The sequence below is a fragment of the Siphateles boraxobius genome, unplaced genomic scaffold, assembly GCF_051911475.1.
Source record: "Siphateles boraxobius isolate OS27281-9 unplaced genomic scaffold, OSU_SipBor_1 55, whole genome shotgun sequence".
Classification (NCBI taxonomy): domain Eukaryota; kingdom Metazoa; phylum Chordata; class Actinopteri; order Cypriniformes; family Leuciscidae; genus Siphateles; species Siphateles boraxobius.
Genome location: NW_027509181.1, coordinates 12,017,209 through 12,127,432, shown reverse-complemented (window position 1 = coordinate 12,127,432; position 110,224 = coordinate 12,017,209). Strand labels below are relative to the sequence as shown.

At 41.0% G+C, this 110,224-nt stretch overlaps 2 protein-coding genes and 1 long non-coding RNA gene across 3 annotated transcripts; all 3 read left to right on the top strand.

Annotated features, from left to right (window-relative positions):
• Positions 1-3,164: 3,164 nt before the first annotated feature.
• Positions 3,165-32,561, top strand: LOC143714536 (integrin alpha-X-like; the record flags this gene model as incomplete). Its single annotated transcript, XM_077205768.1, has 22 exons — positions 3,165-3,315; positions 3,570-3,643; positions 3,920-4,028; positions 4,150-4,286; positions 8,151-8,297; positions 8,419-8,619; positions 15,161-15,294; positions 15,384-15,529; positions 15,650-15,813; positions 16,346-16,477; positions 16,573-16,646; positions 16,764-16,905; positions 21,313-21,411; positions 22,324-22,403; positions 22,516-22,602; positions 22,706-22,784; positions 22,942-23,037; positions 23,302-23,388; positions 23,639-23,749; positions 23,848-23,961; positions 32,034-32,144; positions 32,264-32,561. Coding segments are annotated over 22 exons (2,559 nt in total), but the record flags the coding sequence as incomplete, so codon positions are not given.
• Positions 32,562-43,543: 10,982 nt separating this feature from the next.
• On the top strand, positions 43,544-76,483 carry LOC143714794 (integrin alpha-X-like). The gene is made up of 30 exons (XM_077206232.1): positions 43,544-43,635; positions 44,900-45,023; positions 63,437-63,540; positions 63,630-63,700; positions 63,973-64,090; positions 64,212-64,342; positions 64,470-64,615; positions 65,064-65,214; positions 65,303-65,453; positions 65,605-65,678; positions 65,897-66,014; positions 66,106-66,239; positions 66,349-66,495; positions 66,624-66,824; positions 66,995-67,128; positions 67,214-67,359; positions 67,488-67,636; positions 68,126-68,257; positions 68,337-68,410; positions 68,528-68,669; positions 70,932-71,030; positions 71,942-72,021; positions 72,134-72,220; positions 72,324-72,402; positions 72,567-72,662; positions 72,927-73,013; positions 73,400-73,510; positions 73,609-73,722; positions 75,446-75,556; positions 75,676-76,483. The coding sequence occupies exons 1-30, from the start codon at positions 43,596-43,598 to the stop codon at positions 75,757-75,759; spliced, it is 3,435 nt and encodes a 1,144-aa protein (XP_077062347.1). The 5' UTR covers positions 43,544-43,595; the 3' UTR covers positions 75,760-76,483.
• Positions 76,484-99,061: 22,578 nt separating this feature from the next.
• LOC143714590 (uncharacterized) lies at positions 99,062-100,010 on the top strand. Its single transcript, XR_013195555.1, has 3 exons — positions 99,062-99,170; positions 99,581-99,688; positions 99,982-100,010. It is a non-coding gene; the product is annotated as an uncharacterized LOC143714590 (long non-coding RNA).
• The last annotated feature ends 10,214 nt before the right edge of the window (positions 100,011-110,224 follow it).

Here is a 110,224-nt window from a genome sequence, read left to right as displayed (position 1 = left end):
ATTATCAATGTAAATCTGTGGGGAAAAATTGAACTATCAACACGCTCTAATAGAGAGCCATTGGGAAATCTGACCGCTTATTTTCATGTTACCTTACGTAAACCTTGCTTCAGAACAATACGATATCAATTTGCTTCAGCTATGTGCATATTACAATTCATCAAGTCAGTTACATATCTGTTCTTCCTGTATGAAGTACCCTAGCGTTTCAGATTAACGAAAGTAAATCCTTTAGTTTAAACGTGAATAACTATCTGAATTACCTTTTTAGTTCTGTTGTGTGTTTTTTATGTTGGAGAATAGACATGGCTTTCTTTTCCTCTCTGGAATTCCTCCACAACTTGTAATATTTTAAATTTATTTTTACATTATAACTTGTAATATTTTAATTTCTTTTTTACATTAAAAAATTCGATTCCGATTATTCCTCTCGCAAAGCAGCGTGCAGCTCTTCATTAAGATCTCATGACTGACTGTGATTGTATAGGCGATCGCCTCGTTCAGATAATGTTGCACAATTAAAATGAAAAATGACACGCATAGTGTCATTTAAGTCTAAATAAACTGTTTTAAAGATTAATGTTTATTGTAAGGTTCAAATAAGTTTAATTTCTTGTCTAAACTGCGTCTGGCCATTATTTTCGGGATTTAGATTACGTCCACCTGTGAATGCAGACAGGATGGCTGGATTGCGTTTACATTACACTGAGATCCGATTACAATGCGTCCTCGACTACCTCCGAATCTGGACACGCTGATCGGATAATATAATGATCAGAAATGCGTTTAGATTTGTCTTTTCAATGTGTATGTGGACAACATCTGAATACAGGTCGCATGTTAAGCCCAATTTATGCTTCTGCGTCGAACTCACGCCGTAGCTACGTCGTAGGCTGTGTGTAGCACGCGTACCCTTCGCCGTACCCTGATGTGCACCTCTCCAAAAATGTAACAGCGCGTCAATTCTACGCGGACGCAAGCGCTGTGATTGGTCTGCTCAAACCGCTCCCTCGGGTTTCACATGCTCCCTCTGCGTGCGTCAACGCGGACAACGACGCAGAAGTATAAATTAAAACCAATGCGTAGTCTACGGCGTAGAGGCTCCGGCGTAGGTCCGACGCAGAAGTATAAATCAGCCTTTAATGCCAAGTGTAAACGCAGCCTGTGATGCTGTCGAATCAAAACAACGTGGGACTACAGTGATTGGATGTCTTGCAGGCAGCGCGCGTGCTCTCTGCATGCATACAGGTGGTGCACATTTTTTTTTTTTCACAGATGCAGATAACCTGAGAGAGGCGCGGCCGTGTGAACATTTTTTTCCCCAGTTTTTATGAGAAGTAGCAAGTCTTCTCGAGTCAAAAGGCACAAGTCCAAGTGAAGGCACAAGTCCAAGTGAAGTCACGAGTCATTAATGTAAGTCCAAGTCGAGTTGCAAGTCTTTGTACATTTTGTCGAGTCGAGTCTGAAGTCATCAAATTCATGACTCGAGTCTGACTCGAGTCCAAGTCACATGACTCGAGTCCACACCTCTGACTATTTGCATGCGTTTTCTTCAGTTGCAGCACGTTGAACTCTCTCGGACACTGTAATTTCCACTATAATCAAAAATTATATAAGAAACATGACAAATGTTTGCATCTAAAAGAAAAAAGAAACACCGTTATATCTTTCGCGGCAGGGACGCCGCCATTGTGCGGTATTATAACCGGTGACGTCATGGGGTTGGTTGGCTTTAAAGGCTCTAGGCTGAGTTCAGTAAAACACAGTGAAATATGCATGTAAGCTGGTCGAAATTAGCGGAAAACTAACGTTAGGTACAGTCATTGTTAGCTAACAGCTGTAAGCATGAACTAGCTAATGCTAACTTAGTGTTTAGCTAGTGAAGTGTATTAGTACCTGACAAAAAGACTACATCTAACGTTATACGTTAACAAACTGCACATGGAAACATTGTACGTGATGTCTGCCATCATATTTCTGTCTCTTGTCAACACCATGGTTGCAATACATGGTCAAGATCAGCCCCTTGACAGCAGATGGACTCTGACACGGTGGGCATCGCAGTACAACACCCACACTGACACCAGGTAGCGTTGCCAACCCGCTCTTCACCCTAAACCACCACAGGCTGTTCGACATAGCGACGTACCACTGCTCGGTAGTCCCGAAATTTTAAGCTTTGTCAGGACTTGGCACCTGCACAGAGTGCCATAAGCTACCAGTACCTGGTTTAAGGACCATGGTATCCCTGTTCTTAATTGGCCAGCACACTCACCTGACCTTAACCCTATAGAAAATCTATGGGGTATTGTAAAGAGGAAGATGCGATACGCCAGACCCAACAATGCAGAAGAGCTGAAGGCCACTATCAGAGCAACCTGGGCTCTCATAACGCCTGAGCAGTGCCACAGACTGATCGACTCCATGCCACGCCACATTGCTGCAGTAATTCAGGCAAAAGGAGCCCCAAAGTATTGTACATGCTCATACTTTTCATGTTCATACTTTTCAGTTGGCCAACATTTCTAAAAATCTTTTTTTTTGTATTGGTCTTAAGTAATATTCTAATTTTCTGAAATACTGAATTTGGGATTTTCATTAGTTGTCAGTTATAATCATCAAAATTAAAGGGAATGAACATTTGAAATATATCAGTCTGTGTGTAATGAATTAATATAATATCCAAATTTCACTTTTTGAATAGAATATCATCAAAAAGTTGATTTATTTCAGTAATTCCAATTATATGACCTGCACCTGTGTGTGTGTATATATATATATATATATATATATATATATATATATATATATATATATGAGGGCACTTGTTACATTCAGTTTTTTTCATCTTGAAATAAATATTTCTGTGTTCTGTATCACTCTGTGTTGTATATGTTTCCTTTTCCTGTTTCGAAGATAACTGAGCCTTTAAATCTCCTTTGTTAAAACTTTGAGGCATAAATAGTCCTCACTTTAGATGAGCTCACAAAAATAGTTGGCTGACAACTAAATGTTTTATAACTACATGAATTACAGTAGGAAATAGGAATACATGTTAATAAAGCACAAATGCATAAATTCTTATGTTAATATACATAAATGCATTTACCTTTCAAAGCTTTTCAACAATTTCTTAAGAAAACTAAACAAATTTTTGTCCCCAGGTCGGCAGCGCTTTTAATAGTTTTAGTGCAAAAAAGGAGTTAAATGAAATTGCTTCTGATCCATACATTGATCATGTGTTCGAAGTGACAGACTTTAATGCACTAAATAATATTCTTCAAAAGCTGGAAGAAAACATTATTTCCATTGAAGGTATGTTGGGAACTCAGAAGACAATAGTAGTTTAAAAGAGAAAAAAATCACACTTTACACATACATACACTATATATATATATATATATATATATATATATATATATATATATATATATATATATATATATAATATTTTTTTTTTTTTTTTTTTTTTTTTTTTAGTAAGAACCAGAAAAGAATAGATGTCCATTACATTCACCCAGTTATTTCATTTAAGTTTTTCTTTCATAACTTCTCTTGATTTGTTGCAGGAACCCAGACTTCAGGTGATTCCTCCAGAATGGAGTTTGCACAGGATGGATTCAGTGCAGCTTTCACACCATATGTAAATAAATATACACATATACATTCATAAAAGGTTGAAACTATATATACTGTATAATTAGGAATAAACCGTCAATTATAAATAACTCTATAGATAACAGTTTGACCTTTAATAATTCAGTGCATATTAATTATTTGTATAGTTAACAGTTTGACCTTTAATAATTCAGTGCATATTAATTATTTGTATAGTTATTATATGACAAAAAAAATACATGATTTGGGGTATCTTGATGTTCTTTATGTATCCAAATCGGTACAGTTTTGCTTTGTTTAGGGAAGCGTGTTATTGAGTGCTGTGGGAGCTTTCCAGTGGAAAGGTGGATATCAGGAATATTTGCCAGAGGACTCCTTTCAAACAGGCAGTGAGCATGACAGCTATCTAGGTGAGGCTTTTTTTTTTTTTCAAACAACTCTACACACGTTGTCTATGTTTAGTATTTTCTTCTATTCCGCAAATATAACTCAGAATATACATACAATTGAATTACTGCATTTTGTCTTAAGGTTATTCGATGGCTATTGCAACAACGTCAAGCACCTTTTTTGCTATTCAAGGAGCTCCGAGATACAAGCATAAAGGACAAGTCTTTGTATCACAACTCAGAACCAATCAAGATAAACTGCTGCTGGACTCTCCCAAGGTTGTTCATTTACATTTTTTGGGTGTCAAAACCATAAATAAAGCCAGTATCATTAGATGTTTCCATCGAAAGTTGCAAATTTAACTTGTGTGCAAAAATGGAATGTTGCATAAAACATTTGCGAATAAAGTAGTGTTTCCGTCCCATGTGTTCAAGAGAAAAAATTGTCACTTCCTGGTAAATTGGCACAAAATATGTCATAAAAATGGAAGTTGCTGCTATCGGGGAAGCCACTGTGGTTCTTTTTTCATACATCATAATGATTTGCGTCTCAGTGCGCACAGACAACATACGCCAATAAACGCTGTCATGGTGCTGGTGTTTGGGAAGGCAATCATGTGCTTCTGGGAGGTCATTATACCAAATCATTCTGATGCAGTAGCGGCTCCTGACTATAAATTTAGGTAGGGCAGATTCTGGGACTTAGATTCTAGTTTATGATAAACATTTTGTAAGCTTTAAATTGTAATCGCTGAACACACGAAGAAAACCTATGGCAGACGTTGCGTTATACAGCCTGAGGGTGGCGCTCCAATGTTGCACAAGACACACGCATAAAATGCTATCTTAGAATTGCCTTTATGTAGTATTTATTGCCTCCGAATATTGTTTTAAAATATTACAAGTTGTGGAGGAATTCCAGTGAGGAAAAGAAAGCCATGTCTATTCTCCAACATAAAACACACAACAGAACACAAAAGGTAATTCAGATAGTTATTCACGTTTAAACTAAAGGATTTACTTTCGTTAATTTGATACGCTAGGCTACTTCATATAGGAAGAACAGATATGTAACTGACTTGATGAATTGTAATATGCACATAGCTGAAGCAAATTGATATCGTATTGTTCTGAAGCAAGGTTTACGTAAGGTAACATGAAAATAAGCTGGTCAGATTTCCCAATGGCTCTCTATTAGAGCGTGCTGATAGTTCAATTTTTCCCCACAGATTTACATTGATAAATTGTGGGGCGCTGTAGAGCTGGGGAGGGTTCAGGCATCTTCTGACCCGCTTAGTATCATAATACACGCCCGACGTAGCCACACATTACATTTTAAATATATCCTGCTCACTTTCCGACTTAAAATCCGAAAAATATTTGTTGCAGAATGCTGAACACATTTACAATTTATTATTGATTCAGTTTATATAGAGGTCTATGTTTTTGATGAATATTTTGGATATACATGTACAGACGAGCCACAGCTGTTCTGATGACAGACTTTGGCTCATTTTAGAATGACCAAACCAACATTTGAGATGCTGTAACAGATGTAAACACAAATTAGAGGGATATATGTACTCAAATGCAGAAGTTTTATTCAACACAAACTAATACAGGTAAGTATTCAGGTGCATCATCATCAGATATCAGAAACAGGGGAAGCTCACAAAGAGCGTGAAAACCCAGCAAAAAAGAGTCCAAGAACTAGCGTTCTGTTTCATTCCTACTGACCAACAGAGGCAGTGCAAACACTATTGGATGACATAGTCATGAGGAATGCCACCCACCTTATGAAAATTAAGGCTGCTTTTAAAGAACCGGAGAACTAACGGCATGATGAGCAGCAACGTTGACCTTATTAAACCGAGCAAACATGCATACAGGAGCCCAGTTAGCAGCAGTGCGATGGCAAGTTAGTCCCCAGAGCTATGGTCTCCCCGCTGCCTTTATAAGTCACTGTAATGGTCTCCACTGTCCAGCTCAACAACCTCTGTTTTGACACAGGAGCTCCTTTCTTTACACCACCATAGTAGACAAATAACTGGTCTGACGTTCTAAATTTAGCAGTAGAGTTTACATAACACTTCAAGGCACGGACAGGACACAAAAGTTGGGCACTTGAGTCAGACCCCGAAGAAGTCTGAAAAGAGGCTAGTTTAATGCGCTGTTGTATAAACTGAGGAAGAAGGACTTTCTGAAGAAAAGAAGGATTGGGTCTTTGGACCACCCCTGAGTCATCCGGCAACCAACTCAAGAACAATTCGCTAACAGACAGTGCTTGCAACTCACTGACTCGTTTTGTGGAAGTAATAGCCAACAAAAAAGCAGTCTTCAAGGACATATATTTAATGTCAATGCTTTGCAAGGGCTCAAACTGGGGTGAGCAAAGGAATGCAAGCATGAGTGGCAAACACCAAACAGGAAAGTGAGGATTCCGAGCAGGGTTCAGAAGGCGTACACCCTTCAGAAAACTGCAGACAAGACTGTAAGATCCAAGAGAAGATCCATCAAAGGGAAAATGATATGCAGAGGTCGCAGCGACGTACACTTTCAAGTTGGAAGCTGCCTTGCCTTCCTTCAGTAAACACTGAAGAAAGCTTAAGATGATCGGAATGTCACATGTTGCAGGATCAAGCCCACTCTCCTCACACCCTGCAGAAAAAGCTTTCAACGGGAAGCATAAGTCTGTCGTGTGCAAGAAGTCCTAGCATTAGTGATGGTGTGAGTAACAGCCGGGTCACAATGCTCCAGAGAAAGATTTAACCCAATGGCCAGACCCAAACCTCCGGGTGCCAGACACTGGCCTCTAGCTGGGAGAGGCCGTCCCTCCTGGGAGGAACTCTGTGGAGCTGGCCACTCAATGTTGAGGCGAGCGACACACTGGGTCATGGCAACTTTCAGGTGGCATCACAGGAGTTTTTTCGGCAGCATCAGGCAATGACTGCAGTTCTCCGGGTTCTCCAAAGGCTCTTCTGCATGCTTGAGGCCCAAGTAGACCACGCAGAACGGGTGAAGGTCCTTCGCGGCAATCAGCGCACCACACGCGGCCGGGCAGGCCATTGATAAGCTATTCCCGTAAGAAGTGGCAGGCTTAGAGAGCGACATACCGGCGAAAAACTCAGAATAAATCCGTGGTGGGCAGCTATGGAAAGGGAAACAAGTGAGAAGATGCGAGAGCGAAGGTGGCTCAGAAAGCAAACACAGCTAAACTTGCAGCTAAACAACTGTCACACCTGTCTGAGGCTGATCTGGCAATTTGTCTCCCTGCAGACACGTAAGGTGAACAGCGTAAATCCAACCGAACTGTGTAAATGCAGAGATCGCGAGAAGCGAATGTCAACTGGAGAACAGCAGGGCATGTAGGCTTCTTATGCCCGCAGGTAAGGTTTGGGGCCTTACCAGGCATTGGCTGCATGTTTCTGTCTGTCTTGCCAGACTTGGTGCAATTGGATGCTTCTGCAGAGGTCAGGAACGGATGCCCTTCTCATAGGTGGATCTCGAACATGAGATGATGAAAGGAAACAATACTCAATACTCTTAATACAGACTGTTCATTTGGGTCTGAAGTGTTTAATGTTAAGGATTTAGAAAATATCCGTCGCCATTTCCGAAACCTTTTTTTTATACATATAATGTGAAAGCTGTGTTCCTGCAGCAAAATAAATGCTATCTTAATGGTAAAAATATGAAACAGCAGATCCAGTACATTTACTGGAAAATGCAATTTACAATAAAAGCGATATTAACAAAATTTTAGCTGGAGGACAAGTAGTCCTACACCAACCAGTTCACTGGTAGGGCAAAAGCAAACTCATCAATTGAAAACTGACTTGCATTACTTAACAAGACTTTTGTAGTAACCTTTTTAGAAAAGAGAAACGAAGCTGATATTTAATATGCAAATATTCTGCCACAACTTCCAGGATCTTTAGGGATGGTGCATTTGGTAGTGAAATCAGTGAGAGTTGTAGCCTGGTGTCTCAGCATTACATATACATATACAGTACATTACATATAAAAACAATTGTTGATGTAATGAAGTTACAACAAGAAGGTTTAAAACATAAATGTACAGTAGCATGGTACAATCAGCAGGGAGTACAGATCCTTTTAATGTTCAAACTTCTCTTTTCTCAGCCTCAGATTGGCTCATATTTTGGAGCTGAGGTGTGTGTGGTGGATCTGAACCGTGACTCCAATACAGACCTACTTTTGGTATCGGCACCAACGTACATAGAGTCTGATCGGGAGGGCTTAGTGTTTGTTTACATCTTCACAAGTCGGGTCAGTGTTTTTTTTGGAGATTCAATAAAAAAAAAAAAAGAGTTCATCACATAAGAATGAATAAATGTACCTTTTGTGTCTGTTTAACCCGGTTTCTCCTCTCTCTGTTATTTCTCCATAGGCAAACTTGGAGGCAAAATATACACTGGTGGGCATGGCAGGTCAGAGGGGTCGGTTTGGCTCTTCTCTGGCCAGTCCAGCAGATCTGAATGGTGATGGTTTCATGGATGTGCTGGTTGGAGCTCCTTTAGAGGAGGATGGACAGGGCAGCATCTACATCTTCAATGGGATAGATGGAGGGATCATTTCCAAATACTCACAGGTGAAAAAGACGTGGGTTGGTGGCAGTTTAAAGAGATGGTTCACATAAAACGTCTCGGTTACGTATGTAACCTTAGTTCCCTGATAGGGAACGAGACGCTGTGGGAACGCCCCTGCGTTGTGCGTCATGAAGCACGTATGGAATCAGTCCAATGGAGAGACAGAACGTCATAGGCGGGTGACGTCATCGACCAGGAAACTATAAAGCACCCCCAGAACACAAGCGCGACAGCTTCTGATAGGCCCGAAGGAAGCGCTAACGGGCATGCTGGGAGTATGGCAGAACCACGCAGCGTCTCGTTCCCTATCAGGGAACTAAGGTTACATACGTAACCGAGACGTTCCCTTTCAAGGGAACTCGAGCTGCGTCAAGCTGTGGGAACGCTAATACCCACGTCGCCATAAGAGCAAATGACCATCATCTGAGAACTAGCGCACAGAGGACGAGAGCACCTGCGCCCCAGGAGTGGAACTTAAGTCCAATTCATAGAACTTAACAAATGTATGTGGTGAGGACCACCCAGCCGCATCACAAACATCACTTAGCGATACTCCTGACAACAAAGCTTTAGTAGCAGCCATACTCCTAGTAGAGTGGGCTCGTACAGCCAAAGGTGAAAGCTGACCAGCCGACTCATAAGCAAGTGCTCAACCACCCACGTGCTCATTTTCTGTTTAGACACGGGACACCCTTTCCTGGGTGGCCCAAAGCACACAAATAACTGTTCTGATTTCCTCCACAGGGCAGCTCTGTGGACATAAGCGTGTAACGCCCTAACCGGGCAGAGACGGTTAAGTTTCTCCTGATCGGACCACACAAATGGAGGAGGGCAGAAAGCCTGCAGCACTGTAGGTCTAACAATATTAGTAGGGACCTAAGTGACATAACCTGGTCTAGGGTAAAGAAAAGCCTTGACCATGCCAGGCGAAAACTCCAGGCACGAGGGTGCAACCGACGGAGCCTGCAAATCTCCGATTCTCTTAAGTGAGGAGATTGCAAGAAGAAAAAGAGATTTAAAAGTGAGACATTTCTCAGAAACTTCCTCAATGGGTTCAAAGGGGGCCAAAGAAAGGCCCTCTAGCACAATGGCCAAATCCCAAGTCGACACCCTCGTACGAACTGCAGGCCTCAGCCTCAAAGTGCCACGAAGGAAGCGAGTTATAAATGGGTGTCTCCCAAGAGAAACTCCACTGAAAGGGACATGGTAAGCAGCTAGTGCCGCCACATACATCTTTAGTGTGGAGGGGGATAAAGCTGCAGAGAAACGCTCCTGCAGAAACTCCAGCACTGCACCCACTGGGCAGTTAACTGGGTCATGCCGGTGTTCTGCACACCAAGAAGTGAAAAGTTTCCACTTCAGAGCATATAACTTCCTAGTGGACGGAGCTCTGGAGTGAAGGATGGTCTCAACAACCTCAATTATGAGACCAGATTCTATGAGCAGGGCCCCCTCAGAGGCCAAGCCCACAGTTTCCACAACTCTGGGCGGGGGTGAAATATCGTACCGCCCTCCTGAGAGAGTAGATCCCTCCTGATCGGAATCTCCAAGGGAGAGCCGTCCAGAAGAGATATTAGGTCCGCAAACCATACTCGGGCCGGCCAGAACGGGGCTACTAGAAGTAGGCTGACCCCGTCCCGGCGAACCCTCTCCAGAACTCCTGGTAGCAGAGCAATCGGGGGGAAAAGAATCCCTTGGTCCAGAGCCACCACTGTAGTGGTCTCATGGACAACAGGCCGCAAGGTATAACGTTGGACGCTGCTGCCATCACACCCAACAGTCTCTGAAACTGTTTTACAGTGAGTAGCTGGCCTAGCTTTACTTGTTTCTTAGCTGAGAGAGTAGAAGCGATGCGGGTCGGAGAAAGTCACGCCAGCATCGAGACCGAATCCCAAGCGACGCCCAGAAAAGTGGTCTTCTGAGAAGGAGATAATACACTTTTCTTTGCGTTCAGCCTCAACCCAAACTTTCTGATATGAGCAAGAACGACATCTCGATGCCGAACCACCATCTGCTCTGTCTGAGCTAAAATCAACCAATCGTCGATGTAATTGAGGATATGAATGCCCTGAAGCCTCAGGGGCACTAAAGCTGCATCCATGCATTTCGTGAATGTGAGGGGAGATAAAGCTAGGCCAAATGGAAGAACCTTGTACTGGTACGCCTCGCCCCCGAAGGCGAACCTCAGGAACTTCCTGTGTTGTGGAAGGATGGAAATGCGGAAGTACGCGTCCTCTTAGATCTATCGTGACAAACCAGTCCTCGGATCTGATTTGTGACACGATCTGCTTGATAGTGAGCATCTTGAATTTTAACTTCCCTACCAAGCGATTCAACAGGCGTAGATCTAAAATTGGACGCAACCCCCCATCCTTCTTTGGAACGATGAAATATCGGCTGTAAAAACCTGACTCCAGACTGGGAGGAGGAACCCGTTCTATAGCATCCTTTTGAAGGAGCGCTTTCACCTCTTGTTCCATTACCAGAGCCTGTTCGGGGCCCACCACTGTGGGCAGAACCCCTCTGAATTTTGGTGGACGACACCTGAATTGGATAGCATAACCCTTTTTTACTCTGTGCAGAACCCACTGAGATATTTTTGGAAGGCTTTTCCACCTTGCCAGAAATACTACTAAGGGTACCAGTCTCTCGAGACTGGCCTCTGGTTTAACTTGAGCAGCAAACACGGCGCCCTGTAATGGCGCACCGGCAGGGAACAACTGGCTTAACTGCTCTGAGACCCCCCTCATAGGGAGCAAGCGTACCTCGGGAAAGCGCTCGCTGGAACCGTCTGCGCCCCGGCATGAATTATTACCCAGATACAATAGTGCTATTTTCTGATTGGCTATTGTGTAGCTCGACAAACAACACCAGAGGAGACGCGCTTGATTCCTGCTGGTTCCACAGTGAGAGCGGCGCGGCCAGAGTTTTGGCATATTAAATATATTACAAATAGTTTTTCAGCGTGAGAAATACAATGTGTGGTGGGAGAGCGTAACAGAAGACCGAAATGAGTGACTGTCACGCTCAATGACACTTGAGAGCCCTGATTTCGTAACAATGTCAGTTATGATGTTGTTAGACATGATTATTGCAATTTATCATAATAGTTTGCAAATTGCGCTCATTTACACTATTTACAACATGTAGGCTTATTTATGTCCTGATAATTATGTGAGATATTGACAACTGTTCTCATGATAATCGCAGGAATCAACTTTAACAGTGAAAGCCTGAGCGAGTGGGACTCTTTTCCAGTTCCTCGCGCTGTCAGATTCTCGTTACCTTTTTCTAGATTCTTCCGACCGCGCTTTCTTCGTTTTTTTTCCGCCATTTCGCCAAACGCAGGTCCGATGTTTACTCGTGTCTGACTCCTCGCTCGGTCAGTCTGCCATTTCCTCTTTCTCTGTTCCTCCGACAATGCTTTTCTAGCTTTCTGCTTCTTATATGCCAGCTTTGCCATGGGACGATAGTTGTTCTTATAGCTAGCCGTATCCTGGATGGGGGCGTGTACGCGTGCAGTGCCGTAAAGCAATTCGTTACCTCGAGAGACCTGATATCACACGATACTTCCTAACACTGAGGCCGGCGGCCCGCCGGTCGCAAGGGTGGTTTTGTGGCTCACAGGCACAAGGGGGGTGTGAGACGACCACCATTCAACACAAAATCAGTAATATAAACATTACAATGACTCCAAAGCTGTTCTGTTAAGGTAAAAAAGTTACTTAGTTCTGTTTTAAAAGTGGATGCAGCCTCGGCAGAAAGATGACTAGCAAGCGCCTCTTCTGCTTTGGGCATCGCCCCATAACCATGAGATTTAGCCCCCACAATATTTGAGTAAGTGGAAGTTTGAGGGCTAAAAATACGATAGGACACTGGCTTCTTCCACTATCTCGAAACCTCTGTGTGGAGATCAGGGAAGAAGGCCAAGCACCGGCGTGGAGGTTGAGAACGGGAAGGCAAAAATCTTTCATCTAATTTAGATTTTTCTCTAGACTCCTGCCTAACAGCTGGCCACTCAATGCTTAATTTAGAAACAGCACAAGTGAGCACCTCCATAAGCTCCTCACTTTCGGGAGAACGAGATGGCGAATCGTCGATATCTCCCGCATCAATTCTAACAACATCCAGCTCCTCGGAACTGGATAGTTGCAGTACTGGGGCCTCAGTTCGGGCGGAAGAAACCGCAGAGCGTGCTTCCGAACCCGAGACTGAGGCACTGGATCTAACAGGTAAGGGCTGAGATAGGGCAAAGCCCGTCTCAAGCCCCGCTGTTAGATCCATCTATGATCCCCACGTATGACGTCGCCGCTCAGCCTCGGCAGAAGCGGGACCCGATCCGCGGGGATCGCGAACCGAACCACTCTCCTCAAAGAGTGATCGGCGGGAGCGGAGCGTTCTAAGAGGCAAACGCTCACAATGCTCACAATCAGCCCCCTCGAGAGCTGACTGGGAATGCTGCACTCCCAAACAAACAACACATAGGTTGTGTGTATCCCCGCCCGTTAAATAGCGCGAGCAGGGAGGAACACACTTCCAAAATGTTGTTCGGTCGTCATTGTCTCTCAATATAATATATATATATATATATAGTTTTTTGAAATAGTGAAACCCCTGCTTAGTGTCAGACAAAAACACTTGAGACAGATCCACATATAGCGCTTACTGAAGGCATAGAAGCTGTCGCGCTTGTGTTCTGGGGGTGCTTTATAGTTTCCTGGTCGATGACGTCACTCGCCTATGACGTTCCGTCTCTCCATTGGACTGATTCCATACGTGTTTCATGACGCACAACGCAGGGGCGTTCCCACAGCTTGACGCAGCTCGAGGGAAATTAATTTATTCACCCTGGTTTATTCAGGCCTGATAGCGCTCCGGCGCCACGCCGGATTTCCGGCGTACAGACGTGTCTGCGCAAAAAAAATAAAAAAAGAAAGAAAAAAAAGCGGAGTTCGACCAATCATAGCGCTGGGTTCATTCCCCAAATAGCAAGCGGGTATGATTGACAGATGCGTAAGGCCTATCATTAAAAAGAGACTGAAAATCCACAGCAATAAAGAATCCCGCTCGATCCCGCTTCCACTCCCGCGGCCGCCTCTGACTGAGTTCATAAGCGAGGACAGTAGTAGTCACGGTACTTCTGACTCCCTTAAGGTAAACAGGCTGGGGTGGATGTGGAAAGTTGAAGTATTGTATTGAGTTAACTTAATCTGGTTTCTATTATCACACGGAGTGATCGCAATCGCATGGGTTATCTTAAAATACTCCGTCATTCATGTCACTCAGATAAGATGAAGACATCATACAGCCATGCAAATTATAAAATGTTTAAGTAGTGATGAACAATAAATCTAAATAAAATTAAAATCGCTATGGCTTACTGATTATGAAAGCGCTGTGATTTGTGGATTAATTTACTGATAACAGTCTGCAAACAGGCGTTTATTTATTCATTCTCAGTGTTGAGAAACGTAGCCTGCATGTGTTACATTATTGTGTTATAATAACTAAAGTACCTAATTATGTTACATAATAATTTTGTATGAAAACTAGCGCGTTACTTATGGATAAGAAACCGTTGTATCAGTGCTGCGCGAGCTCTCTCTCTCACAAACACAGACCGCGCGCAGAGAGAGATAATTGTAAAATGAATATTTACGAACTGTTTTGTTCTTGGTTGTTGTTTTTTTTCTGTCAAAATGCCAGAAAGCATTTTTTATTATCCATCCCGTGTTTTTAAAATTCGTTAAATGACGGACGTTTTACTATTAACACAGCCCTATGTCAGATTCTTCTAACATATATTTGACATTCTTTTTAGAATAAGTGATTCGTTTTACTATTATTGTTCCTGTGACAGGACTCCTGTCTATTCATTGTAAACTATTTTCTATAAGTATGTTTGTATTGGATAACGTTTATTCAGCTAATGCGTGTCCTGTTTAAAATGTGCAATGTTCAAATGCAAAGACAGCACGGCTCAAATAAAAGCACTTTTTTCTTTTCTTTTTATCAAGTAGGCTATCATATTTGGATATTGGAATAACAAATTAAGTAGAACTATATTAAATGTACAAATGTTTTGTTCTACTGTTTTCTAGGGGTTTCTTAATTTTAGACTAGTTGACCAGCACACATTATTTTGCAATGCAATATTAATCATGAAAAAAATACATTGCAGTGCAGTGCAAGTGAACTTTAGGATTTGGGTCGAATTCAAAAAACTAAAAAGAGTTATGAAGATAGGCATGTGTTTGTGTGTGTCTTGCATTCTCAAAAAATAATAACAAAAATATATGACAACAATATAAGAAGACTAGAAGTGTCAGAGAACACTTTGTGTCAGAAATTAGCGGAGGATAAACTCGCCCTTACGCATCTGTCCCAGGGAAAAAAGTTCAGGCTCAGGATTTTATTCTAGTATCACCCCTGTTTATTGCATTACTTTACTCATGACTATGTCATAGATACTTTACCACGAGACACTTGATAGACTCATTCTAATATTTTTGTTATCGGTTTATTCCCTCTTGAATGAAACAGAGGATTGCTGGATCATCTGTGCAACCAGGTTTGCGGTTCTTTGGGATTTCATTGAGTCAGTCGTCTCTAGACCAGACTCAAGACAGCCTCCCTGACATTGCTGTTGGGTCCAAGGGAGCAGTTCTGCTTCTCAGGTCTGTTTTCTTTTATAAAGAACTAAAATATATACAAATACAGTGTTTCAGCCATAATCATTCATATGTGTTATATGTGCCTCGTTCAGGTCCAGACCCATCATGCTCTTGGAAACCAAAGTAACTTACAACCCAACCAAAATTCAAACCGTTGACCAAACAGACTGCACTAGTCCTCTGAAAAACGACTTGACTGTGTGCTTCCACATGAGAGGATACAAACAGAGCATAAAAGGTATATTCATAATATAATTACATAGTTTTTGTGTTCTTAGATCACATATGGTGCTCTAGAAATCCCAGATTGTTGCATTGCTAATATTTTTGGGCTTTTATGTTCAAACATGTTTTCTAGGGTTGGCTGCAAATATTAATTATACCATAATTCTGGATGCCAAGCGACAAAAATATCGTGCATACTTCTCACTCAAAAACCTCTCACTCAAAAACCGGCTCCTCAGTGATGGGATGAACATTGAGTTGCAGGAAGTATGCAAAAGTCATGCTTTTTTTATAGAGGTAAGCATCAAATGTCATTTTTGTTTTGCATTTATGAGTAGATTTTCAGTGAATCTGATGAATCTAGGCTAAAATTTGGCCCTAAAAGGGTAATTCCTGTTTCTTATACTTATACCTCAGGAATTCAAACTTCATTAATTATCTTTGTTTCATGCATTTTTGTCATAACTTAACTTTAATAGTGTTTGCATTAAAAAAACTGTAGATACAAATGATCTTCTGCTTAAATTCTAAATAAAAACATTTAAACAAAACAAACTATTAATTATAACTTGATTATGTACACAGTGGCGAGATAATTAGCAGGATGTCAAACAGTATGTAATCTGATCGGATGGAAATAAAGAGCCATTGATCTATATGTTGTCTACTTCACTGATAAAACTGCAAATGTTGAGTTTAATATTATATTCAACATTTTAAGAAATATGATGGGGACATTGCAAGAATCAAGTGCATAACAAGAGTGACCCAAGTATAATCGTAGAGTTTTTTGTTATTAAAATCTCTTATTGTTTCTCGTTTCCATAAGGCGTGTTCAGAAGATGCTCTGAATCCGTTGTCTAATCAGATAACATTCACATTTGAGGGTCTTCCATCAGGAAGTATGGGAAATTTGAGACCAGTACTGATGCCAGAGATAAAGACCACCACAGACCACAATGTAAGAGTTCATCTGTGTTAAGAGCAGAAATTAGCTTAACTTCATCACAAATTAATAATTAATGAATTTTTCTGTTCCTTCACTTTATTTTACAGCTGGATTTTGAGATAAACTGTGGAACTGATAATGTGTGTGTTGACAACCTTCGAATGGATTTCAATTTCTCTGGGTGAGCAAACCATTTGCTCTGTTACTGAACTGAAGTATTGCAAGAAATTAATAAATCCGAACCATCTTGATGCTTATGAAAGTATTTATATATCTCTCTTTGGTTTCTGTGATCCAGATCTACAAATATAGAGGTTGGAATAATGCAGGAGCTCAATGTGACAGTGTTTGTAGAGAACAGAGGAGAAAACTCATACAACACTCTTTTTACCCTCAAATACCCCTTTGGACTTTCCTATAGGAGATTCACATCTAAACAGGTAAACATAGTTTACAGGTAAACATTAGTTAATAATGATAACAATTAGTTCCTAAAGCAAAATAGCTATAAAACACTGAAGATGCAATACATTTTTAAATAAAACTTAAAATAACAGAGCCACATTAAAAATATGGAGTGTTAGTTGAATATTTTTAAACCATGTACCAAATGGAATGTTAGTTAAATATGAAGGTAAAAGTGTAGCAAAACTCGAGAGGACGTAGATGTGAATTTGAGAACTTGTACAATAAATATTCGTACTTGTACAATAAAATGTGCACTCACAGCTCCATTGTGAAAACCTGTAAAATAAAAATCTGAAGTTGAATGTTCAAATTTGCACTCGCAGACAATAGTCACAAACCTGTATTCTGAATTTGAAGCTGAAGACAAGCCCTCACAAATGTGTAAAATGCCATTCACAAAAATACAATGACAGACACAAACTTGTAACACATATTTGCACTTATTCTTACTTTCACACTCGCAGTACAACCTCAGGTGGGCACTTGCAACTTCTCAAATCTGTCACTGCAATTTCAAATTTCGCGCCTTGACTTTTGCTACTCTGTTCGCAATATATAAGATGCAAAACTAACTTGTGCACTTGCAACTCTGTGGCGGCGAGAGAGGAAGGGGGGCGGGAGCGGGGGTGTTCAAAGGAGACGTTTTATTGTTGGCGCCTAGCAAATGAAATGAGACTTCTGTTATACGTGATGAGGTCACGAAACCCGCGTCCTTGGGAACGATCTGAAACTATAGGTGTGTTCGACATCGGCTGCGGCTGGATGTAACTGATCGGCGAGAGTAGCCGCGTGCAGGCGGGGAGGAGCTGCAAACGGAGACGTGAAGTCGGACACTTTCTGGTTCCTGTAGTGACCGCTCACGTGGTGTTTGTATACTTTAGCACAGCTGAAGTGAAATAAATGCAATATTTGCCAAATACACAGATGTTTCAGAGACATTTTCATTCAATACTTTATGTACTGCTTCATACAGCGTTTGTTTGAACAAGAATAAAGTTCAACATAAGCCTACAGCTACTATCAATGAAGTGGAATCAACGTTTTTTAATCAGTTTTATTTTGATAAACATAACACAATACATCGCGACTACATGAAAAGAGTGTTTACTGTTATAAAAAAAACTGATTTGTGAGCTTTAGTGGAACTAAAGGTGTGAGAATAAACCGAATAAACACGAAACGCACGTGATCGTTGTCATGCGGTGAATCCGGCCAATCGTGGAACAGCTGTGTCGTCATCAGAGCTCGTGCAGCCCAGAGCAGCCGCTCTTCAGAAGCTGCGCTGGCTGAGTTCTCCGGCTACTCTCGAATCGCTCTCGCGGTACTTTGATGGCATACGTCACAGTCACGTGGCGTCGGCGCTGTATCAAGTCGGACAAAATTTCTAACCGGCATGCACTGCGTCAAGTCTGCCGCCGATCGGTCTGCGCAGAGCTGCATGAAGTCGAACAAGCCTAATATGTTACTTGCGTAACCCCGGTTCTCTTATAGCATTAAGTGAGGTGTCTCACTATGGGATACGCCCCTTCCGCGTATTCCTCAGAAGCCCTATTACATTACGCCAGCCCCAATTGGCTGGCAGACCTGACGTAGTGTCTGGGAGTGGCTACTCCCATTCATTAGTGAATGATAAGCATGTCCTGGTAGGAATGCATGTATCTTCACAGAAACTTATATATGATGTTACAGTATCTGTGAGCTCATCCAGATCGTTGGTAGCAGCTTCAAAAACAGTCCAATCAGTGCACTCAAAGCAGGCCTGTAGATCCTGCTCTGCTTCATTAGTCCATCTTTTAACAGTCCTTATCACAGGTTTAGCTGATTTCAGTTTCTGCCTGTAGGTCGGTATGAGATGAACCAAACAGTGATCAGAGAGCCCTAAAGCTGCTCGTGAGACGGAATGATACGCATTCCTTATTGTGGTGTAACAGTGGTCCAGTATATTACTGTCTCTTGTGGGACATGTAATGTGCTGTCTGTATTTTGGTAGTTCACAGGAAAGATTTGCTTTGTTAAAATCCCCAAGAATTATTAGAAAAGAGTCTGGGTGCCTTTGTTCCGTTTCAGCTATTTGTTCAGCCAGCTGTTGTAGCGCCGCGCTCACGCACGGGTCTGGAGGGATCTAAATATTCACAAGAATGAAAGAGGAAAACTCCCGTTGTGAGTAGAAAGGTTTGCAATTAATGAAATGGGTCTCTAAGTTAGGAGAGCATATCTTGCATATCTTATATCTGAACACCAATTTTCGTTAATGTAGAAACACAATCCACCACCTCTCGTTTTACCCGTTAGCTCTGCGATGCGATCCGCTCGGAACAGCTGGAAGCCCGGCAGATGTATTGCGTTGTCTGGTATGGCTTCACTCAGCCAGGTTTCAGTGAAGCACAGAGCAGCAGAGTTAGAAAAATCCTTGTTAATAATTGTGAGGAGAAGAAGTTCGTCCGTTTTGTTAGGAATGGATCGGAGATTCGCGAGATGAATGCTGGGGAGTGCAGTGCGGAGGCCGCGCTCGCGGAGTTTAACCAGGGCGCCGGCTCGCTTTCCTCGTTTGTGTCTGACCGCGCGTTTGAACAACACCACTGCCCCTCCGACGAGAATGTCCAGCAAAACGTCTGAATAAATAAAAACTGTATAGAAGTTTTCTGGTGTGTGTTTCCTAATGTCCAGTAGTTCGTCTTTGGTGAAACTGATAGGAAAATAATGACTAAACACAGGACAAACGAGCAAAAACAACACAATAGCTGGAGAGCGGCACACCGAGGCAGCCATCTCCGGCGCCATCTTGGATGACTCCAAGCAAGTTTATTTGCACTAAACACACATTTGCTTTCTTTTGTCATATTCTGGGATCATCGGCTTTTCTGTACATAGTAGGCTATGCTTAATTAGCATGGTGTTGTTAATTGAGTTTGATAATATCATTTATTACTTTTAATATAAGTCTATCACACGAGTTTCGTGACATCACATATAACAGAAGTCCCATTTCATTGGCAAGGCGCCAACCAATAAAACGGCTCCTTTGAACACCCCCGCTCCCGCCCCCCTTCCTCTCGCCACCACTGAGTTGCAACAGAGACTATTTATATTGAGACATGCCACTTCCTCAATCCTCAATACAATTATATAGGCAAAACCCGTAACGCCAAAGATGGCGGTTGTATGCACATGTCCCGCCCCTCCCGCTGGAAAGCCAATCGTCTGCTTTTAACAGTCAAGCCGGGAAACATTTAAGCCTATCGTCTGGTTCCACTGACGCATGCGCACAGTTGAGGTTTGCGACAGCGGAAAATACATTACTGTTTGAAAAGGCGGCAGATTTGATATGCAATGTGTGAGTTGTGTAAAATCAGACATCCCAAGTTCCGGGAGTCTCCCCCATATTGATAGCGGCTCCATGATGTCCGCAAATTAGTTCAAATCTCCCGGAATCTAGAGCGAGCGAGCAAGAGCTCGCAAATACTGTGCTTCAAACCGTGTAGCTCGCGCACGTCAGAGGGAGAGAACCCTTGCGCATGCGTAGTGAAAGTATAACCTGTATTTGGGAAAAGGCGCTTTAAACCTTATTTTGGGGAAAAGTCATCAAACTTTTTCGGCGATTCTTATCATATTTTACTGCTGTTTCTATACATGCAGTTGTTATGGCCCGGTGACCAGTGAAAGTGCAGTTCTGACTCTCTGCCCATTCATTTAGATAGGAGCCTGGTCTTGTTAGTCCAAAATAGCTGCTCGGAGGCGTTGCCAAGATGGTGGCCGATTGGCATGACTTGCCTAAAAGGATTTTGGTTGCAAGTGCACAAGTTAGGCTTGCATCTAATATATCGCGAAAAGAGTAGCAAAAGTCAAGGCGCAAAATTTGAAATTGCAGTGACAGATTTGAGAAGTTGCAAGTGCCCACCTGAGGTTGTACTGCGAGTGTTAAAGTAAGAATAAGAGCAAATACTGTATGTTACAAGTTTGTGTCTGTCATTGTAATTTTGTGAATGGCATTTTACACATTTGTGACGGCTTGTCTGCAGCTTCAAATTCAGAATACAAGTTTGTGACTATTGTCTGCGAGTGCAAATTTCAACATTCAACTTCAGATTTTTATTTTACAGGTTTTCACATTGGAGCTGTGAGTGTACATTTTATTGTACAAGTACGAATATTTATTGTACAAGTTCTCAAATTCACATCTACGTGCTCTCGAGTTTTGCTAGTCTTTTACCTTCATAGTTAAATGCTGTGTGTGTGTGTGTGTGTGTGTGTGTGTGTGTGTGTGTGTGTGTGTGTGTGTGTGTGTGTGTGTGTGTGTGTGTGTGTGTGTGTGTGTGTGTGTGTGTGTGTGTGTGTGTGTGTGTGTGAATACTGTATATGATTAACGCGTGTATGAGCAGGGCAGAGTGGAGTGTGTATCTCTTGATGCTGAGCGAGGAGTTACACTGGGAGAAACCAAATGCCAGATCAGTACACCCATCCTCAAGGGAAACACACAGGTCAATAATCACACCCCTGACACGCACGTTTGCTAATGTGGAGGAATGCATGTTAATGGTTAAACTGAAAATCATTATTTTGCCAATAAATGATTAATCACAATTGTTCTCATTTGAGACATTTCTGTTTACATTTCATGAGAATTATTGCACTTAAACGCAAGCACAAATCAAGAGAACCTCAACTCATAGACAGAGTTTATTTTATAGTCGAGATTCATGTTTGGATTTATTACAATTAGTCCCCTAGAATGTTTTCTAACAGATTTAGTCACTGATGATCATTCATTCAGTTTATTCATTCATTAGAGCTGAATATCACAATGGAGATCGCTGAACTCCAACATACATGTTTGCCTGTATTTTCAGATCATCAGCGCACGGTTTTCAAGTTAGCAAGATTAAGTAAAACACTTGTTGGATAATTTATCGATTTAAGAGGAAAGCTCTGATTGGGGGATTTAAACTCTTGACCTCTGGCAACCCCAACTATGAAAGCTCTTGGAGGCTTCTGACTGATACAAGATAATGAAAATGTAAAAGTAGTATCATAATTAAATAAAAAAAATGAAACTTTTGAGGAAAATAAAACCAACGGGACAATATCACAGCGATTATTCTTAATGTATCAAGAGAAGCAGAAATCATGATCATGATTAAAATACTTTAATAATAATTATAAATAATTTATACTTTAATAATTGATAAAAAATTTATTGTCCAGCTCTACTCGCATGCTTATATATTTTCATTTACTGACTAGACTAAACTTAGACAGTTAACAAAGACTTTTATCCAGAGCAACATTCATGGGTGTGCGACTGGTCAACATGTTACATTGATATGTGACTTACAACAACTTTAATTAGTCCAAAATTTTGTCTTATTCTGGCTTTTTTGTTCAAATTCCAGGTTGTGTTTGATATTACATACAGTATTAATAAAGAAAGTACACTGGGCCAAAATGTGAGGTTTACTGCTGCGGTCACGAGGTATGACATCATCTTTATGTGCTTTACCATGAGCTCTAGGAGGATTCTCACATGATCATTTCATCAGGAACAGATAAATGCTACTAATAAACAAAACCTCCATCTTTCACAGTGGGAATGACAAACACTCAAACGACAGTGAGTTTAACAAACAGAAAACCATTGATGTTAAATATGCCATCTATATTGCCATGATAAGGTTAGTGCTCTGCTCCACATTTCTGTATAGAAATAATAATTTAAAAAAAATCTTTATCCTATATTGTAATGTTGTGATTTTCTTTCTTCATTTTAAATGAAAGGCATGAAAATTCCACCATCCACATAAATTTTACTTCAGGGAAAAGTGATCTTATGAAACCGGTCCAGCAGATAATAAAGGTATTAATTCTGTATCTTAAAGGATATTATCAAAAAGGTTTTATAGTTTCAAAAAGGCTGAATGACAGATTTTAACAGGATTTATTTTATCAACAGAAGAAAATGTTAAAATGCCCACCCTGAACAAAACTCTTTCTTTTTTCTCTCTCTCTTTCAGGTTCAGAATGAACTCAGAGAATTAGCTTTCAAAGTTTTCATAAGAGTACCAGTGAAACTTGGTGATATTGACATCTGGACTAATACAAATTTGCAAGTGTGTGAATTTATTTCTCATCTCACAGGCCATACGGGTATACTGATTAATTTAATTTAATAATTTCTGTATGATGTAAGGAAGAAAAACGGCATCCCATCCTTCACCCATAATTGTTCAGAAACTTGTTTTAAAATGTCACCAAGGAAAGCGTACAGTATATACTTTATTTTGAAACCAGAGGTTCTGAACCAGAGGGCCTCAGTTACAAGAGGGCATTTGCTGACAGAAAATGGGATTTCCTTTCTTTCTTTCTTTTTAAAGATATCTGGCTGTAACAACGAGAACATTACGAAGCCTGTTATCACCAATTTTACGTTGTTGGACGTTATAAAAAATCATCGTGTGATGGTGAGGACACTTTTTGAATTTTGTTTTGCTTTACCTATTTTTTTTCCACAATTTATTTGATTTATTTGTTGTATATGTTAAACATACATTAATGAATCTCTCTCTCTCTCTCTCTCTCTCTCTCTCTCTCTCTCTCTCTCTCTCTCTCTCTCTCTCTTTCTCTTTCTCTCCCTCTCCCCCTCTCTCTGTTTCTCTCTCCATCTCCCTCTCTCTCTCTCTCTCTCTCTGTGTATGTATGTGTGTGTGTCAGAACTGCTCTGTGGCGGTGTGTGCCGTGTTCAGCTGTGATGTCACTCTCATAAAGAATGAAAGGAAACTCTATAATATATTTGGCAATGTGAGCTCTGGATGGATTGAGCAGGTATCTGACTTTTAAAGCAAATTCATATCACAGAACAGACCATATATATTCATAACAGTTTGATCATTACTTATTGTCATGATCTGTTTCTCTCTTAGACTGGACTCAAGTCTGCTGTTTTTGAGTTGGTCAGTTCAGCGTCTCTGGATTATGACGGGAGCAAATACGTTTTCTTTTCCTCTGATTCTCTACGCACTGCACCGTCTGTCCAGGTAATTCAGAGATTGTTCATGTCAAGTCTAATGACTGTAAAAAGAGCTCTCCTAACAGTGCTTTGTTTAGGGATGCACCGATCCGATACTGACATTTTTGCCGGATCGGGTATCGGTCAGACGAGGCAGATCCAAATCCGATATTGCGCGTATACTATTGTGTTATTGTTAAGGCCCAGAAAAGGCACAAAAACATTATAAAGCACCATAAAGTTATTGTGCACTATATTACAAGTGTTCTGAAGCCATTATATAGTATAATGTGAGATAGAAATTAACATTTAAGTCATTAAATTTAAGATCCCCTAAACTTTTCCCTCCACTGCGGCTGTCAGTCATTCTTCATTCAGCGTTCAAACAGCGCTTCGCGTTCGGTTTTGACAGTCAACACGATGAAACTCTCTCCAAGATGATTCAACGTTACTATTATTATACTTGATCTGTAGATAAAGGTCTATGGTTTTGCATAAAACAACTGTATATTGCTGGACTGTATAGCTGTAACTTAATCATGTTACTTTCTACCGGGTGTCTGTTAGATCAAAACACTAGAGTAGCCTATAGTCAGAGTACTATAATTGTTCTTCACGCGCACAGTAACTGAAATTTAAAACTGTTAAAACAAAAGGCTCAATTAACTAGAGGCCTATGTCACACTTCCTGCTTCCGGAATGTGGAGTAGGGATACAGAACTTCCGGTCAACAGTATTTCTTGATAAGGATTATCAGATTTAGATTATCAGCCATAATGTCTAAACCATCCGAGGTAGACTGACCACGAGCTTTGATGTTGTGAAACAAAGGTTTTTGCTCCTGCAGAAGCTATAAGTTCGTATGAAATCAACCTTGTTTTAAGAAAAACGTGTTTTATCCGCGATCTTATGAAAAAAAAACTACACTACCCACAATCCTAAGCGTAGCAGCAACGTCTGATGATTGGTCCAACTCGCTGTTACCATAGAAACGTTTACCTTACTGGTGAACGGCTAGAGCTATAACAACGACAGGCTACACCCACAGCTGTTGTAGTGTACCGGGTTGCTCAGCATCATTTACCTCTTTAGTATTCTCAAGAAAAAAGCTAGTTTACGCAACTCGAGAGTACTCTCGTAAGAGAACGACGCTCGGTTACTAACGTAACCTCGGTTCTCTCTAGATGAGGGAACGAGTGTTGCGTAACCCTGCTGTGCTTGTGCTACATTCATCATTTATCAAAATGAATTTCCCCCAGAAGAACTTGTACCCTTTCCTCAGTTTTGACGTTTCCACTTGAGAGTTTTCATTCACCATCCGAACCACATCGCCATACGTGACTTCAGGCAGGTTGCAGAGAGATTTGGTCCAGCGGTATCTATCGGACTCCGCCATTGTAAAAAGCTAACCGGAAGAGCCGTATACCCACTAAACGACGAACTTCCAGTCTTCAATTTTTTCGTGACATAGGCCTATTGCATAAATAGATACTGTATAATACACTACGCATCAGTATGGCTGCGTTTACACTTGGCATTAACATGCCACCTGTATCCAGATGTTGTCCACATACACATTGAAGGGACAAGTGTAAACGCACATTTGATCAGAATGTTATCCGATCAGCGTGTCCAGGTTCGGAGGTAGTCGAGGACGCATTGTGATCGGATCTCAGTATAATGTAAACGCAATCCAGCCATCCTGTCTGCATTCACAGGTGGACGTCATATAAATCCCCGCCCAGTCTCCCCGCGTGACTGTCAGAAAATTATGACCAGACGCAGTTTAGACAAGAAATTAAACGTATTTGAACCTTACAATAAACGTCAATCTTTAAAACAGTTTATTTAGACTTACATGATATACTATGCGTGTCATTATTCATTTTAATTTTGCAACATTATCTGAACGAGGCGATCGCCTGTACAATCACAGTCAGTCATGATCTTAATGAAGAGCTGCACGCTGCTTCGCCAGAGGAATAATCGGAATCGGAATTTTTTTAATGTTTTAAATGTTGAAAGTTTTTATTGTTTCAGCGTGTTTATCAATCTCCCATTTCTGTCAATATAGTCATTGCAAGCTAAGCTTAAACCCAGATGATCAATGTGACTTTAACATGATCAACCCAGTTATTTTTGTATGATCAACTCTGGAAGTATTCCTTCGTTCAAAAAAATGTATTTGATCTAATAACTGGAGATTGAAAGTAAAGTGAGTGAGTGAAAGCAATTGGGACATTGTTTAATTTGTATCATCTTTTCTCTTAATCTGGTGTCGTGCCACAGACCTAATTTATGCAGGAAACAGAAATACGACCGGTTATCCAGATACAGAGGCTACTAGCTTTCACACTGCACGCGGGTGCGGTCCGGCGATCCATTCCAGGTGTGGTGTGTATACAGCAGTGCAGAGATCGTTTCCGCACGAGTCTATTTTAGCTGGCTGCACAATTTAAGCTGAATTAAAGTGGCAGTGCATTGTTCACATTAAAATAGACATAGATTGACAAGAAACTGTAATAATTTCATCATATACGCATAATTACAGTTAATGTGTTCTACAGTTACTAAATCAGCCTACAGGGTCAAGAAAAACTAAAACGTATGATTATAGTCTCAAAAGTGGCAAAATGCCATCATTTATGATTTCTTTCCCCTCAAAAAATACATGATATATATTTTGGGAGGGGATCGGGGGAAACTACATGTAAAACAAAGAATCACAATGATTAAAATTAATTTTCATACTGTTTCAATGTCTTCCCATACAGAAATGTAACATATGTCAATATAAGTAAATTACAGTGCCCATGTATGTCTGCTGCCTTTATGAGAATATATACAAAATTCATATATATAAAACACATAGACATATATGAAACCTATATTACAAAATATAGCAAAAAATAAGTGCCATATATTTTCCCGTATATGCACATAAATGTTAAATATAGGCTATGTAAGACGCATATATGTATATATGCATATATGTACTTATTTCAATGCATAAGTATCACATGCATGTATGTTTACATACATTTATTAAATATGTGGGAAACAAATATGTATGTCACATATTTATACATAATGCTGTCCATATACTCACCTAAAGGATTATTAGGAACACCTGTTCAATTTCTTATAAATGCAATTATCTAATCAACCAATCACATGGCAATTGCTTCAATGCATTTAGGGGTGTGGTCCTGGTCAAGACAATCTCCTGAACTCCAAACTGAATGTCAGAATGGGAAAGAAAGGTGATTTAAGCAATTTTGAGCGTGGCATGGTTGTTGGTGCCAGACGGACCGGTCTGAGTATTTCACAATCTGCTCAATTACTGGGATTTTCACGCACAACCATTTCTAGGGTTTACAAAAAATGGTGTGAAAAGGGAAAAACATCCAATATGCAGCAGTCCTGTGGGCGAAAATGCCTTGTTGATGCTAGAGGTCACAGGAGAATGGGCCGACTGATGCAAGCTAATAGAAGAGCAACTTTGACTGAAATAACCACTCGTTACAACCGAGGTATGCAGCAAAGCATTTGTGAAGCCACAACACGCACAACCTTGAGGTTGATGGGCTACAACAGCAGAAGACCCCATCGAGTACCACTAATCTCCACTACAAATAGGAAAAAGAGGCTACAATTTGCAAGAGCTCCCCAAAATTGGACAGTTGAATAATGGAAAAATGTTGCCTGGTCTGATGAGTCACGATTTCTGTTGAGACATTTAGATGGTAGAGTCAGAATTTGGTGTAAACAGAATGAGAACATGGATCCATCATGCCTTGTTACCACTGTGCAGGCTGGTGGTGGTGGTGTAATGGTGTCGGGGATGTTTTCTTGGCACACTTTAGGCCCCTTAGTGCCAATTGGGCATCGTTTAAATGCCACGGCCTACCTGAGCATTGTTTCTGACCATGTCCATCCCTTTATGGCCACCATGTACCCATCCTCTGATGGCTACTTCCAGCAGGATAATGCACCATGCCACAAAGCTCGAATCATTTCAAATTGGTTTCTTGAACATGACAATGAGTTCACTGTACTAAAATGGCCCCCACAGTCACCAGATCTCAACCCAATAGAGCATCTTTGGGATGTGGTGGAACGGGAGCTTCGTGCCCTGGATGTGCATCCCACAAATCTCCATCAACTGCAAGATGCTATCCTATCAATATGGGCCAACATTTCTAAAGAATGCTTTCAGCACCTTGTTGAATCAATGCCACGTAGAATTAAGGCAGTTCTGAAGGCGAAAGGGGGTCAAACACAGTATTAGTATGGTGTTCCTAATAATCCTTTAGGTGAGTGTATATGCGAGAAACCATACTGTAATATATGCAGATATATGGTATCATATATGGATGAACTCAAATATTTTCTTCATGTTTGGACACATAAATTTTCATATATGTTGCAGGCATAGTATATTGTGATCTCAGATAAGTCAAATTTATGTGGGTCTATATATGTCATACTTTTAAAAATATAAGTAGCCTACATATATGGCCATAAATTACATTTTTGTATGGGATGAACAATGTCAAAGTTACTTAGCCATTTTTGATTTTGTGGCACACAGAAACTGCGGATCAGTAGCGCACTGCAAACGCAGCATATGTGAAAGCACTATAGTGCTAGCTGCTCCTGTACCGTATACGCACCGCAACACGCACCGCATACGCACTGCACACGGAGTATGTGTGAAACGGGCGTATGTCTTTCCTTAGTGCTTTGAACTTTTCAATGCGGACTCGACGATCTGCGCGCTGACTCCATGTTGCTTCAAGCGCATCATTCTGCGCTCGGGATGCGCATAAGCGCTTTGTGCCGCACTGTATTGCAGCCTTTCATATCATAATACAGTGACCAGTGTTGGGGAAGTTACTTTTAAAAAGTAGTGTTTGCTCGTTACTTCTTAAAAAAGTAATCCGTTACTTTACTTAGTTACCCTCTTTGGAAAGTAACTTTTTACGTTACTCGTTATTTTTACGTTACTTTTTTGTTGCTTGACTTTGGGCAGAACCCAATGTGTAGGCCTACATAAAATTCTACTATGATCTCTACTTATTGAAATACTAGAAGAAAAAAAATAGAAAAAAAGAGAGATGTTGAGATAGAAAAAAATATATTTTTATTTAAATAACATTTGAAAAACCTGTATAAACTGAACACCAAAGAACAATATTAACTATTGAGCGGTGGTGACGCATTCATGAAAAATGTCACAAAGAAAAGAATCATTCTTATAAGAATGATAAGAATCATTATCAAAAGTAATGATTATGAATAGGCCTATGTCAAGTATAGCAAGGAGACATTTTAATTGTGTATTAATTAACAAATGTTTCAGTTTCGTCAGTGTCGTCTGCAAAGATAAAGTTGACGATGCTGACTCGCGATCTTCTTAGTAGTGAACGCGCCAGAGAGAAATGCACATTTCATACGGATTACATAAGCAGAGAGTAGTCTGTTTTCTTTCCTTTTGAATAGTTTTGTTTTAAAGTACACATTTCAAGCTTTCTATATATTTCTCAGATCTTTGAGGCAAGTAGCTTATACGCGGAGTTTCGGTTCATTTATGAGACGAGCTCAGTTCACGTGCCGGCACAGAGCTCCTGAGAAGTCCTGATTATATTGCCTGCTATATTTACTACTTATTTATTAAATCCAGACAATTGGTTGATGAAACATTAATTAAAATTAAGATACAATTAATACAAAACGATAATTCACTTAAAAGAAAGGCTTTCTAAAAAAACAAACTTAATGAAGTGGTCAAAATCATGTCTGCCCACTCCATTTGTCTCCCGATTGCGCATCTTATGATCTTACTCATGCATGCTTTTCACTTTTCATATAATCAACATAGATGAAATTAAAAAATAAATTATTTTATTTAAACATATGAAACTTAATCGTTTTCTTTAATGACTAGGCTACAACACGTAGGCCTATACAGAGAAATTTAATATTTATTAGAGCGGGATTTGAACGAACGCCGTCTTACGGTAAGCATGTGGGGGGAGAGGTACGATTTTTGAGCAATCATCGAATATTATTTTGCTTGATATGCCAATCCTTAATATTTGGTGTTTTAAATGCCTGTTTGAGGTCTCTGTGAAAGTTTTAAAGCAGTCTTTTAGTGCCGCTTTCAGAGCGGTTACGTCCGAAGAACTGTTACGTCCATAACATTGTTTCTTTCCTCATAAATGCGAACACAAAAAATACAATAAAATGAATATTTTATGTTCTGTGGAGAGCCAACCCTTCTTCATCCGGTGGATAGTATAACTTTTGGTTTAGCAGTGTAATTCACAGAATTGATTGCTCTGCTACCAGCCTCTGTCACGTACCATGTGGAACTTGTGACTATTGCAAGCGCGCAGCTGAGGAGACAGTGTCGCTGTCAAATCTGTCCCTGAGAAAAGTAATGTTGTGCGGAATTGAAAAAGGAATTATGTTTCAATACCAAATTTTCAGTAGTAGCGCATTACACTACTTTTTACCCGAAAAAGTAGTTACATTACTGTAATGCGTTACTTTGTAACGCATTACATACAACACTAATAGTGACGCAATGAAAGATTATTAATAGCCTTTCTTGTTCTTTCTTGAATTATTGTGCACTCATGATTTTTCTAGACTAAATTGTACTGCTGAATTATCCACTAATCTAGTTTATAATAGCATTTTTGTCATAGATTATGATCATATATTTTTTTTTATTTGTTGTTTATCTTTATAATGAAGTTGTCTGTATTAAGTAGATTGTGTTTAACACGCAAAAGAGTGATTATCAGTACAACACACAAGAGAGTTATATAAATTCTACTTGATTTAAAAAAAACTGCGCTGGTATCGTATCGGTATCGGTCGATACTCAGAATTTTTGGGATCGGATCGATTCTGAAAAAAATGGTATCGGTGCATCCCTAGCTCTGTTTGAAGTAATCTATAACGACAGTCTACTGTTTATAGTTCATGATTTGTTGATTTATGATTTATTCTTTCTTTTTCAGACCACATACTTTTCTCTTTTTGCTTCTTGCAAATATATTGACAATTGCACTTACAACATTCTTTCACACAGATCTACTTCCTGTGTAAATACCAAAAGTGCTTACACTACTGTTCAAAAGTCTGGGGTCTGAAAGAATATTTTTATGTTTTTGAAAGTCTCTTCTGCTCACCAACACTTTATTTGACCAAATATACAGTAAAAAGAGTAATATTGTGAAATATTATTAAAAAGGGTCAAGTAAGTTGCAGTTTGTTTGAAATAACAAACCTGTTCACCCGAAGGAAAACTCGACGAAGTGCTATTAGAAGACATCCTGTCATAGCTTTTTGGTACATAACAGCTACCGTAGATGCAACACGCATTTGAAAAGTGAGGCGCTGGAGAGCACAATTCGTTTGAATTTAAAATACAATTTCACCGCTAGATGGGAGAAATTCCTACACAATGTCCCTTTAAAGAACAGTTTTCTATTTTATTATATTTTAAAATAAAATTAATTCCTGTAATGTCAAAGCTGTATTTTCAGCATCATTACTCCAGTCTTCAGTGTCACATGATCCTTCAGAAATCATTCTAATATGCTGATTTTCTGCTCAAGGTTTCTTAATATTATCAGTTGAAAACATTTGTGCCACTACGTGTTTTTCAGAAATCTTTGACGAATAGAAAGTTTAAAAGAACAGCATTTTTTTTTAAATAGAAATCTTTTGTAATATTACAAATGTCTTTCCTGTCAGTTTTGATCAATTTAATGCATCCTTGCTGAATTAAAGGAATAATAACTTTAAAAAAACATCTGACTAACCCCAAACTTTTTAATGGTAGTACATAGCATTTTAAAACGGATTACAACAACAGCACAAGAGACAGGGATGTGGATCATACATGCACAAAAATAGATGCATTATAACAAAAGAATGTACATAGTAAACAATCATGTTATCAAATTATAATGTCTCTATTGTTCGACATGGAACATCTGTGTTGGAGAAAAGAGGAGGACTTCCTGTTACACTGAGATCACTTCTGACTTCATTTTAAAATTCAATTGTTCCACTTTGTAGATTAACACTCAAGTGGAGGTGTATGAGGAGGTGAACCTGACCAAAGAGATCATTGGAGGAGTAATAGGAGGACTGTTGCTACTGGCTCTCATCACAGCGGCTCTCTATAAAGTATACCACCATCATAACATCAGTTTCAATCACTGGCACTTTCACCTGTCTACAAATCTATATGTTTCAATGCTTACAGCATATACAGTTTATGACAGCATATTTTCTCCCTTTACAAGGCTGGGTTCTTCAAAAGCCAGTACAAGCAGTTGCTGCAGGAGGCGCAGGGCGGTGCAGGAGGAGAGCCAAACATGACACAATAGTGTGCACTCAAACAGTTAGAATATTTTACTTCCTTCTTTGCTATGAAAACTGATAATGACTGTGAGTGTGAACTATAGCAGAGATATTGGATGACCTTGTTCTCACATGCACATTGTTTTTGATAGTCACAGTTGCGAGAAAGAAGTCAAAATTGAGAGATATAAACTCGCAATTGTGAGAAAAAAGTCTGAATTGCGAGTTAAGTCCAGTTCTTAAGTTCCAGAAAAAAAAAAATGTCAGTTCACAATTCTGACATTTAAAAAAAATAAAATTGCAACTGCAAGTTTCTATCTCAGAATCACTATTCAGACTTTGTAACTCGTAATTGTGATCTTATATGTCAATTCTGAGGGGGAAAAAAGTCAGAATTGTGAGAGAAAAAGTTGCAATTGCCTTGTTGCTATTGTTACTTTTTATTCTGTTTTCTTATCACATTTCTATAGATTTTGAAAATGTTTAATGCTTTCTGCTTTATATGAAGATATTGTTTATTTAGCTTTTTTTTGCAATATTGGTATATTTAAAATGGCATTAGTGTTGGTAAGGAAAACAACAAAAGCCAAAATTAAATAATTTTGGTATTATCCATTACACTTTTTTTGTGTCATTATTTATGCATACCTCAATTTGTGTTTAAAATAAAATTAAACATTGAAAATTAAACATTGAAACATGAAAAACAGTGTCACTGTCTCATATCATTAGAAGTACAAGTTAATTTTCTACTATAAATCAGCTAGTTTATAGTAGAACATCCAGTGTGTTTTCACACGCAGTCTTCTGACCTCAACTAGCCTGGTCCCACCAGACTCTCGTACATTTCATTTTATTTGTACAAAGAGTCTGGCACCGCTCCATTGAAAAGCGTTAACTTCCTTGTAGGCGGGGACTCTATTGAAGTCTAAAACTATTGGATCTGCCCAGAGTCACTCTGGATCTGCCATAACCAATCGCTAACGTTTGGTCGTGACGAATGCCAAGCGTTCGCCTTCGCCAACTCATTCACGACTAACAGAGCGAGCTGGAAAATCAAACTTTTCCCGAACATCGTGGGGAGGAGGGCCACAACATCATGGCCACCAACAAAACTAAGCAAAGATTGTTCTTGCTCCGGCTTTAACTTCTTGATATTCGGCAGCGTTGCCACAACGGACCGAATGGCTTCGCTCGCATCTTTCTCTGCTGGCATTACTGAACTACAACTCAAAATAACGCACGACATCAACGTCATCGTTCTCAGCCACTCCCTCTGTTCGCTGACTGGCCCGGTAAAAAACTGACCGGAGAAAACGTACTCGGTTACATACGTAACCTTGGTTCTCTCTAGAAGAGGGAACGAGTATTGAGTAAGTTGCTTACGCTACCTGGAAAGTCATCTTTTCTCGAGATATTGAAGCCAAAAATTATCCTTAATTTTTCATATATTGTCAATGCAGTGCAGCAACCAGCAGACCTAGAGCAGGCTATCTTGCGTGCCTATTGGCTGCCCTGCAGCAACTGCTGCAGCCTACCACTGAGCCTTATGCATGACGTCGCGCCCTCTACGCGTCACAGCCTGCCAAAATGGGGGTGGCTTTATAAAAGTCAGGCTCGGGAGCTGCATCACTGGTTTAATCAGCTGAAGCGAAACTCGTTCTTGGCGCCTACACGGTCGGGTTACGCAATACTCGTTCCCTCTTCTAGAGAAAACCGAGGTTACACATGTAACCGAGTACGTTCTCTTACGAGAGGTTCTCTCGTATTGCGTAAGTTGCTTACGCCACGGGAATCCATTGTCAATGCCGTGCGCGCCAGCATCCACTTCATGAGTCCCAGGGATTCCCGGGGAACATAGATAAGTGGGAAACAGGTGGCCAGCAATGCGTGCCAGCACATGTTATAAGCACATATAGGGTATACAGAGTGGCGCTGCCGGTCCATATAAATATTCACTATACAGTGCATCTCAACCAGGAGAGCTAAAAGTCGCGTAAGAGTAGTCTGCGCATGATAAATCTGGGCAGGACATACACACCGCTCATACTGACAGAAGTCTAGCCTGCAAGGCGGGAACTTCCAGGTTATAAAACCTAACCAATGTGGATGGGGAGGCCCAGCCTGCCGCCTCACAAATGTCTTGAATGGAAATTCCGCTGGACCAAGCCCACGACGAGGCCACACCTCTGGTGGAAAGCGCCCTGATACCCAATGGGGATTGCAGACCTTTAGACATATAAGCAGATGTGATAGCTTCCACTATCCATCTTGACAGGCTCTGTTTCGAGGCGGCGAGACTCTTGGTGCGCCCACCAAACGAGACAAAGAGGTGTTCCGAACACCTGAAAGGGGCGGAGTGCGTAATGTAAGCCCTCAGCGCCCTGACAGGGCAGAGGAGATTAACATCGCCCTTACTATCGGATGCTGGCAGAGCCGAATAGAGAAATTACCTGCGCTCTGAAGGGAGTGCCCAACACTTTAAGGACATAACCATGCGTTGGCTTGAGGATGACTTTAGAGTCTTTTGGCCCGAACTCAAGATAGAGTCTTTTGGCCCGAACTCAAGACACGCAGCGCTAACAGATAGTGTGTGTAAATCCCCTACACGTTTAACTGATGACAGAGCTGTCAGAAAAACGGTTTTGCGCGAGAGGTACTTTAGGTCCACGGAGTCTATCGGTTCAAAGGGGAAAGCTTTCAAGGCCTCTAGGACCAATGAAAGATCCCACATGGGAACCGACGGGGGTTGCGGGGGATTCATCCTTCTGGCTCCTCTAAGGAAGCGGATGACGAGCTCGTTTCTTACTACTGACTGACCGCGCGTCGACTCAGTGAACGCTGCAACTTCCACCACATATACTTTAAGCGTGGATGGGGACCTGCCCATATCCAACGGCTCTTGAAGGAAGCCAAGCAACCATGGGACCCCACACGTTTGTGGGTCTAGAACTCTATCAGCGCACCATGTGGAGAACAGAGATCATTTAGACATGTAAAGCCGCCTCGTAGAGGGACCTCTGGATTGCATAATCGTGTTCATCACTCCTTCTGGCAGGACAACGGGTATCCGTTGATTAACCATACGTGCAGACACCAGCGCTCTGGATGGGGATGCCAGATTGAGCCAAGGGCTTGAGAGAGGAGATTTCTCCTCTCCGGAATCGGCCTGCATCAGCTCCGGGAACCAGATTTGATTCTCCCATCGCGGAGCTATAAGGAGCACCAAGTGGCGCGTTTGCCTGATCCTCATGATAACCTGTGGTAACAGAGAGACCAGAGGGAAAGCATAAAGTGGGAGGCTGGGCCAGATTTGGGCCAGCGCATCCTCGGTCTTTGAAAAGAAGATCAGGCAATGAGCATCGTCTTTTGACGCAAACAGGTCGACTTTCGCTTTGCTGAAAAGGCGCCACAGTAACTGGACTGTCTGGGGGTGCAGGGACCATTCCCCTGGGGGAACGTAGTTCCTGGATAGTTTGTCTGGGCCGTCGTTCAGGTGGCCTGGCACATGCGCAGCTCTCAACGAGCGCAGGAGGTGCTGAGACCATACAAGAAGGCGTTCTGTCAGATGGCAGAGACTTCTGGATCTGACACCGCCCTGACGGTTTATGTAGGACACCACAGACATGTTGTCCGAGCGGACTAGCACATGGTGGTCCCGTATGAACGGGAGGAAGCACCTGAGCGCGTTCTCGACCGCTATCATTTCCAGACAGTTTATGTGGAAGCGTCTCTCTTGGTCTGACCACAGGCCAAAGACCAGTCTGCCCTCGAAGAGGGCGCCCCATCCTAAGTTGGAGGCGTCCGGCCAGATGACCATTCGGTGTGAGACAGCTCCCATTGTCACTCCCCGCTGGTACCATTCGGCCTCTAACCAGGGCTGCAGAGCCAAAACGCAGCTCTGAGTCACTCTGATCCGTCTGCAGCCTGAAACCCAAGCCTGGTGAGGCACTTGGGCGTTCAGCCAGCGCTTTAGCGGGCGCATGCGCAGCAGGCCCAGCTGAAGCACAGCCGCAGCTGATATCATACAGCCCAGCATCCTCTGGAATGTTTTCAGAGAAGCGATGCTGCCCTCCTGGAAAGATGCGGCCAGGTGTCGAACACTGCGCACGCGCTGTGTTCATAAACAGGCCGTCATAGCCACAGAGTCCAGTTCTATTCCTAGAAAGGAAACTGACTGACTGGGCAGTAATGAGCTCTTGGTCCAGTTGACCGTGAGGCCCAGGCTTTCTAGATGACTGAGAAGCTCTGTTCTGTGAGATAACAGTTCTACCTCTGACTGTGCTAGAATCAGCCAATCGTCCAAATAGTTCAGAATTTGCAGCCCTTTTTCTCTCAAGGGGGCGAGAGCCGCATCCATGCACTTCGTAAATGTACAGGGTGCCAAAGACAGGCCGAACTGGAGGACGGTGTATTGATATGCCTGACCGTCGAAGGCGAATCTCAAGAATGGCCTGTGACGGGGGGCTATCGGAATCTGAAAGTATGCATCTTTCAGATCGAGAGAGATAAACCAGTCTCTCGGGCGAACTTGAGCGAGAATTTGTCTGGTCGTCAGCATTTTGAACAGCCGTCTCATGAGAGCTTTGTTCAAATATCTCAGATCTAAGATAGGTCTTAGAGCTCCGTCCTTCTTGGGTACGAGAAAATAGCGGCTGTAAAAGCCTGACTCGCTCAGAGAAGGAGGTACTGGTTCTATGGCCCCTTTGCACAGCAGTTTGGCTATTTCTGCGCGGAGTAGATGCACTACATCCGCTTTCACTTTCGTCTCGGTCCGAGGGGGACTGCGAGCGAACTTAAGCGAATAGCCCTGTCTTATTGTGCTCAGTACCCATTCTGACACTCCTGGAATAGCCTCCCATGATTTTACATGTATAGCTAGGGGCAGAATTGACTCCGGGTTCCGATCGCCGCACTTCGCGGGCTTGGGAAACTGAACCGGAGGTGTGTGCGAGGCGCTCGCGCTCTCGGATCTTGGGAACGGCGGCTCGCTGACAGTGGTGGCTGTCTGTATCACTAGTGATGACCCGATTGCTGAGAATGGGGAACATTTTGTGATGATATTTTGTGCAAACGTCTGCAGTAGCCTTCTCTGAGGGGACTGACAGGACGAAATATTTTGACGGTGGTCAGGCCACGGCGAGACTCAGCCGTCTTTTCCTCTCTGCTGTTGCTAGGAGGACTTTGCATGCTCGGGCTTCAGCGCAATCTTGGAGTCCCCGGGGGGGAGGCGGCCTGTGGCGGCTGGACGAGCGCGATCTAGGCTGGCCGCCCCTGTTGTCGTTGCGAAGATTGGGGCTGAGCTGGGCGCTAGCTAGCATTTCGTGCAGGCGGCTCACGTGGGCGGCTTGCAGCGGAGCTAGAGCGTCGAGGCAGAAAGAGGTTCATGGCCTGCGAGGTCTTCTGTACGTTCACCGCTGGGCCGAAGAGTCCAGTACGGGGGAGCAGCGCGTTGAGAAACGCGGAGCGCTCAGACTCCCTCATATCAGCAAGCGTCAACCAGAGGTGCCTCTCTGTGATGGTGAGCGAGGCCATGCATCTCCCGATCGCCTGAGCCGCGGATTTTTTAGCACGAAGGGAAAGATCCGTCCTGCTCCTCTATTCCGTGATGCCGGCTGGGTCCTTGCTTTTCTCGTCCCATTCACGGAGGAGATCAGCTTGAAGGATCTGCAGCACAGCCATCTAGTGCAGGGCAGAAGTAGCTTGTCCGGCGGCAGAGAACGTGCGGCCGACAAGGGCTGAGGTGGTCCTGCAGGCTTTAGACGGAAGGGCAGACTTTGAGCGCCATCTCAAAGGTGCGCTGCGACCACCTCCTCCACTGGAGGGATTGCTTTGTACCCCTTCTCGTTGGTGCCGTCCACTTAGGAGAGCGCCGAGGAGACATGTGAGTGGAGCCTCGCGGAGAATGGTGCGTTCCACGATTTTGAAAGCTCAGTATGAAGCTCTGGCAGAAATGGCGCAGATCCGGAAAACGGGCGGTGGGCGGCGGCTGTGGTGGAAACCGCCGTCGAGCCTATTGGGCGAGGGATCCTTAGGCGGTGACCAATCCAGGCCGAGTTGGTCGACGGCCTTCGACAGGAGGAGCATGAGCTCAGCGTCCATGCCAGCCAGAGTCCTGCTGGATTCCTGGATCGAGGAGGAGGCGGAGTGATGAGAACTCGACCACTCCTCACTGTCTGATGCCAGGATGGAGCAGCTGTCACCTGGGTCGATTCCTTCAGCTTCGTCCCCTGAGGCGGCGGCAGTGAGGGCCGAAGCCGGCAGCTGCGCGTCCGGGAGGGGCGGAGAAGGAGAGAGGGAGGCTGGCGGGATGCAATCTGGCGAGCACTTCACTGTGACCTCAGGCTCCGGTATCCTCTGTGAACGGCGCTTCTTCTTGCGCGGTCCACAGGGCGGAGTGACAGCGTCCGTGGTGAAGGATTCAAGTCGAGCCTCCTAAATCCAGGGCGAGGGCTGCGTGGTCTGGGCCCAGGCAGAGATTGCAAAGAGATTGCAAAGGCTGAAGGTGGCGAAGACGGCCGACTTCTTCAGGCGCTTTCCTCTGCGTTCTGGTCGCTAGTTTCGACGGTGGATGGCTTCTCTCAGAGTCCAGCGATGCGGAGAGCTTCGCTGAAGATGATGAAATCAATGATGCAGCTCCCGAGCCTGACCTTTAAACGCTAAGCCACCCCCAATTTGGCGGGCTGTGACGCGTAGAGGGCGCGAAGCCACGCGCGAGGCTCAGTGGTAGGCTGCAGCAGTTGCCGCAGGGCAGCCGCAGGGCACGCAAGATAGCCTGCTCTAGGTCTGCTGGCTGCTGCACTGCGTTGACAATATATGAAAAATTAAGGATACTTTTTGGCTTCAATATCTCAAGAAAAGATGACTTTACCCGTAACGTAAGCAACTTACGCAATACGAGAGAACCTCTCGTAAGAGAACCAAAGACTACAGCACAATCCCAGACTAGTACTGAAGGAAAATGAAAATTGAGCGGAAGTACGTAGGAGGGCGGAGCCAGGCTAGACCTCGACAGACTCAACAGGAGAAATTAACCGGAAAAGATTTCCACGTGAAAGAAGGCAGATCCTCCGGGCACATCAAATATGTAATCGCCACAGATTGTTCGTTTTTTATTTAAGGGGCTACCGGAGGAGATTCGAGATCTATAGTCAAAATAGACTTGACCCTCCCTTCGCCGGCAATACATTTTATTATAACCCTCCAAAATGATTGTGAAAAAAGGCATGACCCTCCCCGATAATTAATTTATTTATTACTTTTGTACTGGTTTGCCCTTGGCAAAGATGTTCAGATATCTCTTTGCCTAGTATACCTACACCAAACGTTCATTAAAAACCGTCCTACAGTGCGACATATATCTACGAAAAGATTGGTCTGTGCGATGAATAGCCTAAATGTACCACTGTAGCAAGCGTGATACAGTTTTGTAAACTCCGTTACTTGTGTTTGTTTTCAGACATGGTAACAGTCGTTTTATACTTGTGCTTATGTGATATCATGATTTTTGATCGTGGATGATTTAATGTCTCCACAATCTGCTTTTGAAGAAATATGGTAGTATCGTGCTACAGCGCACATTCTATCAGCTGCAGTTCTGGCGCCTCAGTCCCAATACTGTAAAACCTGATGTACATTCACATCACATTAACGCAGCGGTGAAGTTACACTCACTGGACACTGCACTTATTCGCAATCACAAAAGTTCATTATTTGCTCTTGCTTTAAAACAGCGGTTTTCAAACCCTGGGTCACGGGCTTCGGGTGTGTCTCAGGATGATTTAAAGAAAATAGAATTAAATAAATAAAACAAAATTTGTTTCATAAAATCATAGTCTATAGGCCTATATAAAAGAAACACGTGAAATATGGATATTTAAATAATTTATAAATAATTTATAAATTATTAAAATGAAAGAAAAAACTGCATGCTGCTGAGTTTGGTTCATTTTTGTGAGGCGCTTCACAAACAAGTTGACTGAAACGAAACCGAGACGGCAGTTTGTTTTTCTTTATTTTACAAAAGCACAATGTTGTGTTTTATTGCGAGTGTACACAAATATATGTGAAAACTTTGCAGTTTTGAATGATGTCCTGTACAAAATAATGGAGTATATTTTTATGATTCCATCACGCCGGCGTCACACACACACACACACACACACACACACACACACACACACACACACACACACACACACACACACACACACACACACACACACACACACACACACACACACACACACACACACACCATATTCCAGCATTGCAATCTTGAAATCGCAGCCTGTTCATTATCAAAATAAAATAGTCAACCTAACATATAAAAATTACACTGCTCTGTTTAAATAGTCAGTAGTACAATTCGTGCCATTCAGCGTAAGCACCGCTTCACTGCGATGTTTCCAAGCACATTTTTGCGCATTGGAACGTGAGTGTAGTAGCCTATAAAGCCTATAATAAATGATAGTTTATCATCCAAATACGTTGTGGATATGGAAACATTTTTATTCGAATGACAGTTACACGCCGCTTACTTTCACTTTCGCTTTAAATTATTCCGTTTTGGCTTGTTTATAGTTATTTTTTCATTCTTGTTCTGTTCTAAATATCATTACATTTAAAGGATTTGTTGTGGAATATTTTAGTGTATTTAAGCATACAGCAAACGATAGGCTATTAATTGGTAAAAATTCTTATGATTCTTATGTTGGTTAACTGGTTATCTAGCATCCCTGTATATAACCTACTATCAAAAGAGTGCAATATCAACTTTGTGTTGCAATCGCGTTAAGGATGGTAGTAGGGTTAGGTACTGGCTGACAGTGCTTGTGCATCAAAAGCGGTTGTTAACAAAAGTACTGAGCTGAATTTTTTGTACCATCTGTGCACAACAGTGTTTTAAATGAGTATAAAGTCAAATACGCCTTTAGCCATTGTATAAGAATAGGCCTATATTAGGCCTATGGGTCGCGTCAATAAAAAAATAAAATAAAATAAAAAGTCGCTCTTAAAAAAGTTTGCAAACCATTGTCTTCGTTTCCTGTTTACAAATCTTGGCTTTGGTGTCCATATGACCCCAACAATTGATAGAGTAATTGTACAAAAAATATAAACAGTTTTAATCATACAAATAATATATTTTTTTTTTTGTTTACTTCTCATCTATTCATTAATGCTGTGTTTTGGGGGATATGAAGTACTTTTTTACCTATTTACTGCAGAATTCCTCCACTACAACATTAGCATATGTATGAAATATTAATTTTTTATGAAAAAAACACATTAATGATGATCAAATTTAAATAGGAGTAGTTTCTGGATATTGATATAGGTGTTAGATGCATAATTCTGCCATCTGTTGGTTAGCGGTTTTTTTGGAGATAATATATTTTTAGCTTGAAAGTGTAATTACCATATACTTCCAGCAGAGGCCCCATAGAGATCCATTCATTTTTCTGGATGTGACTTCCTGCTCTTATAACAGCTTTTGTTATGAATATATATATATTTAAACGTTTAAAATACATTAAATCGGTATTTTGTCAAAGTTTAGAATTATTTTTGTTGTTTTTTGGGGTCTTTGAAGTATCTTGTTATTGCAATAATGCTATATAAATTTGCAGTAATGCCAAATAAATTTGCAATAATGCCACACAAGTTGCCACTAAAAGAAAATATTTGATTGCAATTACATATTATTTCAATAATCAAAATGTACAAAATTATTAACTTTAGAATAAGAAATTAATTTTTAAAAAGTAAATAAAAACAAAAAACAAACAGCTATAAGCAGATATGAACAGGAGTGAAGAGTAAACACGCCTGTGTGTGTGTGTGTGTGTGTGTGTGTGTGTGTGTGTGCGTGCGCGCGTGCGTGCGAGTGCGAGTGCGTGTAATCATGCTCATTCCACATTGCTTTTTTCTCTCATACCATACCCTCATTTGTGTGTGAAATTTTTTAGATTCATGCAGAAATTATTGATTTTATTTCCCAATTTCTATAAAATTGCTCTCTATTGCAGTCACACCTCTCTCTATCTGTGTGTGTATTCGTGTCTGTGTCTGTGTAGGCGCACATGTGTGTGTGATAATATTCATTCCACATTGTATTAGTGATCTAGTACCAGGCCTTCATTTACGTGTGAGAATTTTCAGATTTATGCAGGAATTATTGATTTTATTTGCCAATTTCAATAAAAATGCTTTATATTGGAGTCACACCTGTGTGTGTGTTTTTGTGCGCGTGCACGTGTGTGTGTGTGCAAGTGATCATGTTCATTCCACATTGCATTTGTGCTCTAGTACCAGGACTTCATTGAGGAATGGACATTTTCAGATTTATTCTGGATTTATTAATTTGTTTTGACAAATGAAAAATAAAAAACAATTTTTTTTCGATTTTCCCATTCATTTCAATGTGGGGTCATATTGACCCCGAAGACAAGAAGTGTAAAAAAATGTTTTACATGCCTATAGAACAACCGAATCAAGCCCAGTTTTTTGTGTGTGTGTATAGATAGATAATGTAGGAAAAGTCACAAAATCTTATTCCAGTGAGAATAAGGGAACCATTTTTTTACTAAGGAAAAGTCGATTGGGGTCATATAGACCCCAGGAACAAATTGAGCTTTGCCAGGTAAACATTTAATTGGCTTCTGTTCTGGCATGATGCACTTTTTCTGACCGCGTATGCCCGAAGCGCGCATGCACTGTCAAACAGCGCCAATCTTTCTGTTAGGGATGGGGGGCCGAGACAAAGAGAGCTACATAGAAAAATATGCACCAAACAAGCCACTTTTAAATTTGGCTGTTTTCATGAATACAAAAGTTGGGTGGCCCTCCCCCTAGACCAGTGCTTCTCAATTATTTTCTGTTACGCCCCCCCTAAGAAGAAGCAAACATTTTGCGCTTCGGGAGTCTCCCGCATATTGATAGCGGCTCCCTGATGGCCGCAAATTAGTTAAAATCTCCCGAAATCTAGAGTGAGCGAGCAAGAGCGCGCATGCGAGACAGAACAGACTGTGATAGAGAGTGTGAAAGCGACCTTGCGTGTGTGTGTGCGTGTGTGCCTCATAAGACAAAGCGCATGTAAGACAGAGAGCATCCTGATTGGCCTGTTTCAGTGTGTCAACCAATCAATTGTCAGTGTGGGTGGGCTTCTGAACCAGTATGGGGAGTCCTTTCAGGCAAATTAAAACACATCTTCGCTTTCATTTATTGCCTTGACTGTCTCACCTCAGGCATCCTCTATAAACTTGAGATGATATTATGGACCAGAACTTCTGTATCAGATTATGCATATTTTGTGGTAAGATATTTTTTTTCTCTATCTTTTATTAGCCTGGTTATTTTGTACACACCATCGTTACCTCAATAGCTGCCTATTTCCACTCTTTTGTAAATCTTTTGCTCCCTTTTGTACGATTTGAAAGCAGTGAATGGCAATAAGATTTTATCATCATCTCACCATGTAAAATTGGTTTTACATTCTCTTTATAGTCTAAATTTGTTCAAATTTAAAGCTGTGAAATGAATCGCAATTATCATGTTTTACATGAATAGATGTGATCTTTGATCATTGAATGATCATTGTAGGAATTAAGTTTAAAGCTCGTTCAGTTTTAATTTTAATGTACAGGTGAAACTCGAAAAATGTGAATATCGTGCAAAAGTTATAATTTTGATGATTATGGCTTACAGCTTATGAAAACCCCAAATTTAAAATCTCAGAAAATTAGAATATTACATGAAATCAATGAAAAAGGATTTTAAATACAGAAATATTGGCCCTCTGATAATCATGCATATGTATATAGTTATATATTTAACTAAATATATACTTTTGAATTACTGAAATACATGAACTGTTGCATGATATTCTAATTTTTCGAGTTTCACTTGTAGATTTACATTCAAAGACATTGTTGATCACAAAAAATTAGACATTTAATTTTTGGACCTCATAAGTTCAAAATCATGACCATCTTTCTAAAGTAGCAGCATATGACCAGATATTAAATGGATGAGAATGAAAAACTGTCCTTTTAAGGCAAGAATAAATTGCAACAAGTATGTACTTCCTTTTCTAAATGCCCCTCTCAATCTAATTCTGTCTCATGAGCTTTCTGCCTTCACATATTTCACACTCAAACACGCATCTATGAGAAACCACTGCAAAAAATAACTTAGATGTAAGACGCATTTTCACATATATTCGTATTGAAAAACAATTACACTTAAGAGGAAACCAAACAAACTGGTTTTCACAATGTTGAATGGTCTTGAGTTCTTTTTCTTTCCCTTTTCTTTTCTTTTTTTAATGGTAACAATACATATTTTATGTTATTTGTTATTTTATGTTGTCAATTGCCTCGTTGGTGCTACCAAAAAACCAGCAGCTGCTGAACTGATGTTTGGCATCTGTTACTAGCATGTATTTTAGCATGACTGCAATTCTATATTGACCAATCAGCAAGCAGGAATGGAAATTTCACTTTTATACATTTTAATTGATTTAGCAACTAGAAACTTTAATTTGACAGTCTTTTTTTTATCAATTCTAAACACTTTAGCATCTCAGTCGGTGATGGCTTTTAACATTGACCCCGTTTCCTGGAAAACCTTCACTGCACCTTCACCTTCACACAGACAAAATGTTGCCTTTGGCTATAAGGTGATACAGAAAAACACATCAAGGTGAGAGCAACATAACCATTGATAATGAAAAAACAAAACCGCACTGCTAAGCACAGGAAGAAAGAAACTGTTTTACAAACATCAGTCAACCGCAGTTTTGTAGGCTTTAGGGGGGGTCAGTCTGAAAAAGATTCTATGGAAAAACCCAGATTTTAGCTTTTGTGCTCCATTGCACATAGCAAACAATTATACTGGTTATCAAATTATTTATTGAAAGTTTGTGTGTCTTCTGAATCTTCATTGTTGAATTGTTAATTTGAATTTACATTATTACACATTATAAGAGAGACAGATAATGTTTTGATGTGCTGTAGAAAGAAAAAGAACAAAGAAATAAAGCTTCACGCTGACACAATTATAGCCACGGTCTATGTCCAAAATAGCAAGAAACCACACTTGCACGTTTTCTGCTGTATTTATGCTTTGTGCTGGCCCGGAGGTGCAACATGCTTTACTGCACGTGTGTGTGTGTGAAGTATGTAGAGAAAGCAGGGGAGAAATCATGTGACTCACCTCACTGCACAAGTAATATATACGCCATACAATAATATTTAAATATTTATAACGAAGATATTTATAACGCATTACAGCGCCTACTGGTTCACATCATTCAGTGGGGTCACCCAATTCGACACAATGCCTGAAATGTATGTCATGTTGAAAACATTGAATCCCTAGTTAAAGTGTTCTTATGAACCTATAGGCTACTGTCCAGTAATGCCTCATGGTGGCTGCGGTAAACAACTATCATCTGTGTGAGTGTTCGTGACCAGTGAAGCCCAGATATTATGCCGTGAGCCTAATCTTGGTTAATGGCTGTGTGGAATCCTTGAGCGGGAGGAAACTCTATCACTCGCTCTCTTGTACACCTGTATAGGATTGTGAATGAGCACATTGTTTGTTATAATTACTAATCGGTCCAGAGGAGACAACAAACACGGAAAAGAACGACTGCTTTTGACGTGAGTATAAGATAAATACGCTACAATGGCAGCACATCAACCAACAGTGTTGGGGAGTAACAAGTTACATGTTACGTAATTTAATTACAAAATAAAAAAAAATGTAATCAGTTACAGTTACTGATAAAAAGTGTAATTAAATTAGTTACTTATGAAAATCTTAATGATTTCAAAGGGGGTTACACCTGAATATTTTCTGTAAAAATCTAGTATGTGTTGAATAATATTAATTTGTTGCTTTGCCTGTTTTTGATGTGCACGAAGCCTCCTGCTATTTGCATTTAGTGTTATACATATATATTATGGCGAGCCCAAGTTTCACTCGGTGTGTGCATCCCTGCCCTCGTTAAATCACGGGTGGGGACATGCATCGTTTGTGTACACATTGTTTGGGAGTGCAGCATGCGCGGGCAGCTCTCGAGGGGGCTGCTTGCGAGGATTGTGAAAGACTTCCAATCCGTGTGCTGCGCTCTCGACTGGCCATTTTTAATGAGGATGGTCAGGCTCGCGAGCCCCATGGTGCGGGACCCGCGTCTGCTGAGGCGGCGCGGCAACGCTCTTCATGGGGCTCGCAAATGGATCCGACAGGGGATCTCGAGACTGCTGAGGCACATTCTCGGGATTCCTCTGTCAGTTCTGATGTTCTCCCATAGATCTTCTGATGAGTGGAGGACCCGATGTTTGAGCTGTCTGCTTCCGAGGAAGTAGACGTGCTCAGCATCGAGGGTGGAGATTTTGGGTATGACTCGCCACCCCATGTCCCTGCATATGAGGAGCTGGTAGAGGTTGTCTCTCGTGCTGTGGCCCGTCTCAATATCAGTTGGCCACATGAGAGGCAGGAAGCGCTCGTGGAAAGCAAATTAGACGAGCGCTTCCTGCAGCACAGAGAGCAACCTCAAAACCGGGGCTTGCCTTTTTTCCCGATTTACACAACGTGTTGTGTAAATGGTGGAATAAGCCACATTCCTCACACCTGTCCAACCCCCCTGTCCTTAATTATAGTAATATTTTGGGGGCGCGAGAGAAAGATTATGGGACGATGCCGAAGGTGGAACAACCATTAGCCACCTATTTATCTCCTGAATTGGCATCGTCCTTAAAAGCCCCGGTGCTGTCCACTAAGCCATGTAGGGATACATCTTCCTTGGTGGGCAGGGCATATATGGCTGCAGGTCGGGCTGGTGCTTGTTTACACACGATGGCAGTGTTACAAACTTACCAGGCCGACCTTCTGAAGGATATGGATGAGGGCGAGGGACCAACTCCAGACGATGTAGCGGAGTCGAGGAAGGCTGCAGAGTTATCTCTCCGAGTCATCAAGGAGACGGCCCGTGCCATCGGCCGCTCCATGGCAGCCATGGTGGTCTCGGAGAGACATTTATGGTTAAATCTGTCGGGGATCAGGGATAAAGACAGGGCTTTTCTCCTTGATGCCCCGATTTCACCTTCTGGCCTGTTCGGTGACGCTGTAAATACAGTTGTCGACAGGTTTCAGGAGGTGAAAAAGCAATCTGCGGCCTTCAAGCAGTATCTCCCTCGCCGCTCCAAATCCAAGAAGCCTGCCCCCAGTGGGCAGCCGCAGCCAGCCACCAGCTCCTCCACCTACAGACGGACGCAGAAGGAGAGCGTTGTGTCTAGAGCCCCTCCTCAAGGAGCCTGGGGGCATAGACGACGCTCTCAGGCAAAGCCTCAGCAGCAGCAGGGCGACCTGAGGGCCGTCCTGCAGGCTAAAAAAGCTTCGTCCAAGAGGTCCTAGCCAGCCTAGGTCCTCTGCGGGCACCCCCACCTGTGGCGGAGCGATCGAGGTCGCCTCCTCCGCGGAGCCGCAGGAAATCGATGTTGACTTCCCGCCGCCAAGTGCGCTTCGGGACGCATCGGTTTCCAGCGAACGCGCGCTGCACTGTCCGCCCCACAGGCTTGCGGCCAGGCAGCAATCGCGTCCGCCCATCGAGAATCGTTTTCGGTCCAACCCTGCCGGAGATCCGCTGCAGTTCGGTTTACGCCCACCAAGGTTCAACGGGGTGGTCTGGACTGCAGTCGACCCAGTGCAGGTTCGGGTATTGGAACAGGAAGTAAACTTCCTGCTGGTAAAGGAGGCTATAGAACGTATTCCTCCACCGGACAGGGAGTCCGGGTTTTACAGCCGATACTTTATAGTTCCCAAAAAGGATGGGGGGTTGCGTCCAATAATAGATCTCAGACACTTGAATCGTTCTCTGAGGAGATTCAGGTTCAAGATGCTCACTATTCCCATCATCGTGAGTCAAATTCAATCCAAGGATTGGTTTGTCACGATAGATCTAAAGGACGCATACTTCCACATATCCATCCTTCCATCTCACAGGAAGTTCCTGAGGTTCGCTTTCAAGGGCGAAGCGTACCAATATCGGGTTCTTCTGTTCAGCCTAGCTCTCTCCCCACGCACATTTACCAAATGTATGGATGCAGCTCTAGCACCCCTGAGGCTCCAGGGCATCAGGGTACTCAATTACATCGACGACTGGCTGATTCTGGTCCAGTCACAAGAGCGGGCGGTTCGGCATCGAGATGTCGTCCTCACCCACATCCAAAGCCTGGGGTTGAGTCTCAACACGAAAAAGAGCGTGTTGACACCAGCCCAGAGAAGCACGTTTCTGGGAGTGGGACTCGGTCACGATGCGGGCATGATTGTCTCCTGCACAAATCGAGTCCATTATGGCTATAGTGTCCAGGATAAAGCTAGGCCAAGCCATTACTGTGAAACATTTTCAAAGAGTGCTGGGGCTCATGGCAGCAGCGTCCAACATTATTCCATTTGGCCTGCTGCACTTGAGGGCCCTCTAGTGGTGGTTGAAAACCAAGGGGTTCTCCCCGAGAGGGAACCCGTTCCGCATGATCAGGGTTACGCGCAGATGCCTTTTTTTTTCCCTATCTATGTGGAAAAAAGCTTGGTTTCCAACCCAAGGTCCAGTGTTGGGAGCGTCATGTCGCCGGAACACCGTTTCGACAGACGCCTCCCTGGGGGGGGGTTGGGGGGGCGGTCATGGACGGCCGCTTTACGACAGGCCTATGGCAGGACCATCATTCCTCCTGGCACATAAACTGCCTGGAGATGTTGGCGCTGTTCCGAGCTCTGAGGAGCTTCCTGGCGGACCTCAAAGGTCATCATGTCCTTGTGAGGTCAGACAATATGTCGGTAGTGGGCTATTTAAACCATCAGGGGGGCTGAGGTCTCGCCCTCTATGCAGACTGGCACATCAGATCCTCCTGTGGTCCCAGGGGAAACTGTTATCTCTAAGAGCAACATACATCCCAGGGAGTCAAAATCAGGGAGCAGACATCCTGTCGAGACAGGGGCTGAGGCCTGGGGAATGGAGACTCCACCCCGAGGTGGTGGAGTCAATATCTCAGAGATTCGGCCCAATGGAAGTGGACCTATCCGCGCCTCGAGAGACGACCCACTGTCCACTGTGGTTTTCCCTCACTCATACAGCCCTGCTGGGGTTTGATGCCATGGTGCAGACGTGGCCGAGGCTGCGTCTGTATGCATTTTCCCCGATCGCTCTGCTCCCGGGAGTTCAAGAGAGGGTCCGTCGCGACGGGATCAGTCTACTGTTGGTAGGCCCGTTGTGGCCGGCCCGAGTATGGTTCTCAGACATTGTATCGCTCCTAGTTGGCCGGCCGTGGAGATTCCCCTCAGGAGGGACCTGCTGACACAGGCAGAGGGCTCAATATTTCACCCTCGGCCAGAGCTATGGAAGCTGTGGGTCTGGCCCCTGAGGGGACACAGTACCTAGAGGCCGGCCTATCAGCTGGAGTAGTGGAGACCATTCTCCGCTCTAGAGCTCCCTCCAAGAGGAAATTTTACGGCTTAAAGTGGAATGTCTTTACCAATTGGTGTAGAGAGCGTAAGGTGGATCCAGTTAACTGCCCATTGGCTTCAGTTTTGGAATTCCTCCAAGATCGCTTTTCAGCTGGTCTTACCCCAACCACACTCAAGGTATACGTGGCTGCCATTGCGGCTTTCCACGCTCCTCTGGGTGATGGGCCTCTGGGGAGACAGCAGTTGGTCGTACGTTTCCTTCGTTGGGCTTGGAGGATGAGACCTGCGGCTCGTACCAGGGTTCCCACATGGGACCTGGCAGTGGTTCTCGAAGGGCTGGCCGAGGCCCCCTTCGAACCACTGGAGTCGTCTGAGGCCAAGAACCTTTCCCTGAGGGTGGTTTTTCTGTTGGCCATTACTTCTCTGAGGAGGGTAGGAGATCTCCAGGCGCTCTCTATATCTAACAGGTGCCTGGAGTCCAGGCGACATTAAAGCCATCCTAGTGTGTTTTGGGCCGCCCAAGAAGAGTCTTCCCGCCTCCAAACAGACCATCAGCAACTGGATTTTCCATGCTATTTCTTTGGCCTACCAGGTTCGCAATTTGCCTTCAACTTTTGCCGTGACGGCTCATTCAACCAGAAGCATAGCGTCCTCTAGAGCCCTCCTCTTGGGGGCCCCAATCCAAGAGGTCTGCGATGCAGCATGATGGGCCACCCCCCACACCTTTATTAGGTTTTACAGTCTGGACATCCCGTTTACCCCTGGCACTCGTGCTCTCGTCCTAAGTGTGCCTGTGAGCAGCTTCACACTAGGACAGGCAGGGCGCGTTGTGGCATAGTGGGTACTCGTTCCCCCAAAGTGTCATTCGACGCAGTCCGAGTTCCCTCAAAAGGGAACGTCCTCGGGTTATGACTGTAACCCTTGTTCCCTGAGAAAGGGAACGAGGACTGCGTCCCTTCGCCACGCCTTTCCCTGACTGGGAACGCTTGCTTCAACACAGAAGCTGACATCTCATGTGTGCCGGCGTCCTTTATAGCTTCCGCTTGTATGCCGTCACACATTACGTCATGACGCAACACCAATCAGAGATTGGCTTAGTTTCATTCATACTTAAGAGGCACTACACTGAGGGGTGTTCCCCCAAAGTGTCATTCGACACAGTCCTCATTCCCTTTCTCAGGGAACAAGGGTTACAGTCGTAACCCGAGGGTGTTCTATGTCGTTGACGTATCTGGACCAGCTGTGGTTGGACTACCCAAGTGAGCTCCTCAGCCTTGTGACAGTAAATGTTGATTCGATGGCTGAAAGAGAAAATAATGGACATGAGGGAAACAAACAAAAGAGACTATCCGACAACACAATTTTTTAAAATAAAATTGGCAGTTTCAATGGCACAGTAAAGCTCACCCTAAAGGAAGGTGGCAATCTATTCGTCGACCCACCATTCAAATGCAGTATCACATCAAGAAAAAACTTCAAAATGAGTTGAACAAACTTGTCGATCAAGGAGTCCTGCAAAAAGTGGAAAAGCACACAGATTGGTGGTTTAGTCTTGCCTTCAGCACAAATAAATTACTATTGGATATAAAAGCACATTAAGACCAATAGTAATGTTGCAAAAAAAAGTTATCCGATTAAATCATAAAGTTGGGTTTTTAGACCACACAAACTCATTTTTAAAATCAAAGATCATGAAGTTTTATGACATTGTTGAGTTCTAATCAGTACAGATGCTATACAAAGCAAGGCACAAATTGTTACCAAGCCAAATACAAAAGAAGGTTCCAAGAACGTACTGGTGGTTATGAATTACGTGACGATTTAAACTTCAGGACGCAGAAACATAGTACAACTTTGAAAAGTTTTAGCCCTACAGTTAATGGGGTACAATTGTGGATTAATTTGGAGATGGAGATGAAACGAAGTCCAAACATCAATCTTTTCAAATATAAATATAAACAAAAGATTTTTGAAAAGTATAGAGAAGAAGAAATGATTTGTCATTAGGGGTATTCTACCATGATCAGATACCTTGTTGTCTCTTGTTGTTGTTTTGTTGCTTTTGCACTATTTTCCATTGTACTATTGTGAAATGAGAACTTTTGGTATTTTTTATGTATTCTATTTTAGGGGTGGGGGCTTATAAGCTCTTTGCTTCAGCCCACTCCTTTTGAGCAGAATGGTTACTGCTCAAATAAATAAATAAATAAATAAGAAAGAAGGATCACTTCGAATCTGCCTAGACCCACATCCTAAATGCAACTTAACCCAAAATTTGCAAATGCAAAAGTGTTCAGCAAGCTAGATACATTTGGATTCAGTTTGTCCCAAAACCATTTTCATGTGTATGTGGAGCTGATGAGGGATCACGACAGGAATCTGATAATCCTAATGGAAAAAGCTGTGTAAACAGGTCTGGTGCAACCCCACTTTTGAAAAATCCCCAGAAATGGCATACCCAAACTAAAACAGATAGAGTTCATGAACCCTTTGTATTAAAAGCACAAGTATGATCTCATTTGAAAGCTGACACTTGGCAGTTTATTGTAAATTTAGAATTAATTATTGTCATAATGAAAAAAAAATGTTATAAATAGCTTCAAAGTTTTGTAAAGTTATTAGAAATTTATTTTTATGAAATATCTTCCTAAAAATAATATTGAAGTAGGCATTGTATCAATCTAGAAATACACTGCTGCTAAAGCCACATGTCTGACCATGTTATATTTAAAATCTGAAGTGTCACGGTTCATGAATTCACTGTCTCTCTCTCATCTCGTGTGCGGTTGTTTGTGTGTGTGTGTGTGTCTGTGGGCGTGGTCACTGATCACTGCTGATCAGCAGCGCCAGCTGGTTTCAATCCGTTTGTCTCTTTATAGTTCAGTAACTGGTGTCTCATGTTGTCAGATCGTTGTGGTTTCCCCGTTGTGTTCCTGTGTTTCGTGTTCATGTTGGATCGTGTTCGTGTTGGATCGTGTTCGTGTTGAATCGTGGATTCCCTGTGTACTTTGTCTCATCTGGATTCTTCACCTGCACTGGATTACCAAGCACTGCACTGGGTCTTCACGGGATATCACCAGCACCAATCGGTCACCGAGGTCCCTGTGTCACCTTCCATCTAGCGCTGATCGCTTGACCTGCACCTGTGGAGATCTACTACCTGTGTTTAGTGTCTGACCTACGTGTCTTCGTACACTTTAATAAAGAGTCTTTTGCATTTACATCCGTCTCTCGGACCCGTTTCAGAACGATCTGACCCTCATTATGGATGTAGCAGAGACCACGACTTGGGACGAATTCGCCCCTTGAAGCATCTCGAGGATGGATTCCCAAGAGGAGAGCATCGCCAATTCAGATCGGGTGATTCAAGCGCTCGTGACACAAGTCTCTGAGCTCACCCAACAATTTCAACAACTCAGACTTCCCACTGCGCCACCCACACCGCCTGTTCAACCCATTCCACCGGAGCCGCACCAGAAACGTGAACCTCGTCTTCCCACACCTGAGGGCTATGCAGGTGAACCAGAGTACTGTAGAGCCTTTTTGACTCGGTGTTCGATGCATTTCTCATTACAGCCACTGACGTTCAGCCGGGAACAGACCAAGGTGGCCTTCATTCTCACCCTGTTGTCTGGGAGGGCGGCTCTTTGGGGGACGGCGGGTGTGGGAAAACCAAGACCCATGCTGCACCTCGTTCCTGGCACTCTCCGAGGAGATGAGACGAGTGTTCGTTCGGGCGGTAGCGGGTAGGGAGGCGGCCAGACTACTCGCTGATCTCCACCAAGGTAACGGCTCGGTGTCGGAATTTTCCATTCAGTTCCGCACCCTGGCTGCAGAGTGCCGTTGGAACGAGGAGGCGCTGTGGGATCGATTCCTGCATGGGTTGGCTGATCGTGTCCAGAGGGAGATATATATGCTGGACCTTCCCACTAACCTTAATGGACTGATTATACTGGCATTAAGAGTAGACGCACGCAACATGACATCATGACTTTGCGTAAACATACACGCCACTTTCAAGTCAAGTGGCGTGTTATCTATACGCATTTTGAGTTATCCGCGTGTATGTCCACACCGAAATCTTTTGCGTGTATGTCTACGCCATTAAATGTCCGAGTGATTCCGCGTGTATGTGTACGGCGTTAAATGTCCGAGCGAAACGAAGCAAAATCTATATCTACATCTGTGGAGCGATATTTCTTTTCCTAGGATGGTAGGAGAACACTCATAAATGGTATTTACCCCAGTGACGGGTTGGGGTAGGTCATATATTTATATATACATAATACATTAATATAACGTTAAGTCAAAGGCGTTGATAAACACGCTGAAAAGCGGTTATGCGTGTTGATAGCACGGCAAAAATGGAAATACGAATTGGCGTGTCATACATACGCAATTTCATGAGATCAGTCTGACTGGATCGCATGGGCCGCTTTCAGCAGAGGAACCCGCTTCACGGCATGGAGACCCTGCGCGTCGACAATCTGGACACGGTCAGCCCCGCTTCCGATTCTGAACCCATGCAGGTGGGCAGAGCTCGGCTTTCCCGGGAGGAGAGAGAACGGCGGAGATCCCAGGGACTTTGTTTGTACTGTGGGAAAGCGGGCCACTTCATCTTCACTTGCCCGGTAAAAGATCAAGCCCGGTAGTAACAATGAGGCTACTATCGGGTGGGATCTCCGCTGGGAAGACCTCATCATCACCATCATCATGTACTCTCCTTCCGGTAAGACTAAGGTGGGCGAATCACACGCACGACACTGAGGCTTTGGTGGATTTGGGAGCAGAAGGTAATTTTTTGGACTCTGGACTGGCTCAACTTCTTCATCTTCCCATCTCCAGGCTCACACACACGATTTCCGTTAATGCTCTCAATGGACAACAACTTGCACATATTTCTCACACTACTGAACCCATCACACTCATAACATCTGGGAACCACACTGAGACAATAACATTTCTCCTCATGGACTCTCCACTGGCACCCTAGTTGCTGGGTCACCCCTGCTTACTGCAAAACAATCCCAGAGTCGATTGGGGTCACAATTCTGTTTCCATGTGGAGTAATGCGTGTCATGAGTCATGTCTTGTGTCAGCGTGTTCGTCTGTTCCTGTGTCTGTGTTTCAGGAGGAGGCGGTGAATTTGTCTAACGTGCCTGAGGAGTACCAGGATCTGAAGGAAGTGTTCAGTAAGTCTCGGGCTGCTTCTCTTCCTCCTCATCGTCCCTATGACTGTGCCATAGATTTAGTGTCAGGTCAGTCTCCGCCTAAAGGCAAGTTATATTCACTTTCTGTTCCAGAGAGGGAGGCTATGGAGAAATATATTTCTGATTCTCTAGCTTCCAAATTCATTAGACTGTCCCTATCTCCAGCGGGGGCGGGGTTCTTTTTTGTGGGAAAGAAGGATGAATCTCTGCGACCGTGTATTGATTACCGTGGGTTGAACAACATCACGGTAAAGAATACTTATCCTTTGCCGTTGATGTCTTCAGCCTTCGAGCGGTTACAGGGAGCATCCATTTTCACAAAATTGGATTTACGTAACGCTTATCATTTGGTTCGCATAAGGAAGGGCAATGAATGGAAGACGCGTTCAATACCCCTAGGGGGCACTTTGAATATTTGGTCGTGCCTTTCGGGCTGTCCAACTCCCCAGCGGTCTTCCAGGCACTCGTCGATGACGTGCTGAGAGATATGGTAGACCAATTCATTTATGTCTACCTGGATGACATTTTGATTTTTTCATCTTCTCTCCAGGAACACGTTCAGCACGTCAGACGAGTGCTTCAGAGGTTGCTAGAGAATGGGCTTTTTGTCAAGGCGGAGAAATGCGTTTTTCATGCACAGTCTGTTCCTTTCCTAGGGTACATCGTCTCATCTGAGGGAATGCGTATTGATCCTGACAAGGTTAAGGCTGTGATAGATTGTCCTAGTCCAGATTCCCGTAAGGCCCTACAGAGGTTTCTGGGGTTTGCCAATTTTTATCTGCATTTTATTCGCAACTTCAGCCAGCTAGCCTCACCTCTGACTGCCTTGACCTCCCCCAGAACGACGTTCAGGTGGTCTGATGCAGCTGAGGCTGCATTTACCAAACTCAAGAGCCGCTTCAGTTCGGCTCCCATCCTCGTTGCCCCTGATTCATCACGTCAGTACGTGGTGGAGGTCGACGCGTCAGAGGTGGGGGTAGAAGCAGTTCTCTCCCAACGCTCTCCTTCAGATTACAAGATGCATCCTTGCGCGTTTCTTTCTCATCGTTTATCACCTGCTGAACGTAATTATGACATTGGCAACAGAGAGTTGTTGGCAGTCAAGTTGGCACTGGAGGAATGGCGTCACTGGTTAGAAGGGTCAGGGGTACCTTTTATCGTTTGGACCGATCATAAGAACCTAGAATATATCAGAACCGCTAAAAGACTCAACTCTAGGCAGGCTCGGTGGGCACTTTTTTTCTGACGTTTTGACTTTTCTCTCTCGTACCGCCCGGGTTCTAAAAACATCAAACCCGATTCTTTATCTCGTATTTTTGACCAATTGTTACCAAAGCGGTAACTGTCGTAGATCACGTCTTTCGCTTACATGGCCTCCCGACGGACATGGTCTCTGACAGGGTTCCCCAATTTGTGTCCAAATTTTGGCAAGAGTTTTGTAAATTACTGGGGGCGACTGTCAGTCTTTCTTCGGGTTTTCACCCCCAAAGCAATGGTCAGACCGAGAGAGCCAACCAGGATTTGGAGAGAGTATTGCGATGTCTGGTTTCCAGGAATCCTTCCTCCTGGAGTCAGCAACTCTCTATGGTGGAGTACGCCCACAATTCGTTGCCAGTGTCAGCCACGGGTCTCACTCCGTTTGAATGTAGTCTAGGTTACCAGCCACCAGTTTTTGCAAGTACGGAATCCGAGGTCGCGGTCCCCTCCGCTCACGCCTTCGTCCAGAGGTGTCTCCACACTTGGAAAAGAGCCCGTGAGACACTTCTCCAAGTGGGGGCGCGCACCAAGGCTAAAGCCGATCGCCACCGGTCGAAGCCTCCCGAATGCGTCGTGGGTCAAAAAGTGTGGCTTTCTACTAAGAACATTCCTCTCCGGTCCGTATCTAATAAACTTGCTCCCAAATTTATCGGCCCGTTCCCTGTCACCAAAATCATTAGTCTGGTGGCAGTCTGCCTCTAACTTCCTCCTGCGTACAGGAGAATTCATTCCGCCTTCCATGTGTCAAAGATCAAACCTGTGTTTCATTCACAAATTAATCCGCCGATCCCGGTTCCCCCCCCCCCGCCGCGTCTCGTAGATGGGGAACCAACGTATTCTGTTAATCGTATTCTGGACTCGAGAAGGAGGGGACGCGGATTTCAGTACCTGGTGGACTGGGAGGGTTACGGTCCGGAGGAGAGAAGTTGGGTTCCTGCTAGAGATATTCTGGATCACTCCCTTATCGATGATTACAATCGACAGGTAAGGCCATCGGGGAACGCCAGAAGCCTAGGGGAGAGGGTACTGTCACGGTTCATGAATTCACTGTCTCTCTCTCGTCTCATGTCCGGTTTTTTGTGTGTGTGTCTGTGGACGTGGTCACTGATCACTGCTGATCAGCACCGCCAGCTGTTTTCAATCCGTTTGTCTCTTTCTCATGTTGTCAGATCGTTGTGGTTTCCCCGGTGTGTTCCTGTGTTTCGTGTTCGTGTTGGATCGTGTTCGTGTTGGATCGTGTTCGTGTTGGATCGTGTTCGTGTTGGATTGTGGATTCCCTGTGTAGATCGTCTCATCTGGATTCTTCACCTGCACTGGATTACCAAGCACTGCACTGGGTCTTCACTGGATATCACTAGCACCAGTCGCTCACGAGGTCCCTGTGTCACCTTCCATCTAGCGCTGATCGCTTGACCTGCACCTGTGGAGATCTACTAGTTCTAAGAGATCTGGCGTTTCGTCCAGACGGATCCGGCGTTTTGGGAGACTGAACCCACTATTTTTTTAAACCGTGTCCCAGAGTGGATAAATGTGAAAACGACACCCTTGCGTTTTCGTGTGTACCGCCAATCCATATATTTTGTGAAACGATGATGTCATCACTCCACGTGTCGACTAGTCAGACACGCTAAGTCAGTAGCCTAACAGCAACAACTGCGACTATGCTTGTGTTCGTGCTTCAGAAGCTACTGAGCCTCTTTTATTTCTTTATTTAGCTATTATTTAGGCCTACTTTAATGTATTTTTATTATTTCTTTATTTTACTTCTTTATTAATTTATATTTATTTCTTATGCTATGATATGCTTGTAGTCTATTTTGTCTGATTAAGACATTTCGTATTTTGTAGGGATGGGTATTTCAAGCAAAAATAATATTCGACGATCGCTGGGAATTATTTGATTATTATTCCAAAAACGTACCCCTGCCCCACATGCTCACTGGTGACACCGTACACGGCGTTCGTTCCAACATTAAATTTCTCTATATGCTACTGTAGGCCTACGTGTTGTAGCCATTAAAGAAAAGTTAGTTTCATATTTATGTTTAAATAATATGTTATTTTTTCCATTTCATCTATGTTGATTATATGAAAAGTGAGCATGAGTAGCCTCATAAGATACGCAATATCGAGAGACATCATTTTGACCACTTCATTAAGTTTTGTTTTGAATAAAGCCTTTCTTTAAAGTGAGTTTCGTTTTGTATCAATTGTATCTTAATTTTAATCAATGTTTCATCAACCAATTGCCTGGATTTAATAAATAAGAAGCATATAGCAGACAATATAATCAGGACATGGAGGCGCCGACGCGATATAACTTGCATTGCTCGTGAACTGGAGCTTGTCTCATAAATTAACAGAAACTCAGAAATATATCTATAGAAAGCTTGAAATGTCTACTTTTAAACGAAACAATTAAAAACGAAAAGAAACAGACAACTCTCTTAAATCCGTATGAAGTGTGCATTTCTCTACTGCGAAGGTGGCCAGTCAGCATCGTCACAGAAAACACTAGTTTATTAATAAACAATTAAAATGTCTCCTTGCTAAATTTGACATTCATAATGATTCGGCTATTCACCAGTTCTTTGTGGCAAGCTTTATGCATCTGCTAACTAATTGAATATCGTGACTCATCCCTATTTTGTACCAGGCCATTTATGATTGTTTATATTGTTCAATAAAGTTCTTGGTAAAAAAGAAAAGCTACTGTGCCTAATCAGACAGTAAAGGGCCTACTATTGTTGTATACAGCGTGCAAGGTTTATGCGCAAATCTTCTTCTCTGTTTTTAGTGTATCTGTGTCAGAATTACAGCACCTCATACTGGTCTGGCATGTATACTACATCGGTTCGAGTCGGTTTCAGTGGTTTCGTGTGTATTTCTTGAGATGCCGCCGTGTTTATGGATTTTTTTTTAGAACGAGGAAAAAAAAAACATCGGATAGGGAAAGCTCAGTCGAGTGTTTTAAATAACCTCCTGTAATCTGATTTGGCTTCAGATAAAAAAAAATCAGACAGAAAATATATTATTTTATAGTATTCTGCACGATGATAAAGTCTATATCGATTAGCATTACATTATAAATATAATCTATTATTCTGAAAATACCTGACATGGCTCGAAGAACACAGGTAAATCAAATATCATTGCAATCATGTTTATTGTCGTCTTCAAAACGTCTTTATCTGCATGTTATAACGATCTCTAGAAGCTTTGTTTGTGTCACGAACTTCCTGGGATGTCACATGATTATGGCACTTCTTCATGTGTTCCATATGGAATGCATATGCACACGGCTGTGTGTATGGATTGAAAACACAGTAACGTTACATCTGAGTATCCAGCGCTCGTAATGATTACATCGGCCCATTTGGGTATAAATTTAATAAATATTATTCCTGTCTATATAAATCTGATGTAAACCTATGGTAATCTATCAATATTTCTCCAAATCTGCACATTTTTGAGCTAAAGGCCCTGAGGGACGTTGTTTTGTCAAGCGCTGTCATGACGACAGCACAGGAGTTTTTTTCTGAATGAGAGCGGCTGATGCTTATAATTCATATTAAATCGACTCATCGACTCATTACAAAAAATAAATGTAAATGTAATGTAAATGTCATTTTTTATTACGTAACTCCTGCACAAATTAAAACATAACTGTCACTAAGTTTCTGAGAATAAATTAGTTGTTAAATACTGAAACTTGAGTCTTATATCTTTTTAATGATGTATAGTTTGTCAAGGTAATAACATTTTCTAATAGTAACTTTGAACTATTTAAACAAAGAACGATTCAGTGCGTCCGCGAACTGGTAACGCTAAGTGACAAGCGTATCATCGAGCAGCAGAGCATATCCTTTAGCAACCTATACACAGACAAAGGCATTAGGCCAGACCCAGCCAAAGTCCACAATATGCAAAAAAATGCTAACACCACAAAGCAAAGGTGACCTTCATCGTTTCATGGGCATGCTAAACTACCGCTAACCCTACATACCGAAGTTTGCGGATAAAGCCCACAATCTGAGAGGATTAGGCCTACTGAAAAGTGACTCACAATGGATATGGGACATGATTATTAGAAATGCTTCGATGACCTAAAGACAACAGTGTCAGTTGATGCTTGCTTAACGAAATACAATCCAGCAACCACCCTCACAGTGGAGGTAGATTCTCAGAACTGAGACTGCAAAAGACCCCAATCTCAGTGCATTAATAGAAATCGTCCATCAGAGATGGCCAGACAGAATTCAAGCCCTGCCAAAAGACCTACGCAGCTAATGGCCTTTCCGAGATGAACTTACCATAGAAGCTGGAGTTGTATTTAAGGGCAGACAAGTGCTAATCCATGCTAATCCATGACCAACGAAATGACATTCTGACTCAAATCCATGCAGCCCACCAAGCAGTGGTGTAGTCTACGTGATACGCAGGTATACGCCGTATACCCACTAGAAAATGTCAAGGATTTCCGTATGCCCACTAGGAAATGTCAAAGATCTCCGTATACCCACTTTAAAAAGCGTGAGGATTCGTAACAACATCGTTTTGTGAAAGAACTTTCATTCATAAATTCACCCCGCCGTGACGTCTGTGTTTGCGCAGCGACACGGATCGAATCGCGGAATCCAGCAACAAATGTAATTTAGCCTACTGTAAAGCGGAACGTCACGCAATTTGGCCATTTTTTAATTAATAAATCAAAAGTAATGATACAATGAATCATATCTCGATATGTACTAAGTGTCTATGAATATTAAAGCTCAAAAAGACTGCTATTGAAATAAACTCTGAATGTTCTGCGTGTTTCTGTGAATGGCGCCCAATGTGTGCTCTACTACACACTGACGCGCGCGTGACACTCGTGGTGTTTTCAGCGTCTATGAGGAGGACATGCACACATATGAACTTCATTGCAGAGCTTTTATGAGAGTCACTTCACAAGAATTTTACCATTTCATTTGATAAAACTATCGTCATTCATTCGTATCATATACATACTCACAAACTTTAAAGTCTTCATGACAACCTGTCAAAATCAAAGTTTTGTATAACTTGAAGAAAATATAACAGAAATATATTACTATTGCACAGTAGAGTATAATTCAAGTAGGCCTCATAATAATAATAATAATAATAATAGTTTATTAAAACACACAGAAGCTCAAATGTATTTAATTTACAACCCACCAAAATCAAAGTTTGTAGAGATAAATAAAGTAACTCGAGGGAATTATGAAAGAAATTGCATAGTAAGATGTACTTTTTTAAATAATAATAATCAAATCTATTAAATATAACTTTAAAGGAATATCACACAAGTTTTTTAAAAGTAAACTTTTATTTGTGCTTATAATGTTTAAGTCTTTTAATTGTCAGCTGATAAAACCTGTGCTTCAGGGACCATATTTATATAACATCTAAGGCTAAATGTAGCTCTTTATTGGCTGAGTTAGATGGCGATTAACACTAAACAGTAGAAAATGGGTGGTGGTGGTGGTGGTGGTGGTGGTGGTGGCGGCGGCGGCGGGCGGGCGGGGGTGGAAGGGGGATTATGGGGGGGGTTTGTTATCACAGTATACTCACTACAAAAAACTAGACTACACCACTGCCACCAAGGTATCGAAAAAACATGCAGGTTGGCTTGATAAAATATATATTGGACAAAAATAAACACAGACATTGACCTGTAATGCTGCCTGAATCTCAATCATACACTGTCTGTTCGTTGGCTAGAGGAGAACTGGCCCCCCGAGTATGGGTTCTCCCAAGGTTTTTTTTCTTCTCCATTCTGTCACCTGATGGAGTTTTGGTTCCTTGCCACTGTCACCTTTGACTTTTAGCTTGCTTAGTTTGGGACATTTAATATTCAACAGTATTATTGACCTGCCTGCACCGACACCATTATATGAGAACTGCTGGAAAATGACATCACTGTTTTCTCCAGAGCAGATATATATATATACTAAAATAAATTAATTACTTTTTACAACAAAAAGAACCATCACTGAACTTACTTAAGCTGGACTATGACGCCATTTTCTTTTACAGTAGATCTGCTGTACAGCAGAAACAAACTCTGCTGCATTACTTTCCTATTTTTACTGTAAAGCTGCTTTGAAACAAGCATTGGATTGTAAAAAGCGCTGTATAAATAAAGGTGACTTGACTTGACAGACATTGAAAAAATGTGCAGATCTTGCAGTACCTATGTAGAACATCAAGATGCACAACCAAGAAGAACCTCTCATTCCACACAGAACACCCACAAAACCATGGCAGTTCCTAGCATCTGATCTATAAAATGCCCATACCAGTATGCGGCCATTCAGTTGCACAAAAAATGCAAAATTACATGTCTTTATTTGGTCGACCAGATGAAATAATGCCAGATAACGGACCACAGCAGGAAATACATTAATGCTTGAGTCATGGTCCCACAACGTCTAAACACCCGCTGGCTCCGCCTGTTACAGTTGCCATGCCTCAAACTCTCGCTATAGGTTGAGCTGGAAACAGATTGATAGATTTGAGTGGACCACTGTCAATGTTTTGATGGCGCCTGGGAGGTTAAATTTTTACACTTTTGGGGGAGATAAACCCATGAATGGCATACTAATAGTAGTCAATGAACAATAAACTGGATTAAGAGAATGTATTTTAACATAAAAAATCATAAAACTTTCATAATTCACCTTCAACAAAGCTCAGACAATGCACATAACAGAAGGCATTCATTTGAATTTCTAAGCTAAACTTCCTACATTTGAGCTGTCCAGTGTTGTTTCTCTTTTCATTTTTTAGCAAATTACATCTCTAACTTCTACCGTCACTGTAATGTACAGTAGGTCATGCTGGAGACATTTGGCAACTGCTGAATTAAAAAAAAATAATTGAGCCACTGCTGACTGTTCTGGTCCAGTTAAAATATTATTTGAACTTAAAAACTAATTTAATTATATCAATTTTTTTCACCTAATGCTTTGCCAATAGTTTTAATTTCCCCTTTCCATAATATAAAAATATTTTGTGACACTGACACTTTTTCATCTTTATTTTTTTTTGTAGTACATCAGAGGTTTTGCATCATACTCAAACTGCACACCCAACCAGGAACACCACAGATTTCTTCTTTTTTAACATGTTCTCTTATTCTCCTGTCTTCTTCCATAGTCTACTTGTGAGTGATCCTCTAATACAACACAATCAAACTCAAAGAGGACAAATATATCGTTGTGCTGTCGCTGAAGGAAACTGCATTCTACAGCCCATTACCGGTACTCTGTTTGTAAATGATACTTTCAAGTTTTTAATATAATACAATAGTTGATAATATATCTAAAACAAAATTCACTTTTTATTCAAGTCACCAATGAGGCTGTCAACATGTCCCTTGGACTTTCAATGTCTCTAGATCCTCAGTCTTCAATAACAGTGGTAAGTATCATATTTGAATTAATTCCTGATTTTGAGAGAATATTCAATCCTAATGAAAAAAAAATCATGTTATGATATCCTAAAAATACCATCAGTTTTACTGCAAAAAACATGCTAGATTTGGTGTATGTAATTTGAATCACTGTTAGAGTTGAACATTGACAATTTGCAGTCAATTAACAAATAATTAAGAATTTTTGAAACTCCAAATTTTACACTAATTAACATATTAGAGTATGTCATGTTGAATATAAAATCTTAATTTCTCTCAGGTTTGTGGTCCAACCATACCTAAGAACTGTGATGTAGGCCTAACCACTTACAATGGCATGTGCTTTAAAATCAGTCCAGATGATGTTGTGAGCAGATCTGTGCCAAAGACTCTGAGAGGTACATTTATGGCATTTTACCAAATCCAAATCTTCTTCATACTATATGTACTGTATTACATGATTTCATTTATTCAGATTAAATGAAAATATGATGCAATTATTAATTTCTCCAACTTCAGAATGCCCAACGTCACAAATTGATATTGCTTTTTTAATGGATGGATCTGGAAGTGTAAAATCTCGGGATTTTATTAAGATGAAGGCTTTTGTTAAAGAAATGATCAAAAGTTTTGTAGACCGTGATACTCAGGTATGATAATCCATGCATTTATTATGATTTAGCTTGTCCATGATTTTTACCCCCATTTTTCAGCACATCAGGCACTAAATCTATCTGTCTGTCTGTCTGTCTGTCTGTCTATCTATCTATCTTACAGTTTGCCATTGCACAGTTTTCTTCAGAATGTGTCATTCATCACAAGTTTCAACAAGACAAAAACACCATGGAATGGGAAAATAAAGTGAATGGGATATCTCAACAGAGAGGATTGACAAACACCGCAACAGCTATAAGACAACTTGTGTGAGACATGACTGTTGATATTTCATTGGATTTCTTTTATCTATGCTAAAAGTAATATTGCTTCTGACAGAAAGGCTTGGAGTGAAGTTAAGTTTAACAGGATATTTAGTGAGATGTGAGGAGCACATCCTAATTTAAAAAATACAACCACAAAACCCACCCACCACAAAAAAAAAAAAAAAATGGATAATACAAATAAAAAACTGATAGATGTCTGAGCAATCATGCAAAAAGCACATGATATTAAATGCAGGGATAAATGGATACACTCAGTACTACTACGAATAGTTTGTTTTTTATGAGTTTTAATAAGGTTTTACTGCACTTCATAATTTGAACAAGGTTCCATAGACAAGCAATGTAAACTTATAAGAAACATGTCCTATACAGTTGCATAACTGTGTTGTTGATTGAATATTTTGTATTGTTTTGGGTTTTTTTTCAATAGGAACAAGCTATTCGTAAGTAATGGAGGTGCAAGACCATCAGCCAGTAAAATTTTGGTTGTTATCACGGATGGTGAATCAACTGATTCACTGTATTTGAATAAAGCTGTTCAACAAGCACAAGCTAAAAATATAACACGATATGCTATTGGGGTAAGATTTGGGGGAATATCCACTTTATTAAAGTTATTAAAATCATTGCATTTAAAAAGTGTTACAATTATCATTTCATTTTTCTTAGGTTGGCAATGCTTTTGCTATTGACAAAGCAATAAGGGAACTGGCAATAATTGCATCTTTACCCACCAATAATCATGTGTTCAAAGTAACCAATTTTGATGCGCTGGAAAATATTCGTGAAAAACTCAAAGAGAACATTATTGCCATTGAAGGTATGTTTGCAGAGGGAATGAAAAATGAATGACAGAGAATGTTTACATTTTACATTTATCAGCTGCCATGTTAGTACAGTTCCTTTGTACAATTTATTGATTTAAAATAATACATTTATAGTTAACTGTTGTTGCTGCTTTTATTTGCTAGGAACACAGACCTCTGGAGATTCATCTCGAATGGAGTTTGCACAGGACGGGTTTAGTGCAGCATTTACAGCAAATGTAATTCTATGTATTTCACTTATTTGACACCAATTTGTTATTGATTTATTATTAGTTAGATATCCATGACATTTTCTGTTTTGACTCATGTTTAACTTTCATCCACCTCAATGAAAAATACAAGATTTTGCATGCTTGTAAACTTATGTGGAAATATTATTTCTTAAATATTTCTGTTTTGAAGAATGACTTTTTCTTATAATGTAATCTGCATTCAGACAGAAATGATAATGACCGCTGTCGGAGCTTTCCAGTGGAAGGGTGGATATCAGCTGCACAAATCAAATGATGATTCAGACGTCTTTCAAGCTGGAAATGAGCATGACAGTTATTTAGGTGAGATCTCTTCTTCGATTGTGTAAATCAATAGAAATTTGTCAAAACATCAGAATGTTTTTTTCTATTTTAAAGTCTATTTTCTTCACAGGTTATTCCTTGGCAATAGCAACAATGTCCAGAGCAAAGTATGCAGTCATGGGAGCACCAAGACACAAGCATAAGGGACAAGTAACTGTTTCAAGAATTGATCGAAGGGACTTAAAGCAACTGGATCCTCCTAAGGTTGTAACACTCAAATTTATGTAAAATATTAGCACATCACAAATTAATGTAAGCGAGTGAAAGTACATAAACTCAGAATAGCTGTATAACTGTATTGCTTCTTTCTCAGCCTCAGATTGGCTCATATTTTGGAGCAGAGGTGTGTGTGGTGGATCTGAACCGTGACTCCAATACAGACCTACTTTTGGTATCGGCACCGACGTACATAGAGTCTGATCGGGAGGGCTTAGTGTTTGTTTACATCTTCACACGTCGGGTCAGTGTTTTTTTTGAAGATTCAATTCAAATTAAAATAAAAAAAAGAGTTCATCAAATAATAATGAATAAATGTACATTTTGTGTCTGTTTAACCCTGTTTCTCCTCTCTCTGTTATATCTCCATAGGCAAACTTCATTTTTTCGGATACACTGGTGGGCATGGCAGGTCAGAGGGGTCGGTTTGGCTCTTCTCTGGCCAGTCCAGCAGATCTGAATGGTGATGGTTTCATGGATGTGCTGGTTGGAGCTCCTTTAGAGGAGGATGGACAGGGCAGCATCTACATCTTCAATGGGATAGATGGAGGGATCATTTCCAAATACTCACAGGTGAAAAAGACGTGGGTTGGTGGCAGTTTAAAGGGATAGTTCACAAAAAAAAATTATTCTGTCATCATTTATTCAGTCTCGTGGTTCACCTTTCTTGCATTACTTTCCCTTGACTCTCTTCATTGACTCTAATATATTTGTTATGTTTTATTCCCTCTTGAATGAAACAGAGGATTGCTGGATCATCTGTGCGACCAGGTTTGCGGTTCTTTGGGATTTCATTGAGTCAGTCTTCTCTAGACCAGACTCAAGACAGCCTCCCTGACATTGCTGTTGGGTCCAAGGGAGCAGTTCTGCTTCTCAGGTCTGTTTTCTTCTATAAATAACTAAAATATAAATACACAGTTTCAGCCATAATCATTCATATGTGTTATATGTCGCTCGTTCAGGTCCAGACCCATCATGCTCTTGGAAACCAAAGTAACTTACAACCCAACCAAAATACCAATCCGTGACCAAACAGACTGCACTAGTCCTCTGAAAATTAACTTGACTGTATGCTTTAACATGAGAGGATACAGACATAGCATACCAGGTTTATTCATAATATAATTACATAGTTTTTGTGTTCTTACATCACATATTCTGCTCAAGATTTGTAGTATTCTGGTATTGTTGCATTGCTAATATTTGGGGCATTTATGATCAAACATGTTTTTTTAGGTTTGGCTTCAAATATTAGTTACACCATAATGCTGGATGCCAAGCGACAGAAATATCGTGCATACTTCTCAGACAAACAACCGCTCCTCAGTAATGTGATGAACGTTGAGTTGCAGGAAGTATGCAAACGTCATCCTTTTTTTATCGAGGTAAGCATCAAATGTCATTTTTGTTTTGCATTTATGAGTACATTTTCAGTGAATCTGATGAATCTAGGCTAAAATTTGGGACTTAAAGGGTAATTCCTTTTTCTCAGGCATTCAAACTTCATTAATTATCTTTATTTTATACATCTTTGATATAATGTTACTTTTATGTGCTTGCATTATAAAAAGTGTAGAAATTCCAAATAAAAACATTTGTACAAAACAAACTATTAATTATAACTTGATTATTTACACAGCGGCGAGAAAATTATCAGGATGTCAAACAGTATGTAACCTGATAGGATATAAAGAGCCAATGATCTATGTTGTCTACTTAACTGTGATAAAACTACAAATGTTGAGTTTAATATTATATTCAACATTTTAAGAAATATGATGGGGACATTGCAAGAATGCATAACAAGAGTGACCCAAGTATAATCGAAGAGTGTTTTGTTATTAACATCTCTTATTGTTTCTCGTTTCCATAAGGCGTGTTCAGAAGATGCTCTGAATCCGTTGTCTAATCAGATAACATTCACATTTGAGGGTCTTCCATCAGGAAGTATGGAAAATTTGAGACCAGTACTGATGCCAGAGATAAAGACCACCACAGACCACAATGTAAGAGTTCATCTGTGTTAAGACCAGAAATTAGCAGAACTTCATCACAAATTAATAATTCCTTCACTTTATTTTACAGCTGGATTTTGAGATAAACTGTGGAACTGATAATGTATGTATAGATGACCTCCAGATGGATTTCAATTTCTCTGGGTGAGCAAACCATTTGCTCTGTTACTGAACTGAAGTGTTGCTAGAAATTAATAAATCCGAACCATCTTGATGCTTATGAAAGTATTTATATATCTCTCTTTGGTTTCTGTGATCCAGATCTACAGATATAGAGGTTGGAATAATGCAGGAGCTCAATGTGACAGTGTTTGTAGAGAACAGAGGAGAAAACTCATACAACACTCTTTTTACCCTCAAATACCCCTTTGGACTTTCCTATAGGAGATTCACATCTAAACAGGTAAACATAGTTTACAGGTAAACCTAGTTAATGATAACAATGCTATTCCTAAAGCAAATAGCTACAAAACACTGAAGATGCAATACATTTTCAAAGAAAACTTAAATCTACAGAGCCACATTAAAAATATGGAGTGTTAGAGTTTATTTAACAAATATTTCCAAACCCTGTAACAAATGGAATGTTAGATAGATGCATGTTTTATATACAGGTGCTGGCCATATAATTAGAATATCATCAAAAAGTTGTTTTATTTCAGTAATTCATTCATTACACACAGACTGATATATTTCAAGTGTTCATTCCTTTTAATTTCGATGATTATAACTGATAATTAATGAAAACCCCAAAATCAGTAGCTCAGAAAATTTGAATATTGTGAAAAGGTTCAATGTTGAAGACACCTGGTGCCACACTCTAATCAGCTAATTAACTCAAAACACCTGCAAAGCCCTTTAAATGGTCTCTAGTGTAGTTCTGTAGGCTACACAATCATGGGGAAGACTGCTGACTTGACAGCTGTCCAAAAGACGACCATTGACATCTTGCACAAGGAGGGCAAGACACAAAAGATCATTGCTAAAGAGGCTGGCTGTTCACAGAGCTCTGTGTCCAAGCACGAGGTGAAGGGAAGGAAAAGATGTGGTAGAAGCAATAGGCATAGCCGCACCATGGAGAAGATTGTGAAACACGATTGTTTCATCTGCTGGTGTTGGTCCACTGTGTTTTCTGAGGTCCAAGGTCAATGCAGCCATCTACCAGGAAGTTTTAGAGCACTTCATGATTCCTGCTGCTGACCAACTTTATGGAGATGCAGATTTCATTTTCCAACAGGACTTGGCACTCGCTCACAGTGCCAAAGCTACCAATACCTGGTTTAAGGACCATGGTATCCCTGTTCTTAATTGGCCAGCAAACTCGCCTGACCTTAACCCTAAAGAAAATCTATGGGGTATTGTAAAGAGGAAGATGCGATACGCCACACCCAACAATGCAGAAGAGTTGAAGGCCACTATCAGAGCAACCTGGGCTCTCATAACACCTGAGCAGTGCCACAGACTGATCGACTCCATGCCACGCCGCATTGCTTCAGTAATTCAGGCACAAGGAGCCCCAACTAAGTATTGAGTGCTGTACATGCTCATACTTTTCATGTTCATACTGTTCAGTTGGCCAACATTTCTAAAAACCCTTTTTTTGTATTGGTCTTAAGTAATATTCTAATTTTCGGAGATACTGAATGTGGCATTTTCATTAGTTGTCAGTTTTAATCATCACAATTAAATTAAATAAACATTTGCTGTGTGCGTGTGCGCGCGTGTTAAACGTTCTGTATGGGCAGGGCAGAGTGGAGTGTGTGTGTGTGTGTGTGTGTGTGTAAAAATATATGATAAAGGTTCTGTATGGGTAGGGCAGAGTGGTGTGTGTGTGTAAAAATATATGATAAAGGTTCTGTATGAGCAGGGCAGAGTGGTGTGTGTGTGTAAAAATATATGATAAAGGTTCTGTATGAGCAGGGCAGAGTGGAGTGTGTGTGTGTGTAAAAATATATGATAAAGGTTCTGTATGAGCAGGGCAGAGTGGAGTGTGTGTAAAAATATATGATAAAGGTTCTGTATGAGCAGGGCAGAGTGGAGTGTGTGTGTGTAAAATATATGATAAAGGTTCTGTATGAGCAAGGCAGAGTGGAGTGTGTGTGTGTGTGTAAAAATATATGATAAAGGTTCTGTATGACCAGGGCAGAGTGGAGTGTGTGTGTGTGTGTGTGTGTGTGTGTGTGTGTGTGTGTGTGTGTGTGTGTGTGTGTGTGTGTGTGTGTGTGTGTGTAAAAATATATGATAAAGGTTCTGTATGAGCAGGGCAGAGTGGAGTGAGTGTGTGTTTAAAAATATATGATAAACATTCTGTATGAGCAGGGCAGAGTGGAGTGTGTGTGTGTGTGTGTGTGTGTGTGTAAAAATATATGATAAAGGTTCTGTATGAGCAGGGCAGTGGAGTGTGTGTGTGTGTGTGTGTGTGTGTGTGTGTGTGTGTGTGTGTGTGTGTGTGTGTGTGTGTGTGTGTGTGTGTGTGTGTGTGTGTGTGTGTGTGTGTGTGTGTGTGTAAAAATATATGATAAACATTCCGTATGAGCAGGGCAGAGTGGAGTGTGTGTGTGTGTGTAAAAATATATGATAAAGGTTCTGTATGAGCAGGGCAGAGTGGAGTGTGTGTGTGTGTGTGTGTGTGTTAAAATATATGATAAAGGTTCTGTATGAGCAGGGCAGAGTGGAGTGTGTATCTCTGGATGCTGAGCGAGGAGTTACACTGGGAGAAACCAAATGCCAGATCAGTACACCCATCCTCAAGGGAAACACACAGGTCAATAATCACACCCCTGACACGCACGTTTGCTCATGTGGAGGAATGCATGTTAATGGTTAAAATGAAAATCATTATTTTGCCAATAAATGATTAATCACAATTGTTCTCATTTGAGACATTTCTGTTTACATTTCATGAGAATTATTGCACTTCCACGCAAGCACAAATCAAGAGAACCTCAACTCATAGACAGAGTTTATTTTATAGTCGAGATTCATGTTTGGATTTATTACAATTAGTCCCCTAGAATGTTTTCTAACAGATTTAGTCACTGATGATCATTCATTCAGTTTATTCATTCATTAGAGCTGAATATCACAATGGAGATCGCTGAACTCCAACATACATGTTTGCCTGTATTTTCAGATCATCAGCGCACGGTTTTCAAATTGGCAAGATTAAGTAAAACACTTGTTGGATAATTTATCGATTTAAGAGGAAAGCTCTGATTGGGGGATTTAAACTCTTGACCTCTGGCAACCCCAACTATGAAAGCTCTTGGAGGCTCTGACTGATACAAGATAATGAAAATGTAAAAGTAGTATCATAATTAAATAAAAAAAATGAAACTTTTGAGGAAAATAAAACCAACGGGACAATATCACAGCGATTATTCTTAATGTATCAAGAGAAGCAGAAATCATGATCATGATTAAAATACTTTAATAATAATTATAAATAATTTATACTTTAATAATTGATAAAAAATGTATTGTCCAGCTCTACTCGCATGCTTATATATTTTCATTTACTGACTAGACTAAACTTAGACAGTTAACAAAGACTTTTATCCAGAGCAACATTCATGGGTGTGCGACTGGTCAACATGTTACATTGATATGTGACTTACAACAACTTTAATTAGTCCAAAATTTTGTCTTATTCTGGCTTTTTTGTTCAAATTCCAGGTTGTGTTTGATATTACATACAGTATTAATAAAGAAAGTACACTGGGCCAAAATGTGAGGTTTACTGCTGCGGTCACAAGGTATGACATCATCTTTATGTGCTTTACCATGAGCTCTAGGAGGATTCTCACATGATCATTTCATCAGGAACAGATAAATGCTACTAATAAACAAAACCTCCATCTTTCACAGTGGGAATGACAAACACTCAAACGACAGTGAGTTTAACAAACAGAAAACCATTGATGTTAAATATGCCATCTATATTGCCATGATAAGGTTAGTGCTCTGCTCCACATTTCTGTATAGAAATAATAATTTAAAAAAAATCTTTATCCTATATTGTAATATTATGATTTTCTTTCTTCATTTTAAATGAAAGGCATGAAAATTCCACCATCCACATAAATTTTACTTCAGGGAAAAGTGATCTTATGAAACCGGTCCAGCAGATAATAAAGGTATTAATTCTGTATTCTGTATCTTAAAGGATATTATCAAAAAGGTTTTATAGTTTCAAAAAGGCTGAATGACAGATTTTAACAGGATTTATTTTATCAACAGAAGAAAATGTTAAAATGCCCACCCTGAACAAAACTCTTTCTTTTTTCTCTCTCTCTTTCAGGTTCAGAATGAACTCAGAGAATTAGCTTTCAAAGTTTTCATAAGAGTACCAGTGAAACTTGGTGATATTGACATCTGGACTAATACAAATTTGCAAGTGTGTGAATTTATTTCTCATCTCACAGGCCATACGGGTATACTGATTAATTTAATTTAATAATTTCTGTATGATGTAAGGAAGAAAAACGGCATCCCATCCTTCACCCATAATTGTTCAGAAACTTGTTTTAAAATGTCACCAAGGAAAGCGTACAGTATATACTTTATTTTGAAACCAGTGGTTCTGAACCAAAGGGCCTCAGTTACAAGAGGGCATTTGCTGACAGAAAATGGGATTTCCTTTCTTTCTTTCTTTTTAAAGATATCTGGCTGTAACAACGAGAACATGACGAAGCCTGTTATCACCAATTTTGCGTTGTTGGACGTTATTAAAAATCATCGTGTGGTGGTGAGGACACTTTTTGAATTTTGTTTTGCTTTGCCTAATTTTTTTCCACAATTTATTTGATTTATTTGTTGTATATGTTAAACATACATTAATGAATCTCCATTTCCTCCCCCCCTCTCTCTCTCTCTCTCTCTCTCTCTCTCTCTCTCTCTCTCTCTCTCTCTCTCTCTCTCTCTCTCTCTCTCTCTCTCTCTCTCTCTCTCTCTCTCTCCCTCTCTCCCCCTCTCCCCTCTCTCTCTCTCTCTGTGTGTGTGTGTGTGTGTGTGTGTGTGTGTGTTTGTGTGTGTGTGTGTGTGTGTGTGTGTGTGTGTGTGTGTGTGTGTGTGTGTGTGTGTGTGTGTGTGTGTGTGTGTGTGTGTGTGTGTGTGTGTGTGTGTGTGTGTCAGAACTGCTCTGTGGCGGTGTGTGCCGTGTTCAGCTGTGATGTCACTCTCATAAAGAATGAAAGGAAACTCTATAATATATTTGGCAATGTGAGCTCTGGATGGATTGAGCAGGTATCTGACTTTTAAAGCAAATTCATATCTCAGAACAGACCATATATATTCATAACAGTTTGATCATTACTTATTGTCATGATCTGTTTCTCTCTTAGACTGGACTCAAGTCTGCTGTTTTTGAGTTGGTCAGTTCAGCGACTCTGGATTATGACGGGAGCAAATACGTTTTCTTTTCCTCTGATTCTCTACGCACTGCACCGTCTGTCCAGGTAATTCAGAGATTGTTCATGTCAAGTCTAATGACTGTAAAAAGAGCTCTCCTAACAGTGCTCTGTTTGAAGGAATCTTTAACGGCAGTCTACTGTTTATAGTTTATGATTTGTTGATTTATGATTTATTCTTTCTTTTTCAGACCACATACTTTTCTCTTTTTGCTTCTTGCAAATGTATTGACAATTGCACTTACAGCATTCTTTCACACAGATCTACTTCCTGTGTAAATACCAAAAGTGCTTACACTACTGTTCAAAAGTCTGGGGTCTGAAAGAATATTTTTATGTTTTTGAAAGTCTGTTCTGCTCACCAACACTTTATTTGACCAAATGTACAGTAAAAAGAGTAATATTGTGAAATATTATTACAATTTTAAAGGGACAATGTGTATTTTTTTTTAGGTATTTTACTATCTAAAATCAATACTTTAATTCATAAATGTGTCCTCAATGGTGTACAAATACCTCTGCCAGTTATCTGACTAATCCTCGTAAACGAAGAATTTATTATCTTTATATACATGTGACGGGTAGGTCCACGAAGGCTTCCATGTAGTTCAGCCATCTTGTAAAACTATAATAGCAGAGAGGGTCAAAAAGTACTAGGCCAACGCGTTTCCACAACGCATTTTCGTTCAGAGCCAGCGTCATGTGACTGAAAGCAGCAGAAACGGATGAGCAGAGCAGTGAGAGGCGCTTGTCACGGCCCCGGTCAGTTTAAAAGGCTGCATTGCACTGTTATTTTTAATGGCGGACCATACATATGCCGAGCCACAGGAGAAGAAATCCTCGTCGCCAAAAAAGTCCAAAATTGAACGTAAAATGAAACGTGACTGGAATAAACATAACTAATAAAAAAGGCATAACTACTAATTACAATAGTTCATGTTTTTCACAGTCAGTAATTCATACTGTAACATTCGTTTGTTCGTTGTGTCTAGTAAGTTGCAGTTTGTTTGAAATAACAAACCTGTTCACCCGAAGGAAAACTCGACGAAGTGCTATTAGAAGACATCCTGTCATAGCTTTTTGGTACATAACAGCTACCGTAGATGCAACACACATTTGAAAAAGTGAGGCGCTGGAGAGCACAATTCGTTTGAATGCAAAATAAAATTTCACCGCTAGATGGGAGAAATTCCTACACAATGTCCCTTTAAAGAACAGTTTTCTATTTTATTATATTTTAAAATAAAATGAATTCCTGTGATGTCAAAGCTGTATTTTCAGCATCATTACTCCAGTCTTCAGTGTCACATGATCCTTCAGAAATCATTCTAATATGCTGATTTTCTGCTCAAGGTTTCTTAATATAATCAGTTGATAACATTTGTGCCACTACATGTGTTTTTCAGAAATCTTTGACGAATAGAAAGTTCAAAAGAACAGCATTTTTTTCAAATAGAAATCTTTTGTAATATTACAAATGTCTTTCCTGTCAGTTTTGATCAATTTAATGCATCCTTGCTTTTTAATGGTAGTACATAGCATTTTAAAACGGATTACAACAACAGCACAAGAGACAGGGATGTGGATCATACACGCACAAAAATAGATGCATTATAACAAAATAATGTACATAGTAAACAATCATGTTATCAAATTATAATGTCTCTATTGTTCGACATGGAACATCTGTGTTGGAGAAAAGAGGAGGACTTCCTGTTACACTGAGATCACTTCTGACTTCATTTTAAAATTCAATTGTTCCACTTTGTAGATTAACACTCAAGTGGAGGTGTATGAGGAGGTGAACCTGACCAAAGAGATCATTGGAGGAGTAATAGGAGGACTGTTGCTACTGGCTCTCATCACAGCGGCTCTCTATAAAGTATACCACCATCATAACATCAGTTTCAATCACTGGCACTTTCACCTGTCTACACATCTATATGTTTCAATGCTTACAGCATATACAGTTTATGACAGCATATTTTCTCCCTTTACAAGGCTGGGTTCTTCAAAAGCCAGTACAAGCAGTTGCTGCAGGAGGCGCAGGGCGGTGCAGGAGGAGAGCCAAACATGACACAATAGTGTGCACTCAAACAGTTAGAATATTTTACTTCCTTCTTTGCTATGAAAACTGATAATGACTGTGAGTGTGAACTATAGCAGAGATATTGGAGGACCTTGTTCTCACATGCACATTGTTTTTGATAGTCACAGTTTTGAGAAAGAAGTCAAATCGCAATTGTGAGGAAAAAGTCTGAATTGCGAGTTAAGTCCAGTTCTGAGAAAAAATTGGTCAGCTCATAATTCGGACATTTTCTTGCAATTGCGAGTTTATATCTTACAATTCTGAGAAAAAGGTAAAAATTGCGAGTTATAAAGTCCAGTTCTGAGAAAAAAAAGTCAGTTCACAATTCTGACATTTAAAAAATTTTTTGCAACTGCAGGTTTCTATCTCAGAATCGCTATTCAGACTTTGTAACTCGTAATTGTGAGCTTATATGTCACAATTCTGAGGGGGAAAAAAGTCAGAATTGTGAGAGAAAAAGTTGCAATTGCCTTTTGTTACTTTTTATTCTGTTTTCTTATCACATTATTCTACAGATTTTGAAAATGTTTAATGCTTTCTGCTTTATATGAAGATATTGTTTATGTAGCTTTTTTGGCAATATGTGTATATTTAAAATGGCATTAGTGTTGGTAAGGAAAACATTAAACAGTAAGGAAAACAGTGTCATTTATGCATACCTCAATTTGTGTTAAAAAAATAAAATTAAACATTGAACATTAAACATTGAAACATGAAAAACAGTGTCAGTGTCTCATATCATTAGAAGTACAACTAAATTTTCTACTATAAATCAGCTCTCCAGTGTGTTTTCACACACAGACTTCTGACCTCGACAGACTCAACAGGAGAAATGAACCGGAAAAGATTTCCATGTGAATGAAGGCAGAGCCTTCGGGCCATAGACAGTAAAAGAAAGCTTCGGCACATCAATTATGTAATCGCCACAGATTGTTTGTTTTTTATTTAAGGGGCTAACGGAGGAGTTTTGAGATCTATAGTCAAAATAGACTTGACCCTCCATTCGCCACCAATACATTTTATTATGACCATGTATTATGATCCAAAATGATTGTGAAAAAAGGCATGACCTTTCCCGATAATTTATTTATTACTTCTGTAGGCTACTGGTTTCAAGAGTCTTGTCTCAAGATGGCGCCGCACATGGCTGCCTCGGTGTGGAGCTCTCCAGCTATTGTTGTTTTTGTTCGTTTGTTCTGCGTTTAGTCATTCTTTTCCTATCAGTTTCACCAGAGACGAACTACTGGACATTAGGAAACACACACCAGATAACTTTTCTACAGTTTTGATTATCCGGACGTCTTGCTGGACATTCTCGTCGGTGGGGCTGCGTTGTTGTTCAAACGCGCGGTCAGACGCAAACGCGGGAAGCGAGCCGGCGCGCTGGTTAAACACCGCGAGCGCGGCCTGCGCACTGCACTCCCCAGTATTCATCTTGCGAATCTCCGATCCATTCCTAACAAAAAATACGAACTTCTTCTCCTCACACGCACTAACAAGGATTTTTTAAACTGAAGTGAAGCCATACCGGACAACGCAATACATCTGCGAGAGGTGGTGGATTGTGTTTCTACATTAACGAAAGTTGGTGTTCAGATGTAACAACACTGAAGAAGGTGTGCTCTCCTAATTTAGAGGCACATATCATAAACTGTAAACCCTTCTACTCGCCTCGGGAGTTTTCCTCTTTCATTCTCGTGAATGTTTACATCTCTCCAGACGCGTGCTTGAGCGCGGCGCTACAACAGCTGGCTGAACAAATAGCTGAAACAGAGCTGACTCTCTTTTAATCATTCTTGGGGATTTTAACAAAGCAAATCTTTCCCGTGAACTACCAAAATACAGACAGCATGTTACATGTCCCACCAGAGACAGTAATATACTGGACCACTGTTACACCACAATAAAAAATGCGTATCACTCCGTCTCACGAGCAGCTTTAGGGCTCTCTGATCACTGTTTGGTTCATCTCATACCGACCTACAGGCAGAAACTGAAATCAGCTAAACCTGTAATAAGGACTGTAAAAAGATGGACTAATGAAGCAGAGCAGGATCTACAGGCCTGCTTTGATTGCACTGATTGGACTGTTTTTGAAGCTGCTACCAACGATCAACGATTTGAACTGTTACCGTCAAGACGGAGACTCAGATCACTGGCCACAAGAACATCTCGGCACAGGAACAGTTTCTTCCCACAGGCCATTTCCCTTCTGAACAGTTAACATATCTCCCAAGGCATAGGCCTTTAAGTGCAATAATCCCACTGTTTATTGTAATATCTTAAAAATTCAGGTGATATTTATATTATATTTATTCATACTATTCAAAATACTGTAAATATGTTCATAATCTGTATCTGTAAAAGTTTATTCTGACAAAACCCAACTGTGACCGTATATATTTATAGTATTTTCATTTTTTTAATATAACTTTATTTGTAGAATTTGTATTACTATGTTTCTTGTTCCTGTATTTGTATTTGCATATGTGCACTGGAAGCTTCAGTACCACGGAAAATTCCTTTGTGTGTGCAAGCACACTTGGCAATAAAGCTCTTTCTGATTCTGATTTGGGCTTGGCAAAGATGTTCAGATATCTCGGAAATGCTTCATTTTACAGTACAGTACTTACAGTGTGCTTACCTAGAAATTACTGGGTAATATAAGGTAATTACATGGGTTAAGGGGTAGGTTCAGGGTTAGTACCTAGTTATTACCCAGTTATTATCCAGTTATTGTAATTACTATAAAAAGTACATAGTATGTACATGGGAAACAGGACTGTAAAATGAAGCGTTACCGATATCTCTATGCCTAGTAGACCTACACCACACGTTCATTAAAAATTGTCCTGTATACAGTGCGACATATATCTAGGAAAAGATTGGTCTGCGCGATGAATAGCCTAAATGTACCACCGTAGCACACGTGATACAGTTTTATAAACTCTTTTACTTGTGATTGTTTTCAGACATGGTAACAGTCGTTTTATACTTGAGGTATGGAACCTGCGCTGTAGCTGGATACTACAAACATAAAATAAAATACTTTTATAAAACTCGATGAACATACACATCACATTAACAAAGTGGTAGAGTTACACTCACAAGACACTACACTTATTCGCAATCACAAAAGTTCATTATTTGCTTTAGCTTTAAAGCAGCGGTTTTCAAACCCTGGGTCACGACCCTCAGGTGTGTCGCCAGGATGATTTAAAGAAAATAGAATTAAATAAAAAATGAATAAAAAAACCAAAATTTGTTTTCATAAAATCATAGTCTATAGGCCTATATCAAAGAAACACATGAAATATGGATATTTAAATAATTAATAGATTAATAAAACGAAAGAAAAAACTGCATGCTGCTGGGTTTTGTTCATTTCTGTGAGGCGCTTCACAAACAAGTTGACAGAAACGAAACCGAGACGGCAGTTTGTTTGTTTTCTAGCATATTCCAGCATTGCAATCTTGACAACGCAGCCTGTTCATTATCAAATAGTAGGCTATTAATTGGTAAAAATTTGTATGATCGGTTGGTTAACTGGTTAATTAGCATCCCTGTATATAACCTACTATCAAAAGAGTGCAGAATCAACTTTGTGTTGCAATTGCATCAAGAATGGTAGTAGGGTTTGGTGCTGGCTGTCAGTGCATGTGCATCATCAAAAGCGGTTGTTAACAAAAGTACTGAGCTGAATTTTTTTTATCATCTGTGCACAACAGTGTTTTAAATGAAAATAAAGTCAAATGCGCCTTTAGCCATTGTATAATAATAGGCCTATATAGGCCCAGGGCTGGACTGGGACTAAAAATCTGCCCGGGCATTTTGGCCCAGACTGACCCACTACATATAATCATAAACACAACTGATCTTTTCACGCCCCTGAATATGTATACTAACTCCTATTAAAACCACTAATGCCATGTAGCCTAATGAGTGAGTAGGAATGAGTAAGAGTTAATAGATGAAATAACTACTAATTGTAAAATACAATCGAACTACTCCACAATGATGAATCCTAAAACAAGCTATAAGCTGCATTGGCATAGCAATACCAGTGTTCGACAAAGGATTTTTGGTAAATCTGTGGTGGGTGGACTTCTGTCCCTTTAGGGGGGTTCAGGGGAGCCAACCCATGTAAGAAAATAATTGTGCTTTTTAATGTTAAATTCATCAATCTGGAGCACTTTGAGAGTTAAAAATTAAGAGCTCGAACCCATAATTGTCAGGTTGTGTGCAGGTAGCTGAAGACGAGGATGCAGAAACTTCAAAGTAGTTTATTTATTTACAAAATTAACTTCAGAAACATACAGTGATGTGAATAAGTTAGGACACCCATGCTAACGTTGCCTAAATCAGAATCAGAATCAGAATCAGAAAGAGCTTTATTGCCAAGTGTGCTTGCACACACAAGGAATTTGTTTTGGTACTGAGGCTTCCAGTGGACTATACAAATACAAATACAACATGAAACATGAAACATAATACTACAAATTATAAGAATAAAAAAAATAAAAATATAAATATGAATATATGAGAATAAAACTATCACAGTTTGGTTTAGTCAGAATAGACATTTTCAGATTTACAGATTATGAACCTATTTACAGTGTTTTGAATATTATAAATAAATAAATCTACATATAAGTATCACCTGAGTTGTAGGATATTGCACTAAACAGTGGGAGTATTGCACTTACAGGCATATGCCTTGGGAGGAGTGTTAACTGTTCAGGAGGGAAATGGCCTGTGGGAAGAAACTGTTCCTGTGCCGAGATGTTCTTGTGGCCAGTGATCTGAGTCTCCGTCTTGACGGTAACAGTTCAAACAGGAGGTGTCCAGGGTGAGTGGAGTCTGTGATGATTTTACCTGCTCTCTTCCTCACTCTGGAAGAGTACAGGTCCTGGATGTTTGGCAGGGGGGCACCAATGATCCTCTCCGCAGTCCGGACTGTCCGTTGTAGTCTCCTGATGTCTGATTTGGTAGCTGAACCAAACCAGACAGTGATGGAAGCGCACAAGACAGACTCAATGACGGCTGAGTAGAACTGAATCAGCAGATCCTGTGGCAGGTTGAACTTCCTCAGCTGGCGAAGGAAGTACAGTCTCTGCTGGGCCTTTTTCACAGTGGAGTCAAAAGTAAAAAGAGGAATACAAAAATCATCTTCTGGAAATTGATCTTAATGCCTTAATTTAAAAAATGAGGAAAAATCCAACCTTTAAGGACCCCAATTTTCTTTGTGAATGAATATTGTATCATAAATAAATAAATGTTCTTCCTTAAAATACAGGGTGCATAAGTCAGGACACCCCTATGTTAAATTCCCATAGAGACAGGCAGATTTTTATTTTTAAAGGCCAGTTATTTCTTGGATCCAGGATAATATGCATCCTGATAAAGTTCCCTTAGCCTTTGGAATTAAAATAGACCAACATCATCACGCACCCTTCACCATACCTAGAGATTGGCATGGTTTTATTTCAGTTAGCCTAATAGCTGGTTTGATTTGCATTGAAAGATGATCTTATGGAACGTACCCCATGCCAATCTCTAGGTATGGTGAAGGGTGTGTGATGATGTGGGTCTATTTTAATTCCAAAGGCCAAGGGAACTTTATCAGGATGCATAGTATCCTGGATCCATGAAATAACTGGCCTTTAAAAATAAAAATCTGCCTGACTCTATGGGAATTTAACATAGGGGTTTCCTGACTTATGCACCCTGTATTTTAAGGAAGAACATTTATTTATTTATGATACATTATTCATACACAAAGGAAATTGGTGTACCTAAAAGCTGGATTTTTCCTCATTTTTCCAATTAAGGCATTAAGATCAATTTCCAAAAGATGATTTTTTATTCCTCTTTTTAGGCAACTTTAGCATGGGTGTCCTAACTTATTCACATCACTGTACAAGAACAAAATAAACTCCAGGACTTCAGGGAAAACACAACCATACATTGACGACGACCAACAAACACTGAGGGAAAACACAAGGCTTAAAAGAACTGGGACTACTGGGATAATTAACAGAACACAGGTGAAGAAACTGAACACAAACGAGGAGCGGGAAAACTAACAGGACTGAACCAAAATCACAAAGACGGGGGGAAACAAGATCTCAAAACTGAACTAATAACAGGACTAAACCAATATCACAAAGACAGGGGAAACGAAGATCACAAAACAGAACTCAACACATAAAAACATGACAGTACCTCCCCCCTCCCCGAAGGTGCGTCCTCGCGCCATATAACATCCAAAGGGGTGGGAGGGTGGTCTGACAAGGGCGCGGTTGCACAGGAGCGGGAACCCTCCAGGGCGGAGCTGGTAGCTCGGAGAACCGGGGTGGAACAGGCTGTGGACGTGGCCACGGTGGAGCAGGCTGTGGGCGTGGCCAGGGTGGAGCAGGCTGTGGGCGTGGCCAGGGCGGAGCAGGCTGTGGGCGTGGCCAGGGCGGAGCAGGCTGTGGGCGTGGCCAGGGCGGAGCAGGCTGTGGGCGTGGCCAGGGCGGAGCAGGCTGTGGGACCCTCGGCGTCCAGGGAGGAGCTGTGGGACCCTCGGCGTCCAGGGCGGAACTGTGGGACCCTCGGGCCTCCAGGGCGGAGCTGTGGGACCCTCGGGCGTCCAGGGCGGAGCTGTGGGACCCTCGGGCGGCCATGGTGGTGAGGACCCTTCGGGCGGCCATGGCGGTGAGGACCCTTCGGGCGGCCATGGCGGTGAGGACCCCTCGGGTGGCCATGGCGGTGAGGACCCTTCGGGTGGCCATGGTGGTGAGGACCCTTCGGGTGGCCATGGCGGTGTTATTTTTTCAGGTCTTCGTGGGCCGGCGAAGGCGTATAGCCCCCCCCCCCAAAATTTTCTTGGGGAGAAGGATAGGCTCAGGAATGGGAACAGACTTGACGTCAACGGGCTCTGGCGCAGGATCAGCGGGCTCTGGTGCAGGATCAGCAGGCTCTGGCGCAAGGTCAGCGGCTCTGGCGCAGGATCAGCGGGCTCTGGCGCAGGATCAGTGGGCTCTGGCGCAGGATCAGCGGGCTCTGGCGCAGGATTATTACAGAGTTTATAGCAACTACATTTAATATCTTTCTCATCAAACAGCCAGTAAACAGACAATAAATGGCTCGACACAAACCGTACCGTGGCAGAGCTTAGACAGAGCTTTCTTTTGAGTGTAGAATAACTAAGGCCACCTTTACACATAGCCGGGTATTTAGAGAAACGAATACCCCCCCCCCCCTCCGTTTTCAATAATAACATCGTGCACACAACATTGTTTTCAAAAAAGTTGTCGTTTACATCAACCCACATAAATACGCCGTCGAGTGCCATCATAACTATGCCAAACCTATGGGCGGCAGTGTAGGGAGAAGGATAAAGCCATGCAAGTCAATCAGAATCTACAACAAACACGAGCGACTTCCTTTTCCTTTCAAAACAAAAAATATGGCGCGAGGTTTGTTTGTTTGGACAGACAGCGAAGTTGAGGTACTCCTTAATGTCGCATTAGACTACAAGGCAAGTAAAGCCCAAGACAATGTCGACTGGGAATCTTGCCAGTCCAAATTTGTCGAGATGTTGGCGCAATTCTTGGAGCAATACCCATCCGAGACCAACGAGGAGTTTCCTCATGTGAAGGAGGAGATAACGGGAGCCCATTCAAAAGCGTTTGCACAAAAGTACAAATGAGTACCACCTTAACAGCATCCATGATCAGTAGCCAACTGCAAACTTAGGGCGCTCACATGACGTTAAGCATTTTCTGGCGCATAATGTGACGTTTGAGAACCTAAAACCCTATTTCTCCCAGTTGACACGACAACACATAACGTACTCGGTTACTAACGTAACCTCGGTTCTCTCTAGAGAGGGAACGAGTACTGCGTAATATCTTACGCCATGGGGAAAACCTCTTTTCCACGAGATATTGAAGCCAAAAATTATCCTTAATTTTGAATTAATGTAAAACGTTGTGTGGCAGCACACAGACATAGGCAAGACAGCAGCAGCAGTCTATCGAGAGAGGCCCTGCGTGACGGGATACCCAATGGGGGCGCTTCGCGCCCATTTCGTCACGTCCCGCCAGGATAGTCGTGGCCTTGGCCTATAAATACGCTCGACAGGCTGATACAAACTGGTTTTCATCACTGAAGCGATCAGCGCTGTTGTATGCACAGCAAGATATGCAATACTCGTTCCCTCTCTAGAAAGAACCGAGGTTACGTTAGTAACCGAATACGTTCTCTTACGAGAGTATCTCTCGTACTGCTTAATATCTTAAGCTATGGGGAACACAATGCAACACGCCGTGCATACTGGGATCCGACACCAAAGTCCCAAGGGCAGTAGCCCGGGGCCCATATAGTGCATAATCACCGTAGACTCACAGAGAGTCGGAGAAGAGAGGCTACAAGCATCATTCCCTGTGAAATAGCATCCCACAGGAGCTAGTTAACAGTGTTTCATGCAGACAGGGTGAACGTGTTCAGCCTGAACTGGGTATAAGTACGGGTTATTCAACATCCATGGAGCTGTTCTATCGATCAGTGAGCGATGCACAAGCAAAACTCAGCATTCTGCACCGGCGCAGCGGGCAGATAGTACTGAATTCTAGACCGACAGCAGCTTGGCCTGTAAGGCGGGAGCCTCTAGGTTATAAAACCTTACAAATGTAGACGGCGAGGCCCAGCCTGCCACCATACAGATATCCTGCAAGGATATCCCGCTAGACCACGCCCACGACAAGGCCACGCCTCTCGTGGAGTGCGCTCTGAGACCCAAAGGACACTGGAGGCCCTTAGAAGTGTAAGCCAGCTCTATGGAATCGACTATCCATCTGGATAGGCTCTGTTTTGATGCGGCCAGTCCCTTGGAGCGTCCGCCGAACAAAACAAAGAACTGCTCGGTCTGTCTGAAGACAGACGAGTGGGATACATAAGCTCTCAGTTCCCTGACAGGGCAAAGGAGACTCTCATCCTCCTCATCATGAACCGGGAGGGCGCACAGGGAAATAACCTGGGCCCTGAACGGTGTGTTGAGGGATTTGGGCACGTACCCGTGCCTTGGTTTGAGTATGACTTTTGAGTCATTAGGCCCAAACTCAATACATGACGCGCTTACTGAGAGCGCTTGTAAGTCCCCTATGCGCTTCACTGATGCGAGAGCCATAAGAAACACCGTTTTGAAAGACAGATGTTTCATGTCTGACAAATGGATTGGCTCGAATGGGACACCTTTCATGGCTTCCAAAACCGTAGAAAGGTCCCACACAGGGACTGAGGGGGGCCTGGGAGGTTAGAGCCTCCGAGCTCCCCTGAGGAATCCCACGACCCACGGCGTCAGGTTTCGGGACCTGACGCCGCCCTGGCGATTCATGTATGCCACCACTGACATGTTGTCCGACCGGACCAAGACGTGATGGCCTTTTAACTGGGCACAAAAGCGCCATAGTGCGTTTTCGACTGCCAACAGTTCTAGACAGTTTATGTATAGAAGCTTCTCCCGTTCTGACCACTGGCCAAAGAACGGTCTGCCCTCGAGCAGCGCTCCCCATCCCGAGATGAAGGCGTCCGTGGACACCACCTTCACACTCGTGGGAGTCCCCAAACTCACACCTGACTAAAACCAGTCGGCTATTTTCCAAGGTTCCAGAGCCGAAACGCATTCCATGTCGACCTTGAGGCGAAACAGACCAGAGGTCCATGCCCGGGGTGGAACTCGCGCTTTCACCCATAACTGCAGTGGGCCATGCAAAGCAGGCCCAGCTGAAGTACCGAAGATGCTGAGGCCATGAGGCCCAGCATTTTCTGAAACCTTTTGAGCGGGACTATAGAGCCGCGGCAGAAGGATTTTGGGGCGCGCTGAATGTCCAGTCCGCGCTCCGGCGACGGACGTGCTGTGAATAAGCGAGTCCAGCACTGTTCCCAGAAAAGAAGTTTTCTGGCTGGGAAACAGCGAACTCTTCGCCCAATTGACTGTGAGACCCAGATTCTCGAGATGCTCGAGTAATGTGGTTCTGTGTTCTATGAGCGTGTGATCGAGCTAGAATCAGCCAATCGTCCAAGTAGTTCAAGACTCGCATGCTCTGAAGTCTCAGGGGTGCGAGAGTCGTGTCCATGCACTTCGTAAATGTACGGGGTGCTAGGGAGAGGCCGAATGGCAGGACTGTGTATTGATATGCCTGGCCCTCGAAGGCAAAACTCAAGAATTTCCTGTGACGTGACGCTATTTGTATTTGTAAATAGGCGTCTTTCAGATCTATTGACATAAACCAGTCTCCCTGGCGAACTTGGGCGAGGATTTTCCTGGTTGTCAGTATTCTGAACTGGTGCTTCACAAGCGCTCTGTTCAGCTGCTGTAGATCTAGAATGGGTCTGAGACCCCCGTCTTTTTTCGGTACCAGAAAATATCTGCTGTATAGCCCCCTTCGCTCTGAGATAAAGGTTATATGGCCCCTTTGCTCAGTAGTCTCGCTATTTCGGCTCGAAGTAGATGAGATACTTCGTTGTTTACAGTGGTTACGACTTAAGCCGTGTAACGGCGGGGACGTCGAGCGAACTAGAGGCGAATAGCCTCTTTTTATAGTGTTCAACACCCATTCTGATACCCCGGGAAGCTTTGCCCACGCATCTGTGTGAATAGCTAGAGGTAGAATGAAATCCGTGCTCTGGCCGCGGCATAACGGCGGCCGCAGAGCTTTCATTGTGCTGAGACATAAACACTGTGTTTACAGTGTGCGAGGCGGGGAGCGCGCCGATCACGGCGGGCAGCCTGGTCGCACTCAATTTCTCTATGACAGATTGTGGAGAGAGAGCGAGTGGGACAAACCCCGTGGGATTGAGCGTGTCTGTGAGGGAATGTGGGTGCGGGACAGCGGGCACACTCACTGCACTGAAAACACCGTCGGCTTGTGCTGACTGAATGTGTGTTGGTTTAGTTTTTACAGAAACCGTGGGACACGCATTGTGTAGTGTTTGTGGGAACTGTGTCGTGGGCACCTTCACTACATTTTTTTGCACAATCGACATGAGTCGATTTTATTTGTGCTAGCCCTGAACTGTGGCGGGCTGTGTCTGTGTGTGGGAATGAGCACTGAGACGTGGGCATTCTTACAACACTCATAACACCATCGCCCGTGGCCGGAATTCCAGAAAATACACTCTTTTTGGGATTTATCTGGGTTGCCGTAAAAATGGCGTTTGTGTGCAGGCAAGCGGGCTGTGGTACCGGCTTGTTTACTGCAAAATACACTGGAACAGTCACATTGTTTGGAACTGAACGAGCGAGAAGTTTCGGTGGAGTCTGGCCGCGCCGAGACTTAAACTCCGTGGTCCTTAGCTGACTGTATGTGTGTTGGTTTCTTTCACAGAAAACGTGGCACGTGCAGTGTGTAGTGTTTGTGGGCACTGAGTTGCGGGCACATTCACTTCATTTAATGCACAATTGACATGAGTCGATCTCATTTGTGCGAGCCCTGCACTGTGGCGGGCTGTGTTTGTGTGTAGAAATGAACACTGGGCTGTGGGCATTTTTATTACACTCATAACACCATCGGCTGTGGCCGGAATACCAGAAAATACACTGCTTATATGATTTTTCTGGGTCGCCGTGAAAACGGCATTTGTGTGCAGGCAAGCGGGCCATGGTACCGGCTTGTTTACTGCAAAATACACTGGAACAGTCGCATTTTCTTGGAACTGAACGAGCGAATAAGAGAGCATCATCACAGTTTTGTGTGTGTCGGCATTTGCTTGCAGGAGTTTGTGTTATACAACAGGCTCATTGCTGCAATATTGACATTTTCAGCCGCTCAAACTAAGAGGAGCTGAGAAATGTTTGAGAAATGGAGATTGGTCCGGCCTCGGCAGGACTAAAACACACTCTTTCCTAATTTCGCCGGTGACCCACGCCCACGGGGGGCGTCGAGCAGACAAGAGAGCGTCATCACGGTTCTGTGTGTCGGCGTTTGTTTGCAGGCGTGCGTGTTATACAACAGGCTCACTGCTGCAATATTGACATTTTCAGCCGCTCAAATTAAGAGGAGCTGTGAAATGTTGGAGAAATGGAGATTGGTCCGGCCTCGGCAGGACTAAAACACACTCTTTCCTCATTTCGCCGATGACGCAAGCCCACGGGGGCGGGGTAGCTTTCTTATAACGTAAAGAAAGCTAGCCGCTGTTTTGATGCTGGGCCGTTTCTCTGACGACTCGTGAGCAGAAGGGGGGAGGTCCACAGAGCTCACCCAATCCTCACTGTCCGACGCCAGGACATGCTACAGATGCAGCTATCTCGTCGTCATAATGGCGGAGGCGGTGGCGCGCGGCGGCTGTTGTCCGTCAGTGAGCGACTTGATTGAAGCTGGTGAAGCTGGCGGGCGAACTGGCGAGCTTTCACCGGCTGGAGAAGGCTCGGGGACCCGCTGAGTATGGCGCTTTACGGCGCGGCACTACAGCGGGCGGGAGTGCAGACTCAGAGAAGAAATGACAGGCGAGTCCTCAGAGTCACCATGGCAATAGCTCACTCAGCGAGCGCGAGAGCTGCATGATCCTTACCCAGGCGGGAAACGCAGATGAAATGGCGGTCCCCGTCGCTGAGTGTGGCTCGGCACGAGCCAAAGGAACGAAGCATCTTTAAAAAGACGCTGCTCTTTTAGATAAAGAGAGCGAGAGTGTGACTCTCAGCAGAGTAAAAGGATATTGACACCGGAAAGCGTAGCAGGTACGGAGGCTGAAGGCGTTGAGGTGAAGGCCAGCAGCTTCAGACTCGAAGGCTCGTCCCGCTGAAGGCTTACTATCAGACGGCGCGGCTTCTCACTCCGGATCCAGCGATGCAGTAGTGCTTCACTGAAGAGATGAAAATCAGTTTGTATCAGCCTGTCGAGCGTATTAATAGGCCAAGGCCACGCCTATTCTGGCGGGACGTGACGAAATGGGCGCGAAGCGCCCCCATTGGGTATCACGTCATTCAGGGCCTCTCTCGATAGGCTGCTGCTGTTGCCGCAGGGCAGCCAATAGGCGCGCGAGCCGTCTTGCCTATGTCTGCGTGCTGCCGCACAGCATTTTACATTAATTCAAAATGAAGGATAATTAATTTATTAATTTTCCATATCTCGTGGAAAAGAGGTTTTCCCCATTGCGTAAGATATTACGCAGTACGAGAGATACTCTCGTAAGAGAACCGGCGTTTTCAGAAATCTCCACTTTGGCCGGAGTTTTTAGAAATAATCGTTTTCTGTGATAAAAACAGGGTTTTCATGTAAAACGAGAGGCCAAACCGCAGGGAAATATATGCGTTTTCCCTTTTTGTAAACGGGGCCTAACTCTAACTAACCTAACCCTATCTGAAATATATTTTGCGTATATACTGTACCTAGGTGTAGCAAAGTTCAATGAAGTAGTGAAGGAAGGAGACAGGGTCGGCTTGCTGTGAAATGTGTGGATTGTTTATTCAATAGGCTACTTTCTAAACCAAAAACAAAGTCGCACTCTCAGCGCTCTCAAACTACCCATCCTTGTTATAGATTAAATATGAAAGTAAAACGGCCAGTAGGTTGTGGCAAGTTACTGTCTTTACGTGTGAGTCATTCGTTCAAACTTCTCGTTGAAATCGGGAATTCTTTGATACAGTGGTGGGCCGTCAGGGCCCTATCAAAATCAAAAATAATTAAATTAAATTAAATGAATGTGTGTCTGAACGTGTCTAAATTTAGTTACTGTCTATTTCAGTACGTTACGATTATATTTCCAGAAAGAATATGGTTATGTTTTGTGAGGCTGAGCTGGATTTTCCATATCTAAACGCAGCTCCGTGGACCAGGGCTGCATTCAGCCCTGACAAAAAGTTGCAAAAACCGCAAGATGAAAATAGTGGAAAAAAACTAAAATGTAACCATTTTCAACCTACTATTAAATCTAACAGATGCTAACATTGTCTTTAATGGTGTTCAACTCATATACCTCTGTTAAAATCTCAGAAAATTTGGTTTAGGGTTTCATGACCCTTTAAACCGAAACGGTGCTGCGTTGAACAACCTGTTCTGATGATGCAAGAGTTGCAACTATGGCAGCTGAGAATGCCATTTGTGTTCTTTTTGAAGAGTTTTCAAAGCCTCATGAAATCGCTATAAATACGTTTTTAATACTGCAAAATACGCTCTATGTTACAGTCCCAATCCAGTGAAGGGATCTGTGGAAACTTTTGTTCCTAATTATTGTGATCCAACATGTGACTCGCCTCGCATTTTAGGATGAAAAGCCAAACATGTCTTCTAATATCTTCAATTGTTGCATATACCGAACTGCAGCGGACACATTTGTAAACAACTTTACTTACTGCAGCGGAACTGCAGCGGACACATTTGTAAACAACTTTACTTAGACCCATTGTGTGAGGTGTCTCTTTAATACCGCATGGTTTATATACATGTTGCTGCTGATTGGGGGTTGACATTTTTGACAGACCCACCGTTTCCAGGAAACATTTCGTTCATCCCGGAAACGTAGCAAAACGCTGCGCACTGGTTTGTGCTTGAACGTGCCCCAGCATTATAGCTAGCCTTCGTCGAAGATGCCATCTTCCATTTGATCATAACTTTGACTGACGTGTGTTATATCAGCCAAATCACAATTTGATAGTGACAGGACGCCCCAGAGGCCCAGCGATGTGTCGGCGGCTAGCTCGCACGGATGTCATCAACATGGGTGGGGGGAGTTTGCTATACAATGCTAAATCAGATACAATATGTGTAACAATTTTCGGGAAAAAATAACATTGTGATGTCCAGAAATTAATTTAAATAGTACACTGGGTCATTTTGGGTACATTTGTCATTTAATGAAATCTACTAACAGTTCCGAGAATTTGTCCTGCCACGGAAAGATTTTAGCCAGCTGAGTTGATGGTTATCTTCACCTGTATGAGTGAGCGTCAGTCATGAGTCGCATTGGTGTGACGTCAACTCCCCTCTTTGATTTATTGGCTAGAGGTGGAACTAGAGGTCAATCTAGAACTAGTGGACTAATTTACATGAACCTCGAACTGCAACATTTGGGAAAGCAAGCGGGGAACATGAAAAGAAGAGTGAAGAGAAAAACAGCACAAGCGTACAAATGAATAGGCAAATAAGAGCAGAAAATGCAAGAGAGCACAAAGTACAGTAAAACCAAGAAGAACATAATTTTAAAGAAAACATGAACATAAGTTTAAGTTTTGTGCAAAATAATTTTGTTTAAAGTTTTTATTCATGCTTGTTATTATATTTTCATCTGTGACCACGTTGTTTAATATTCTGATCATTTTGCTTTTTTTTCCATTTGTGCAATACATTTTTACATGTGTTTTTAATTTATTTATTTTTTTATCCGTGACCGTATACTTTAGATGGGATATTGATCCCATGCATACCCTATAGTGCATGATAAAACTGAACCCATGGAATACAAATTTTGGTATGGGTCACAGACACTTATCTATTCTAATTTAATTTAATTCTAATTTAACATAATGTCGGTTAATGGATAGCTAATGACCACGTCGGTTGTAAGGAAAAAGCCCCAAATGAACATCCGTAGTTCACTGACAAGGTAACATTTGTAATTTTTATTTAGTTTAAGTTTTTCAACTATTATTTATATTTAATCTAATTTATATTTAATAATTTATTTAATCTTTAATCTGATTAGCATAAATGTTTTTATAGTTTTAGTTTTAGTTTAGTTTAGTTTCACAAACTATAATAACCCTGCCTGAAGGGCAAAACATCCACAGAACTGCAGTACACTGTCAATTATCCAGCTGTTTAAAGAAGCCACGAATATTTACAAATATTATTCACAAACTATTTAATGCATTCTGGGACACAATTTCAGGCCGAGAGTTTCATACTCATTCAGGCCACTCCGTTGCAAACATAATTTACATTAGGCTACATATCAGACATCCCAAGTCTCCCGGAAGTTTCGGGAGTCTCCCGCATATTGATAGCGCCTCCCTGATGATGCCCGCAAATTATTTAAAATCTACCGGAATCTAGAGCAGGGGTTCCCAAACTTTTCCATTCCAGGACCCACCTAGACAAGAATAATCTATCTCAAGACCCAACAAAATGATTTTTAAAAAGGATGAATGTGGGGTGGGGTGGAAGGCGTTAGATCTCTTCAGAGCAGTTTTCTCCTTGTCATAGTATGAAAGACATACAAGTTTAATTGCAATACAAACTTATGGTACATTATCAAAATAATGTAGAATTAAAATAGAAATAAAGTGAAGAATACCGAGTAGTTCTTGTCTGCTGCCTCAACTAATTTACCCAGACACGAAGAAATTAAAGATTAAGTAATTTTAATCCAGGGGTGTGAAGTAACGAATTACAAATACTCACGTTACTGTTATTAAGTAGTTTTTTTCAGAAATTGTACTTTTTTGAGTAGTTTAAAATTTTTGTAATTTTACTTTTACTTGAGTACATTTTAAGTGATGTATCGGTACTTTTTCTCCGCTATTTTCCTTCTGTTTGTGGTCGTTACTCGTTACATGCTTGTTTTAAATGTATTTTATTTTTATCCATCAACGTGATTGGATTGAGTAAGCGGTCTCGTGGCTGTCATCAAATCCAATTAAGCATAGACAACTTTAACCGCCTATTCCTGCTGTTACTCGTGACTGCTGTGGAAGTGCATTCTTCACGCATCAATCCAGATATCAATCCTCTAATAAGGTACATTTCACATTTCTGCTTAATATGATATTTATATAGGCTGGCCTGTCTACAGGGCCTAACATTTGGTCTGAGGCTGTGGGTATTGCGTGACAAGTTCATAATGCGGTGAATTCCCGCTCCCATTTACTTCAAAAACACATTATACTGCAACTGTCAAAATGATTTATGACCCTATGATTGACAGGTGGGCGTGTCTATCCTTTGATCTTCCCCCGCTCCTTCCGGTTCCTCCCCTTCCTGTCCCGCCCTTGTCCCGTCCCTTCCGGTTCCTCCCCTTCCTGTTACCTTTGACCTAGTTCCGCCCCTTCCGGTTACAGCTTCTGTCAAAATGATGGATGGTTACCTTTGACCTAGTTCCGCCCCTTGCGGTTACACTTTCTGTCAAAATGATGGATGGTTACCTTTGACCTAGTTCCGCCCCTTGCGGTTACACTTTCTGTCAAAATGATGGATGGTTACCTTTGACCTAGTTCCGCCCCTTGCGGTTACACTTTCTGTCAAAATGATGGATGTGTGACAGTTAGTTTGATTGTTTGAAGTTCATTTGATCAAGAAAAGGGAGGTATTGGCCTTGTTAACATAAGCTTTGATGTTACAGTTACAAAGTGATGTGACAGTTAGTTTGAGATGTGATTGTTTGAAGTTGGTGTTTTGGTCACCGCATCCCTGAGCTTTATCAAGGGGAGCTGTGAAAGTGATAAGAAAAAAATGTACAACTATTCACTGGACCAAGCATTATGTTCATTTAAATAAAATGGTGAAAGTTTATCTGTTCTGTAAAAAAGAATATAAAATAAAATCTCACACAAAAAGTTGAAATAAATGTACAACTATTCACTGAACCAAGCATTTCAGTTTAAATAAAATGGAGCCACAAAAATAAAAAATGTACAACTATTCACTGAACCAAGCATTTCAGTTTAAATAAAATGGTGAAAGTTTATCTGTTCTTTAAAAGAATATAAAATAAAACCTCACACAAAAAGTTTAAATAAAATGGAGTCACAAAAATATTCCAAACAGTTAAAAATGTATTAGAGAGTTGAAGAAAAAAACATACAGCTTATGTAAAACCTCACACAAAAAGTTTAAATAAAATGGAGCCACAAAAGTATTGCAAACAATCCAATGTATGAATGATCTGACTCCGTCTCAAAAACATAGGGAGCACGCGCGTCTATGTGTGTGTGTGTGTGTGTGTGTGTGTGTGTGTGTGTGTGTCAAAGCAGGAATTTCCCCCCCTCCGCATTGCTGAGGACCTTGAAAGTTTATCTCACACAGAAGTTGAAAAAGCATTATGTTCATTTAAATGAAATGATTATAAAATTTACATTTAGTCATTCACAAATATTTGACACTGACTCAAGTTGAAAAACCATGCTGTTCAATTAAAAGTATATAAATTAAACAAAAATAAAATCATCTTACTGTTTCACCATGGTTGAAAAAAACCCACAAGTGTTTCCCCTGAAGTCTTTTCTCTCTGTCACACCAGTGTGTGGCTGGCCTGGTATCTGTTTTTGTGACACGTTCCTGAGCCCATTGAAAAGCATTGTGTTCCTTTAGAAGTGTATAAATTAAAATATATCATATATAAAATAAATAGTTTACTAATTGTTGTTCATTTAAAATCTTACTAAATTACTGAAGTTGAAAATCATGCCGTTCATTAAAAAATCTTACTAAATTAATGAAGTTGAAAAGCATTCTGTTCATTTAAAATAAATATTTTACAAATTTACTGTAGCAATTATGTTAGATTTAGATAAAAATAAAATCATCTTACATTTTCACCAGGGTTGAAGAAAAAAAATCACACAGGTAGTGTCTGCCAGCATGGACAGTGTGCGTGACAAATAAGTGGTATCATCGCTGTTTTCGAACCACCGGTAATAAATTACTTTTAATTCATAAGACTTATTTTCAGGAGTGACAGTTATCAAAAGGTCTGCCTAAATGCTGGGAATGTGAATTGGCCTTGAACCTGAACAGTTCCATTCATAGAGTACTGAAAGAATATAGTGGACACACAGCTCCGCCGTTTTCCCATAGTTTTCCACAGTCTCTTACTGTAAAAGGCAATAAAATAGCAAAGACACATGGACGTGTGCCATACCCCATGTCTGGACCAAAAACTTTTGCACCCTCTCTTCTATGACCACCTCATCAAAAATGCAAAACAGTGAGTACTTTCTCTATAATTAATTTATGCTACGGTGCTGTTTATCTGTAATATGCAATGATGTTTAATCTGAAAAATTGTTTATACATAAGGAAAAGACGGTATAATTCATTAGTGGTGATACAGATATTAAAATGTATCTACTATATTAATTTATCAAAGTGGTTGTCATGAGGATGGAAGGAGAACCCAGGCGCAGACAGCAGATGACACTCAAATGATTTATTTTGGACCAAAACAGAAAACAAAACCCACGAGGGGGTAAAACAGGACTGGATCAGAGTATAACAAGACTAAGACACGATGACAAACAAAGACTCTGACTTGACAGGAAACAAACTCACAATACTGATTAAACAGGTCTTCAGACAATATACTCACAGGGATTAACACGCAAAGTTAGACAATGTACCGACACAGGACAGCAAACACAAGGGGATTAAATAGGGAGACACTAATGACAAAGACAGGTGAAGCTGACTAGACAAGGACAGGTGAAACAGACTAGACAATAATGACGAGACGAGGATAACAAGGGGGCGGGGTAACATAACGAAACAACACAAGCACATGGTCCAAACAATTGGCCATGCGCTTGTACACAAAACATGACTGTCATGATCCTGCCTCACGACTAGGAAAATCAAGGATACTAAGGCAGAATCATGACAGAACCCCCACCTTAAGGAGCGGCTACCAGACGCTCCTCAAGGGGACATTAAACACGGGACATGACAGACTGTGACAAAGACACGAACCAACAAAACATGGAAAACATTAATAATGGCAAACAAGAATAAACAATAACAGTGCTGGGGTGAAACATCAAATACAACATACAAGGCAAAGGAGGTGGAGGAAACACAGAGTTCATGGGGGGAGGTCCAGGGTGGATGGGAGGACTGGGGGTCTTGGGTCCACGGGATGAGGGCTGAGGACGAGGACTCTGGGCAGGTTTAGACGGAGACACACGAGGAGAGGTCTTAGGGGAAACAGTCCGGGGCTTAGTGGAGACAGGGACAACAGTCCGGGAACTAGTGGTGACAGGGACAAACGGGGAAACAGTCCGGGGACTAGTGGTAACAGGGACAAACGGGGAAACAGTCCGGGGGCTGGTGGAGACAGGGACGAACGGAGAAACAGTCCGGGGGCTGGTGGAGACAGGGACGAACGGAGAGACAGTCCGGGGGCTGGTGGAGACAGGGACGAACGGAGAAACAGTCCGGGAATTAGTGGAGACAGACTGGGATACTGCTTCAGTGGTAGCAGCAACAGATTCAGAGACAGAGGGTGAGGAAACGGGACTCCTGACGGGGGACATAGCAGGCGAAGGGGCAGGACTGGGTGCAGCGATCACAGCGGCAGGCTCGGGGGCTGGAGACAAGACGGGACAAACAGGGACTTCGAGGATTTTAGCTAGACAAGACAAATAATCAGAGAGGCTCTTGGCAGCAAGGAAGATCGGCATCTCCTGATGAGCAGAAACCGATTTCAGAACCTCTTTTGCGGCTAGATCGGCCGCAAGTCTCTCAGTAGATTCTGGGACGGCGCTAGCTGGAGCGGGCTCATGGACGGCGCTAGCTGGAGCGGGCTCATGGACGGCGCTAGCTGGAGCGGGCTCATGGACGGCGCTAGCTGGAGCGGGCTCATGGACGGCGCTTGCTGGAGCGGGCTCATGGACGGCGCTTGCTGGAGCGGGCTCATGGACGGCGCTTGCTGGAGCGGGCTCATGGACGGCGCTTGCTGGAGCGGGCTCATGGACGGCGCTTGCTGGAGCGGGCTCATGGACGGCGCTTGAAGTTGCGGGCTCATGGACGGCGCTTGAAGTAGCGGGCTCTGGGGCAGCGCTTTCTGAAGCGGGCTCAGGGGGAGACAGAGACGGAGGACAAGAGGCTCCCTTCCTCCTCTTCTTCCTTCTGGGTCGCGGAGCTGAGTCCGTAGCCAGGCTTGAGACCGGTAAGGGGGGCGAAGAGGGAGACGAAGCAGGTGCTGGCGACTCCACCGCAGGCAAGGGGGATTCCGTGGAGGACGACTCAGACGCTGACTCCCACGACAAACGTCTTCCACGCTTTCCACGGGGGCTGACGGACACGGGTGATGGATCGGGAGTCAGGGTGGAAGACGCTTGGTCCTCCTGTGTCACGACGGCTAACATGCGACCCTCAGGGATGACTGGAAGTGTGGCAGGAGGTGAAAAACCAGGGGGACCTGGCTGCTCCTTCCGAGACAAGTAGTCCACCATGTTGCGAAACGGACGGCGGACCAAACTCTCTCGTTCAGCAAGGGGAGGGAGGACTTTGAGACCCGCAACGAGGTAGCGGTTGACCAGGGTCTCCGGCAGGAAGAACCTCCTCTCCTCAACAACCTGGGCGTACCTCTTCAGGGTCAACTCACCCTGGGGAGGGAAAGGAAGCTTGCCATTGGAACTGTCAGAGATAGCCACGCGCCACCACAGTTCCGGGTCAGAAGGCTGAAGATCAGCGGAGAAGGACTGAACGTCTGCTGGGTTCTTTTCTGTTCGGTACATTCTGTCATGAGGATGGAAGGAGAACCCAGGCGCAGACAGCAGATGACACTCAAATGATTTATTTTGGACCAAAACAGAAAACAAAACCCACGAGGGGGTAAAACAGGACTGGATCAGAGTATAACAAGACTAAGACACGATGACAAACAAAGACTCTGACTTGACAGGAAACAAACTCACAATACTGATTAAACAGGTCTTCAGACAATATACTCACAGGGATTAACACGCAAAGTTAGACAATGTACCGACACAGGACAGCAAACACAAGGGGATTAAATAGGGAGACACTAATGACAAAGACAGGTGAAGCTGACTAGACAAGGACAGGTGAAACAGACTAGACAATAATGACGAGACGAGGATAACAAGGGGGCGGGGTAACATAACGAAACAACACAAGCACATGGTCCAAACAATTGGCCATGCGCTTGTACACAAAACATGACTGTCATGATCCTGCCTCACGACTAGGAAAATCAAGGATACTAAGGCAGAATCATGACAGTGGTTTAAAAATATGGAGCATTGTATTATGATATTGATGTGATACAGATATTAACATGTATCTACTATATTAATTTATCAAAGTATGATTTTTTTTAAAAAAATATGGAGCATTGTATTATGATATCGATGTGATACAGATATTAACATGTATCTACTATATTAATTTATCAAAGTATGATTTTTTTAAATATGGAGCATTGTATTATGATTATGTATTATGTTTTTTTTTTTTAAACCATATTACAAAAGTATCAGTTTAACACGACTGTTTTACAGCAATGTTTATCCATATCACAAAAGTATCAGTTTAACATGACTGTTTTACAGCAATGTTTATTTTGCATTATGCTATGTTGTTTTAACTGTTGTATTTTTTATCCGATGTAACTAAAATCTGCAGCATTGTTTATTTAAGCTGCGGGGTTTCCATAAAGGACCTTAAAATAAATGTTTTGGATTTATTCAGTTTTAAATCTTATTTAGAGATTATTTTAGTCAGACATGCTTATTATGTGAATAGGCCTATTTAATTCCTCTTCAGTTACTTACTTCTTAAACTTTGCTAGGTTACTTTTTAATTCTTCTTTTACTCTGTCTTTGATTTTAACGTTTAGCAATTTGCATGATAAAATTGTTTAAAATGTAAGCTATAAATATGAATGGCACAATGTGATGACCAAAATATATAAAAGTCAAGTCAAAGCTATTTATATAGGCTAGCACTTTTCATTGCCATTTAAAATAACATGGTCTTTCCTTTTCTCTCTAGAGACAGCAAACACTGCAGGACAATCAGGCACCCAAGTAACATGTTAGTATGGTTTATATTTTATTTTTAATGAGAAAACATTATAGAGTGCAACAGGCGGTATCTGGGAGTAAAAACATTTACTTTCTCCATACGGAAATTAATTTAAAAGACAGACCTACTGTGAGCTAAGAGGTTGTTAATACATGGTATTTGCTTCTGATCAAGCCTTCAGCTTATTTTTTTTTTGTAATTAATCAGGTTTTACAGTTGAACTCCAGGTGAATACTACATTACCCATGAGCCATGATGCTGTAGTGAAAATTATGTCAAACATAGTTTAAAAAAAAAAAAAAAAAAGCAACACACTCCAAAATAGCTCTGCCCCCTCCCATGAAGCACTGCGAATGACATAATCTCCCTACCCTCTCAAAATACTGAAATGTTTGTATAAGCTATATATGCGTATTTATATATAAATATATATATTTTTTAAAATCACTATGGGAAATAAGAATGAAAAAGGGGTGGGGGAGGCACTGTTGCACTCTATGTATAATGAACAATTGACAGATGAACTGAGAGATATTTTATGTAAACAGGCAAAATCTCTGCATCTGATGGTGGCCATGTGTTTTCACCGATCATAACTGGTTTAACTCTTGGCTCCTTTGAGATCAACATGACTTCTGCCAAATCAAATGTACCGGCACATTGTAAGTGTAATAAAACAGTTTCGCCTATGTATTAAATTAATCTTAATTAACCAGTCCGAGTTAACTATTTGGGACCAATTTTAAGGAAGGTTACATTCTGGTCTAACAGTGTCATGTACAAATTTGCAATACAGAATTGTTTTGTGTTTTTGGTACTATTGGATCGAGTTTTGTAGAATTTATTTTATGTGCTGTCCTGCTCCTGGATTATTCAGACTCAGAATTGTAACTATTACTATAGCCTTTATCAGCCATTTATTTTACTGCAGACTTATCAACCTTATTTATTTACTGTAGATTTTATCAAAGCAACTAATTAACTCAATTCATGGCAGCAATAATTAAAGAAGAAAAAAAAAAAAAAAAATGAACAATTGACAGATGAACTGACAGATATTTTATGTCAACAGGCAAAATCTCTACATCTGATGATGGCCATGTGTTTTCGCCGATCATAACTGGTTCAAGCTCCTTTGAGATCAATATGACTTCTGCCAAATCAAATGTGCCAGCAAATTGTAAGTGTAATACACGAGAAACTATTAAAACAGTTTTTTTGCGTATGTAATGTATAAAATTAATCTTAATTAAGCAGTCCGAGTTAACTATTTGGGACTAATTTTAAGGAAAGTTACATTCTGATCTAACAGCATCATGTACAAATTTGAAATATTTTTGGTACTATTGGATCGAGTTTTGTAGAATAAACCCAGATTAATTTATTTTATGCGGTGTCATGCTCCTGGATTATTCAGACTCAGAATTTTAACTATAGCCTTTTATTTTACGGCACTTATTTATTTTACTACAGATTTGATCAAAGCCAAATACTGTCCAAAAGGGACGACTGGGAAAGAAGAGAAACAGGTCAATACAAGGTTAGATTCAATCTTTATATTCTTTCCCATTTTGCCTTCATTTTCCTTTTCCTGTTTTAATTTTTCTATTTTTATATTCTCAGATCATCAAGGGTTTCTGAAAGCAAACACCAGTCAGTTGGTCGAAAAAATGAAGAACATTGATTCAATCATTGACAATCTTGATTGCTCAATGAATCAGTTACAAATGTGCGAGCGAATCCGACATGAAGACGAGGGAACCGCTGGACTATGTGAATTGTGAAAGCATTTTCAACGACCTGGTCAACGCTTTGTTCAAGCATGAAGAATCTCTCATGAAGAAACTGCAATAACCACTGTTGTAGCCTATTGTTTGGCATTATGTACTTAAATAGTTTTTTTTTTAATAAAATGTTTTTAATAATTGATTGGTGATGGAGTTTTAATTTTTGTATTTAGAACCAAGTATATTGCACAAGTAAGAAGAAACCAAACTGGCCATATAATGATATATTGCACATAATAAACAATGGCAAAATTTGTATTCCTTGAAAAACAGGCAATGTTTGAGAACCCTAATATTGGTGTAATCTCTGCGAGGTCTCAACCACAAACGCAAAACTTTGTGGTGGGTGATACGGGCATAGCTTTACTAAAGGAAAATATTATGGAAGTAATTTTCAAACTATATTTTATTTATTTATATTATGGTTTTCATGTTGATTTAAAGTTTTTGTTATTAACTAATACCTTTATTTTTTACATCCAGCACAAAATTTTGTTCAAAAATCGTTCTCTGACCCCAAATAATCAGATAATGTTGTGTTCACAATCTATAATTAGATATTCTCCTGCTTAGTATGTGTGTAAATAGTTGTGCTTAAATATTTGGATGTATTTTTACAAGCCAACATATTTTGTCACACTGTAGCGATTTTTATATAACATATTTTGTGACACACTTGTAAAGACTATGGCCTACCTTTAAAACATAATCTTTATACAGGAATCACCCGTGTCCAAAACATCCATGTAAGATTCAAAAGACCAAATCACTAAGAAGACAGGGGATGAAAAGCACCGTTTATAATAAATACACAAAGTATTAATGCAAAAAGTAAGTGTATGTTGTTTCACACTTAAACTATTACAACAGAATCACATCTGACTATGCAGATAAAATTGCACAAAAGTAAATTCTAGTGATCAACTTGCTAAAGAGTCAATACAACATGAGCCATTTAAAGCAAATACGAAAAGCCACTTGTGATCAGTTTTGTATGTTTGTAATTGACATGTTTCTTTTTGTACAGTTTGCAAAAACTATAGTCTCCGAGCGTGGTCAAACATATAGGAATTTATGAAAAACATGAACAGATATTTCTACATGAGATATTTATTTTAGAACATCTTTCAGCTATGTCTACGAAACATCGACATGAAAGATGAGTATTGCTGTTTTTCTGTTACCTATAAAACTATTATACTTCAAACTCGTCTAGCTATTGCCCATTTCACAGCACAGTCGGTTATTTTTCTACGTGGCTAAACAACGGTTAAGCTAATGAATTACCGTTGAAAGGCGGGATGATTCATTTTTTATTCCGTCTACACCGATACTTTGACACAAGAGTTTTAGTCAGGGGGTCTTTTAGGCCTGATCCAGAAAACAGACATTGTGTTTTTTATATATCGTTCTTCTTTTTATGAAAAGTAAGCAGTTTTTGGCCTCATCATCAAAAATGTTTAAACATATTGTAAATATCAATTGTTATATAAATTATATGTGAAACACGCTCAGTCGCATTAGAGTCGGATTCTTGTTTATATTGAAGTTTGTTATTGAACCGCTAGTGTTCTTAAATTGTTTACCACGGTTTCATTTTTAACAACACAATCGTAACACTTTTCGTATTTTGTACGATGTTTTCTTTACACTCTCACCCCATGGATATCGGTTTCCTACAGTTAGCTGTAATGTTGGTGAACTCTAGGCCTTCTCTTTTTCATATACGACAGTATTTGCATGAATTGGCTTGATTTAATAAAATGATGGTTTAAACCACATTATATTATTATACCATTTTTAAATTGCGCTTAAATGTATATTTTATATTTTAACCCTTTATGCAAATATAGAATAGGCCTACCGCACAAGGATCTCTGAAATATTTTTTTCGTGTAAAACATCTATGTAGATCTATGTTTTTAAAAATACAAAGACATCTTTCTACCAGCGACCCTCAAAATCTGGGCATACAACAAAACACAGTGCATCCGTGTAGCTACGATGATTGATCAGAAAATTACTTTTGTCGCTTTGTTTGAAGAAACACTTTAATCAGCTGGTGCTTGATAACTATTAAACAACCCTCAATTCGGTAATGATGCGATATTGATATCGCGTTTTAATTTCAACTCAATGCGCTAAAGGTCTATAACTGAACTTTAACGTCTTAATATTTGGTAAAAGTTAACTTAAAGCCTTACTTTCTAAACGCTTTTTACGGAACTTGTTGCGAACATTCACTCAGCCATATGTTTAAAAAATATATATATTGGTGTAATTAATAGAATTCCTGAAGACAACCGATCCGAAACCTCTTATCACTTAGTCGAACTCCATTATCCTTTAAGACTGCGTCTTTTAAACGTTTTTAACCGCCTAAAGACTCAGGGTTAGACGGTCTATAATAAGCTTTTTCAAAAGCTCCGACATGTTCTCGTTTCGACCTCTGTAAAAGAAATAACACACACACACACACACACATGCATAGTGGTTCAACCTTTTTATTAAAATGACACATCTAATATTACAATCAGTAAAAACAGGATAGATAATGACTACATGTTATAAGTAATATAATAAAAGAATTAATAAAATAAATAATGGTCGTTCAAAACTCTAAATGATATAATGACATTAGAGGCTAATGAAAAAAGGGGTAACAATAACATCATTGATAGTCTAACCAGTAGATGAAATTTCTGCAATCCATCATGTTACGATCTATGATGTAATTGACAAACATTTCGATAACTCTGGACGTGTCATCCTCGTCATTGTCTTTTAGTTTTGGTATCATTAGCTTACATACATCGGCCACATACGTACACATACAGAGTACATCGGGGATTTCTAACTCACAGCTGCATTCAAGCATCATAACAAGAGCATCTTTTACAAGTACAGACGGCGGCTCAATACCGTTGACACATATGTTTGATAATTCACCCCAAGAATCAGGCGTACCTCTTATCAATCTCATATGTTTCTTGAGATTTCTTACACGCTTGGTTTCAACATTAACGTCGTCATCATCATCATCATCATCATCCGATTCACTTGAATACTCGATGACTCTTTCCATTAATGAAATCAGCTGGGTTCTGTAATGTCCTTTAAACATGAATTCCATGTAACTCTTTCGGCTAAAGGCAGCAGCCATGCTGGTGGGGGTTTGGTCACTCTCCATTCACGATTGAGAAACCTCGCCAGAGGTCGACGACGTCGGAGACGATCTCCTTGCTGGATTTGTCCAAAAGCTCGTCTCTGATTTCTTGTAGTTTAGTACCGATGAATGGCTCGTCTTTTAATTCGCGCAGAATAGCCCCGAGTGTTCCTTGAATAGTCTCAGGCTGTGATTTTAACCCGCACCTGTTTAGGACAAATGCTATGATGAGTCGTAGAAGACTAGTTTGCGGTAGGTTCAAACAAACAGGAATGTCGAAGCAAGCTTTAGCAGGCCAACCAAATGTTTACCACGGTTCCTTCCAAATGTTCCTTCAACTTCTGATTAATGAGATGTAGCAGTAGACCCAACAGTCAGCGTTTTTACGATTTTGAATCCATTTGAAGCAACCGTCTGTAGCGTCGAAACCAGGTTTAGCAGCGTTACCACCACACACACACACACAAACAGTTAGGAGAAACCGGCTTGCGTGCGATAACTGAGGCTGGGCTCTGTGTAGAGTTTATCAGGACAACTGATAGTGCTCACCCGCCCGTAGGAGGAGTTGTATAGGGGTGTCATCGTCATGACATCGTAAACTGTTACGTAGGATTAAAGCCTCATTGAATCATAAGTCATGGAGAAGTTATGCATATACCGCCAGAGAGAATTCTATTAATTACACCAATATATATATTTTTTAAACATATGGCTGAGTGAATGTTCGCAACAAGTTCCGTAAAAAGCGTTTAGAAAGTAAGGCTTTAAGTTAACTTTTACCAAATATTAAGACGTTAAAGTTCAGTTATAGACCTTTAGCGCATTGAGTTGAAATTAAAACGCGATATCAATATCGCATCATTACCGAATTGAGGGTTGTTTAATAGTTATCAAGCACCAGCTGATTAAAGTGTTTCTTCAAACAAAGCGACAAAAGTAATTTTCTGATCAATCATCGTAGCTACACGGATGCACTGTGTTTTGTTGTATGCCCAGATTTTGAGGGTCGCTGGTAGAAAGATGTCTTTGTATTTTTAAAAACATAGATCTACATAGATGTTTTACACGAAAAAAATATTTCAGAGATCCTTGTGCGGTAGGCCTATTCTATATTTGTATAAAGGGTTAAAATATAAAATATACATTTAAGCGCAATTTAAAAATGGTATAATAATATAATGTGGTTTAAACCATCATTTTATTAAATCAAGCCAATTCATGCAAATACTGTCGTATATGAAAAAGAGAAGGCCTAGAGTTCACCAACATTACAGCTAACTGTAGGAAACCGATATCCATGGGGTGAGAGTGTAAAGAAAACATCGTACAAAATACGAAAAGTGTTACGATTGTGTTGTTAAAAATGAAACCGTGGTAAACAATTTAAGAACACTAGCGGTTCAATAACAAACTTCAATATAAACAAGAATCCGACTCTAATGCGACTGAGCGTGTTTCACATATAATTTATATAACAATTGATATTTACAATATGTTTAAACATTTTTGATGATGAGGCCAAAAACTGCTTACTTTTCATAAAAAGAAGAACGATATATAAAAAACACAATGTCTGTTTTCTGGATCAGGCCTAAAAGACCCCCTGACTAAAACTCTTGTGTCAAAGTATCGGTGTAGACGGAATAAAAAATGAATCATCCCGCCTTTCAACGGTAATTCATTAGCTTAACCGTTGTTTAGCCACGTAGAAAAATAACCGACTGTGCTGTGAAATGGGCAATAGCTAGACGAGTTTGAAGTATAATAGTTTTATAGGTAACAGAAAAACAGCAATACTCATCTTTCATGTCGATGTTTCGTAGACATAGCTGAAAGATGTTCTAAACTAAATATCTCATGTAGAAATATCTGTTCATGTTTTTCATAAATTCCTATATGTTTGACCACGCTCGGAGACCATAGTTTTTGCAAACTGTACAAAAAGAAACATGTCAATTACAAACATACAAAACTGATCACAAGTGGCTTTTCGTATTTGCTTTAAATGGCTCATGTTGTATTGACTCTTTAGCAAGTTGATCACTAGAATTTACTTTTGTGCAATTTTATCTGCATAGTCAGATGTGATTCTGTTGTAATAGTTTAAGTGTGAAACAGCATACACTTACTTTTTGCATTAATACTTTGTGTATTTATTATAAACGGTGCTTTTCATCCCCTGTCTTCTTAGTGATTTGGTCTTTTGAATCTTACATGGATGTTTTGGACACGGGTGATTCCTGTATAAAGATTATGTTTTAAAGGTAGGCCATAGTCTTTACAAGTGTGTGACAAAATATGTTATATAAAAATCGCTACAGTGTGACAAAATATGTTGGCTTGTAAAAATACATCCAAATATTTAAGCACAACTATTTACACACATACTAAGCAGGAGAATATCTAATTATAGATTGTGAACACAACATTATCTGATTATTTGGGGTCAGAGAACGATTTTTGAACAAAATTTTGTGCTGGATGTAAAAAATAAAGGTATTAGTTAATAACAAAAACTTTAAATCAACATGAAAACCATAATATAAATAAATAAAATATAGTTTGAAAATTACTTCCATAATATTTTCCTTTAGTAAAGCTATGCCCGTATCACCCACCACAAAGTTTTGCGTTTGTGGTTGAGACCTCGCAGAGATTACACCAATATTAGGGTTCTCAAACATTGCCTGTTTTTTAAGGAATACAAATTTTGCCATTGTTTATTATGTGCAATATATCATTATATGGCCAGTTTGGTTTCTTCTTACTTGTGCAATATACTTGGTTCTAAATACAAAAATTAAAACTCCATCACCAATCAATTATTAAAAACATTTTATTAAAAAAAAAACTATTTAAGTACATAATGCCAAACAATAGGCTACAACAGTGGTTATTGCAGTTTCTTCATGAGAGATTCTTCATGCTTGAACAAAGCGTTGACCAGGTCGTTGAAAATGCTTTCACAATTCACATAGTCCAGCGGTTCCCTCGTCTTCATGTCGGATTCGCTCGCACATTTGTAACTGATTCATTGAGCAATCAAGATTGTCAATGATTGAATCAATGTTCTTCATTTTTTCGACCAACTGACTGGTGTTTGCTTTCAGAAACCCTTGATGATCTGAGAATATAAAAATTGAAAAATTAAAACAGGAAAAGGAAAATGAAGGCAAAATGGGAAAGAATATAAAGATTGAATCTAACCTTGTATTGACCTGTTTCTCTTCTTTCCCAGTCGTCCCTTTTGGACAGTATTTGGCTTTGATCAAATCTGTAGTAAAATAAATAAGTGCCGTAAAATAAAAGGCTATAGTTAAAATTCTGAGTCTGAATAATCCAGGAGCATGACACCGCATAAAATAAATTAATCTGGGTTTATTCTACAAAACTCGATCCAATAGTACCAAAAATATTTCAAATTTGTACATGATGCTGTTAGATCAGAATGTAACTTTCCTTAAAATTAGTCCCAAATAGTTAACTCGGACTGCTTAATTAAGATTAATTTTATACATTACATACGCAAAAAAACTGTTTTAATAGTTTCTCGTGTATTACACTTACAATTTGCTGGCACATTTGATTTGGCAGAAGTCATATTGATCTCAAAGGAGCTTGAACCAGTTATGATCGGCGAAAACACATGGCCATCATCAGATGTAGAGATTTTGCCTGTTGACATAAAATATCTGTCAGTTCATCTGTCAATTGTTCATTTTTTTTTTTTTTTTTTCTTCTTTAATTATTGCTGCCATGAATTGAGTTAATTAGTTGCTTTGATAAAATCTGCAGTAAATAAATAAGGTTGATAAGTCTGCAGTAAAATAAATGGCTGATAAAGGCTATAGTAATAGTTACAATTCTGAGTCTGAATAATCCAGGAGCAGGACAGCACATAAAATAAATTCTACAAAACTCGATCCAATAGTACCAAAAACACAAAACAATTCTGTATTGCAAATTTGTACATGACACTGTTAGACCAGAATGTAACCTTCCTTAAAATTGGTCCCAAATAGTTAACTCGGACTGGTTAATTAAGATTAATTTAATACATAGGCGAAACTGTTTTATTACACTTACAATGTGCCGGTACATTTGATTTGGCAGAAGTCATGTTGATCTCAAAGGATCCAAGAGTTAAACCAGTTATGATCGGTGAAAACACATGGCCACCATCAGATGCAGAGATTTTGCCTGTTTACATAAAATATCTGTCAGTTCATCTGTCAATTGTTCATTATACATAGAGTGCAACAGTGCCTCCCCCACCCCTTTTTCATTCTTATTTCCCATAGTGATTTTAAAAAATATATATATTTATATATAAATACGCATATATAGCTTATACAAACATTTCAGTATTTTGAGAGGGTAGGGAGATTATGTCATTCGCAGTGCTTCATGGGAGGGGGCAGAGCTATTTTGGAGTGTGTTGCTTTTTTTTTTTTTTTTTTTTAAACTATGTTTGACATAATTTTCACTACAGCATCATGGCTCATGGGTAATGTAGTATTCACCTGGAGTTCAACTGTAAAACCTGATTAATTACAAAAAAAATAAGCTGAAGGCTTGATCAGAAGCAAATACCATGTATTAACAACCTCTTAGCTCACAGTAGGTCTGTCTTTTAAATTAATTTCCGTATGGAGAAAGTAAATGTTTTTACTCCCAGATACCGCCTGTTGCACTCTATAATGTTTTCTCATTAAAAATAAAATATAAACCATACTAACATGTTACTTGGGTGCCTGATTGTCCTGCAGTGTTTGCTGTCTCTAGAGAGAAAAGGAAAGACCATGTTATTTTAAATGGCAATGAAAAGTGCTAGCCTATATAAATAGCTTTGACTTGACTTTTATATATTTTGGTCATCACATTGTGCCATTCATATTTATAGCTTACATTTTAAACAATTTTATCATGCAAATTGCTAAAAGTTAAAATCAAAGACAGAGTAAAAGAAGAATTAAAAAGTAACCTAGCAAAATTTAAGAAGTAAGTAACTGAAGAGGAATTAAATGGGCCTATTCACATATAAGCATGTCTGACTAAAATAATCTCTAAATAAGATTTAAAACTGAATAAATCCAAAACATTTATTTTAAGGTCCTTTATGGAAACCCCGCAGCTTAAATAAACAATGCTGCAGATTTTAGTTACATCGGATAAAAAATACAACAGTTAAAACAACATAGCATAATGCAAAATAAACATTGCTGTAAAACAGTCATGTTAAACTGATACTTTTGTGATATGGATAAACATTGCTGTAAAACAGTCGTGTTAAACTGATACTTTTGTAATATGGTTTAAAAAAAAAAAACATAATACATAATCATAATACAATGCTCCATATTTAAAAAAAATCTTACTTTGATAAATTAATATAGTAGATACATGTTAATATCTGTATCACATCGATATCATAATACAATGCTCCATATTTTTTAAAAAAAAATCATACTTTGATAAATTAATATAGTAGATACATGTTAATATCTGTATCACATCAATATCATAATACAATGCTCCATATTTTTAAACCACTTTGATAAATTAATATAGTAGATACATTTTAATATCTGTATCACCACTAATGAATTATACCGTCTTTTCCTTATGTATAAACAATTTTTCAGATTAAACATCATTGCATATTACAGATAAACAGCACCGTAGCATAAATTAATTATAGAGAAAGTACTCACTGTTTTACATTTTTGATGAGGTGGTCATAGAAGAGAGGGTGCAAAAGTTTTTGGTCCAGACATGGGGTATGGCACACGTCCATGTGTCTTGGCTATTTTATAGCCTTTTACAGAAAGAGCCTGTGGAAAACTATGGGAAAACGGCGGAGCTGTGTGTCCACTATATTCTTTCAGTACTCTATGAATGGAACTGTTCAGGTTCAAGGCCAATTCACATTCCCAGCATTTAGGCAGACCTTTTGATAACTGTCACTCCTGAAAATAAGTCTTATGAATTAAAAGTAATTTATTACCGGTGGTTCGAAAACAGCGATGATATCACTTATTTGTCACGCACACTGTCCATGCTGGCAGACACTACCTGTGTGATTTTTTTTCTTCAACCCTGGTGAAAATGTAAGATGATTTTATTTTTATCTAAATCTAACATAATTGCTACAGTAAATTTGTAAAATATTTATTTTAAATGAACAGAATGCTTTTCAACTTCATTAATTTAGTAAGATTTTTTAATGAACGGCATGATTTTCAACTTCAGTAATTTAGTAAGATTTTAAATGAACAACAATTAGTAAACTATTTATTTTATATATGATATATTTTAATTTATACACTTCTAAAGGAACACAATGCTTTTCAATGGGCTCAGGAACGTGTCACAAAAACAGATACCAGGCCAGCCACACACTGGTGTGACAGAGAGAAAAGACTTCAGGGGAAACACTTGTGGGTTTTTTTCAACCATGGTGAAACAGTAAGATGATTTTATTTTTGTTTAATTTATATACTTTTAATTGAACAGCATGGTTTTTCAACTTGAGTCAGTGTCAAATATTTGTGAATGACTAAATGTAAATTTTATAATCATTTCATTTAAATGAACATAATGCTTTTTCAACTTCTGTGTGAGATAAACTTCCAACGTCCTCAGCAATGCGGAGGGGGGGGAAATTCCTGCTTTGACACACACACACACACACACACACACACACACACACACACATAGACGCGCGTGCTCCCTATGTTTTTGAGACGGAGTCAGATCATTC

Coding starts and splice junctions, on each gene's coding strand:
- LOC143714794 (XM_077206232.1), top strand. CDS start 43,596: ATGGACCAGAACTTCTGTATCAGATTATGCATATTTTGTG. Junction 63,701..63,972: donor CTCAGTCTTCAATAACAGTG/GTAAGTATCATA, acceptor AATTTCTCTCAG/GTTTGTGGTCCAACCATACC. Junction 64,616..65,063: donor ACAGCTATAAGACAACTTGT/GTGAGACATGAC, acceptor TTTTTTCAATAG/GAACAAGCTATTCGTAAGTA.